At 39.3% G+C, this 128230-nt stretch overlaps 1 protein-coding gene and 1 pseudogene across 2 annotated transcripts; one reads left to right on the top strand and one right to left on the bottom strand.

The window, feature by feature from the left end:
• The first annotated feature begins 43035 nt into the window (after positions 1 to 43035).
• LOC131220902 (valine--tRNA ligase, mitochondrial 1) lies at positions 43036 to 67880 on the top strand. 2 transcript variants are annotated; one of them, XM_058215816.1, is made up of 21 exons: positions 43036 to 43213; positions 48910 to 48951; positions 49460 to 49522; positions 49685 to 49854; positions 49946 to 50018; positions 53616 to 53681; positions 53773 to 53856; positions 55444 to 55521; positions 55655 to 55738; positions 58054 to 58133; positions 58407 to 58464; positions 58998 to 59300; positions 59437 to 59607; positions 61031 to 61230; positions 61340 to 61742; positions 61989 to 62240; positions 62320 to 62820; positions 63430 to 63536; positions 63650 to 63749; positions 64162 to 64334; positions 67281 to 67420. In XM_058215816.1, exons 1-20 carry the CDS (start codon positions 43205 to 43207, stop codon positions 64309 to 64311), a joined length of 2994 nt encoding a protein of 997 aa, XP_058071799.1. In that variant the 5' UTR covers positions 43036 to 43204; the 3' UTR covers positions 64312 to 64334; positions 67281 to 67420. The 2 variants fall into 2 exon arrangements, with proteins under 2 accessions (XP_058071799.1, XP_058071798.1); XM_058215815.1 differs by having other exon boundaries at positions 43039 to 43213; positions 64162 to 64307; positions 67281 to 67880.
• A 5901-nt stretch (positions 67881 to 73781) lies between these two features.
• On the bottom strand, positions 73782 to 115989 carry LOC131220899 (probable LRR receptor-like serine/threonine-protein kinase At1g56140; annotated as a pseudogene).
• Positions 115990 to 128230: the final 12241 nt, after the last annotated feature.

Genomic DNA, 128230 nt, shown 5'->3' with positions numbered 1-128230 from the left:
GGGCACCCTACTGTGATGTATGTGACACCATCCATCTGTATTGAAATTAAGCTCATTTTAGGGCCTGATGAAAAAAAAATAAAAATGAAGCATTTCTATACACCATCCATCTGTATAGAAAGAAACAGTGGTGATTAACCATTAAAACCTTCTCATGAGCCATAAAAGCTCTTGATCAAGATGATAGCTCTTGATCAAGATGATATTTGCGCAGTCTCTTCATCTAAATGTCTGGGAGACAAACATTTTGGTTGAATCCACGACTTTTTAATGGTGGGGATTTAACCACGACTGTTTCGGTTGTTGCGGTCAACCTAAGATTTAACTCAACTTTATTATTGAGAACAGGCTGTGAAATAAACTTTCAAAATGATTGGACGTGATATGACCCACACATACATCACCGTGAGCTGAACCACCTCGGTTGATCTGGCGTCTCACCTAATCCGCTCCTGCCAATAGCGGGCGCGGATGGGGGACGCGGATTGCGTCCTACCCCCGGCGTCTCTATCCCCGGTGGGGCAGTTCAGTGGGCTGGCCCACCGTGATGTTCTGTACATCCAAGCCGTGCATACCTTTTCTCATAACATTTTAGGCATGAAAATAAAAATGAAGCAGATCCAACGCTCAAGCGGACCACACCAAATAGTAAACTTGGTTACATTAAATGCAAGAGTCATATGTGGTGTGGTTCACTCGAGCGTTGGATCTGCCTATTTTTTGTGCTCGTGCCTTAAAATAATCTGAGAAAATGGATGGACGGCTTAGATGTACAGTTACATCACGTTGTGCCAGCCCACTGAATTGCCCGTTCGGGTCTTCAGACAACCGGAGGTAGGACGCAATCCGCGTCCGCGGATGGGGAGGCGTCGGTGAAGCCCCGGATCCACCGAGGTGGTGGGACCCCTGATTTTGGGGCCCACTTTAATGTATTTTACTTGTATCCAAACCGTCTAACTATTTCGAAAGCTCATTTTAAGGTGATATCCTAAAAATGAAGCAGACCCAAATGTCAGTTGGACCATATCAAAGGAAATAATGATAATTGAACATTAAAAACTTCTGGGGGTCATAAAATCTTGGATCAAGCTGATATTTGTGTGGGACCTTCTTTTGTGACCTTATCATGGATGGAAAATAAACATGTCCGTGGCTCACAAGAAGTTTTGATGGTGTGGATTCAATCACCAGTCCACATCTATATCCTTTGATATTATCCAACTGAGATTTGGATCTGCCCTGCTATAAAATATAAATAATCTGTCAAAATAAATGTATTAGTGGATAAAACATATACATCACCGTCGCCCCAGCCGATGAGGTGAGACCCAGCCTCACCCAGATTTTACAGCCCTTACCGAGGGCCCACCTTGATGCATCCATGCCGTCCATCTTTTTTCACAAATCATTTTAGTACATAATCCCCAAATTGAAGCATATCTAATTATCAGGTGGACTAAACCATAGGAATCAGTGGTGATTGACTAATAATAGACCATAAAAGTTTCAGATCAAGTTATATTTATTTATTTTTCCTCCAATCAGGCTTACGGGAGCTTGTCAACCAATTGGATGGCAAATAAATACCAAAAATATTAAGGTGCGCCTTAAGAAGTTTTTAATGGTACCTAGGACATTCAATCACAACTTGTTCTTAGACTATTGTCCACCTGAGATTTGGATCTTCTTTATTTTTTAGGTTATGCCCTAAATTGCTCTGAAAAAGGAGACGGCCCACATGGACATAGAATAGATACATCAAAGTGGTCTCCATGGTAGAGGCCGCACTGGCCTGGGGGAGGTTGGGGTCTCACCTAATAAGCTCCCCAACTTGTAAAACTTCTAAATCAAGGACATTTAAGGGCTTGTTTGGTCTGAGATTAAATGGAATGGAATTACATGGAATTAACATCTTTAATATTGCACAATGATTTAATGTCTGAAAATGCTGCAATCCTACTTTTGAGATCAAATTCTTGTTTTGGAAAATACATTGTATTAAGTGAAGCTTGCATTTAGTGGACTATCAAATTATAATTAACGGACCACAAGTCACAATTGATATATGTCACCTATGCACATGTACAACTTGAATGTCAGGTGTAAAGGGCATACATGGATGGACGGTGTGGATTAATCGCATGCATTAACATGGGGCCAAATCTAACATCTCTACTGCTAGCTTGGCTTTGGATGATATCTCACAGGAGTTAATCCAGTCCTTCCTATAGTTTTTAAATGATAGATGTAAGATTTCTATAAGGTGGGGCTTTATTAATCAATGGTCTGAATTGTCCCAAGTGTTGGATATTGTAATCAAGCATACAAGTGGACCCCGCTAAGCTGTAATTCATCTAAAATTGTGTAAGGGATGGCGTGATACAATTGTATCATACACATGGTGTTCTAGTTAGATTAGGATTATCAAATTTGTGTGGAGTATTAGAGAGGAGTTTCAAATTCCAAACTCCTCAACCCTGTTACTTATATAAAGAGGGCTGAGTCCCAAGCCTGCATATGACTGAAGCATCTATTACCATTTCTCCTATGACTATAACTTCTAAATCATGTACACCTTTATAACTTGATGCAAAGTATGGTTCTTAGATGAAATTTGCTTGGGACCAAATGCAGTTCCACACCACCTAATATTGCCTGCCAAATAGGAAAACACATAATGCATGCCTCATAAAATTCTATGTACAACAGCTGGCCATCGCTATCAATCGATGAGCTGAAAATCAACCGCCGTGAATATTGATATTTTTGCCATGAATTTGAAAGTTCCACGCTCTAAAATCTCTTCCTGACCGAAGCATGAATTTGTGGAGATGACTACATGAATAGGCTTAGCCCCACGTTGGCTTCTAACGTCTCACCTTCTATTAAATGGCCGTCTCTCATCCATCTTGCTTGAGGACGCGCCTGAGCTGTACAACAAGCCGACCCTTAGTCCGCACTGGGATGAAGGACCTGAATGGCCTGAATTCTATATATACAAACTGCAAGGCTATGGTGAGCATCCCTTTTGTGGTATCAATTTCATCTCACGGAGAGATTTTTACGTACTGCAGCTTACCTTTCAGCCATCATTAAAATATAGAGTTTGCTTTTAAGTTATTTTCAAAAACCCACCTGTTCTAAAGACCAGCCTAGTTCAACCCATGTTCTCTTTGACAAGTTTAAAATGACTAAAAGTATGTTGCCTACCTAATGCTTTTAAAAAACTCAGGTGCAATCAATACCCAAGCACACTCTTACACGCTTTGAAGAGCACTGCATTTAGCTCGAAACCATCATCGTACATATGAAAACCATGAAAAGACACACACACACACACATATATATGAGAAATGGTGTTATGATGAGGATGAGCTGTGTGGGCCCCACTGTCCTCATCAGTCAAATGCACCATATAGTGGGTCATGGGATTAAAAATCAATTCAATCCATGACTTGGGTGCGCAACACCACCTACAACAGTAGAGAAGAATTATCCTCCCATTAAAACATTCATAATCATTTATTGGGCCTACCGAGATGTGGTTCATAAATCCATCCCATTCATTGTGTATGTCCCACTTAGATAAGGAGTCGGACCAAGTTTCAGCCATATCCAAAACTCAAATGACCCCACCAAGTGCTTTTATATGTTTTAGGCATGTCTTCACTTAGTTTTAGATGGTACAGCCCACCAAAGTTCTGTATAGGAATGACTTTTGGGATAACCCATAATCTAAAGGGGACCCATCAAATGCACGGTGTTGATGTCCAACACACATCACGGCATGGTCCACACAGCTTGACCTCATGCGAAGTTCCATGAGGTCAACCTCATAGTACTATTTCCATATATATAAGTTGTAGCAGTATTCTCTCTCTTCCTCTCTCAACACATGTGACCTAGTTTCTTTTCAAATTATTTACATCATTAATGAATCCAGTGGTTATCTCATCAAAAGACTTTTTATAAAGTCTATGTTTTTTCAACAAATTCAACAGAAATGTCCACATTGTTGACCATGTGGATTCTATACAACAATGACTATGCTATGGGCTCTATGATGATGTGTACATTTGATCTATGTCATCCATCCACTGTAAATCATTATTTTAGGGTAAGCCCAAAAATGAAGAAGATGCAATTCTTAGGTGGACCCGCAATAGAAAATAATGGCAATTGAATGCCTATTATTAAAACGGACTAGGGTCCATTGTAATGTTTATTTGTCATCCAACCTATTGATTAGGTGTAGACATGCACCTCACCCGCGCTAACAAACTACTCAGATCACAGTAGGAAACTCAATGCCCAACTAAAACCCATCGAAAGTCCAAGCCTAGTCTAAGCCCACTTCAAGCCCAGGCCTAGGGGTAACGCCTCGAAAATCAAGGGTCGAGCAAAGGCTCAAATCCCGAGATCCGATGTATCAATTATGCAACATAGATAATGATGTTTAAATGTTGTCCATATTAGTGCATTAAACATGAATTCGATTATACTAAAATAACATATTATACTCCAGATGTGATTAGATTAAGCAAGTGATAGACTTAATTACTTGTATTATAACATGAAAGTGTTTCACCATCCGAAGTACGAATCTGTTCTAGGCTGAATATCTATACAAGTGTTTGTTCCAAAATTTACAAAATATCAAAATGTAACTGACAACTAATCCATAACCCTGTAATCCCGGCGACACAGGTCAGGTCTACACATACCCGCCTGAGAGTTGAACGTAGGAGAACTCCTCCTCGTCAAGGAAATCTGGCTCCGTCCCGAAAGCCTCTTCGTAACCTGCATCTAAATCAAAGTCTGGTTAGTGTTTTAAAACACCATCCCAAAATGAGAGTGAGTGATCAACTCAGTGGTACTATAAGGCAAAGGTTAATATGTTATCAATTCAATCAAGCAATAATGATAAAGTGGTACAACAATCATATCCTAAGTACTCTTGTTAATGGAGGGATGGTATGCTGTAATGATGCATACCCTCCCCTGCACTCCCTCAGCGACTTCATCTCACGATCGTGCATGGCAAACTCCTTAAAAGTGCGCTTCCTCGCCAAAGCACATGCAATGCGGTGCATGGTCGTGTTAGCCAAGTAATTTATTAGGCTTATTCATACAGCATATTCGGGAAGCTAAGGTACCTCCCTTTATATCACTTACCCAAACAATGATCCATCTAGGGTCGTCAATCCTAGTTAATCACATACGATAGGCAAGTTGTAGGGTATCACCCCTGATGAAAAGCAGTGGATAGGTAAGTTCACGAGTTTACACTCGAGGTCACTACGGAGAGGCTCGTCACCTCAGCGTAGGCCTAATTTATACTCGAAGTCACTACGAAAAGGTTCATCACCTTAGCGTAGGCCGACAGCTCGAATACGGTGTCCCATATACCACCATATTTGGTTCACGAGTTTAAGTTACTCACTGGTCACTACGAGGAGGCTCGTCACCCCAGCGTAAGCCGATAGATCGATCACGGTGTCCCATACACCATCATGCCCGGCTCATGAGTCTTAGCGAATTTTGGTATTATGGTTAAACGGGCTTTACATTGGAAAGTGGTACCTTAGATTCAAGCAGTAGCGTCCATACATGGTAAACACACAATAGGCCAATCGGGTTATTTGACAAGTGCGATTGGTATGAGCACACGTTGAATTGATCGACATGGAACGCATAAGCACTCCACGTGGCCTAACCACTGTCGATAACCAGCATACGACTCAGATTCATCGAACGTATCTAATGTAGCAAAACTAGTTCGGTCACTCCATCGGGAACCGTTACCGATTGCCTAAACTAAGTAGTAGTCTCAATCATACTCAAATGCAATAAGTAGTCACATGTGATAATCATAACAGCATTTAACAAATAATTCAAACATAATTCTCAATTGAGTATTTTATCAAACACATTGAACATGTTACTATATATACGTATTTCATCCATGAATCACATAGTAGCAATTTATATTACATGAAGAAAATTTTAGATATGGACAAGGTGGTTGAGAATCCTATCTCAACACCATCATTAGAAGCAATTTAACAAACAATTCCTCATTCAGACATTTTATTAAACACTTAGATTAAACATTACTACATACATGAACTAATTTAGTTATAGTATATATTATGGCAAATCCTTTCATAAAAGAGTTGTCATTCATACAACAAACATATATTCTAGATTAATATTCATAGCGGGCACAAATCATAATTTTAATTTCATTCAGACATTTCAACAAACACATGAAATGCATTATATATCCACATAGTTCACACACATATATAGTTTATCGAATACATCGTAACTAAGATCATATGCCAGCAATCATGTAAGACATAAATCATTACTGACATTGAAAGCCTTGAAAACCATAACCTAAACGTTTTATAGTCCGCACCTTTCGTCGGTTTTCTCGTTTCGAACTCGGTTCGAACACTATAATCCCGTAAACCGAACGTAGGACATCTAAGTAATGAAATAGGTTAACTATTTCGTAGATTTGACTATTTGGATTCCTAAAACAAGATTAGGGTTAGGATTTTTTACCCAAATCAGAGTAGTCAGAATCAATGGTGTAGCGAAACGGGAGAGGCGATTCAGCCCGTGGGGTGGTGGGAGTGAATCCCAGCAACTATCACCCAATCTCTCTCTCTTCTCCTCACTCTTTTCTTCGCTTTTCTCTCTTCTCTCTCCTAGGGTTAGAGAAATTCGTATGAAATGAAAGAAGGGTGGTTTAAGAGCATTATATAGGCTCAGAAGTGGTGTAAATGACCTCAAGGCCATGGTATACTTAGGTTATAGCCAAAGGGTGCCTGTTTTTGACAAACAGAGTCCTCAAGAAGGTCCATTTCTCACCTAAGTCATGGAGCAAGTTCCCTGATAATGGATCTATATCAGGACTGTGTTTATGGTGCGATCCGACAAACTGATCGGCCGTGAAGGACCTGCGTCAGATCAACGGTTGTCGTTACTCGATCAGGGCCATAAGTATACCGATATGTGTAGGAAAATTTTTCTGATCCAAGGATATGGTTTAGTCAGAATCTAACGGTCTAAAGTCTTCAATTTCGCCCGCACGCGAATGGCCCAAATCACTTAAGTTTGAGTTCATTTTCTAAAGATATTCGCGTTTCTCACACACTTTGCTTAGGGCTCAAGTTGTGCGTTTCTGGATAACATTTGGGCTCAATTCCCGCAATGGTTGTCAAGCCAAATAAGGCGGTCATAACCTTATAGTTTCGCGGTAATCGGACTTTCGACGCGCGGTCCAGGTCCAATACGAAGTTTCAATGTGCTCCCGAGAGCAACTGAGTTTTGGGATTTATCCTAGGTTTTTTAAGTAATGTTGAGTTAGCGATTTTAATAATTTTGAGTCTTGTAGTTTGTATAGATAGTGACTCAAGATAATCCATCAATTAATTTAGTTTATTACTTAATTAATTTTCGTCTAATTTCTAAAGGATTCGGTCTTTAAGGATTCCTGCCTGAGGTGGTACTCGGGTCTTTGTATGGATTTTTTCCGAGATGTTACACTAAGGTTGTTAACCTTTAAGACCACAATATGGTAAAATTGAGTAGACCAGAAGGAAAATACCATGTGTATCCCGATCCAACCGTCCACATTACACCATGTGGCAACCCTCATCCAACCGTCCACATTGCACCACATGGTAACCCCGTTCCAACAGCAAATCACAACACTTAGAGCCCTTTTAACTCCTACACTTCTCAAGAATTACTAAAATGTCACTCAAAAACTCTATAAATACTCTATTTTACTTCACATCTTCCATCACTTACCATTATCAAGAAAGGCTTAAGGAAGAGAAGGAGAGTGGAATCTCGTCCATCCATCCACAAGGAGAGAGAGAAGAGTATAAGGAGAAGAGTCTCTGGCCCAAGTTAGCCCAGCCAAGCCAAATCCATAGCCACTTGAACCACCTGAGAGACAGATCTGATCCACTCAAATCAATCCTTACAACAAACTCATTCACCCATTTATCTTGATCAACTTCATTCATACTTGCATCTGCATTTATATCATTATCTCCACTACTCTAAACCCACCAGTTTGTCTAGTCGATCCAAGTGTATATGCTCTATAGTTCGATAATACATCAGATCTTGCCAATCAAAAAGTTAGCTCGAGTAGGCTTCGACCGCTTCTCCAAGTGGGTGAGTTTGGGTATAATAGTCTAACCCGGTCCATTACTTGAAGTAGGCACCGCATTGTCATACAACATTCCATACACGTTTTTCATCATCTGTGTACAAAGACTAACTCAATCCCTAATATTTCATATTATTCTATGAAATAGAGATCATACGTTTGTACGCATAGAGAAGGTACCTAACACATTCCCTCTTTGTCACCGTGGTCCCTTATGTAGAATTTTTCTGTTGTAAACCAAGAGTCATTTTTAAATAAGGAATTCTCTAATTACTTTTGTTAAGGTTTCTATAAGGTCTAACCGATTGTGAAATTTTGAGTAATTGGTTAATGGCAACTCTAAGTCAAATACACAGTATCCCGAGTCACGAAAATACACAAAAGTCTAAAAAGGCACCCGTGAACACGATCCACCTATGATCCAGCATCCACATTAAGTCACACAGACCTAAGAATTAAGGGAAAACATTAATATCAGCTTGATCACAGTGGTTGCCACGAAGTTCTCAATTACAGGTGTTAAATCCCTATCATTTATGTGGAGGACTAACTTGGAATTCTATGGTTTGTGCATGAAATATGTTGTAAGATGCGATTAAGAGATGAAAATTCTAACCTCCATGTTGTTAGTGTCGCATTGCATTCAAATGTATGTAGTGTCCTAAATCATGATCCGCCAAATGGAGACCATGATTGATGATCCAGACCATTAATCCGATGGGATCCGTAGTGGATGGGTTATGACCCTAAAATCACTTAGATTGAAAGATCCTAACTGCACAATGTCCTACAGTCAATAATACAACGATGAAACTAACCTACAGATGAATGCTTGGATGGGCCATAACTCAAAATTTTTATTAATCCATTGATCATGAATGACGATCGAACCTTTGAATTTTAGAAGCAACTTGTGTAATGTTATGTCTTATGTATATGTGGAGGCCATGGAATGGTGATCCAGACGGTTGATCTGATTTACCACAAATTGGATAGGCTAGGCCTTGGAAATCTCCCAATAAGAAGCTCATATAAATCCAATCTTTGGTATTTTCATTTGGAAGTAGACCTTTGTTGTCTCTTCTTTTTCTTGACCATCCATTGGCTACCTTTGAACCCAAGCACTGTGATTGTTACATTGAGGGGACTTTCAAGGAATTCCACATCAGTTGTAGGACTCATCAGATCAATAGTTTGGATCGATGATCTATCAGCCCCACTTATACAAACTCGTATCTGATGTATCCTCGGGTACAACGTGGGCATGGTTTGGTTATCCAAATACTTGATGTTGTATGCCACCCTTCATGAAAATTGCCCATAAATTATTCAAGATGGGATAATTTTAACCATCTATTCTATGATTGTTAATTTAAATTTTTGAATGGGTTATAATCATATGTTCAGAGAAAATTAAGAATTGCTTAGTCCTTTTGGGTCCTTTGTATCAATAGTTGGAACATCCAGACTATGAGACCTAATTGTACAAACTATTTACACCTGACCTGATGTGGCTAAAATCAAGGAGTAGGAAGCTATTAGATGTTACACTCGTACAAAAGCTTACAGAAAGAAAGCTACTCACATTAAGGAACGAAGATAGTAAGAATACCAAATACATATCTCCAAAAGGCATGTGTCTCGCTAGGAAATTAATTGGGGCGTACGTTCAGAAGTGTATGTATGATAGCAACCCTATAAGTGATCATTCTGTTGACAACACGTGGCAAACAAGTACAAGTTGCATACATGTGAAGTGCATCAAGGTTAAGGTTGTGACGTCCAATAATACAGCTAGATCTAATTGGCTATGCACACTCGAAGATCATAAATCGGTGCATCTAAAGTAGGGAGCCATTTGGAAATAAAAATACACTCATTCACAATAGTGTAATGGTTAGTAGATCTCGACTCATAAAAGAAGGTTGTTAATCACTCAAAAGGTTGATCCTGAAAGTTAAGGGACCATGTGCAAGGCAACCACCTAACCAAATCTATAACGGTATTGTAGAAAAAAGAGCTTCAAGCCTCGCGCCAATCAAATCAAACACAACTCTTTTCAACTTAATGTTACCTATCAATCTTTTATCCATTGTTAATGTTTATATCAAATTTGCATATCCTACCATGTTGTAGGAAGTCCAAATCGATTAGCATAACTTTAGTTTTCACTTACGTCCAGCACATCGTTGCAACAAGTCAAATTATATTAGTTGAATATCCATGACTCCATCATTAGATCCCCCAAAATCCCTAAGTCCTTAGTTATTATTTGGTTATATCCTACTACCAGAAACCGTGACCATCTCATGACAATCTAGGTTTTCATGATTGTCTCACAACCTCTCAGGTCCAAAATATTATCCAGTCCAAGAGTACACTCCAGTCCATGACTGTTTCTCTAGCTTATATCACTACCATCAGTAATTTATTTTACTTTCTTTTATTTTTATCTTCTGATTTATTGCATCTACATTTAAATTAATAAAATTGGCACTTAGCCATAAATTCCTTGTTTTCTCTCTTTACATTACTTTTATTGATGAACACGACTAAGCTATTACCTTTGTGATAAAAGTCCTCATCTTCAAGGCAAAAAGAACCTGTCTAAAGGATTGACTCTCCCCTTCATAAATCACTCAATCACCTTGTCAATCGGTGGCCGAATAACTGAGCTAATCTTCGAAGATCTAGTCATAATAGGACTATTTCAGCCCCTAGGGTCATAAGGCACTTTGTTCAGTTCAAGTTGCATATGACTCTAGCGCACTCGACACATGTATACTCACACACATAATCAAAATTGGGTCATTTGTTACATGTGTGGTTCCATGTCTAAATCGGATGACAACATATTTTTCTTACACACCCGGTGGGATGTGGTGTGTTAGTCACAGTTCACCTACAAAACAACATGGTTAGCAAACATCGAGTCAAGCCCAATAATCCTCCTAATGTTGTTGAAGAACTACAAGGCGAGGCTGGTCAGCCTAAACTGTCGATGTAGAACAAAGATCTTCTTCCCTCAACTTTGGTCTCGGCGGTTTAAATAAGATGAGGAAACAAATGGATGGATCGGATCTTGCATATACATTACAGTGGGCCCCGTATATACAGCGTGTGTACATGAGGTACACATGTGCCGCGAGCCGCACCGAATTAAAAAAAGCGGGTCAGCGCGTCTTCTTCCCACTACGGCAATTTCCGTTTTAAGCGCTGTATAACGGACGGACGCTGTCCGTTTTGCGGACGCCAGTGGGCCCCACACATTGTCCCAGTGGATGATCCAAGCCGTCCATCTCCTGCAACGTTCAAATTGATGTTTGAATGATTTCTTCTCTGATTCTGAGCCAATGGACATGAAAAACCATCTGTTTCTTATCGAAATTTCAAGAGCAATCTAATGGACGGGGTGGATTTCTTTGAAAATATCTCTGTGGGGGCCACCGGTCACATCAGCGCCGAACGTGCGAAAGGCTACGCACGTCCGCGAAATCTGATCTTCCAGGCATTTGTGGCTTGAACAGGGAACGTCAGATAGAGAAAGAGAGGTGGAGAGAGAAGTTTTGGAATTTTTATGTATTTTTTCTTTATTTTTCTTCTTTTTCTTAGGATTATGTTAGCCTAAATCTCTTAGCTAGGGCTAAGGGGTGAAGCTTGTGGCGTGATGGGAGCTTCTACAGGTTTGATTTAAACTGAACTGATTGACTCTGTTTTGATTTAAAAAATTCTTTTAGTCATTAATGATTTGTTGTGATTTAAATTACAGTAGATCTGTGATGGCTTGAATAATTCATTTCCTTTTATTTTGATGTTCGGAAACCCTGTTGTTCGCCATCGTCTCATAGACATGGTTGGATGATGGAATCCTTCCTAACACTCATACATCTTTTAGTTGGTTATGGATTGGTCTAAGTTCTGTTGTTTACCTTGTCTCTTAGGCATGAATTTGTGATAGAATCATACCTAATTCTTATACCTTTCATCTCTTGAAAACTATATCAAGTAAGTTCAGTATAATATTCATGAAGCAGGCATAAGATCTCCCTGGTGTGGTTCCATGTCTAAATCGAATAACAACATATTTTTCTTGCACGCCTGGTGGGATGTGGTGTATTAGTCACAGTTCATCTAGAAAACAATATGGTTAGCAAACATCGAGTCAAGCCCAATAATCCTCCTGATGTTGTTGAAGAACTACAAGACGAGGCTGGTCAGGCTAAAATGTCGATGTGGAAGAAAGATCTTCTTCCCAAGGCATCTCTTCCCTAGATGATGTTATAGAAACTTTGTGCGATATGTGAGGCACTTTGCAATAGATGTCTACATGTGAGAAGACACAAGTAGAGAACTTTGATATGTTTATGGGAACGTTCTTCGAAAGATTGCTAGTACCTAAATGTAACACCCTAAATTTCATAGCCCGATTAATACCCGTACCCAAAATTCTAGGTGTTAACTAAAGTACATGTATACATACTTTCATATGTTCATCATTCGTCAATTCACATTCTCATGGTATTCATTCACACAAAGATAAAATAAAGTCAAATTTATCAATAAAAATCTCAATCATCGTAAAAGTTAGCTAAACTGTCTACTCAATTGGGGACTTATTACAATGCTTAATAAACTATAAGTTTTAGAAATTCTATTAAAATGAAAACATAAAACTATTTGCTAGTTAAGCTTTAGGAGTTACGTCAGTATCATATACGACATCTCCTCTACTAGTTTCTCTTATGTTTCTTTGGGTATATCATAATTATTCGCTATTCCTACGTCATCAGTTGGTGTTTATAAACACAAAAGCATGAGTGACCATCTCAGTGAAACCCCTCTTCCCCCTCCCCTCTAATGGTCAAGCATAACATGTAAACGTTAACAAGTAAATATAACATCCATATCACAATGCGAACTTTGATTAATGCATGAATGCGCGTTAGCATGGTGATACACATCCAGCCGACACATGTAAATTAATAGTCACTAAGGACAATATAATTGGTATCACTATAACAAATGAACAACTACACAATGACTCAACAATCATGTAGGACAACCATTGATGTCACGATGTAAAAGAACTACTGCATAATGACCAAACAATCACGTAGGACAATAACTTGTGTTATGACTTTACAGTTACAAAGGACAATCATAAGCGTAGGCAGAGTTTCAAATGTGATATGAATGAATGATTATTTCATCCTTAATTAGTCCAATTCACAAAACAAATAATTATGAAAACCCTCTATACTTAGTGACCCCCTTAACGCATTATACCATGATCAATGTAGAAATCAGTATAATCATAAGGCCTTTCACAAACGAAAAAATAAGAGCTTGTCACCCAAACCACATTGGGCCTCAAAATCAATCACAAAAGACAAGGAATAAGGGCTTGTCACCCAATCTATATAGGGTATCATCGAGGGTTCATGCTGTAGAACGTGGCACAAATACATTTCTAGCATGGTTGGACCAGAAGAAGGTGGATCGTAAATTGGCCATAACTTTTGATCCGAGTATCGTTACGGGGCGCATAACCTATCAATCTTTACTTAAATAGGCCATCTGAGGTGAATCGACCGACGAAAGTGATCTTGGCCATATATTTATAGATCACAAAGTTTGGTGCGATATTTGGGTGATTGGGTTGTTTTCATTAGCATCTTAGAAGTATACAACTGAGTTTGTACGATCCCTCGATGGTAACACCCATGCATAGGTCCAAGTGGAGTGTGGTAAATTTATGGGGTGTTACAACTATTTACCAAATTCTGGGTTCGTATTATGGTAAAGGCATATGGTGACTACGCATGCATCCTGAACACCAACCATATGGTGGACCTTGTTGTATTTTTAAAGAATTTTATAATAAAGTATTTTAAAAATTCAAAATTCCCCTTGTTTCTTCTTTTGAAACGTGTTTTATTTGTAGTGTATCACTTGTCCCACATCGGAAATGAAAAAAAAAAAAAAAACCTAAGTATATAAGTGAGGAGTTTTGCAAGAGGCTTGAGTCCCTTCTTAGGGGGCATGTGAATTTGTTCCAATTGGGGGCTATGCTATTAGCTTGAACCTATGCCTTTGACCACACACGCGCATGCACCGAACCGTGTCGGGTCGTGGTCATGGACGTGGGTGCCGCTGGGTTAGGTCGAGTCTGGGTTTAGGTCTGCGTCTATGTGATGACTGAGAGTACAGTCGTACTAATAGTTTTGTTCCGTACTCCACGAATATACTCACACATGTCAATTTTGTGCGAATTACAAACCAGGGACACATCTGTTCGGGTGATCGCACCAGCTGGGTTCAAACCCAATCGATCTAACACATTTGAAACGGTGTTTTAAGCACTTAATCGTGGTCTATATATAGGCCTACTCATTTTTTGAATTCATTTATTGAAAATCAATGATTTCTCTCTAGTTCTCTAAAAGTCATCTCTAGTTCAGTGTTGTTTTGTCAATTGAGTTCGTTACGGAGTCAACTCACTTCGATTAAGTTCTGCACGTTAGTTCGAGTTCGTGTAAAGTGAGAGCACCATTGGGACTGGGTAATAGTCGTTGTATCCTAGAGGCCAATTGTCAAAGGTTCCTATTACACTTTGAACATGATCCAAGAAGGGCAAATTTGATTTCAAGCCAAGTAACCCAGTCATGCCTCGACTCAAACAAATAAGTCATATTTTCTTACTTTATTTTATTTTTTTATTTTTTTGAATGTTATTTAATGTTTTCAACACATTTTTTAATTTTCTACACATTATTTCCAACAGACCCCACTTGTTGTAACACCTGGTCCATTCGATACTATTTTTCATGCATATGTGCATAATGATCGATGCCCTTAGCTAAACCTGAATTGGCCGTTCATAGTACGCACCCAACTAACCGGAACCCCAAGACCTCGAAACCTATCTCATATCGACCGCCCCATCGCCGCGATCGTGGAGGTACCACCCATGTGTCGGTATGATACTTCGTTAGTGAGATACGCCGTGAAGAATAATAAGTGTATCATGTGTGTATGACACCATATATTTCATTCTACACATGTGCACAACACATGTCATGCACACATGTACATGCCACACATGGGTGAGAGAATCTCTACCCATATGTGTGATGTCACATACCCATACGTCTTCTCTCTCATGTGCATGAAAAGTCAACTCTCTTCCATGCCACACCTCATGTATGACATCATCACACCATGCCATCCCATGCTCTTTTAATCTACCATTAACTACTAATCATGAATTAATTTCCATAATCCTAGGCTAAGCTAATATTAATCACATTAGCATAACTTAACCAAAATTTTATCCATTTCTTTATAAATACCCTTCTATCCCTTAGCATTTCACCATTTTCTATGGAGAGAGAGAGAGAGAGAGAGAGAGAGAAAAGAGTGATCTTGGTGGGCCATCAACTCCATCAATCTCATCCCTTCTATCTATCGCAACCATTCATCTAATTCATGAAAGTGAGTACACCCACCCTGCTCATTCTTATTTTGTTTTTGTTATATTTTTGTATGGTGGAGATGATGTTGATCATAATGATGTGATTAATGGTGTGGATGATGTAGATAGTATGATTGATGGTGATGATAATTGCAATAAATGTTAGGAATGGTGTGGATGATGAAAATAGTATGATTCATGGTAAAGAAAATTGTAATAATGATGATGATGTTATTGATGGTGTGGATGGATAGGAGAAAACATATAAAAAATAAAATAAAAATTAATCTATTATAGAGTTCATGTGGGACCCATTAATAGTGGGCCCCACAAAAATGTTTGTATGGCATTCAAATCATCCAAGTGTGGCCCATTAGGCTGGCCACACACTCTCATACACACACACCCCCATGCACATATGTGCACAAAAAAAATATATAAAAGAAAATAAATAAATGAATGAATTTAAAATATATATATATATAGAGAGAGAGAGAGAGTGAGACGCTACTGCCAGTGTCCAGCGGACGCTGCAGCATGCAGCGTCCCAGCTGCATTGTAAAAGGGGCAGGGGGCTGTGGGCCCACAACAGGCCCCACCCATGATGTATGTATTTAATCCACACCGTTCATCCGATTCCCAAGTTCATTTTAGGCATTTAGCCAAAAAATGAACCCAATCCAAATCTCAGGTAGGCCACACCATCAAAATGATTGTTTTAGAAGTAATAATTTGTTAGGGCCTGCTGTGATGTTCTGTACTTTGAAAAATACTGAACATTGGACTTGTTAGATCTGTCTCGGGCCATAAAATCTAACAGATGGAGTGGATCGTCAGGATATAGGCCCCACATATGGAAAACCTTAAGAAAGTAAAAATAACAAAAAAAAAATATATACATATGGAAGGGCGTCAGCCCATTGCTGACGTCAAGCACATCCAGCGTCCAGAGGACGCATGCATTGGAATGGGTAGGGAAGTGGGCCCCACCACAGGCCCCACCTTGATGTGTGTCGAGCATCAACACTGTGCATTTGATGGGTCCCCTCTTAAAAATGGGTCACGCCAAAAATCAACCATACAAAGAACTTAGGTGGCCCACACCATCTAACATAATGTGCAGACATGGCTAAAACATATAAAAGCACTTGTTGGGCCCCACCTGAAATTTGTATGCATCTGAAACTTGGACTAACCCCTCCATCAAGTGGGACACACACAATGAATGGACTGGATCTCTCAAATGACACACCTTGGTTAGAAATATACCAATACTAATAATAATAATATTATTATTAAAATAAAATAATTGGTGTGAAGGCGGTGGTGTCCTCCCTGGACGTCCACATTTGGGGTAAAATTTTGTGGGCCGATCATAGCCACACATGATGTATGTGCTAGATCTACACCATTCATTCATCTTACCAGCCCCATTTATTGCATGCTCCTAGAAATCAGGCCGATTAGAAGTTCATGTAGGTCATGCCACTTGGACCGTGGAAATTGTACTTAAAATACTTTGATTTTTCTGGGGCCACCATGGTGATGAAAAGTATATTTGGGTCATTCATCCACTCCTTCAGACCATTTTAAGTCATGAGTAAAAGAATGAGGCAGATCCACACTTTAGGTGGACCACATTATATGAAATAGTGTGAATAAAAATCCCTACTGTTAAATCCTTTGAGTTCTACGGTGATGTGTGACTGCCACCAAATTTGGGTCAGCCATTAGACCATGGAGCCAACTCGTTACATGTATTTTACATCCAAGTCGTCCATCATTGAGACCATCCATGTGTTATGAGCCCCACCCGACGTACGTACCTTCTATCCACGTCATTCATGTAGTGGGTGGTATCAGCTATGATGCTATTTGTTGTACAAATTGTTCATGGGGTGAATCCCACCATGTCAATGGGACCCACAATTATACAAAATATAATAATAATAATAATAAAGAACAGGAATTGCATGCTTACCAATCAAAGCTTCCCTGGACATAACGTGATGCATGTGAAGCCCACCTAGGTGCATGTGTTGTATACCCACACTGCCTATATATTTTCCAGTCACTCGGGAAGTGAGCCCACCTCCTGTCTGTGGACATAAGATGAAGTAGAACTCAATTTTATGTGTGCCACGCTACAGGTAGAAACAGTAGTAATAACTATTGGAAATTCTTAGGCTCTAGTGTGCCCTTATATGCTAGGATGCTTCCTTGACCATGAACTCCACTTTGTAGTATGATGTAGATATATGCCTTTCATCGGTTTATCCTCATCATTTTAGGGTATCGTTCCATAGACTAGTCAGATCCAAATCTCATGCCACAGAAGCAATATTGATCACTTGTCCACCGTTAAATATTTCCTAGAGCTGTAGTAATGTTTGTGAGAAATCTATCCATGTATTCTTTTTAACCAATCATGGGACACCTAATATACATGTTTTACCAGCCGTTCATCTATTTTGACTAGATCATTTTAGAGTGTGGGGCTGCCTATATATTTACTGCAATTTAAGTCGTTTTCATGGTACCCATTGTAATGGTTATTCCTCATTTAGGCCATCGGCTGGTAGGAATCATGTGGATCACTACACTATAGGAATTTGGGATCTTGGGAGGCCCAACTAGTAGTGTGGATTGGTGGAAGTTATGTGGACTACCACACATGAGTGCTTGATTTTTATAGCCTACCTAACTGTATGAAAATTGGGGCAATCGTGTGACTACTTTTCTAAGTAGATTTATGATTGTTGTGGCCCTTAACCATGCGACACCGAATATAAGTCATTATCTATGTGACGTGTGAAGTGGTTATAGTATAAGACTTATCATAAGTATTCGTAGCCTATAGGCAAGGCCCATTGGGATATATTTTCGGCCCATAGGATAAGGCTCATTGTGATGTATTTTCGGCCCATGTGATGTGGCCCATAGTGACGTGTATTAGGCCCAGGTATATAATCTACCTGTGAAATAGATTTAAGGCCACTTGCAATGTATTCGAGGCCCATGGGCGAGGCCCAATGTGATGTATTTTAGACTCATGGGCGTGGCTCATTGATATATATTTTAGGCCTATGGGTTGTGGCTCATTGTGATGTATTTGAGGCCCATGTGTAGGGCTCACCTCTTGTGTATTTGAAGCCCATGGGTTGTGAAGCCTGATGTGGTGTATTCATGGCCCATGAGTCGAGGCCCATTGCGATGTGTAGTGCACATATGATATGGCCCAATGTGATGTATATGCGGCCCATGACTGAGGCCCAATGCGATGAATGTGCGGCTCTTGTGTGAGACCCAAAGCAATGTATCTGAGGACCGATGTGATGTGTGATTTCAACATGATGTATGTATTGATATTTATGTGGGTCATTCCTTGGGGGCAATGTTGGTTAAATGTTCACATTGTCGAAGCCGATTGTTGAGGCCGGTTATTGATATTGATTATGAGTATGTGACAGCATAGCATTATCATACATGCCTATACGCATCATCTGCATGTTTGTTATGAGATGTGGTTGACCATTGCATATGTCGTTGGGCAGATTGTTATGATACTCCCTGATAGGCGGAGGTTATCTCACATGAGTATACGGTATGTGCAGGATTGATGTATGACTGTATTGTATGACTCATGCATCTTGCATTGTGTACATCAGGGCCGTAGCCTCCACGGCATATCGTGGATGGCCAGATGGGAGACCGAAAATGTTTGGTTCTAGCATACGGGCGCCATAGATGTCTCTGGGTGAAAATTCCTGAACCTCCAAGGCTAAGAGACGCCCCAACGTCGAGACCGAGTAGATACATGAGCACTCGAGTGCTGAATACCAGGAGGTCGCGTCTCCCGCTGTGTCGTGGTCGGTTGGGAGGGGGTGTGGCCTTACCCGCCCGAGGGTAGGGGGCATTACTAGGCTGAGTTTGACCAGCTCGTGATGGGTCCGCTATTGACGTGCCGGATAGGTATTAGTAGACTATTAGCCAGGCGGATAGTGAGGTTTCTTACGCTCACTTGGACTATGCTGCTGGGAGAGAGACAGTTCCATTTGGGGTGTACTAAACCCCGGTGATGATCCCAGAGAGGAACTGTACTAATATGTGGACTTATTAATCAGGAGTTGCATACTCATTCATTCATTCATTCACTATCCACTCGGGCTGATGGTGCGTAACTATTTGTTACGTGTACCTTCGTAATGATCAGGATTTCGGTTGGGGCGCACGACTAACCTGAGATTAAGAGTTTACCACATTGAGTTTGACTATCCAAATTAGGTATGAGACTAGTTTGGATAGAAGTCCCTTGTGATGGACCCCGTAGCCTGTGATACTACGTACTATCATCCCGAATTCACACTCCAGCATGGTTATTCCATTCGCACCGCATATTGCATTACATCCACGGCATATGAAATTTTGGGTTACTGTGCTTTTGCATTTAGATACGGCTGACGGTATGCATGAACTCATCAGTAATTGTATATTGCATTGCATCCTTGGCATCTGATATTTGACTCTTTATGACCCTCATTTGCATAGCTAATCTGTATTGTGTACTCTAATATTGTATGATTATGGCATGACAATATGATGATGATGATGTGATTACGGATGTGTGTAATACGGTTATGGCCGTGATATAGGAGAAATGAAAACATGACTTGGTGATGCTGGTAGCATTAACTCGGAGTATTATTATGATGTATATGCATTGCATTGACATTGATATCATACCTTACGTGATATATGCCTTTCACATATATGATTTCCTCATGGCATATTTATCTTGCTTGCATGTAGGACACACTACACACACGTGTGTACTCACTAGGCTTTTTGCCTAAGCTTCCTATTTTTCATTTTTTTCCAGGGCTGGAGTAGCTTGGAAGACTTTGCTTTCTTGATGCATTGCATCTATTTTTCGATTTGGCAATGTTGACGTTGTGTACCTTTTGGAAAGCATTGTACTTGTAACCATCAGAATTTATAATAGAGAGTGTTGCTTGGTATTTTAATCATGGATCTTCATGCTCAGGTATTATTATATGTATATACCCCAAAAAAAAATCAGTAAAAAATCTTCCTTGTGGTGCGCTGAACTTGGGACTTGGTGTATGGAAGTCGAGTGCCAAATTCGGAGCATCACGGAAGCTGTCCGTCCCCGGGTTTGGGGCATGACACTTGTCATAAATGAACTCATGGACATGTTGTACATACTTCAAATGAGTATATTTTAATATTAGTTGTAGTTTGAGCAATGGACCTCTCAACGAAAAACAAGACATGCATGCACCCAAAGCAAAAGGCACATAATGTATATAAGATGGAGATTATGGTATCAATTTCATCTTTTTGTGAGAAGCTCTCTCTGTGCATGAGATGGGAGAGAGGAAATGAACCCACTTTTGTTTTTTAGAGAGAGATCAGTAACACTAGATAGAGATATAAGAAATGGAAGTTGGTAGCATTAGAGATGGAAAATAGACCCAAATGCTTGTATCCTTTTTATTCTAGTTCTTGGAGAGAGAAGCTTGTCAGTTGAATGAGTTGATTTTGGCTCCACCGCAACTCATGATCTATCATACATCTGGGAACATTAAGCATTTGGTTGCCCAACCATGATCAGAGGCTATAAAAGTAGATACATTGAAACTTTAGTATATATTCTTTGAACAAATTCTCTTAAATGAGTGAAAGGGAGTCTTTACCTCTTTCAACCATGATTCTAAAGCCCTACATGACTTTCCTATCTTTATTTGAGAACAAAAACCCAAAAAATAGCCAGAAATCACACATGGGTTTCACTTGTTTGGAAAGGGGAAAAAAACCACCTTAAAATGGTACTTCACTTGAATAAAGAAATAATAATTTTCCATAAAAAGAGAGTATTCATAAAGGGTATACTTGCATGCATCCATCATTGCCCAACCATGACCAAAGGTAATTCAAAAGTATATACACTGAAATTTCAGTATATACTCTCCAAACCCAATTCTCTTTCTTTGGTGAAGGTGAGACTCTCTTATTGGGATTTCCCTCCCATGTGGAGGTATCCCACCAGGGAGCCCAAGTGAGGGCATTTTGGTCTTTTTGCTAGACCATTTGGATATATGGTACATCCGGGAACACCAAGCATTTGGTTGCCCAACCATGATCAGAGGATATAAAAAGTAGATACATTAAAACTTTAATATATATTCTTTGAACAAATTCTCTTAAAGGAGTGAAAAGGAATCTTTATTTCTTTCAACCACGATCCTAAGCCCCCAAATGATTTTCTTGTTTGGAAAGGGAGAGAGAGAGAGAGAGAGAGAGAGAGAGAGAGAGAGTATTCATAAAGGGTATACTTGCATGCATCCATCACTGCCCAACCATGACCAAAGGTAATTCAAAAGCATATACACTGAAAGTTCAGTATATACTCTCCAAACCCAATTCTCTTTCTTTGGTGAAGGTGAGACACTCTCTCTCTCTCTTGTTGGGATTTCCCTCTCCCCATGTGGAGGTGTCCCACCAATGCCCTCAAGTGAGGGCATTTTGGTCTTTTTGCTAGACCCTTTGTTCAAAACAAAAACAAAAGCTTAGTGGGCTTTTGTACAATGGCAACATAATAACACACGGTGAGTTTTCTTTTGCTCTCTTGGAAAAAAAGGGGGATTTTGGTAAGGAAAATGATGTAAAGCGGGTTGTGAACAATTTCATGGCCAAAATGGATTAGAAAAGGCCCAGTCGACAACAGAAGTAATCCAAGTTGTTGGACCTTAGATCGAGCATATCTCACGATCCGAAATGAGTTATTGGGTGTAAAATATATGATTTTGGGGGTAGAACGAGCTACTTTAGCCAACTAATCCCGCTATGCCGGGTTGCGCAAGCCGGATTTGCAAAATACCCCTGGATCGACGGTTGTTTCCCTATTTTAATTTCGTTTTTACTATAAATAGTAAGTTTTAGTTTGATTATAACTCTTCATTTGTCGGTCTTTAGGAGTTGCGCCCAACGTGAAAAGAGCTTAGAATAATTAGGAGAATGGTTTGGTGAAGCCAAATAGGACACTTACTATTTTTGGCCAAAAACCTTACGTACTAGTAGACATCATGCACTAGTAGACATCACGACCGTCTATAAATAGTAAGTTTACTATTTATAGTAAGTTGTGAATTCTAGGAGTTTTAGTTGTAGTTTGCTTCTTATTTCTCCCTCATTGCGTGGTATCCTTATTTAAAGGGTTGTGAACTCGTTTATTTCATTCATTAATCAATTTCGAATTTTATAGAATTTATTTTCTATTTTGCTTGCTTTCTTTCTTGTGGATTCGAGAAGCCTCTGTGAGGAGTCTAGAGAAATTCCGTGGATTCGGAATAATTATCCTTAAGGAAGACAGTGATTGACCTCATCATGTTCATCCCTACGTCAGAAAAATGAGCTAGGCTCTCTTTACAGCTCCAAATTCAAGTCTCTTGCCTATTTCAAGAGAAGATTCATCTCTAGAATAGTGAGGTCTCCATCCACATTTCTGAATTCGTTGGAAATCGTCTCCAAGGGTTGGTTTGTGAGTTTTTCTTCTCTACAAGCTTGGTTGATAAGAAAAATCTCTTTTTTCATTGATGCTTGCATTCCATTTATTATGTGGTGTGTGATTTGGGTTATCCAAGGGAGAGTGCTCTCTTGAGATTATGGAAGGTTGTAGTGTGGTGTAGTTGAGGATCCAAGAGAAGGCCTTCTCTTGCTGATTGTAATTCCATCTTTGATTCTAGTGGATTTTGTTATTGGATTAAGTCTCATGGTTTTTCTCCTCATTCTAGAGGATTTTTCGCGTAAAAAATCATGGTGCCTCATTTTGCCTTATACTTGTTCGATAAAATGCTTGCCCAGGTTGGTTTTATCATCATTAATTAAATCTCTCCTACAAATTAATCTTACTAGTGTACATAGTTGGAGGATGGTTGTTTTTCTCTACATCTCTTTCCCACATTGACTATTCCAATTCCACTCAAATGATACTTCTCTCTATCTTTGAGAACCAAAAAAAAAATGCTCAAAATCTCCCATAGATTTCTATTATTTTGTAAGAAAACCAACTGAAGCTTTAATGACAAAGACAAAAAATAAAAATAAAAATGGTTACCAACCAAAACTACAATCACAAAGACCAAAAAAAAAAAAGTTGTTCTTTTAATGTAGAGAAATGCTCTAATGCTCCCAGAGCTTCTAAGACGTTACAGTGCTCCTAGTTGCATTGATCCATTTGCACAGTTCAATCCATCATTTTAGAAAACATTTCATGGGTTCTTGGGCAACCATGCAAAAAGAAAACATTTCATGGACTACCGTGCAAAAGTCACGCTGATTGAATGATCTAATCCCTACTTGATTTGGCCTTACTACGGCCATCCTTTTTCCAAGCTAGGGATGGGGGGAATGGATCATGTGTGGCCCCTGTCCCACCCAACATGGTGTTGGTCTGACCACAGGACCGCATTGCATATCCATAACATCCATCATAAGTTTTTTCCCTTCATCCAGGTATGTGGGACCTCATCAAAAGGTTGGACGGTGTGGAAGTACAATACATGCATCAAGGTGGGCCCCACTTCAGGGTTGCACTGTGTTTGGTGAGGCTAGGGTCACACCTACTCCGCTCCCAGACTTCGCTCTATGGGGCTCACCATGTTGTTTGTGAAAAATGTACCCCATCTATCTATTTTTTTTCTGATCATTTTAGGGCATGACCCCAAAAATGAGACAGATGCAAAGCTCAAGTGGACCACACCATGTGGATCTATTTTATTGTCCAAAGATTGCCACAGTTAAAATCTTCTTATACCCAATCTAAGATTTAGGTATGCTTATTCTTTAACTCATGGCCCAAAATGAGGTGACAAAATAGATGAACAACATTGATCACACACATACATATATAAAGATGGCCCTGTCCACTCTTTCACTCCCACCCCCTTCAATTGGGGTAGAATGGCAGAAGGACAAGGTTGTAAGGGTAAAACGGCATGCTAGTAAAAATTAAGTGCATATCTCATTTATTTTTAAATGGTGTGCGGATACAAAGTCAAATAACCACTGACCAATCTACGGCCAAATTATCTATAGTTAAAATGTAGAAATAAAATAAAATATAAGAAATTTTAAAATGGTATTGGTGTTCAATCACTGCTGTTTTGATTCTGGAGTATAATCCACCTGATAATTGAATCTTCTTAATTCTTAGAATCATGTTTTAAAATAATATGAAAAAAAATTAAAAAATTGTATAGACAGGGTGGATACAGAATATACATATTGAGTTGAGCCCCATGGTAAGGGTTATAAGGTCTTGGGTGAGGCTGTAGTCTCACCAAGTATCAAAATTTCTTAACAAGTGAAATTTACATGGCCCTAGGATGATGTATATCTTATATCACACTGTTAATCCATTTTTTTCATATCATTCTAAGTTATAAGACTGGAAAGTAATGCAAATTCAAAGCTAAAGGAATTAATGATACGGAGGAAAACTTCTGGAGCCACGGAAGGCTCTAATCAAACTGATATTTGTAATTTGACTTCATCCGCGCCCGTGTGATCGTATGAACAGGTCTTATGGAAAATAAGCCTCTCGTTTGGCCATAGGAAAGTTTCAATGGCAGTTTGTTCAATCTACATTACTTTATGTGGTGTGGTCCACTTGAGCTTTGGATGTGCCTTATTTTTGGGCTCGTGCTATGGAATGATTGTAAAAATTGATAGACAGCGTGGATGTAAAACATAAATCATTGTGGGGATAGGAGAAGTTCCACACCCTAAAAGTCATGTTGTGTAGCACCTATTCTACGGAGAGAAATCCAGCGTATATTGTTAGCTTGAGTGATGGGAAATGATGTGGACCAATTAGAAACCAGGACGCTGGAATTTACTGTACCTTTAACACAGATGAATGTGGGTTTTACGGACATGCTATTGGACGATGCTCTATGGGGCCACCATAATGTGTGTGTTTTATCCACACCGTCCATCATTTTGTTGAGATTATTTTAAGGCATGAGCTCAAAAATAAGGCAAATCCAAAGTTTAAATGGACCACACCACATAGAGCAATGCAATTGAATGTCTACCTTTTTGAACATTTTAGGGGCAATAGAAGTTGTAGATCAATTGGATATTTATGTTTTCCGTTCATCCAAGTCCGTGTGACCTTATGAATGGTACGGATGGCAAATAAACATCATGGTGGATCCTAAATATGTTTTTTTTGGAAAGAATAACAAGAAGAAGTGATTCAACGAGTATTTGGCTTCCACATGATTAGGGATTTTTCCCTCTCTTAAATGTGCGAATAGAGGACTTGGTGAGAAAATCCTATAATGTTTTGAATATCTATAAGAGTAATCTAATCATTTTTAAAAGTTAATAGAGATATTTTGATTAAATTTCAACAAAAAGAAGTAGAGGAAAATGACTTTTCCACAATAAATTTTCAAATATTCTATGTATAGCTGCCTACCTTTTGGAAATGGAATGCACAATAGTAAGTGACATTAAGCGTACTGAGTAAACTTTGTAGGGTTCACTGTGATTTATATATTTTATCCACTCCTTCCATCCATTTTATCAGATAATTTTAGGGCTTGAGCCCAAAAATAAAGCATATCCAAAGCTCAAATTAACCACACCATGGGAAACATTGTGAATTGAACGTTTACCATTGAAAAATTCTTGAGGGGTGCAGAAGTTTTGGATCAAGCTTATATTTTTGTTTTCCCTTTGTCCATATTTTTACGATCTTATGAACAGGTTGGATGATTGTGAGGCCCAACAAGGTTTCATCGGTGGAAATCATCATTTCCTCTGTTTCTTGTGGAATGTTCCACTTGTGCTTTGGATATACTTCATTTTTTGTCTCAACCCCCTTCAATGGAAAAATGGATGGATGGCGTGGATAAACGACAGACATTCATGGTGTGCCCAACAAATTTTACTCAGTACGATAAGAGCGTGCAAGTAACTCAGGAACATTTTCGATTTTTGCTAACTTGGAATCTAAAAACAATCCGTGAAAAGTTTTTTGCTAAAATTAATTTATTTTATTATCTTGCAATTTTTAATATGTGATCAACAAAAAATGTGAGCGATATCCTTAAAAATCATACAAATTCATTTAAATATCATGGGAAAGCTTTTGAATACGTCTGATTACTCAATCTGCATGCCTAGCCTTGTGATCTATTCATCGAAGACTCAGATCTAGACGACATAATACAAATTAATCAAGATAACTGCAACTTTGTTAATATATATATATAACCAAGATAACTAATTGTTTAAATCTTAACTATCACACATACCTAGACCGTATTGATATAGTCACTCCTTTAGCAAAAAATCAATGATTTAAGATGATTAGGGCCAAATCACCATTTTCACTAATTGCAAATAGGTCACGCTATTAATTAGTTAATTAAAACTAATCATCGTGCACAAGACATCTCGCCGCTTAATTCATTGCAGAAATATATGATTATCCAATTAAGCTCCACTAAGCTTATTAGTTGGTCGTTAAATACAAAACTATAAAAAGGCGTTCGTCTTAGTGTGCTTGTCGTCCATCAAATTGTGGCTTTCTGACCATTACCTTGAGACCAAATTTAGTACACTAATCTAAGATATATCCTACACACACACACACACACACACACACACACACACATGTATAGTCGTGACCCCATTCGATGATTAGTAACCATCGAACTAGCTTCGAATCATAATTGTTGATTGAGGCATCCAAATTGTGAGGCGATCGAAATCTTGCACAGATCATCACTTAGGGCAACTATCCTATTTTGTAGATTGACTCATATATCTCCTTGTGGACCCCAATAGCTAAAAATAACCTCCTAGAGGGTTATAATATTAAAAAACATGGTCTTTAGGGCCATTTTCATCACATCTGGCACTATATAAGCCCCATTTTGGGCAACATCTCCATTCCATATGAATTATATGCCTTAGATTGGGTGAGAGAAGAGAGAGAGAGAGAGAGAGAGAGAGAGAGAGAGAGAGAGAGAGAGAATAAGAACAAGAAGGGTGAGAGCAAGAGATGGGGATTAGTGCTTCATTTCATCGATTCCCTTCAATAAAAGCCCTAATTATTATCGAATCCTATGTCAAATCTATTTCTGTCAACAATCGAAGGTAAGAAATGCTTCATATCTTCCGATTAAGTTACCTAGGGTTAGATTATAAGCATCTTAAATGTTTTCCTTATAATTGATTTAAGATTTGGTGATTTCTTTTAAAAACCATAACCCTAAGCGCAATTAGGTTGCGTGAAATCCTATTAAGGTGCGGACCATTCTTCTAAATTTCTTTTTCATTAACTCTTAATAGCATTAGATAATGATTTTAAGTTGTTATTAGGATTCCATGTGCTATTATGTTTGTATTGCTTTATTTTTATAACCTTAATGTTCTATGTCATCGGCAGCCAACATGTTTGATGAAATGCTTGATCATATTAAATTCCTCCTATTATGACGTTTTATGCTATTTGATAAGTGTTATTGATGTAAGTGGCTTTGTGATAATATGCATTGGTTTGTGTCGATTCGCATGTATTTAATTGATATACCTTATTATAGTATTAAGTGGCTCTATAATTATGATTATGTATTTGATAAATCTTAATTGTTGATGTGGTGGAATGTGGATTGAGTCCTGTAAATCACCTAAGTAAGTGGATGACCCGTTTTTGGTTGGTCATCCCAGGCTTATACGGTCGACCAAGGTTAAACACGGGTACTCGACAATAGTTGGAACATCGTAGGATGCTTTACACCCAATTCTGAATTTCCCCAAGGTTTTCCTTAGTCGATCGGATCAGTCCAATGTAGAGTCGATCATTCTTGTACTTGGTGATTGTATAACATTTGAGAGAATTTGGGATTCTACTGTTATCGTTGCTCTAAGTCCATTCATAATCGTTAGTGCATTACAATCCTACAAAGACTCATGAGATGGACATGGTGGTATGGAACACTGTGTCTGAGTTGTAAACCTATGTTAGGGTTATGTGTAAGACCCGTATCCTAGACAGTACAGATTCGTAGGTTCCTGCGATTTTTCGGGTCAAATTCCGACAACCTTTGACCTTTATCCGACGTTTGCGTGCGATCCTGAGATGCATGTCGTTAACCCAAGTCGACTCAACCCAAGATGTGTACCCTAGTGACCGCGCCATCGCCGTGGTTCCGATGCCGCAACTCGCGCGTCGAGGCGATACCCTAGTCAAGAGATGTGGGCCAACGTTCGATGCGAGAAAAACGCCACGCGTGCAAATTCTGAGAGAATCTCTACGACTTGTCACATCAATTAATCAACCCATCAATCATGTCAAGTACACATCACCTTTCACCCATTCCCAAGCAACCATAAAAGTCAAAAAATTCTTATAAGCCCATACATTTCTTACACCAAAAATCCCAAAAGTCAAAAATCTCTACACACCCATCACTCACATCCATCACCCATCACTCTCTCTCCCTTTACAAGTCTCTCTCTCTCATTTTCAAACTCATTCCCAAGCAAGAGAGAAAACACCATACGTCTAAGCCTTTTCAAGCATTCCCAAGCAACAAGTGTGGCCCACTTTCCTACCCTTTCATCTCCCATCTCAACCATCCAAACATCATCTCCTCCGTTGGAATCAAAGCTAAGGAAAGCTAAGGAGCTAAGGAAGCCAAGGGAGCAAGAAGATCAAGCGGTGGGTGCTTTGATAGGGTAGTTTTCATGTTTTTAAGATGGGCCAAGTGAGACCTACCGATCAATGGTATGGATCTCACTTGGGACCCTAAGATGTGGCCGATGGCCCACTTTAATCATCATGATCATACCATGATGGGGCCAATCTCCATGGACCCCCCCTCATGATGTTTACTTTCTTAGTTGAATGAGGTCATCTAGACCTTTAATTTTGGTGGAGAAGTGATCTCCACCGTTGATTTTAGTTCGATGGGTCCACATACAATAGGACCCGCTTGATGTATGATTGGATGTATGGAAGGGAGGGCTCATAGTGGCAGAGCCCTCCATGCACGTCTCTCTCTCTCTCTCTTTTTCATGTTTTTGTGTGATGATATGGCCATGTGGCCCACCCGGATGGACCCCACCATGAAGCATGTATTTGATCCAAGCCATTTGTAGGTGGGGCCCACTTTACATATATGTTGTGACCACACCATCATCATTTGGTGGCCCACCTGAACAGCGCCCACCTTAAAGGACGTGCTATGCCACACCGTCCAGCGTCCAGGGACCCTGGACATGTAAGGGAAGCAAAAATATTAGCTTGATTCACAAGCTTTTTGGGTGGACCACTGGTTTAAGCCCCACCTTGATGAATGTCGTTAATCCAAGCCGTCCAACCTTTTCCCCAGACCATTTTAGGCGTTGAGCCAAAAAATGGAGCCAATCCGAGGTGCTGGCGAACCATAGCATAGCAAACAGTGTGTCTACCATTAAAATCTACCCTGAAGTTTTGATGTGCCAAAAATATATTGAATATTGGACTCGTTGGGTCTGTCTTGAGCAATAAAGACCAATGGCTGGGGTGGATTTACATGATGCGGGCCGCACACCAGAAAAACCGCAAGAAAATGCGATTTAATATATATATATATATATATGTATATAGATATCTTAAGCAGCAGACGCTGCTGCAGAGGGCGCAGGCGCCTACTGCTTATTGGAGGACGGACGGACGGACGGAGTGCTAGGACCCATGGCTCTAGCTGTGGGCCCCACCATGATGTATATTTTGCATCCACACCGTTCATGAGGTGGGCCACTCCCAGCAGTGGGCCCCCTCCAAATTCTAGCTCCATCCACAGATCAGGTGGCCCACACTGCAGGAAACAGTGGGATTGAACCTCTGCCATTGAAACCCTCCTTTTTTGGGCCACAGAAGTTTGGGTCAAGATGAAATTTGTGTTTTTCCTTTCACTCAGGTCCACGTGACCTCATGAACAGTTTGGATGGGAAATAAACATTACAGTGGGCCCCAGGCCCACCTCCATGTCCACGTGACCTTATAAACAGGTTGAATGGTAAATAAATATTACGGTGGGTCCCCCACCCTGACCGTGTGACCTTAAAAATAGGTTGGGTGGCAAATAAATATTACAGTGGGGCCCCAAGGTCCACGTGACCTTATGAATAGATTGGATTGCAAATAAATATTACAGTGGGCCCTAGGCCCATGTGACCTTATGAACAGTTTGGATGGAAAATAAACATTATGTTAGGCCTGGGTCGAGTGGAAAACAAACATTTTGTTGGGTCCTACTTAGGACCCACTTATATATGTATTGTGTCCACACTTTTCATCAGTATGGACCTCCACCATGGAGTATGTGATTAATTTATGTCTTTCATCTCTATGGGACCTACCATGATGCATGAGTTTCATCCAAATCGTCCGACCATTTTGGAGAATTGTATAAGGCCATTAGTTGAGGCCATCTTAATGTATTTGTGGCCCATGTTATAAGGCCCATGTTATAAGGCCCATTATGATGTATTCTAAGGCTCATGGGTTATGGCCCATTACAATGTACATAAGGCCCATTGGTGCGGCCCATTGATGTGGCCCACTTGATGAATATAAGGCCCATATGATATGGCCCATTTAATGTATTTAAGGCCCAATGGGATGTACCTAAGGTCCATTGCAATGTGTGATCCCAACATAGTTTATGTGATGATGTTTACGACGGACTATGCCTTGGGAGCAATGATGGTTTGACGTCCACATTGCAAGTATAATGTTGGTTAAATGTCCACATTACAACTCTCCCTAGAGCCCATTGTTTGGCCCGTACTTATTGTGTGTAGGCCATCTAAGCCATCTGCGTTGTAAGGATAGTGCATTACTTTATAACATATGTAGTATAGCTCCATAACTCATGATCATACGCATCATATGTATGCTTGATATGAGAAGTGACTGATCATAGCATATGCCTTCGGGCAGATTATTTAAGGGCTCTTGGATAGGCGGTGTTGCCCTACATGAGCGCGCGACACGCGTAGGATTTCTGCATGACTGGATAATATGATTCATGCATTCGCATTGTGTGACATGGTTACCGTACGTCCTAGCGACATAGGGTCGTAGCCTCCACAAGCGTATCGTGATTGGCAAGATTGGATACCAAAAATCTTGTTCTACATGTAGTGCTATAGATATTCCTAGGTGAAAGTCTTTAAACCCTTATGGGACCAAAAGATTGCTCCAACGTCTAAACCGAGTGGGTACATGAGCGCCGAGTGCCGATTACCAGACGGTCGCGCTTTCCACTGTGTCATAGTCGGTTGGAAGGGGGTGCGGCCTTACCCGCCCAAGAGGAGGGGGCAAAGCTAGGTTGAGTCTGACCAGCTCGAGGAATGGGTCCGCTATTGACGAGCCAAGCCTGATATTGGCAGACGGATAGTGAGGTCTCTTCCACTCACCTTATTGCGCGCAATGGGGTGGCAATCTGGTTGGAGTGTACTAGACCCCGGTGATATTCCAGATTTAAGATATATTGATATGTGAACTTAGATGAGGATTTGCATGCTTGAGTTGCATTTCGCATTGCATGGCCTTGGTGTGGCCGACATCATTCATGCTTTGCACCGCATGGCCTTAGTACGGTTAATGGTATTCTTGGCTTTCATCAGCATGTTTCACATTACTCTGATACTGCATAACTACATTACTACCTTGAGCACACACTTTCACCACCCTCTAAGCTTTCTATAAGTTTATGCACGACCGTTGCGTGTAGGTGACGTTGGATCGCAGCAGCGCTAAGGCTTGAGCACGTGGCAGATTATTTTGGAGTTTTGTTCATCATCATTGTATTTTCCTTTATGCTCATTATACTTGTAAAGTTTTTTATTATAGTGGAAATGTGATGGAGTTTTTGGTTGTTGTTTGTGGGTTATGTCTTTGGTTATGCTTATTACAAATCAAATTGATGTGAAAAATCCTCCTCGTAGTATCTCAGGATCGAAACCTGGCGAATGGGCGTTGGGAGTCGAGAATGGGGTTCTACGGAGGCTGTCGGTGCCGGATTCGGCGATCGAAAATTTTGCGAGCCCGATTTCCAAGTTTGGGGCGTGACATTATGAGCCTGCCACTTGGTAAAAAATGGGGTGACAAGCCTGTCATTTGGTAAAACATTAGGTGACAAGCCTCCCTACGATGATCATTAAGCAGTAATGGAGGCCACGAGCCTACCCTATTGGTGACAAAATTGGGTGACAATCCTTCACCACATTTGATGCTTAGGTGACGAGCCTTATCATTTACATATTATTGAGCAATTATGTCATACCTTTGAAATTGTCGATTTTAACGTATATTGGATGACAAACCTTAAATTAGATCAATGAACACTAGTGAGGAGGCGTTACATGCTACAACAAGTTATGTGATCCAATTAACGACTTTTGATAGAATGACGGTATCCTAATTTCGCTAAATTGTTGTTTGATGTGGGATTAATAATTATTTGACTAATTATACATATCAGGATACTTGTTAGGATATGTAGTTTATGAAAGGTGTTAGAGTCGCATAATGAAGGAGTGTTGACATTCTGCGAAACATGTGTTAAAGTCGCTTGTTAAGTGAGTGTTAGCTTGTGAAGATCATGCATTATTACATTTTAGCATTCATGCACATAAAAAGATTAGATAAGAAGTGGTTATTTATTCATGCTAGCATTACCTGCGGTTGATTGTATTGATAACATGTGTAGCTTAAGAAAATATAACCACTAAGTTAGTTACTCACTCCTACTTGGGACAATGTTCTAAAACAACAACCAGATAATATTCTTGATGTAGGTGCCGCCAAGACCTCAAACGGGCAGGCTTAGACACGCGATGTTTTAAAAGCGCTGGGAGTAAACAAGAACTTTATATTTTATTCAATTTTTAAACATGTATATATTAGAGTCCCCAGTTGGGTGGATAATGTGATTTGGTTTTGTTGAATATTTATTTTGGCTTGTATAATTCCTATCTAGGTGGACACCACTTTTGAAATTATAGATTTTAATTATTGGTAATATATTTCTTAATTTAGTTACTTTTTCTTAACTTTTAATGCCAATGATTTAAAGTTACTCTGATAATTGATCATGGTTGAATGTTAACTAGTATATACATAAGCACGTGAAAACTCTTCATGTGCATTTATGTTTACACATGGGAACTCGGGATCGAAGTCTACCCATGTGTCGAATTTCAAGGCACAACACTTTTAGACTTTTAAAAAAAAAAAAAAACACACGCACACACACCCCACACACTCACGCTAGTGGAATTTCACCACCTAAATACATGCTTTCAAAATATTTCTATCAAGGGGGCTAGCACTTGCAGATACAGAAAAAAGACAACCGCATCTTTAACACTAGACGATGGAACTATGCCATTAATGCATGTAGATGATGGATTTAGGGGGCAGGCTAGTCGTGGATTCTATGGAAGCCACCTTTATATGTGTGTCATCGATGACACCGTTCATCCATTTTGCGATCTCATCTTAGGTCATATGCCAGTGGACTCCACCGTAGGAAACATGGGTGATCTCAAGCTCAGTTTATGTCTTCCCTTCGTCCATGTTTATGTGGCTTTATCAATATGTTGGATGGCTCTGATAAACATCAAGGTGAGCTCAAGGAAGTTTCCAATGTTGGGTGTAGAAACATGCTGGTCACAGATGTTCTGATCAAGTTATAAGACGTGGTTTGGCTAGCGACCCCAACACTAGCCAACTAGCTAGTGTCAAAGTTACGTGGTCCTACCATGATGTATGTGCTTTATCCATGCAATCCATTCATTTTGGTGGCTCATTTCAGGGCATGAGCCCAAAAATGAGGCAGATCCAAATCTCAGGTGGACAACACCATAGGAAGCCATGGTAATATGTCCACCATTAAAAACTTCTCAAGGGCCACGAAAGATTTGGATCAAGCTGTTATTTGTGTTCTTCTTTCATCAAGGTCTTTATTCTCATTGGTCAACATCATTGCTCATGACTCCCACTTACAAGATACCCTGATTTCTCTCTCTCAAATACATTGGGTGCTACACAACACAACTTTTGACATATGAAACTTTTTGGAGCCCCATAATGATTTCTGTTTTAGGTCCGTACCGTCCATCAATTTTTACAGATCATTGCAGAGCATGAACCCAATAAATGAGGCACACCCAAAGCTCAAATGGACCACAATACAAAATGCAATGGGGATTGAACTACTACCGTTGATAACCTCCTAAGGTCTATTGTATGGTTTATTTGTCATCTAGCCTCTTCATAAGGTCAAATAGACTTGGATGAAGGGAAAACAGAAATATCAGCTTAATTAGAGCCTTATGTGACCCCAAGAAGTTTTCAACAATAGGCGTTTAATTCCCAATGTTTTTGTAGTGTGGCCAAGGGAAACCTTCGATCTTCCTCATTTTCTGTCTGGTTCCATAAAGTGGTATGACAAAATGGGTAGACGGTGCGGATCTTTTATATATGTATATATATATATATCGACCTCGCGGGTCCGTCCCATGAGGTCGAGTTGTGTGAGCCACACCGTGATGCGTTTTGAACATCTACCCCATTACTTAGATGCACCATTCCATCGTGGGCCTAGGTCTTAAAAATCAAGTCAATCCGTGACTTGTGTGGGCCACACCACATACATAAGTGGGGAGGGGCCGTGCACCATTAAAACATTCATAATCATGTTTTGGGCCCACCGAGATGTGGTTTGCAAATCCAACCCATCCATTATGTGTGTCCCACTTGAATGAGGGTTCAGACCAAGTTTCAGCAGCATTCAAAACTCAAGTGGGATCCATCAAGTGCTTTTATATGTTTTAACGGTGTCTTCACATGATTTTAGATGGTATGGCCCACCTAAGTTCCGTATACGGATGATTTTTGGGATATCCCATAATTTAGAGGGGAGCCATCAAATTCACGGTGTTGATGGTCGACACGCATCACGGTGGGGCCCACACAGCTCGACCTCATGGAAGCTTATCGTGAGGTCGAGCGCATAGTACCTTTTCCACATATATATATGTCATGATGGCCCATAGAAGTTCCACATCTCAACACTTCCCATTTTCTTCTCTCCACCTGGAATTTGATGTGCCACTGGAGCAGATTAGGTGAGACCCCAGCCTCACCCAAGATAGTGTGGCCCTTACAGTAGTGCGCACCTTGCCGTGTGTATTCTCTGTATCCACTCCTTCCGTCTATTTGTTTTTCATTTTAGTGCATTATCGAGAGAGAGAGAGAGAGAGAGAGAGAGAGAGAGAGAGAGAGAGAGAAGCAAATCTAATTATCTGGTAGACCATACCATAGGATACAGTGGTGATTGACCATTAATAGGCCACATAAGTTTTGGATCAAGCTGGTGTTTGTCCTTTGTCTTCATCCAAGATTATGTGAACTTATCAACAGATTGGATGGCAAATAAAAACTACAAAACATTAAGGTAAGCCCTAAGAAGTTTTTAATGGTTCAATCAGTATTGTTTCCTGGATTATGGTCCACCTGATAATTGGGCCTTCCATTTTGGTATCATGCTTTAAAATGATCCCAAAAAATGGATGGACATAGTGGATATAGAATACACACATCAAGGTGGGCCCCACAGTAAGGTCTGAACCTAGGGGTGTCAATGGGTTGGGGTTGGGCTTGAAAAATTAGAATTTTGAATAGGGTCGGCCTGACGGCCTGACTCGAACAGTTCAAAATATGGGCCGAGACCCACTCTAGGCCCAGCCCGTTGACAGCCCTAGCTGCATCGTCTTGGGTGAGGCCAGGGTCTGACTTAATCCACTCCCCTCACCATACTGAACTGATTTCTTATCAGGAAAAAAAAATCTTTTCGATTACTTGTTAATCCTTTTCTAGATTTATGAGTTATAGGGATTCTTGATTATTCAGAGCCTGATCGAATCATATCTAATGGTCCATCGAAATATACTGGAGTGGTAAATAAGCCAGTGTGTGGTTCTCCATCTCAGAAGGTGGCATTTTTAGTAAAGGTGATGATTGGTCATCCCCCTTCATCTCATTAGCAGCATTTGTTGAACCTTTAGTCCCCACCTGGGTTTCGTGAATCTAGCACTTGTGCAAGCAACTAAATTTCTTTAGGTGTGAATTCTACATGAGTCCACAATGATGTGTTTCTTAGATCCACATCATCCATTCATTTTTTTCATATCATTGTGGGATATGAACCCAAATCTAGATCCAAAGCTAAAGTGGCCACACCACTAAAGACAGTAGGAATTGATGTTACCATTGAAAACTTCTTGGGCCCACATAAAGCTCCGATCAAGCTGATATTTTTATTTCAACTTCATCATCAAGCACGTGTGATCTTATGAACACTTCATATGGAAAATAAGCCTCACAATTGGTGTAGGAAAGTTTCAACGGTAGTTTGTTCAATCCCCACTGCTCTTTCTGTGGTGTAATCAACTTGGGCTTTGGATGTACCTCGTTTTTGGGTTCATGCTCTGGAATTATCTGGAAAATTTTATGGATGGTATAGATCTAACACAAAAATTATAGAGGGACATAAAAAAGTATTACACCTTAAAAGTAGTCTTGTGTAGTTAGCAATTTACCTTGGATAGAGAAATCCAAAGTATCTTGTTAGCTAGAGCCATGGAAATGGCATAGACCAATGAGAAGCGAACATTGGAATTTCTCGTGACTTCAACACAGACTATCTGCACTCTTTTATAAAGCTGGCCATCGAGTCGAGTCGGTCCTAGTTAGGGCTCACTCGACCGGACCCAACTCGATTTCAAAATAGACCTAACAAGAACTCGACTCGACTTGATACCGAGTCCATCATGCCTAACCCAATCCGAGTGTGGGTCTAGCCTGGACTAACCCGGACCGAGTTTGACCCGATCACCAGTATCAAGTCGGGTTGAGTCAACACCGAGTTGGGAAGGGTATAGCGGGTGGGTTAGATTAGATTTAGATACACGCACACACTATCCAAACCTAAGTTAAGTCAAGTTTCAGATTGAGTTGGATTTTGGGTTAGTCCAATCGAGTTCCTAGATGAGCCAAACTTGACTCGGTTTGAATTTGGATTGGGTGAAGTTTCGAATTGACTCACCTACTTGGTTTAGGTCGAATCAGGTCTGAACAAGTCAGATGAGTTGAGCCTACCGAGTCGGGATGGAGTTGAGCCTGCCGAGACGGGAAGACTCCACTCATCTTGTGCCCAACTCTACTCTTTTACCATATGAGGGATGAAGAGAGGCTTTCTTGAACGATAAAGACTCGAGGGCAATTTTGTAGTTTTGAAAAATATGATCAGAAATCGTATACCACCCTAACACTACATAACGGTAGGTGGTTGAATGTCCTTCGCCATAAATATTTTGAAAGCATGTGTTTATCCAAAAATTGCCTCAAAGATGGGCAGTTATAAAGAAAAATTCCTAAATTTGAAGGTGGGTGAAAAAAACCCATCAAATTTAAGTGATTTTTTCAATTAAGCATTGAATATCTTTTGATTACCAAACGTTGCGAATTACCAAAATCACTAAATATAGCATTTTTCATTAATAAATTTTAAATTTAAGTTTTACCAAACACATCCTTAGTATAGGCCATGTGAAAGTGTGGGCGTCCTTATTATCACTACTTCCTGTGATGTGGTCCACTTGAGCCTTGGATCTCCCTCATTTTCTTTAGTTTATATCTTAAAATAATATGGAAAACGGATGTACAATATTGATAAGCCCATGCGTCACAGTGGCCCCTCATAACCCTAGACTAAGCTTTAGGTAGTACCCAATCCTCATCCTCAAAGAGCTCATGATGTGGGAAGCTATTTATAACTTACATAGATGCACATCAAAAATCCACTCCGTCCATCAGTTTCTCAAGCTCACAATATCACATGATTCAAAAAATAAGGCAAATCCAAAAGTTAGGTGGACCACGCTCCATAAAACAACATGGATTGAACGTCCACTAGGGAAACTATGTGGGGTTTAGATGTATTGGATCCGGATGATACATGTTCCTACAGGTATCCCGTTGGAATAACCGAGTGATTGGCTTGAACGACATGTGAAAATCATTGTCCAGGAAGGATATGCGGGCATTTTCATTTTCGTTGTTTGCTATTGTTCATGTGACTGTGTTTTGGATCTTGCCACTCTAATATTTGTGAGGTTGTAAAACTGATGGACGGAGTGGATTTTTCATGGGCACTTCCTTGGAGTGGATTGTCAGGCATATTGGGTAAGCTCTGTGAGGCCAACCGTGATGTATGTGTCTTATCTACGCTGCCTGTATGTTTTCCATGTCATTTTAGGACATGAGCCCTAAATTTAGGCACATCCAAAGCTCAAGTAAACTACACCCTAGTAAATAATGTAAATTGAAAGGGTATAGTTGAAAACCTCTTCAGGTTCACAGGAGATTTTGACGAAGTTTGTTGTGGGTAAAATCAAACTGACCTGCTACATAGGACCAGTGTTCAAAGTATCGGTATCGCTACAAGTTTCGCTGGGCAGGGATATAAAAATAATATTGATATTGTTGATAATTGGAAATGTGAGGAAACTTGGAAAAAATGGAGGAATTTTCAGTGAAACTTTATGAGATGTTAAAATGTACATGCATATTTAAAAATTAATATATAAATATATATATATATATATATATATATATATATATATATATATATTGTAAAATGGACTTTATAGTAAGAAACCAATCCAATCATATCAACCGGCCTATTTAACCATTCAAACATCCATCGATATTGTAAAATATCAGCAACATATGATCTTTCACCAAGAAATCATTAACAATTGGAAAGGAAACGAAAATATTGCGCATGGTGCGACATCGATAATATCACGCATGTTGCAATATCGATAATATCGAGATATTATAAATATTATAAATGACAAATTAAACACTACATACAACCATGTGCCCATAAAAAAATTATAATAAACAAAATTTTTATGTTATCAATACGTTGGTGATATTATTTAAATATCGTTGATACACTTATGATACAAGTATTACCTAAATTTTATATAGTTGAAAACATAGGCGATATTGATGCACTGGCAATACATTGGAAATACAAGAAACACTTAGAATTTACATAATTGAAAGTATTGGCGATTACATTAGCGATATTGATACGTTGGCAATACTTAGCGATACATTGCTAATACCTGAAATTTCTAATACTACCAATGTTATTGGTTTTCACTACCAATGTTATCGGTGTCGCTGAGGTAGAGATAAAGATAATACCGAAGATATTTCGATAATATCATAGATAATTCGAACATTGCATGGGACACACACATTATATGAGGACCAAGGTGACATTGATGATTGGCGAGAAATTGCCTTAGTAGGGTTTCTGGAAATACCTACATGGCAGTCATATAGGTGAGCTGGCGTGAAGGTGAATGCCGAGTTGATGCTCAATGACTACGCTAAGATAAATGACATATTTGCTGACCCAAGCTACTCAAAGACATAGCAAATAAGCAAGTATTGTACTCCTGAGCTGATCTAGCCGATCTCGACATAGGATGAGGAAAATTCAAATGAAATCTCAAATCACACCGAGCTGAGATACCCAACAATAATTAACCGAAAATAATGCTGATCGATGTGGATTCAAAGATATTCTCATAAACAAATCCCTACTCAAATTCAAATCATTCTGTATATCCGACATATCTTGCTAAGATACGCAATCCATCTAAGCGTCCTATAAATACACCCCATAATTTAGGAGAAAGGTATGCATAAACAAACCTTTATCCTTAAGCACTATTCCCATGACAACACTACCTACTTGACTTAGGCATCAGAGGCTCTCGGGCCAACACCCGCACCCCTATTATCCTTTGTTTCATACTAGTGCAAGTATTCAAGTGGTGCCACAGGCTGATCCAGAGTCATCCAGATTTATATTTATATTTTCTCTTCATCATATCTTTTTAACCTAAGGAACAACTTGGATGACAAATAGACGTCAGTTACTGTTCGAAAGATTTCAATGGTGGATGTCACTTGGTGTGGTCTATTTGAGCTTTGGATATTTCTAAAATTTGGGCTCGTGCCGTAAAAATGATCCCTAAAAATGTAGGACTCATATGTCCTCCTTAAAGCCTTTGGCAAGTTCCTACACTCGAATGCTAGGTGGGGCCACAATAATGTTTGTGAGAAATTCACACCATCCATCCACTGTGGGTGCTCATTTTAGGATAAGCTACTAAAAATGAGGTGGATCCAAAATTCAAGTGCACCAAACAAGAAAGAGTTTTATACCATTGAAATCTTCTTGGGATCTACATTGATATTTATATGCCATCCAAACTGTTTATAAGTCATTCCCACTATGATGAAGTGAAAACACCGAAAACTTCGTTGGATATAAACTTTGTGGGCATATCAATGTTCCAAGAGGTGGTCGCTAAATCTACACGGTTTCTTTCCTCTGGTACAACTCATTTGAGTTTTGGATAATCTTCATTTTACCTCATGTCTTAAAATGAGCTCTCAAAGTAAATTTTTGGTCGCATGTCCTGAAATGACCTCCCAAAACGAATGACGGTGTGTATTTATCACAAACATTACAGTGGGACTCACTTAGGGCCTGTTTGGGAGCGTGGATTTGGAACCCCCTGGATTCGCAACCCCCAGGATTGGAATCAACTTTAATTCAAAAATACCTATACATGGTATATTTACGGGGGTTTGAATTTAATTACTAAATCAACTTTAATATGCCCAATTAGTGAGATATATAATTTTTGACACTATGGTTGTGATAAGCCCGCTAAAATATATGAAATTCCAAGTCTCAGATAGACCGCAAGCACAAGATCATGTCCGAGTGACAAACCAACGATTTTTAACCGTTGATTAATATGGACAATGTTTGGATGGTGCTGGACAATATTTGGACAGTGCTGATCTACATGAACAATGTTTGGACGGTGCTGATTGAAACACATACATCATGGTGGGGCTCATAGAGCACCGACCACCCGCCATTGGCCAGTAGCAGGGGGAGTAGCCAATCCGTTTCCCATGGATATGCAACACATCATCAAGGTGGGCCCACTGTTACATTGGTAACACGGGCGCGGATTGGCCATTCACAGGTTGAGTGGCGAGACTGCTACTGAAGTGACGTCACCGACTTCCGTGGGCCCACCATGATGTATGTTTTGTATCCACACCGTCCATCCATTTGGAGAGATCATTTTAGGGAATGAGCTAAAAAATGGGTAAGATCCAATGCCCAAGTGGACCCCACCACAGAAAACAGTCTCGAGAGTGACACCCACCGTTAAAAACTTATAAGGGCTACGTGAATTTTCAATCAAGCTGATATTTGTATTTTACCTTTTTTTCATGTGGTTGGATCTCAAATAAACATCCCAGTGGACAATAGGAAGGTTTCAACGGTGAGCGTCACTCCTCTCACTCTTTTCTGTGGTGGGGTCTACTAAAACTTTCGATCTATCTAATTCTTTGGCTCATGCCTTAAAATGATATCTACAAATATATGGATAGTGTGGATACAACACATATATCATGTTGGGGCTCACATAACTTGGTGATGTCACTTTAGGGCTGTTTGGGAAGTGGGATTATAAGAGATTAGGTGGGATGAGATTCATGTGCCAATTCCACCCCATGTTTGGGAAGATTAGGTGGGATGAGATTCATGTGCCAATTACACCCCATGTTTGGGAAGAATGGAAAAGCTTGGAATTAGATTGAGAAATTTAGGACCGTGGACCTCACCTTTTAGCCAACTGTTTTTATGAAAGAAGACAAACCTTGAGCTATATCCACACCGTCCACCCATTTTTTTAGATTAATTTAGAGTATGGCCTAAAAAATCAGGTAAATTTAAAGCTCAAGTGGACCCCACCATAGAAAGTAACGGGGATTGAATACTTACCGTTGAAAACTTCTTTGGGGCCACATAAGTTTTGGATCTACCTTGTTTTTAGGCCCATACTATAAAATGAGGTTACAAAACAAATGAACGGTTTAGATATAATGCAGGTACGTTATTCTCGATAATTTTAAATAATAATGGATATATTCATTCAATATACCATCGTATTACTAACAAAGCATGAAATTAACCTTATCCCAATGGGAGCGGAACAGCCCAAACACGCCCGTAGCGAGTCTCGCTTCTCGACCTATGAGTAGCGAATCCGCGTCCTATGCCAGAGTATCGAATAACTCATCTTAGGGTTGGTTACTTTTTTCTTCTCTACGCAACACCAAACGGCGTTCTTCTTCTTCTTTCCTGCCAGCCTGATTTCTCCGATTGAAGAAGAAGAAGCCTCGGACTCTCTCTCGAATCGGGTCGAGCTTTATCTCACAGTCCATCTGAAGTTTCATCTTGCTTCTGGGTCCCACCATGGCTCCGGTAAGCTTCCGATGGCACATCCGTAATTTTCGCCTGAAGATTATTATTATTATTATTTTTTAAAGGTTTAAAAACGAATAGCATTTTTTTGTAGTACTGTCTTGATTTTCTGCACCTTTCTATCATTTTGATAATATACCTGCATTATATGATTCTCTTGCACAGACGAGTCATTGGGCTCACTCAGCGGAGTTAGAATGAATCCCAGGTTAGTGGGCTGCCCCGAACTGTCGTGTTTAGGGCCGATGCTAATATGTGTGGTTGCAAGAGGTCTGACTTGAATTGAATTGAATTTGGACATAGATAATTAGAAATCTAGGTTTAACTGGTACGAATTGCCCGATATGAACTGGCTTCGTCCCTAAGAGATTTGGCTGAATCGGCGCAAAACAGCCTTGATAGTACACAAACCAATTTCAAATCCTTGTTGTAAATGTTTTATATAAAGAAAATATATTGCTGATTCAACCATGCTATCTGTGATACTTTGATGTAGTTATGAACTGCGTGGAAAAAAACTGTTTTTGTTAGGGTTACCTTGGAGCCCATCTTTTCTAGACTGAACAGCTGTAAAGTCATTAAGAGTCCGTTTGGATACCACCAAATAAGTTACTTTTTCTACTTACAGCAGTAGATAAGTAACTTATTTCAGATAAGTAAGTTTGGTTTGTGATTAGTTATAAGTAGCTTTTTTACTTAAAATTACTTAATCATTTCAGATTTTTTTTTTTTTTTAAGGTTTTCTACTTTTCTGAGACGAAAGAGAGGAGAAGCTGATAAATATGTTGTTTACCAAACGTACTTAACGTACTTATATGCTTAATAAGTAGAAACAAAGATAAGCTACCCGAGGCATAAGTAGCTTATCTTAAGTAACTTACGATTGATGTATGGCTCTAACCTTTCAATAATATTTTTCAGATTGACAATAATTTCTTCATCTTCCTTATATGTAGGTACGCATTAGAATATATGATTTAAGAAGTAGACTATAATCATTAAAGAAGAGAACATATCAAAATCTTACATTAAGACTCATAACAAAGTAACTTATAAGTCATAAGCATGCAGGTGAGAAGTAAGAACTAAGAAGAAAGCATTAACAGTTATTAAGTAGCTAAATAACTGCAATTGTTTTTACTTGCTGCGTAGAGTTGTGGTGAAGTTGATCATTCCAATGTTGTTTATTAGCTTCCAATAATTTTTGTAGTGTTTATTGTCAAACAACCAATTTCTTTAAAAGCTTGAGCCGTTAGAGGATGTTGTATCAATGTATATCAAGGGACTTTAACACTCTCCCACACATTTGGGGTGGAGCTCTGCACAGGAACATACTGGGCAAGGGTGGAGGGACACTTGCACCATAAACAATGGCCCCCATGGGAGAATATATTATAGAAGCATATTTTTTGCCCCGGGATTCGAACACTTGATCTTTCGCTCTGGTACCATGTCAAACAACCAATTTCAATTTCTCTAAAAGCTCGAGCCGTTAGAGGATAGTGTATCAATGCATATCAAGGGACTTTAACATTTACAATCACATTGAATGAATAACTTTACTCTATGCATAGCCTCATAAAAAAGCTCATTGTCAGCTTATCGTCAGTTTTTACAATTCGAAGAACTTTAATCAAATGTTCTATTACTTTCATAACTTTTAGAGCTTTCTTCCAATACTTGTTTTCTTATAATCCTGCACATTTCTATAGGCATGATACTCTCCAGCTTTCCATACTTAAGTTTATCTGCGTCGAGATCCAATCATCTCACTAAATGCCCCTTTAAGATTGTATGAGCTATCAATGACTATAAAATTTATGGTGAATCTAGTTGCCCCTAGCCTCAATGACTCTTGTTTGTCTGTGGATTTTTTCATGAGGGCAATTATCCAATTGTGATCGTAAATATACGTTGTAATCAACCTTGGCTTCTTAACCTTGCTACATTCTTCTTCTTCTTCTTCCTAATAACCTTGAGGATGAGGTTTGTAAGCTTTCCCTGATCGCCATAATAATCTCCTTATCTGAGTCCTCCCTTGACTCAATGTCATCACCATCACGACTGTCTTGCTCAGCAACACCAAGGACATCTGCTTGACATGCATCAAGGGTGTCCTTCTTGAGGATGAGGTTTGTAAGCTTTCCCTGATCACCATAATAATCTCCTTATCTGAGTCCTCCCTTGACTCAATGTCATCATCATCACCACCATCCTGCTCAACAACACCAAGTACATCTACTTGACATGCATCAAGGGTGTCCTTCTTCTCTCATTCTTTTCCTTTAATTTCTTCCAAGTTATTTTTGATTTACTCCCTTGCTTCCTTTAAGACACTTGGACACCCCAAAACTTGTCTCTTTTGCTTGTCAAGTGTTGTTTTAATTGATTTATGCACTGCTTGCACTCCTATTACAGTATTTGCATATAATTTGCTGTCTACTCCATCCTATTCTTACCCTGTGTCACCACCACATCTTCATTGTCAATCATGGCTATTTTGCCGTGGTCAATTGCCAAGCATAATTACCAACCCCAATCTCCAACCCAACAAGCATTAATAAGTCTACATTCCACTCTATGGCAACAAGTCAACAAGTGCCTACACCACAACCTAGTAGCCCACTGCATGCATATACAATGGAAAGTTCACTTTGCAAAAACATCAAAATAAAGATGAAGTGTATTATAAACCTGCTTAATAAACTAATTAATTAGATACAAAAACTCAAAAAGCAACTAAAATTTAAACAAAAACACAATAAAATAGAGACAGTGATCATATCTAACTGAAATAAAAATAAAAAATTAGCGAAAAATAAAAATGACAAGAAAACAAAAAAAGAAGAAGAAAAGTGATGGATTTATTCATCTAATATTTAGTCCATGTGTCCATTCCCGAAATTGGTTTTTGAAAGAATTAAAAAAAGAAAAAGAAAAAGAGAAATTGAAAACGGCTGAAAATACATAAAAAGATTATAGATATAGATGTAGATCTATGTTCAAATAACAAATATGTTTCGTTTTCCCAAACTGACTTTTGAAAAAATAAAAAATTGAAAATTGCCAAAAAATAGGCCAAGAAATGGTTGAAAATACAAAAGGCCAAGAAATGGTAAAAAATACATAAAAAATAAAATTATAACATATGAATTGTAGATAGATCTATATTCTAACATAAATCTATTATTCCCCTATAGAAATTTTGGAAAAAAAGATAAAAAATGCCTAATAAATGTCAAAAAGACCTGAAAATACAAAAAAAGAAGAAGAAAAAGAACACCTTGATTCAAGCCACTACCACCTTGATCGAGCCTGAGGAATTCTGAAAGCACTGTCTATTCCGCTCACCCCAAATAGCCCACCATACGGCTGGCAAAATTAGATGCCACATGGCCTCATCTTTCTTCCCCATACCTCCCCCAGGCCCCATGTCATGCCCAAAGGAGCTCCCTTACCCTACCTAGCATAACCCAAGACATCTCGAATATAACAATAAAGTGCATCCACACATTGAAAGTGAAAGGATACAAAATGAATAGATGATCAATAGATTTGGTCGCTTGCTTGCAGAAATAACAAATGTTTGGAATAATCATGGGCCTTTTCTAGAGGTCGTTTGTCATCAAAACCTTCTTCCTACCAACCGAGTAATTGCGGCGACCTTAGGTGGTGCACCGTAGAACAAAAAATGATATGCATGGACTCCTTATGATCCCACCCTATTAGGATGAACCATCTTGTAAAAACATGTAACCGAGAAACGACCCGAGCTGTGAGCACTCCACACCATAGAGTCGACCTCCCCCAATGGAGAAACATTTTGCAGATGGGCCAGAAGGGAATCAAACTCATCTAACTCACTATCTGAAAGATTCCTCCTTCATGGAGGCGTCCAACATGCTGAAGAGCTGTAACGAGAGTAGCAATCCGCCGCTTTCAAGTCTTTAGAAGGCACTAGGTGAGCCAAACTAGGGAAGTCTTGTTGCAAGGGATAATTGCCACACCAAGTATCCTCCCAAAACTTGACCATGGTCCCATCACCCAAGGAAAAATAGATTCATTTTCTGAACTCTAATCTTAGGGCTGCTATTGACTTCCATATGTTGGAAGCCCTATAAAGAGAGGACTCCCTTTACCTCCCAAGTCCAATCCTAGAGACCATACTTGCTAGTGATGAACTCACTCTAGAAGCAACCTTCATCCATCCTAAAATGCCATAACCATTTGCCAAGAAGAGCTAGATTCATACTACACAAGTCCTGTAATCCCGCACCCTCTTGGAACACAGGTGTACACACCTCCTATTTCAAGAGGTGAAGATACAACTCGTATCGTTGATAAGAGTCGATGTAATACAATTTTATTTTATTTATTATTATTTTTTTTGAATCGAGCTGCTATGACCCTGTATTGCATTTTGCGTTGGCCCGATACTGATACAATATAGGCGTACTAGCCTATACAATACCATTTTTCTCATCCATGCTCTTAACATCTGGCCCAATGATCTCTCAAAAAAAATAAATTAATCTGGCCCGATGATTTTGAGCTGCATATAAAAGGCAATGGATTGCACAAATTTGACCAATACTAAGGGGAAATATATTTCCACGAACATCCAAGTATTTCTCCTCTAATTAACTTCTTTATAAAAAAAACCCTTCTATGATGATTAAAACAATCTTGATCTATATATTGGGATCTTTTTGAATAGCATAACTATTTCATGTAACAGAGTATAGAGAAAAACTTTGATACTCTGCACAGTGTGATGGATGATATGCAGACACTAATAAAATTACTAAGAAATTGTTTATAATTTATTCAAATTAAACTGTCCAAGATGTATCATGAACCAAAAAAATACTGTTATTCAGTTATTCTACTACTAGATTGGTGGAACGTTTATTGGACGGTTAAAAATTCAAAGCATCCATTGTGCTTACTCCCACAAACAACTAAACAAGTGTCCATGAATTAGAGGTTAGGATTGTGCAACAATTTTTTTTTTTTTTTTTTTGCACCATACCTTATCATAAGTTGGTTCCACAATTTAGTTGGTTTAGTTTGAGTTAATGAATTCCACCTGCCATGTGTACCTAGGTGCCTGTGTATCAAGCATCATCAGCAGCCAGAGTATCAAATAACTTCCCCATGTCATATATCTAAAATTTTGTGTTTTTAACATATTAATTTTATTATTATTATTATTATTATTATTTTTGCATAGTAGTTTATGCAGAACATGATTCGTGTAGCCGACCCCGATTAATTGGGATAAGGCTAGATGATGATGATGATTGATTTGTAGTTTGTGCTTTCAGAATGTTTTTTCTCCTCGTGGAATATTCGTTTTCCCATTCTCAGTGTTTAGCAAGGAATCGCCTGAAAGACAGCAGGGAAAATCTAATGTGGCAGTGACATGCACCATGTGTTCCATGTGAAGAAAAAGACCATTCAGATGAAATCTTATCTTCTTTTGGCCTTTGTAAAATTGATGAACCATGTATGCTATTTATGGAATTCATTACTCGATCCAGAGAACCAATGGCCATTTCTTGCAAGGAATATGATGTGATCCATGTCTGATAACCATTTAACAGAGTCAACAATATGATGTATTTTCTTTGTGCATGTATGTTCTTTCCTTTGTTTGATCAAATTTTGAATAATGTCTTCTATGGATGGTACAGCAAGAGGAAGATTTGGAAAGGAAGAAGAAGAAGGAGGAAAAGGTTTGTTGAAATTTTCATCTCTACTTTCTATTGGTACATGGTATCTTGTAATGGTAATGGTGGCCAAAATGGCCACCGGCCATAATGGCCGTTATGTATTTTTTTTTGGAAAAAACCCCTGTATTAGCCCCATATGGACCATTACGGGGTTGTCATGGGCCATTTTTTCCATAACACATAACAGTGGTCACCATTACCGTTACATATACATAACTGTTTTTGCATTCATTGATTGGTTACAGAGTTATCAGTTATGTATGATTGATCTAAAGACTGTCAATGTGATTTGTATAGCATATGCAGTTGATTAGTTTCTCCTTTTGTGTGTGCATATTGAATAAAGAGTGATTACATTACCTCGCATTGTAGATTATATTCCATCTTTCAGATTCTATAGGTTAGAACAAGCTTAACATTTAATAAAACTGATATTCTTGTCAACTTCTGTTTGATTTAGTGAAGTGTTAGTTTAACTGGAGAGTGACTATAATATCTTTTTCCATGTTAGGCAAGAGAAAAAGAGCTGAAAAAGCTGAAGGCTGCACAAAAAGCAGAAGCGGCCAAGAGTCAGGTAATGATCCAGTACAGGTCTTTGTGGTACTCCATTAACGACTCTGCCTCTGCTACGCACAACATGCTGCTTTTGAATGAATCTGATTGCCAAATTCTTTTGGTTCTTTTTGTGTTCACAATGGAAATTGCTCTTGCCTCATCCCTATGTGATGCCCTCTAGGAACAAAAACCGTCTAATGCATCAAAGAAGAGCGAACGGAAAAACCAGAAGAAAGATGCTGGGGAAGAGAACCCAGAGGATTATATTGACCCAATGACTCCTGCTGGCGAGAAGAAACATCTTTCTTCTCAAATGGCAAAGCAATATAGTCCAAGTGCTGTAGAGAAAGCGTGAGTAATATGTTGCCTTTGGGGTCTTTCAAGTATTGAATTAACCATGCTTCTAACATGTCTTCCTTGTTTACTCTTTTTCGTCATGTAGGTGGTATGAATGGTGGGAGAAATCAGGTTTCTTTGTTGCTGATGCTAACAGTTCCAAACCCCCATTTGTGATTGTAAGTGCCAAGTTTGAAATGCACCCACTACATTCTTGCTCACCATTTGCTGTTTGAAGGAGAAGACTTGTGTTTGTCCTTTTCTCTGTATTGATATTTATTTAAACTAAAAAAAAAAAGGGATTTTGATAGGGCTGGCAACAAGGTGTTCCGTATCCGTTACGATACGCCCGTAAAGGCCTATACGTATAGGTAACGGCCATGACTATTACGCGATACAGGGGTGAAAAGGGGCAGTTAGTTTTTTGAGACCGTATCAGGCATTGCGGTGGCCGTAAAGGCCGTTACAGGGCATAACGACCGTTACTCCTGTGATGGTCGAAAAACGATCACTTTTTCTTTTTTTTTTCTATTTAAATTCAAATTTCTCCTTTTTTTCACTTTTCTCATTCCAAAAACATTCCTATATCATTTTACAACAGATTTCCACCACTCTTACTACAACTTTTAAGATTAAAATTGTGGATTGAAGTGATTTGAGTGAATAGATTCTCCGAGGGCCTTTTTTTTTTCAAAAAATTAAAAAAGCAGTATTTATGTCTTTTTCTGATTTCTAGTTCAATTGCTTGATTGTGATGTGTAAACATTAGAGACAATCATATTAAACAATTCACTAGACAGCTCGATACAACACTTTCACCAAAGAGTAGACCGTTACACAACCATAAACATGTTCAAAACAAAAAATGAATACATATTTGAAATATTTACATTATTCTTGATTTTCTAAATATTTTTTTCAGATTTTTTTGGGCAAAAGAAAATTTTCAACTGTTACGGGGGTCATAACGGTCGTTACGCCCCCATATCGGCCGTTATGACCAATACCCGTATCGATAATGGTGGTGACCGTTATGGCCACCGTTACCGATATGGAATACCTTGGCTGGCAATGGGCACCTGGATCTGCGAGAACCTGATTGACCCTACACAATTTAGTGGGTAATTGGACCCATTAAGAAACCTGGTTGGATTCCAATCTCAGGTCTAGTTGGGTTTGGTCCCCTATGATAGACTCTGTTAAACTTGGGTTGGGTGTGGACCTGGTTACAATCACAGGGTCGGGTCTAGTTGGGTCTAAGTTAATTTCAATAGTGTGTGTGTGTGTGTGTATATATATATATATATATATATATATATATATATATATATAAAATATAATATAATATTGATTATCCTAACAAAAGCAACGAGGTTTTCCAAGCCATTCACTTGTCAAAGGTGGCACATGGGTGTGTGTCTGTGTGGATCTAATTCATCCATCAAGTGGGTTTAAATGCTCTCATTTTTCCTGAACCTTCCTTAAAACCTAGATCCAAAGACCTGATGGGTACCCAAACCCGATTGGATCTGGGCAGTGTTCAAAATCGGTATCGTGTTACGTATCGCATCCTCAGAATATAGATACATATTGGTTATCGCATGGGATATATCATTTGTCTCAGGTAATTTATCGCACTTTTTGGGAAACATGGGGAAACATTGGGAAAATGGTTGAATTTTTCAGTTAAACTTTAGGGATTGTTAAAAAAGACCTTAACACGTATAATCATAACATCTAAAAAAAGAAGTGCACGTAATAGGTTTCCTTTGTATAAGGGCTTTAACTATGCATTGTTTGGCTGAACTAATGCAGCTATATTCAAATTGAATGCATAATATTTAGAGTGTATGTGATGATCATTTCATCAAACATTCCTAAATACTTTGAAATTACTCTTAATTGAAAGTCGGATGAAGGGAATTTTTTTTTTATAAATATTTTAATAAAATTTAAATGATTTTATTTTTTGAAAATTGACAAGGACTTAACAAGTCGGTAGATTAGTCCTCATACATGCCTGATTTCATGTTTGGAGTGCAACATTACAAGCAATTTGGGAGAAATTGGGAAATTTAGAATTTTTCCCAAATCGAATGACATATACTCAAATTTCGAAATTAGAGTGTATTTGATGATCATTTCATCAAATACTCCTAAATACTTTGAAATTAGTCGCAATTGATAGTTGGTTGAAGGAAATTTTTGAAAAAAAATATGGAGAACATGAAAAATCAATGGATATCGAAATCAAAGCTCAAACTTCATGATTTTTCATGCAAAACGTGAAGAACCAATGGATTTGTAGCCGTTTGACACTGATTTAATATAATTTCAAAAAAAAAAAAAGGATCGGAAATTGAAAATGCTCACCGGATCGAATATGTGGGATATATCAGCACTACCTATGCATTTCGTATCGCACAAGTGGGATACAAGATATATCGTGGCATATATAGGGCGATATCGTCGATATTTAAAACATTGGATCCGGGTCTTCAAGAACTAGACCCGAACCAGCAAGCCCCAATAACAGTTAGCCTGGGTAAGGTAACAGAGGACCTGACTGGAACCTGACCTGTTGAGGACCCCAGATTTTGAGATACCATGGATGCGTTTACGTATGCTTTCTTTTGCACTGTCAGGCTATAATTGCTGAGTGTACATGAGCTGAGGGGTGTCCTTATTTCTTGTTTATATTCTCATAGTATCCTCTCAAAATTTTCAATTGACCCAGAGGGAATCTAAGATTTATCCAGATTTCGTCTTCCTTCCATCATGACATGTTACTAGAGCCATCTATCTAGGGCTTTCCCTATCTTTGATCAAAGTTCCTTTTTTCCCTTACACTAGTCATGTTTATCATGTACATCTGAACCTTGTCTTAGTTCATCTACAGTCTTAGCTGAATAAGGGTGGCTTCATTTAATGCTGCATCAGATGTCGTCTAGAGTGATTCAGTGAACCTGATCTGGACCTCCTCAGGTCAATGCTGGCATCAGATGTCATCATATCAAATAAGGGTGATTCATTTTAGTGGAAGTTGATTCATCTAAAGCTTTTCCTGGTCTCTTAGATCTGTCCTTGCTATGAAATATCTTTCTCATGTTGAGCCATCAAGGTGGCTGATTGGCTTGCAAAGGAGGGGTTCTCGCCGAAATTGTCTATCATGTGGAAGGTGCCACTAGAATGCTTACTTCCTTTCTTTTGTATTGTGGGCCTATTGTTTCTAGGTTCCTTTTCTTTTTTGTGTCCTTGCAGGTTCTCTTCTCTCTTCTTTTAATAGACTATTTTCCCAATTGAAAATCTTGGTGGTGGTTTTGATGGTAGAACTCCAAGAAGCATTTGTTTATGTTGGGTCTCATCACACCTGAAAATTTTCAAATTGAACAGTCCTAGGAGGCTCCACATAGTAAAGGCTTCATTGTTGGCTACTAGCAGAGCCTTTACCATGTTTGCATGTTGATTATACTGTGGTTTGAGCATCTATCTCTTCTCTTACTCTCTCCTGTGCTGAGCTTTTTCCAAGAAATGATATGTAACCAGTGATCTGCATAATTGCCACTAAAGAAAAGGGGATGATCCACATAATACATGGTCTTGCAGAATTTCCAGTCATTTTTTGTCAGCTGAATCGTTTTCTGTGTCTTTTACTTTGCGCAGAGAGTCTTAGACTGCTTTCTTGCCTAGTAGATGATTTTTGAAATGCTAATTATGCTTGTACCTATTGACTTTCCTCAACTTTGTATCTTCTTTGATATCTGAGACTGCTGCAGGTTCTTCCACCTCCAAATGTGACCGGAGCGCTACATATAGGTCATGGACTTACTGCTGCGATACAGGTATAGTAATAACTTCTTCATTTTTGTTTCAGTTGTTTTCTCATACCAACTTTTGTATAAGTGAACTTTCTTTATATACTTCCATATGCAGGATACAATTATTCGTTGGCGGAGGATGTCCGGTTACAATACTCTGTGGGTTCCGGGCATGGACCATGCTGGAATAGCAACCCAGGTTCTAATTCTTTAATAACATTTTTGTAATATGGTGTTTTCTATGTTCAGTTGGAGGTGCAATTTATCAATTTGCTTGCTAGATAAAGCAGTTTAAAGCATGATAGTGGTCCTGTGAATGCTGCTTTTGTGTTGCTTAAGACAACCAAAATTCCAAACCCAGATATTGATAAAAATTGTAGGATCATGTGTAGAGGTCTGTGCATGCATCATCCATGAGGTTATGAATCCTATGACTCCTTGTTCAATATGTTAAACTGACTCCTTGTTCAATATGTTGTTTAAAAGTGGCAGTCCAAATTGAGCTGACTGGTTTGATTTGGGAAGTCTGGTCTTGGGCAATACTAGGTTTTACAGTAATCCAGTTTAATTTGGTAAAACATTTTGTATTATTGAAAATAGTTTAAATCTATGTGCCACTATAGTAGATTTATATAGTGTTATCTCAATATATTTAATTTATAATTTTAGTATAATTTATATATTTACCTTTTGGATGGAATTGTTGTTTGTCATTGGCCATTTTTTAGACCACATTTTCAAATGCAATGGCTGCTAGTGGAGGGACAAGTGAGTTTCCAATTACTGTATTAAGCCCGTCCCTTTTCGCATTGGTTGTGGATGAGATAACGAGGCATTTGCGGGAACCGATACCATGGTGTATGTTGTTTGTAGATGACATAGTTTTTATTGACAAGATGAGGGAGTTTACACAGCTAGATTTCTGAAGGGGCACTTTAGAATGTAAATGATTTAAAATAAGTCGGACTAAAACGGAGTATATGGAGTGCAATTTTAGTAAGAATAAGAGTGGGAACTAAAGAGTAGTAAAGATTGTTGACCAAGAAGTTTCCCAAAATGACCACTTTCGATATGTTGGGTTCAGAATTCATGAGAATGGAGAGATTGAAAAGGATTTTGCAGGTGGAAGAAATGGAGATATGCCTCTGGAGTTTTATGTGATCATCATGTACCACTCAAACTGAGGGGGGAATTTTATAGGATGGCTATAAGCCCAGCCATGATTTATCGAACAAAATGTTGGGCTGTTAAGGAACAACATGCCCGTAGGATGATTGTAGCTGAAATGAGGATGTTGAGATGGATGAGTGGCAAAACAAAGATAGAATAAGAATCGAATGCATTCGACGGAAGTTAGGAGTAGACTTAGATGGCTTGGGTCATGTGCAATGGAGACCAAGAACTGCACCAATTAGGAGTGAGTTCATACAATTTAAAGGTTCTAGAAGGGCAAGGGGAAGCCCATAAGGACATGGATGGAGGTAGTAAGAAAATATTAGATGACCTATTGTCCAACTGAAGTTATTGCCCTTGATAGAGTGGAATAGCGGAAAAGGATTCATGTAGCTGACCCCAATTAGTTGGGATAAGGCTTAGATATGTTGATGATGATGATGTTTTTGTAGCAAGTGAAATTTACTTAGGATTTGTGGAGCCGACCCCAATTGCTTGGGACTTGGGATAAGGCTTAGATAATGATGATGATGATGATGATGATTTATAATTTAATATTTTTCTACTTAATTCGTATTTGAAGCTGGCTTATGTATGTGATGTCATTCTGCAGGTTGTTGTTGAGAAGAAGATTATGCGTGAAAGTAAATTAACTAGGCATGACATTGGCCGTGAGAAGTTTGTGTCGGAAGTGAGTTTGAATATTTTTTCAATCTGTTTCAGCTTTCTAAGGAATGTAAATGTCTTTTTCTGCATTTTTTTTAATACCATAACAGTAACTGCGCTTAAATGCTTGTGATTTTCCTTGATCTTGTGGCAAAAAGGTTTGGAAATGGAAAGATGAATATGGAGGTACCATTCTAAAACAGGAACGTCGGCTGGGTGCCTCTCTTGATTGGTCTCGTGAGGTTAAGATTTTGTATATGTGATCCTATGATTTCAGCTAAGAACCAAGTTTGACATCTCTACTAATCAGAACTTATTTGGTTATTCTAAAAAAATGAGCTCGTATTTTGAAAATAGATTGTTTGGTATAACTCTAATTTTACCACTAATTTTTTTTAGAAACTAGCCAAAAAGCTCTTAAAAAATAAGTGATGGAGAGGTCACTAGTTGTATTTTTTTTTTTTTTTTTAAGAGCTTATTTGGCTTATGCCGGTAGACATTTTTTTGCAAAATTTTGGACAAGTTTGTCATTCAACTTTTCAAGCAATTCCCATCTTGCCCTCTTCTCCTCTTTACAATCCCTCCAAGGTAGGCCCACATGAAGGGCCCAAATTGAATATGGTGCCCCATATGATGAATGGTCCACATCAAGGTGGGCCCACATAATGCACGGTCACATCAAATGTGGGCCCCACATGATGGATCGCCCACATCAAAGTGTGGCCCCACGTGATGGATGATCCACATCAAATGGACCCCACCTGATGGACGGTCCACATCAAAGGTGGGACCCACATGATGGATGGTGGACATTGAATGTGGGACCACATGATGGAAGGTTGACATTGGGACCACATGATGAATGACCCATATTGAAGGCTGGGCCCCACATGATGAACGATCCATAGCAAAGGTGGGACCCACATGATGGATGGTCCATAGTAAAGGTGGGACCCATGTGATGGATGGTGGATGTCAAAGGTGGGTCCCGCATGATGTATGGCCCTCATCAAAATGTGGCTCCGCATGATGGACCATCCACATCAAGTGGGCTCCACATGATGGATGGACCACAAAAATGGTGGGACCCACATGATGGATGGTGGACAACAAAGGTGGGTCCTAGATTATGTATGACCCAGATCAAAATGTGGCCTCCACATGATGGGCTATCCACACCAAGTGGGCCCTACATGATGGATGGTCCACAATAAAGGCGGGACCCACATGATGGATAGTGGACATCAAAGGTGGGCCCGCATGGTGAACGACCCACATTGAAGGTGGGACCTCACATGATGAATGGTCCACGTCAAGGTGGGCCCACATAATGCACAATTCACATCAAATATAGGTCTTATATGATGGATGGCCCACATCAAAGTGTGGCCTGGCATGATGGACTATATGCATCAAGTGGGCCCCACTTGATGGGCGGTCCACATCAAAGGTGGGACCCACATGATGGATAGTTGACACAAAGGTGGGCCCACATAATGGACGTAGTGGGCTTTGCATGATTGATGGCCCACATTAAAGTGTGGCCCCTTGTGATGGACGGTCCACATCATTTGGGCCCCGCCTAACGGACAATTCACATCCAAGGTCTCGCATGATGGACGAACCATATCCAAAGCGGCCCAACATGATGGATGATCTGCATAAAAGGTGTACCCAACACGATGGATAATGGATATCAAAAGTGGGCCCCACGTGGACAATCCACTTCGAAGGTAGGGCCCACATGATGGTGGATATCAAAAGTGGACCCAACATGTTGGACAATCCACTTCAAAGGTAGGGTGCACACTATGGGCACATTAAATGTGGACTTCGCGTGATGGGTGATGGGTGATAGGTAGTGGACATTGAGGGCCCCCACATAAAGGACAATTAGTATTAATGGTGGGCTCCATTTGATGGATGACCTAAATCAAGGTGGGCTGCACATAATGTATGGTCCATGTCAAAGGTCAACCCTTGATGATGAATGGTCCACATCCAAGATGGGCCTCGCATGATGGACAACCCACTTTCAAGGTTTGGTTCACACAATGAACGGTCTGCATCAAAGGTGGGCTCCATATGATGGACGATCCACATTGAATGTACATCATAGTGGATGGCCCAAATGTCTTAAAACATGAAGATTGTAGCCATCCATTCTTTTGTCATTTGGGGCATGGTCCATCTATGGTAAGATTCACTAAAACTATCATCTGGATTGCTCTTATAATGTGGAGTTATAATCTGTACTCTTTAAAAATGACATCAACCACCTCTAAAAAAAGCTCTTATTTGTAGCTATTACCAAACTTGCTTATTTCAAATATAAGAACCCCCAACCCCTCCTTCCCGGCTCTTAAAATTTTGAAAAAGTGATTTTACCAAACGTGCTTATTTAAAACATGAGCTAGAACAAAAAGAGCTTATTAGAGTAGCTCTTATTGGATTTAGAGTAGAGATGCCAAATGAGTCCTAATAATGCTGCTCAATGGAAGTATCTGTTTCATAAGATTACTCTGATGTCATTTTTGTTGTTCCTTTCCTGTATCAGTGCTTCACAATGGACGCGAAGAGATCAATGGCTGTAACTGAGGCTTTTGTAAGGCTTTACAGGGAGGGTCTTATTTATAGGTCTGCTTGATCAAAGACCATTCAAATGATTGATTCTTGATAACATTACTTGCATGTATTAAATTTGTTTGCTTCACCGTAGCTGTTGTATCCTGATACTCATTGATATTTTCTCACCTACAGAATGTCTTTCTTTTTCCTTTTCAAATATCTGGAGTCCTTATCTAGACTTATCCCCCTGAAACCAGAATCTGCCTCTAATGCTTTAGGGACTCGCGTTGCACTTTGTGTATTCTTTTGGAAGCTTCTGATTTCTTACTCCCTGTTTTGCAGGGATCACCGGCTGGTGAATTGGGATTGTGTCTTGCGGACAGCTATTTCTGATATTGAGGTATGCCGTGATCTTTTAATGAAGACTTTAGGTGGGCTGGTTGCTGCCAGATAGAGGAACTTTTGTGTACAGATGCATTGATGCTTGCGTAGTTTATTGATATGCCCAGTCCATTCAAGTGGGGCTGTGGTTCATTGCTCGAGGCTGTTAGTCTGACGGGCCACACCTTCAATGAAGATAACCCAGAAATCTGCTAGACTAAAGATTCTAGCCATCCAACCTGTGGCCTTTTTCCCTTCAGTTGCTTTTTTCTTTTTAACTGACCATTTGTAGGACCCTGATTGAAGGGTTAGGATCTAATCTGGAAGATTTTTGGGGCATCCCCCAGACAGGTGGCTCCATCAGATCAATGGTATGGATACGATACAATGAGCACTGCCTTTATGGAATGGGTGTGTCAGTAAACTATAGACATACCAATGCATTATACATGTGTACCCAGTAATTCCTAGCCAAAATCACTATTACTTACAATTGTTTATATAACCTAGTTGCTTCCCCCATTCTCAATCTATTGAGCTTGGTGTCCCTAGGTAGACTACAAGGACATCAAAGAACGGACTCTGTTAAAGGTTCCTGGGTATGAAAATCCAGTGGAGTTTGGTGTTTTGACATCCTTCGCGTATCCGCTAGACGAAGGGTTGGGCGAGATAGTCGTTGCCACCACCAGAGTGGAAACAATGCTGGGTGATACTGCGATTGCTGTCCATCCTGAAGACAAGAGGTACAGTCATTTGCATGGAAAATTCGCTGTTCATCCATTCAATGGGAGGAAACTTCCCATAATTTGTGACGCGAAACTTGTTGATCCAGAATTTGGGACTGGTGCCGTTAAGGTAAATTCCTTTCTTTTATTTCTGGTATTTTTGTTCTGAACCCTGTAGAGTAGATTCTTCCTTGATTCCTTTTTGTTTGGGTGGTTTTATTTTACTCATATGCTACTTATACCTATTCCATCATGGTTATTGCCAGATTACTCCAGCTCATGATCCCAATGATTTCGAAGTTGGAAAGCGCCATGATCTGGAATTCATTAACATCTTCTCTGATGATGGGAAGATAAATAGCAATGGCGGCTCGGAGTTTCAAGGAATGCCGCGGTTTAAAGCTCGTGTGGTCCTGATTGAAGCCTTGAAAAACAAGGTGTGCTATGTATAGTTTTCAGTAGTTTTTTATTTTTTGAAAATGAGAAGGCTTATATAATTTTTCAGATTCAGATCACTATTGTTTTTACAGTAGCATTTCTTTTAATTGAAGTAACATCTTACTCCATGTCACTTCTATCAACAATGTTGTCTTGGTCCATAAACTCATTAGATCAGTGAGCTATCAAGCTTGATTCTATGCTATCAGATTTAAGTACATGTTTTTATATTTTTTTTCTCCTTCTCTTTTTCCCACTGCATTCTAGAATAATCAAGATTGTGGTCTCACTGGAAGGGGTGACCCACTTTGCCAGCATGCATCTCAGAGGTTCTGTGCATGTTGTGTATGCAAATTGATCATGCCAATATCACACGATAGATTGCAATATTGTGCGATGTATCGTACGATATCCAGGAATCACGAATTTTTTATTTTTTATTTCCGGGGGGTTTTGTGCTGCTGGCCACCAACATTGATAATATCGGCTGACAGTATCGATATTGCGAACACGGATGTGAGCTACGTAGCATGTTGTGTATTCAAATTAATCATGTAGCATAAGCTACACATGACTTGAGCTTTTTTCATAAGCTATGTAGCGTTAAGGCTAAGCTACAGTAGTGTTAGCTACATTCTACATAACGTAGCTATTTAAAACACTGGGCATGCCTAACATGTTTTAAACAACATTGCTGGCTAGTATGTGATCTTGTACTGATATTCAGAACCTTGGTTAAGGGACATTTGTAATGGCGTAATTTATCAATAAGGACATCTATTTATCTAGCCAAAGACAAGTTTTTAATTAGAGTTCCAACTGGCCTGGGCCAAAGCATGTCCATGCCCAACCTATGAGCTTAGTGAAAGTCCAAGCCCACCCCACCCCACTGGCCAAGGGATCTGGTTCTGCCCAGGCAGAGCTTGGGCCACTTTCCAATACTCTACCCAAAAGTGTTAACTAAGTTGGCCTTGCTGAACCAACTTGACAAGGCTCTAGGCCCAGTCTACTTGATTATTTGGCCTAGGAACTCAGCCTAAACCATACCAGTACACCTCCAGGCGAGCAAGAGTGAGATAGACTCAACCTGGTCATGTGTGAGTCGAGCCCAGCAGCAACCCTAGTTATGATTGTAATTTCTAGGGATTTCTCTTGATCCAGTCAATTTTTAAACTTTTCTTCGATACATCAATTGGCCTGAAATACCTAGGGCAGGCACTAAGCCTAGTAACTTGATCGCATATCATATTCGCAGCATCCTGTCATATAATATTTTGCCCTTTTTATTAATGTTCCTGCTGCTTCTCATATTTGCTTGTGTAATTACCCTGTTAACTCCATTTATTTCAAAAAATATTTATTTATTTATTTATATTTGTAATTTATTAAACGTTAATTGATAAAATCCTTCTTTACATTTAGGGACTTTATAAAGGTTCTCAAAATAACGAGATGCGCCTTGGCACTTGTTCGAGAAGCAATGATGTTGTGGAACCAATGATAAAGCCACAATGGTTTGTTAATTGCAATGGCATGGCAAAGGAAGCTCTTGATGCTGTCATGGATGATACTAATAAGAGGATTGAGATCATTCCGAAACAAGATGCATTTGAGTGGAAGAGGTTATCTCACATGCGCTCTTAGCTTTTCATGTAACATTTTGTGCATTTATAATCTCATAGCTGTAAGTAATGCTCAAATTTACTTAAATCTGGCTTATGAATGTTACAGATGGTTGGAGAATATTCGTGACTGGTGCATCTCGAGGCAACTTTGGTGGGGACACCGCATTCCAGCATGGTATGTGGTGCTAGAAGATGATCAGCTTAAAGAATTTGGTGCATACAATGACCATTGGGTGGTTGGAAGAAACGAGGAAGAAGCTCTTTTGGAGGCAAATAAGATTTTCGCTGGGAAGAAATTTCAGATAGCTCAAGATCCAGATGTATTAGACACATGGTTTTCTTCTGGCCTCTTTCCATTGACTGTGCTTGGCTGGCCAGATGATACGGCGGATTTTGGAGCATTTTATCCAACCTCAGTTCTTGAAACTGGACATGACATTCTCTTCTTTTGGGTTGCTCGGATGGTGATGCTGGGGATGAAGCTGGGAGGTGATGTGCCCTTTAGAAAGGTAATGTTTGTGCCTTCTTGCATGTCGTCTGCAGAGAGATGGAGTAATGATGGCCAAACCATATTCATCCATGCAATGCTCTCTTATGAAATCCATATTGATGTTCGCATGGTGTGACCTGGATAGTAGACTTTATAGAGGTATCTATAATACAATGTCATTACACATCCACAGATCTATGTTATGGAATTATTCATCTTGATGCTAGTCATAGAAAACTGACGAATCACTTTGAATTAACTGTAGGTTTACTTACACCCTATGATTCGTGATGCACATGGTCGTAAAATGTCAAAGTCCTTGGGCAATGTTGTTGATCCACTTGAAGTAATAAATGGGATATCCTTGGAAGGTCTCCACAAACGATTGCAAGAGGGTAACTTGGATCAAAATGAGTTGCTCGTTGCAAAAGAAGGGCAGGTGAAAGATTTCCCGAACGGAATTGCTGAATGTGGTGCAGATGCTCTTCGTTTTGCTCTTGTTTCGTACACAGCTCAGGTTCTCATTTTCTTACACTAACTATGTTCTCACATTTGGCTTTATACCCCAGAATTAACTTGGTCTGCTGTTCTTCCAGTCAGATAAGATAAACTTGGATATTCAAAGGGTTGTTGGGTACCGGCAATGGTGCAATAAATTGTGGAATGCGATACGCTTTGCTATGAGCAAACTGGGAGATGATTATGTCCCTCCTTCAAAGCTAGCGGTGGAGTCTATGCCATTCAGTTGCAAGTGGATACTGTCAGTTTTAAACAGAGCCATATCCAAAACAGTTTCATCTCTTGAATCTTACGAGTTCTCAGATGCAGCTACTGCAGTATATTCATGGTGGCAATTCCAATTATGTGATGTATTTATAGAAGCAATCAAGCCTTACTTTTCTTCTAACCTAAACTTTGAGTCTTCAAGGAGTGCCGCAAGAGACACTCTTTGGGTTTGTTTGGACAATGGATTGCGTTTGCTCCATCCTTTTATGCCATTTGTTACTGAAGAACTATGGCAGCGGCTTCCTCGAGCAGCAGGGAGCAGCAGCATGAAAGAATCAATAATGATATCTGAGTACCCATCAGTTGTAGAGGTTAGAGCAATTTTTGTTGGAGGAATGCTAGAATGACATGCGCTTCATGGAGTTCCATGAAGTGTGCTGAAACATCTCTATTGCATATATGCTGTTTAAAATTCTCCAAAAGAAAAAAAAGTATGTGTGCTGTTTGTGTTTGAGAATCAGGACTGTTGATTCGGTGGGCCAGCATATGGAGGTGGCCATGCCCCAAAGCAAGGCATTTCACAACTATCCAATCAATCACCTGAAAAAGATGGTTAACTTAAAAAAGAGCTACATTCCACATTCAACAGGGAAAGCTCACAACAATAAGGTGATCTGAGCTGTCCAACTAGTACAACTTTTGGCCTGTATTTTATCTACATGGTGGCCCACCAGATCAGTTATCTTGTCATGTTGCAACTTTGCCATGTATGAAGTGAGCTGCACTTCATGGAATTTCTAACAAGGGCACATTGTAATATATTTCTCTTTCTATCATGGATAAGTTCTTATAAAACGGCAGTTAAATTTTCATAAAAAAGTATTTAAATTCTAGGTTTTAGTTTTTTATTTTTATTTTTTATTTTCATTCAGTTTGCCTTTTGTTTTGTTTTTTGTTTTTGTTTTTTAATGTTTTGACAGGAATGGATAAATGAAAGAATTGAGTATGAGATGGATCTGGTGGAATCTGCAGTGAAATCACTTAGATCTCTCCGCTCATTGTTGCCTCCAAATGAAAGGCATGAAAGGTATCTATCTGAAGTTTTCTTCTGCTCCTCTAACCAATACGTGCATGTAACTTTTCAGTCTTCTAGATATTTTGATTTAAGGAAATGCGTTAAGTTTCGTTTGTTTTTTCCAGACGGCCAGCTTTTGTGCTTTGCCGGACTGCAGCAGTTGCTGACATCATCAGAAACCAAGAATTGGAGATTTCAACTCTTGCTTCCTTATCATCTTTAAAGGTTAGTTTCATATCGGACATTCTGAAATATCAAATTTGTCTCGTTGTTTTTGCATTGTCCATAAATGGTTGAACTTGTCTGATTTGTGTTTCATAATCCATACTAATCTCTTTTGATTAATGGCATGGTTGTTTCCATGATTGGGTCTGTACTTGTGTAGTTCTTGGAATCAAGATGTAATTAGATTTGGAACATACCGACCATGAGAGAATGGTTTTGATTTTTTCTGTCGGGATCCTGTGCTAGAAATCAAAAGGGGTGCTGTTTTGCGAGGGAGGTTTATTGTATAGCTCTGTTGTATTGCAAAACAATCCCTTCCTGAAAAGTGAAATTACTTCTTTTTTTGTTTTGCTCGTTTCTCTTTGATTACTAGGTACATTTCTTTTACACTGATCAATTTTGACTTTTGCAGCTTCTAACTGAGAATGATGCAGCTCCAGCTGGGTGTGCTGTTTGCATTGTAAATGAACACCTTTCAGTTTACCTGCAACTACAAGGAACACTCAATGTGGAAGCTGAGCGGGAAAAGCTCAGGAAAAAGAGAGAGGAGATACAAAAGTGAGTTCCTACACAGCCAAATAATCTGTAAAGTTCCTTTTCAATGATCCTACTACTCTTCTCGAGTTATGAACAGGACTTCTTTCTCTTTTTAGAAAAATAAGATAAACAAGAAATCACCAACATGAATTCAATGGATCGCTAGATAGCGGCTTATTGTAACAGTAAGTGCAGGCTTTAAAACTGTACTTTGGACCCAACAAGTGCTTTGAGTGTGAAACAAATCAAAACATGGGTGTGTACTTGATCATGTGTTTTGTTTTGTTTTTTTTTGGATAATAGTAAATGCCTTTAAAAAAAAAAAAGAAAAAGAAAAAGAAGTCTAGTAAACCAGATATTTGACTGCTTCAACTTGATTGGTTTCCTTTGTACTGGTTGGGTTTTAAACCTTGTGTTGACTAATAGTCGTTCCTTTTACAAAGCACATGGTGCTTAGTACATATCTCTTTTTGGTAAAAGTACATTGTTTGTGGGATGGAAAGGCATGGGCTTTCATGATTGTCAATGTTCTTAAAGGGTTTGATGAAATGCAATGTTAATTAACGTGTTGAGATCAAATTTTTTTTCCTCATGTCAATTAGCATGGATGCACACGTATTTCATCTTGACATATAAAGACAATGAATAATTTCAATAAAAATTTCCATAGACTGTGGTTGACTTGGCCATGTGCCATGCCACAACGACTCAAGTGAGTAGGACTTCAAATATTGCTATCCCTATGTGCGGTTCCCAAGTCATTTATTCAAGTTGGCTGTGCTGTGTATGTGCCATGGCCTGGAACTGGTCCGATCATCAGGTTTGCCACATGTTTGGGTAGAATGTGGGTTGTTGGTAATTTTTCCCCTTCTTTTCTGTAACCTTCCATTTGTGTGATTTATGTGTGGCCTGCCTAATGATTGGACTGACCTGAATTTTAGCCAAGGCATACACTGACACAAAATCCTACTTAGTGAGTAGCCCTTGCATTTCTCTTTGAGTATATCTTACCTTTCATATTTTTATGCATTTTGTTGATATAAGAAATTAAAAAAATATATATATGACCATCCAGTGCCCCAATCAAGCATCCTAGTTATGTTGTTGAAAATAGACCTTTTTGTTTTTTGTTTTTTGTTTTTTTCCTTCCAATGCCCCAATCAAGCATTCTAGTTATGTTGTTGAAAATAAACCTTTTTTCGGTTTGTTTTTTTAAAAAGGTAATCAGACTTTATTAAGAGAAGCCCAAAGGCAACAAACACAATGGACAAGTGCACAAAATAATCCAAACCATACACCCGAACAATAACCTAGCTTATTCTAGAACTGCTAATTTTGCCTTCTAAGAACCTCTGGGGCTGAACCGCGAATATTATGGAAGCAAAGGCTATTCCGTTCTCCCCAAAGAGTGAAGGCTGGACATCCTGAAGTTTGACAACAGAATTAGGAATTCATCTATCTCATCGATCACTTCCGAAAGTTGTCGTTGTGAGCACCCTATTCTTTCCCACCATCCAGGCAAAGGCTGTCACCTTGGGTGGGCCTTCATAGCGCCCCATGAATTCTGTGTGGCAACACTGAACTTCTCCTGAAGGTTAAGACCCACACCATCTCATCCCTTGAACCAACGGAAGGCTGGACATCCTGAAGTTTGACAACAGAATTAGGAATTCATCTATCTCCTCATCCAGTAAGTTCCTTCTGCAAGGAGGAGCCCACAACCCTTCCACACCTGAGAGAGAAAAGCAACGAGTTACGGAGATACCGGCCTCAGAGGAAGGCCTAGCTGATGTTGGGAACATCTTGCAGAGAGAACCTCCCCATCCACACATCGTCCCAGAAATGAACTCTTTTTTATTTTATTTGAGAGATCCAGAAATGAACTCTTTCTCCATTCTCAATAGAGAAATGGATCCCTTGAACTTGCTTGCCATATATTTGGGACTGCCTTCCAAATAGCAGACTCCCTATAGAGTGAAGGGCTTCTTGCTCACCAGCTCCTAGCTTCCACACCATTTTTGCTAGCCACCACCCTTTTCCATAATCTTCCATCCTCTTTACCAAAACACCATAGCCACTTGCTGAGTAGAGCAAGTAGAGCAAGATTGAAAGCCTCCCACTTCTTAATACCAGCCCTGCCTTACTTGAAAGGCCTAAACACGCATCCCCATTTCAGCAAGTGAAACTCTTGGTTTTTCGTTGCACCTTGCCACAAGAAGTCTCTCTTCAACTTCCCCAGCTGGTCTGAAACTGACTTATGGCACCTAAACAACTACAAAGTAGATAGGGAGTTTCAACACAGCCGTTTTAATGAGCGTTATCCTCCTACCCAAGGACAGATGTTTGCGCTTCCACCTAGATAGCTTCATGTCCACTCTTTTAGTGACATTATCTCACAAATTCTTGGGTGGCTTGCCAACGCAAAGGGGAAGGCTAAGATACGTTGACGGGAAGGAACCAGCTTGGCAACTGAATATTGCTGCATATATTTCCACCTCCTCCGAAGGCATCCAAATTCCCAAAAATTTAAGACTTGGATATCTTAATCTTCAGCCCAGAAACCACATCCAAGAACCTTGTAATCTTTCTTAAGTTTTGACTTGCTTAATCTATAGCAGGGTTTTTTCGCCCCCTAATTGACGGCCTTTTTCTTCCAATTTTCAAGAAACATGAGTTCTTTCTTTGCTAGAAACTTATTGAGCAAACCTTTCGTTGATGTATTGTTTTATCGACATCCAAATGACGGTGTAAATTTCTTGTTGCTGAATGGGCCTAGATGTTTGAGTTGCCCGTAATGCACTTTGTTACCTATTAGATTACAGTTTGGGTTGATGAACCATGGACCTGAATGTGCAGAACCCTGCGTTCTAGCAAAGTGTATGTTTGTTGATGAGCAGGGCCTTGTAATTCCTCTCTACTGAGTATCACTGTGAGAGTATTACCACAGTACTTTTTTCTTTGGTGATAGTTATATGCTTCCATTTCCACTGGCAGGCAACAGGACACCTTAATGCAGAAGATGAGTTCTTCTGGATACAAGGAGAAAGTTCCAAGCCACATCCAAGAGGAGAATGTTTCAAAGTTGAATAAGCTGATGCAAGAACTCGCCATTATTGATGAGGCAGACGGGACTTTGGATCGAGCCGTCAATTGAGTGAATTGAAAGAGATTTTACCACCAGCTGCGACAGGTGGTAGAAAGGAGAGAATCTTGGTTACCATTGAAATTCCAGCTGAAATTTTGGTTTTGAGTAAGTACTGGAATATATGATTGCAGTGCTGATAGTTTCACAGTAAAATATCATATCTAGGGGGCCCAATATTTGGGTGGTGCGGATTTGAGGTACCTGCCACATCTAAAGTAGGGCATCTCTGCTACTTCCTAGCCACAGTGCATACAGCTGGGCCATGTCAAACCTGCCTTGAATTTATTCAGAAATTGGGTAGAATAATATAATATTAAATCCATTTGAATTCCTTGTCTCAAAAGACAGTTTTACCCTGTAATCAATCTATAATTATAACATTTGAATTGAGGTTCATGTGTAAAGACGAGTCAGAATATTTAGCCATAAAAATACACTGTTTGGTTAAATGATTTTTTTTTAATTGTTTTTTTTTATTCATTATTTAAGTCAATGAGTTGACTCAGCAATAATCTGGCTGGAGCCTAATCAGTGTTTTTTTTTTTGTTTAAAAGTCAGTGAGTTGACTCAGCAATAATCTGGATGGAGCCTGATTAGTGTCAAACTGGTCGTTGGTTCCCTGGACGATTTGGATCGTAAGTTACTTTAGATAAGCTATATATGCCACGAGTAGCTTATCTTGGTTTCTATTTATTCAGCAGACAAGTGTTTGGTAAATATCATATGTATCAGCCAAAATTAGAGAAGCCTGTTTGGTTTCCAACGTGGATAGTATTTAAGCCCCTCACATCCACCATCCATAATGTGGGGCCAACCTTTGATGTGTGGGTCCCACCTCTGATGTGGGCTGTCCATCATGTGGGGCACACTTTTAATGTGCAACATCTATTATGTAAGGTCCATCTTTGATGTTGTTCATCCATCATGTGGGGCCCACCTTCAATATCTACTGCCCATCATGTAGAGTCCGCCTTTGATGTGAACTGTCCATCATACAAGCCTGCCTTATATATGGGCCACCCATTAATAGGGCGGCTTTGATGTGGACCATTCATCAAGTGGGGCGCATGTTGATGTGGATCATCCTTCATGTGGGGCCTACTATTATTAAATGTCTACCATGAGGGCCCGCCTTCAATGTGGGTTGCCCATCATGTGGGCCTCTCCTTCAATGTGGGTCATTCATCATTAGGGGCTGACCTTTGACGTGGACTATCCATCATGTGGGGCCCAGCTTGAATGTCCATTGCCCATTGCACGGAGCTCACATTTGATATGAGTCACACCCTTAAACTGGGTTGTCCATCATACCCTCTCATTTTGGATGTGGGCCCATGCACTCACACAGTTGAGCACCAGGTGCTCCAATATGTGACCTCCACAACAGGTGCAACTTTTAATTATTACTTAATCAAACTTACTTATCTCAGATAAGTAACTTAGTCGTTACTGCGCGTTGGTAGAAAAAGTTACTTATGAAATCGCATCCAAACAGATCTTCAGGGTCTGTACCAACTGGGTAGATTGGCTTTCTAGCAACTCGGTGATCTTGTAACTTTGTAGGTTGGAGATGAACAGTGTCAACTGGCAGGAAGCTGTCATGCCCAAGGAATTCAAAATCATTATGTAATTGCCGTTTACCAGCTATAACTGATACAGGAAAAAGTTTGTAACGTCTTGCAATGGGACTGATACAGGGTTTCTTCTTCTTCTTCAAATTTTTATTTATTATTATTTATTTTTTTTCAAACAATGAAAAAAAGGCTGTATTGGCCATTATGGGCTGTCGCCATCATCATACAGCCCGGGTAATACCTTAGTGGGCGTTACCCTTACCGTGGCGCCCATCTCGATGATATGTTGTATATCCTAGCCGTCCATCCGTTTCTCCATCTCATTTTAGGAAACATGTGACTTGAGTGTCTCATCATTAAAAATTTCAAAGGGCCCATCATAAGGTTTTCGGAAAATACAAAGATCAGCTTGATCCAAAACTTTTGTCGCCCACAAAAGTTTATAATAGACATTCATCACTGTTTGTGATCAAACCTTAAAATGAGATAGACAAACAGATGAACAGTACGGATATACAAAAAATACATCCAGTTGGGCCCCACATAGGTAGGGTAACACCCACTAGGGTGTTACCTGGGTAACAGCTAATCCACTCCATGGAAGCAGATTGCGTACCCAGTATGCTTTTATCGTACCGAGTAAACTTTGTTGGGCCCACTGGGAATGTATGTGGTTTATCCACGCCGTCCATCAGTTTTTCCAGCTCATATCAAAAACTCAAGTGGACCATACGCAAAACAGTGGGAATAATGATTTCCACCGTTGAAACCTTGTTAGGCCCCATGGTGATGTTTATTTGTTATACAACATGTTTATAAGATCACAAAAAGATGGATGAAGGGAAAACACAAATATAAGCTCGATCCAAAACTTCTGTGGCCCTCAAGAATTTTTCAATCATAGACGTTCACACTGTTTTCTGTGGTGTGGTCCATTTGAGCTTTGCATTGCTTCATTTTTTGGGCTCAAGCCCTAAAATTATCTGGTAAATGAATGGAAGCTGATTGCGTGGCGGGCCACCCACTACTCATGTAGTTGGTGCGTTGATGTCACCAAGCTATGTGGGCCCAGTATGATCTATCGTATGTTATATCCACACCATCCATCCATTTATGAAATCTTTTTAAGGCATGATCCCAAAATGTGGTAGATGTAAACCTCAAGTGGACCACACTACAAGAAGCAGTAGGGATTGAAGGCCTACCATTGAAAACTTCTTCGGGCCACAAAGGTTGTGGATCAAGCTGATATGTGTTTTCCTTTCGTCCAGGTCTGTGTATGAACATGGAAAATAAACATCATGGTGGGCTTTGAAAAGGTTTCAATGGTGAGTGTCACAGTCCCCATTTCTTTCTACAGTGTAGTCCACTTGAGGTTTCTATCTAATTCATTTTTATTTTTTATTTTTTCTGATCATGCTCTAAAATGATCTTGAAAATGGATGGACAGTGTGGATATAACACATACATCATGGTGGAGCCCATAAAACTTGGCGACCTCAACACAACACCTAGGTCATCCACACAATCATGTCCTTTATTTGGACTGAGGATTACTAATAGAAAACTATAATGATTATAAACTCATTTATCTATTATGTGAAAACATATGTATTTCACTAAAGATTGTTGTGTTTGGTTTATCACTTACAAAATTATAATGATGGCGCTTTCTATTACTTTAATGTTGAATCATCAAATTCATACACTAATATGTCTGTTTGGATTTGAGATTTCGACAGTAATGGATTGAAAAGTTCTTTTTTTTTTTTTTAAATGAATTGAAAAGATCAGTGATTACGAATCCTATTACCTGTCTCTTGAACGATTGTCATGTGTTAGTTTTGTGATAATAAAAATTCTAGTGATGATACTTTTATTACATTACCATGGTAAAATTCCCAATCTAAATAAGCATTTCTTTCTAATTGGGTGTAACTCAGATGAATTAAGTCCGCTTGAAAGTACCAACTTCAGTTGGATACCACAATCTGGACAAACAGGGAATGACTTGGGCTGACTTGACCCGGGCATTGGAGGATGCAGTCGAGTCCACCGAGCCCGACTCCTCTCTCTCTCTCTCTCTTTCTCTCTCTCTCTCTCTCTCTCTCTTCCCATACTAGTGTTGAGTCTTCGCTAGTCTCCACGTCCACCTGCACGCGCGCGCACACACACACATCTTTCTGATGCTATACTGGTTCTTTACTTTGTTAGGGTGAGTGGAATCATCTACAACTACACCTGTTTCATGTGTCCAAGCTTTGTGGGGCCCAACGTATTGTTTATGTGAATTACACCTAATAACCACCTGACATGATCACGAGATGCCCAATTCTACTACAGTGGTCATTGATATTCAGAGTATTGAAATCCATGGCACACAACTCTCCCTCAAGCAGTGGCCATCGTGATTAAACTCTTCCCCTTAGACAATTAGAAGAACCCCTTCTTATAACCCACGTAATCATAGACAATTAGTTTCACACACATTACTTACGGAATTCATAGAATAAACCAAACATAGGTAGCCAAAAAGATCCATGATCATGGTCATCATTGGCTTTTCACAGCACACGACAACAACAGGATGTGCATAGGGAGGAAGCTAGCTTCGCTGAATGGGAGCTGTTAAGCAGAAATACTCTCACTACTTCCGTATTGTATGGCCTTACAGGCATCATTAGCAAAGTTAAGTGTGATTTACCATTTCTAGTGAGCTTACAAACTTGAATCACTCTCATCCAATGAGGAGAGATGAATATTGAGAATTTGGTTTGTAGTAGTTCGAGTCTCCCTAGTCAAAGATAAGGATATTCGCCTTGTTGTCCAACCTCACTGAGTTGTGATGAAAATACTATATGACTAGTGAGTCTGTGGATAAAAGAGCTTCTTCCTTAGGATAAGGCTTCAATCTGTAGTGAAAGAATAAAAAAGCTCCTAAAATAGCAAATAAAATTGATATTATTGATGAAACGTATAATTTACAATATGATTAGCAAAAGAGGCATTAGACTTCTAATCTAATTCAAACTTGAAAATTTTTCTCAAATAGTAAAAATTACTTAAAATATTAAAAGGTTTTCCTATACTAAGCCCATAAAAGACTATTAGATGACTAAAACAAAGACTTTAGATTCGAATAGGACTCTTAAAACTCTAAAAGCAGCAAAAAATACAACTTTCAAAAAATTAATAAATTTGGATTCATATTTAACCCTTGAAATGATTGAATTTTGTGAAGCTGCTTGGGGGGGCGTGATCTCGTCGATATTTTTTAATGACACATTATACTCATGAAATTAATAACCGGTCGTAAAGTATGCTTGTTTAAAACAACAGAGCATGGAGGCTGTTTTTCCCAAATCAGGGGCCCTCCGGCTTGAATTTGTGCAATTCTATTGCTCCATTGAGTAACCTCTAACCTGTCTTACATGACTTTAGCATCTAATGACATGAAATTACCCCTCAAAGTAGCTCTTGTTCCTAAGGATCTCTTTTCACATACAATAGTCATGGAGCCCTCAGGAGCAACTTACCTTAAAATTTCATTTTAAGAGTATTTATGTCCAATAACTTAGACTATCCCTATCCATAGGATATGCTAGCCAAATTTGGCCATGAAGGAACTCTTGATCTTATGTTGACATTAGATACTGAAATCCTCGACCATCGTTTGGGTACTAGACCTTTCTATAAGTAATCAAGTTTTCAATAGGGTTATTTTGCCAGTTGTTCCAAATGAATTGTCTGCATGACTTGTACATCATCATGGCCTAGCAGGTGCATGGATAAAAGAGAAGAAATCATCATTTTCTGGTGATAATCCTTGAATTTGTTGGTGAAGAAAAATCTTTAAAATGAGAAATAAAATTGATATTGTTAAATGAAAAAAAATAAATGAATTACTTACACCCCACCTAATGGCCTTATATAATCAAAAGAGGCACTAAATTCCTAATCCAACTCAAAACAAGAAACTTTCACCATAATAGTAAAAATTACTAAAAATTGTTAAAAGATATCAAATCCTAACAAAACTCGTAAGCAACTTTTGGATGACCAAAACAAAGACTTTTGACTATAATTGGACTCTTAAAACCCTTAAAATAGCAAAAAAGTAACTGACTACAAATAATAAATTTTGAATTAAAATTAGAATTTCATAGGGCTCGTCGATAGCTTTCCAATGGCATATTATACACACGAATCCAATAAACCAGTGGAAGCCATAGTAGGCATTTAGGTTGTTTTCACTCTAGATCGACCTTTTTGATCTGATTTCTTTTGATCCTGGCCGTCCATAATATCGTCCACTTCAATAGAACGGCGTAAGCTGAAAGAAAATTCGCAATAACATGGAGGGTGGACATGATAAAAGTCACTCTCCTGTTACTGGGATTGTCGACCATCGTCCAACTGGACTTGGGCTAGACCAGGGTGCGTGTTTGCACCATTCACAAAACAGTGCAAACGTGCGCATGGCACCCATGCATCTAGACCCAGACCGTCCAAATCATGGGTCCCATTGTATCAGGAGCATGGACTGAAAATCACAGTGATTGGATAATGTTAGGCATCCAATTTCGCCAGTTGAATGTGGACCACTAACCATTTTCTCAACGTCGACCAATTGATGGCCACTAATTGGACAGTGAAGATTGCAAGACGGACATAGCAATCCTCCAATCAGTTGTTAGGCTAATCTAACCGATGTGATTTTTGGGGTATATGCCCATCCATGGTAGGACCCAACAGCAGATGAACGGTCCAGATCTTAACTAACTTTGATATGATTGATTTGAACACCTTTCTCAATGCAATTTCACAACAAACCTGTCCCAAAATCTCCAAATACAGCCTGTGAAGCAACAACCATTTGTCTACAATTAAGTACACACCAAACAAATGGAAATACAACCCAAATACAAACCATCAAACCTCTACATGAAATGTACGTTGGTAGTATATATACACATATCCATAACAATGGATGTATTAATGCACATATTTGCATGTAAATACATGTTCACATGCACGCATGGACAGCTTAGAAGATGATCATCACCGTCCTTCTCCAATGATTGATCTCTTGCAACATCAGCTGAGTGGCCACAGGTGATGGGTCCGCATGAGCGAACGTGGTCTAATTCAACGATGTATCAGTAAGGCTGTTCGTCGCTCCACCCCTCAACTCTTGTGACCTATCATTGGTCATGAAGCTACTTATCTCATGGAACTGCCAATCGGTTAAGTAGCCGGGCCGTGACGTGATGCTACTCACTTTGATGTCACCTGCTAGCATGGCCACCACACGGGACATGGGCGGGCGTAGTGCCGGGGATGCTTGAGTGCATAGAAGAGCTACTCCGATCATTCGTAGCGCTTCTTTTTCGTCGAATTCAGACAGTGTCTGATCCATTAGTTCCAATGCTCGTTTGGTTTCATGTAGATTCCATGCCTGAGAAATTATGGATTGAGAGATCAGTAATACATTGATGAAAGTTTGATGAATCATACACAAATCCATCTGGTGTCTGTAAATCCATCATCAAAAGATAATCAGTGCTAGTTTAGTAGAATGAATTATCAAAAGTGTGTGTGTGTCTATATATATAAACCATGATTTGTGATAGAAGGAATCCTACTTGGTAGATGCACATCTGCTGAAGTGATTCAGAAGCACTCCACATTTGCACGTGTCACACATGTGCAAGATCCGGGCCATTGACTAGGAAATTCCATTGGTGGATGTACCCTACTTGAAAGTCAGGCTGGTCACTCCTTACAGTGGCCACATGTACATTTAATTTGGACCGCTTATTACACCAAACATATGGTCCACTTGAATAGTGGTATAGCCTTATTTTTGGTCTAGGAAGCATTCACCACAGAGATTGCTTGATCAATGGTCCGGATCTTACACATGGGTCCCAAATTGGCATGCTTAGGGTGCTTGTGATAGGCATTTGCATGTGCCCATTTGCAAATTACATTCCTCTTAGGCAGTGTTTGGATGCACAAGCGAATTGAATTACGAATATCCGACTGCAGACAGGAAATAACCCCCCCAAAATGCAATTACAATTCCTTGCAGTCCAACTTGAAAGTAACACATTCATACTAAGGAAATTACAATTTGATTATTTCCACTTCACTATACTCATAATCGCAATCTGAAACAATAGTGCATCCAAATTCACCCTCAGTGATAAATTCATCAATTCGATTTGTAATCAATGAATGATAATCACTAGAACAAGCAACTCTATAACCAAGAGAGTGGATTTCGATAAGCTGCATTTGAGTATTTAAATTTCGTGCCCGTAATACGTGCATCCTAATGAAAAAAAATAGAATTACCAGCCCACAGAGTCTGATTTTTATAAGATAATTAAAATGTCATACCCATTCGAGGAGATAGATCTTATCTAGATCCAACGTTGTATCTGAATTCATCCTTCCACTAAGAATCTCAAGTGTAACAACCCCGAATGCAAACACATCAGCCTTTTCTGTTAGATGCCCACGCATGGCGTACTCTGGTGCGAGATACCCACTTCAAGAGTTCAAGAAGTTCAAGGTTATTTTGATTTAAACAAACATCCTTAATGAACAAATTCAAATGTGTTTGGATGCTCAATTGAATTCAATTGAAATAATATGATTTAATTAGACTGTTAGGGTGCATTGTGAATTGAGTTGCAAACATTCAGTTTAATCAATACGAACAATAGAAAGAAATAATGATGTTTCCATGGTTCTAAAACTCAATGACTGAGCTTGAAACTCAGCCGAGTCAACTTGACTCGATGGGATTTCAAGCCCAGTTACGTGGAAACTCACTCATGATTGTGAGTTGGTTCCAACTTGGCAAGACTCATTGAGTCTGCTCAGCAGCTTAGTCAATCTGACTTGGTGTGACTCGAACCGAGTCACTTGTAGGCGGTACCACTCCCTTGCGATACGGATACATATCGGTTATCGCATGGGATATATCGGTTGTATCGCGTAATGTATCGTTGTTGTTGGAAACATGGCGAAACATTAGAAATCGGTTGAATTTTTCAATGAAATTTCAATGATTGTTAAAAAAGACATCAATACACACTTATAAATTAAAACATTACAAAAAAACAAGTGCATATAATAGGTTTTCTTTGTATGGGGTTCTAATCTATGAGTTGTCTAACTGAATTGATGCGAGTATATTCAATATAATTTATAAATGTAAGAAGACGTGTGGAAATACAAGCAATACATTCAAAAGAAAAAGCAGAACCACTAAATTAGGTTACATATATGTTTGATTTTATATTTGGACAAAAAGATTGCAACCGATTTGTGAGAAATTTTTTTTTAAAAAAATTTTCCCTAATCTATGAGTTGTCTAACTGAATTGATGCGAGTATATTGAAAGTTTATTCATATAATTTATAAATGTAAGAAGACGTGTGGAAATACAAGCAATACATTCAAAAGCAAAAGAAGAATCACTAAATCAGGTTACATACATGTTTGATTTTATATTTGGACAAAAAGTTTGCAACCGATTTGTGAGAAGCTTTTTTTTTTCAATTTTCCGCAACTCGATCCTTCTCCTGAAAATCTCAAAATCGAAGCTCCTAATCCATGATTTTTCATACAAAACATGAAAAAACATGGATTTGTAACAATTTGATGGTGACATCATGCACACGCGCACGCCGCCCCTCCCACGCACGTACGCAAGGAGGAGGGCCCCACCGTCGATCTGGATTGATGACGACGTCCAGGGATGGCCTCCTAGGTAGATGACGGAGTTTTGGTTCGTTGGAGTGGGCCCGATAGTCAAGTAAAGCCCATCATGGGATCTCATGATTGTGGCCCACTAGTCTGATTAATCTCATATTTTAGGTTTTCCTTATTAATATTATTTAGAGTATCATGGACGGTTTAAATTTCTTTGACTAGTCTTTGTTTTTGTTTACTTCATCGCCAAGTAATAGGTTGCGCACATGGCCCGAGTTTTGTGGTATAGAGTTTTCCTATAAATAGGCACCACTTGTAGGTTTCTTTTTTCATTGAAGCTTAATAAAAATTCTGCATTTTTCTACTCTTCCGAGTTCTCGAGTTGTGGAAATCCAATTGGGTGCGAAGCCCTCCCTTCATCGAAGAGCTAACTACCGTGGTGCGAAGCCACATCGATCCCGATTCACCCCCATCCTCTACCATCTCTATTTCTCATCTCCTACCACTATTCGCGCTTCAAATCTGTCCTTTATTGTAACACTTTTCCTTTTTATAGCAGAATTCCAGATTCTGGCCCTGCAGGAGAGCTGAAACTTCGACGGAGCATCACACATAGACCACGCATCCAATTGACACAAAACTTGGGAGTTTTGAAGCCCTCCCCTGGCCGACCAGAGCCAAGGAGGCGCTTTCTGCATTTGGCGCCCCTCGCACGTGCGGCCAAACCCCTGCGCACGTGCAACAGGCCTGGCCCACTGTCCGTGCGCAGGGACTATCTGCAGGTTCAGATTTCCACCTATTTTACTCCTGTCATACCTATTCTCCCTAACCCTAACCCTAGATTGCATTACTTTCAATTTATTTGCATCTTTTTTTACCCTAGGGTTCTTTGAATTGGAATTGGTGAATCCCTTGGATTAGGGACTGATTGCTGTGCATGGGTCGATGATTTTTCCTTCCCTTTGAGTATCGTTTGGTCCATAATTTTACTAATCCAGCCCTAGCCTGTGTAGGGCTGGACCCGCACAGATTTCCCTTGCTTGAATGTTTGAACTTTTGTGCAGGATGTGGAATTTTATGTGATTGTTTCTGAGTTAGTATAATCTAAAGCCTGAGATCTTGCATATCATATTTAATTTTCATGTCTTGCATTACAATTCGACACTGATTTAACATGATTTACAGAAAAAATGATCGAAAATTAAAAATGCTCACCGGATTGAACATGTGGGATATATCCCACTACTTGTGCGTTTCATATCGCACAAGTGGGATACAAGAAATATCATGGGATATATCGGCCGATATTGTCGATATTTAAAACACTGGTTTTATCTGCTATAATTTTGAATATGCCTTAATCCTTTCCTTAAATATCGAGTCAAGTCGAACAAAGACTCGGGTGAATCTTCGAATCGATATGACCTAGTTAGATAAATAGTCTATTTTGCGAGTTTTTGAACTATGTTTTGGATTAATATTGCAAGTTGATCGTGCATCCAAATGCACCCCAAAAGTGAAAATGACCAAAGTGGGGCTGGGCTAATTCCTTTCAAAATGGAGCACTAGCCCTCAAAATATCGAATCCAACTTGAAATGCACATAGTTGCAATTTGGTTTTTAGTCCATAGTTTTAAAACACATTGACTTGACTCAAAAATCTGGCTGATTCAACTCGACCTGACGAGATTTCCAGCCAACTTTTTGAGAATGTAACTTGTGTTAGTGTGTTGAAAGCACACACTATTACCGGCATTACCCAAGCAGCTGTGTTTTTTCATGGATAAATTGAATCTGATATATGTAGTAAGAATAAATATTTGTTCACACCGCTTGTATCCTTCAATTATATAATTATAAACGACTAGAGATTTAAGACTTGTTTGAGTCTTCAAGTCGACCTGACCCAACTGGACATAGAGTCGAATTTTTGGGTTTTTGAACTATGCTTTGGTCATCACATAGATCAAAATGGCCACCCCACTTTGGTCACTTCTCATCAACTGGATTGTTGCAATTTAGTTCAATCGAACATCCAAATGTACACTTTAAGTAAGATAGGTGAATGTGGATGATCAAGTGGTTCTTACATTGTCCCTGCGACCTGTGTGCTGATGTGGGTCTTCTTATCATCATATAGCTTGGCCAAACCAAAATCTGAAATCTTGGGGACAAGATTAGCATCGAGCAGAATATTACTGGCCTTGACATCTCTATGTACAATCCGGAGCCTCGATTCTTCATGGAGATAAGCGAGACCTCTGGCTGTACCCAAGCATATATCGAAGCGGGTGGCCCAATTTAGATTCAAGTTGTTCTTTCCTGCAAGGAAATGGAATTGTTAATGAGCGTGTGCGAGAACATATGTTGTTTATCAGGTGAGGCCCACCTTTCATATGCCATGGCCCAAATATCACACTGGTATGATCATCAGGCGGGTAACCTGTCTATGACAAATGTGGTTCTTAACTGTCCATTTATTTCATACACATGGATCACCTAACGATTGGATGCCCTGGATTTGGGCAATGGCCCATCCATGGTGAGACCCACCAGATAAATGGCCTGGATCTGGCACACACAGGCCGGGTTGGTACGTGTGGGTGGTAGGATTCCACATCCTACTCTATGATAACTGATAAACCATTATAAGAATAGTGTTTTAATGAAAATAGGTACAGTCCCATACCCAAGAGTGCCTGATCAAGGCTCTTGTTTTCAAGATACTCATAAACCAGAAGCTGCTTATCTCCCTCGATGCAGCATCCATACAACTTCACGAGGTTCCTGTGTTGCACTGCAGATATGGTAGCAATCTCTGTTACAAACTGACTCTTCCCTTGACGAGATGCTACTGAGAATTGCTTCACGGCTATTTCCAGTCCATCTGAAAGTGTTCCCTAGAAAAATACCACGAATTGAAATAAAATAAATGAATGTTCTCATTACCATGCATCTATGTTTGTATATTTGTGTGCATGGATGGATGGATGTACTAATGACATAGAACAGGTCATGAACAACTCAATGGAGTACGAGGATTGCACGAATTTGGGCTAGAACGGCCCTGATTGGGTAAAAATGACCTAAATGTGAATATAGCTTGACGGCCATATCTTTGTGACCTGTTATCAGGTTTGCCAGTATACATGTTGGTGGAAAACTATTGACGGGCCCTACAACATGGAAATTGATGGAGCCACTTGGCCTCCAGGGATTTCTCAAAAAAGCCAGTTTTCCGAGTCCGATTGACGTACAATGTTTTTGTCTAGTCATCTAAGGGTGGTTTATGATATTGGGTAGTGATAGAGATCTTTACTATTTTAAGGTAATTTTTACTATTTCGGGGAAGTTTCCTAGTTTGAAACTGCGCCCTCTTTCGTTTAAATAAGACCATCGTGTATGTTGAAGACAGCACTTTCATTCAATAATGTCAATATTATTTCTTGTTTTAAAGATTCAAGGATCATCAACTAGGGAAAACAGTGATGTTCTTCCTTAATCCACACATCCACCATGCCTGCTAATCTGTGTACGTTTGACCGTGTGTCATATATATGCATGTGTTGTTATCCATTGTCATATTATCAAGACAGTGCATAATTAAAGGCCTGTTTGGATGTCCTCACAAATTGGAAATTTTTTTTTTCTTTTCCATTTTCTCAACCCAAACTAAATAAGACGAGAATGGTCTAGAATTACAAACCCATTCTTTTCTCAAATGTGATTTGGGCCAAACCATTTTAATTACAAAAGTGGAAGCTTCCAAACACACTCTTAGTTCTTAAATTGCCCTTTTTTTTCTTCTTAAATTTCAGTCCAAACAGAACAAAAGTACCTTATAAACAACCCCAAATCCTCCCTCTCCCAACTTATTTGCCAGACTGAAGTCATCTGTTGCAGTCCTTAGTTCAGAATAGCTGAAAGTGTTTGCCTTGGCGGCCATGCCTAGAAACTCTGTGAATTCAAATATGAAGGCAGGTTAGGACCATACCATATTATCTACTTAAATACGACAAAACTCAAATGCATGCACACGTCTCCATTTTTTAACATGAGCTTTGCTAAAACAAATTGTATGGATGTTTTTGGATGCCCAACTCAATTAAATTGTGAACATTCATTTCAGTCCCGATGAAATAACCAGACTGTAACGACAATCAGTTCCACTCCTTTCAAGTCCAACCTCGAAAGTAACATACTGCAATTTCAATAATATTCCCTTAATATGAATACTTTACAATTTCGCCATTTCCAGTCTACTGAACTAATCATTGCAATTCGATTCAAAAGGGCATCCAAGCGCACCCTAAGTGTGTGTTAGGATGTACCCTAAATCACAATCACGATGGATATTTTGGTGAACCGGATGTTCATCAATTCCACTGTGTGTTTGAGATAGCAGAGTAAATGGGATGTCCAGTATAGAGAGTAGAAAATTTCCACTTTTAAAAAATATATATATATTTTTTTAACCCCAAATCAATATCTAGGATGTTTCAGTCCTGCTTGAAATGTTGCGGATATTGATCTGGGTGGAATGGAATCCTGCCCACCTGGATCCGAATATGGCCAAAGAAAGCAAACTGGCCACAAGAACTTTATTGGAACAAAATTGTAATTTCTCCTGGTTGAGACCAAAGATTCAAATCCGTTCCTATTGAGTTACAAGTCTGAGTTGGAGTTTCAATGCATATCAGTTAGGTTGTGTTTGGATGCTTAGTCAAATTGAATCATAATAGTCCATTTCAATAAAACAGAAAGTGACCAAGTATTGGCAGCAACAAGATTGCAATTGCGACCATTTCAAGTTGGCATGCATGGAATTGCAATTACAGTGTCGCCCCCAACTTTCGTCATTCCTCTGTAATGATTTGAATGAATTGCAATCCAGTTCAGTTGAGCATCCAAATGCACCTTAATTTAACAATGTTGGTATTACCTTCATCTTCATCGATGCCCCTTCTCCTTCGTCTCCAGATAAAAACTAAGAAAATGGATATAAAGATCAGAGCACCAAGACCAACTACAATCCCGACAAAAAAACCAGTTTTGTTTTTCTTTCCTGAACCTGACGGATGGTTACTGACAGTTGGCGTCAAATCTAAAAAAGAAAAAGAAAAAAAGAGGCCAGATATTCATCTGTTAGAATCAAACAGCTAGAAACTTACGGAATTTAATTATAATGTTCAGTCCTGGATATATTACCTCGAGTGGCACTGATGGCCGAAATGGATGGCCCAAGAGTAACTCGATCAGGTATGCAGCAAGTCCCTTTACCGGCCCAAAAGAGATGGATTTCAAGGAAATTCTCAGTTACGTTAGCCTGGAAAGTCTCCCTAAAGGCGCGCTGAGAGGCCCCACCTGCCGCTTTTTTTATATCAAAATCTTTCAATTGAAGATTTCCCTGGAGAAGCAATCAATAGAGTTTCAAAACTAGTTGAGATTATTATGACATCAAATTCACAAACTACTTATCAGAAATGCATGTCCTGCCCAAAGATCAAGCATGGTTTTTTTTTTTAGCATTTCAAGATTTGTGGGAACCAATGTCAAAGTTCAAGATGACCCTTATCATGACTGTCCTATCAATGTTCTATTGAACTGTTAGTTTCCTTATCCCTCTTAACTATCCCAAGCCTAAATTTTAATAAGATGTTTGATGGTGATATAGTGAAACTGCGTTTGGATGCACTATTATATGTAATTGGCAATTATTGGTCTAAGTAGAAAAACTAAATTGCATTTATGATGGGTTAGGCTCCAAATTGCAAGTATGCTACTTTTAAGTCTGCAATTTGAGGGCCACTCTCTTCATTACAGGAACTAGAAATGGTTATTGGTATTATTTTCATGCCTACTCGGCTCAACTGAATGTTTGGAAATCAATGACTTGGGATCATAGTTGATGTACGGATTATGATTTGAGCTGAATCTTAAGCAAAACGATTTGAAGTATTCAATCTCTTATAGGTAGATGAATCCTACTATTCTATAATCCTATGATTTATGATTCAAATCAGGGTGTCCCGTATCCGTTACAATACGGGCGTGTAATGCCCTGAAAATCGGGGGTCGAGCAGGAGCCCAACTCCCAAGTTCCAACGCATCACTTATACAACATAGATAATGATGATTAATGTTGTCCGTATTAGTGCATTGAACATGAATAGAATTATACCAAAGCAGCATATCATACTCCAGAGACAGTTAAATTACGCAAGCGGCAGACTTTGATACAGATATAAAGTATATAAATGGTTGTAAGTCCCTAGAGTATGAACAGGTTACCAAGTTAAATAATTACATGTTTGGTTCCAAAAAATACAAAATGAGGAAGTGTAATGTCATCTATCCATATCCTTGTAGCCCTAGTGACGCAACTCCAGGTCTATATAGACCCGCCAGAGAGTTGCAAATAGGAGAACTCCTCCTCGTCATCATAGAAATCCGGCTCCGCCTCACAAGCATCGCCATCATCTGCAGTTAAACTAGGGTCTGGTTGGTGTTTTAAAACACCGTCCCAGAGTGGGAGTGAGTGATCAACTAAATGGAGTTATAAAGCAAAGGTTAACATATTATCAATTCAGTCAAGCAGTAATGATAAAGCAGTACAACACTCATATCATAAGTACTCTTGTTAATGCAAAAATGGTATGCTGTAATGATGCATGCCCTCGCCTGCACTCCCTCAGCGACATCATCTCACGATCGCGCATGACAAACTCCCTAAACGTGCGCTTCCTCGCCAAAGCACATGCAATGCGGTGCATGGTCGTGTTAGCCAAATAATTTATTTAGGCTTATTCATACAGCAGATTCGGGAAGCTAAGGTACCTCCCTTTATATCATTTACCCAAACAATGATCCATCTAAGGTCGTCAATCCTAGTTAATCGCATATGATAGCAGTTTTAGGTCGCTACGGAGAGGCTCGTCACCATCAGTGCAGGCTTAGTTTATACTCGAAGTCACTATGGAAAGGCTCATCACCTCATCGTAGACCAATTATACGCTCGAGATCACTACGAATGGCTTGTCACCTAATCGTAGGCCGACAGCTCGAATACAGTGTCCCATACCACTGTATTCGGCTTACGAGACTAAGTTGCTCACTAAACACTACGGGGAGGCTCGTCACCCCAGCGTAAGCCGACAGCTCGACCACGGTGTCCCATACCACTATGTCCGGCTCATGAGTCTTAGCGGATCGAGGTACCAAGGTTAAACGAGCTTTTCACTGGTAAGTTGGTACCTTAAATTCAAGCAGTAGCGTCCATACATGGTGAACATACAGCGGGTCAATCGGGTTATTTGACAATCTCAACTGGTACAAGCGTACGTTGAATTTGTCAACATGGATCGCGTACGCACCCCTCGTGGCCTAACCACTGTCGATAATCACCGTACGACTCGTATTCATCGAACGTATCCGTCGTGGCTAACCAGTTCGGCCACCAATCGTAAACCATTACCAATTGCTTGGACTACATCGTAGCCCCAACCACACTCCAAACAATAGCATTTATATGTGATAATCTAAGACAGCAAGTGACAATCAAATCTAAACGTAAATCTCATTCGAGCACTGCAACAGACACATACTACACATGTCATCATAGATAGGCATTTCATTTGTAAATCACATAGTAGTAAGATAGGTTACATAAAGAAAACTGTAACTACGTATGAGGGAATTGAGAATCCTATCTCCACACCCTCATTAAGTACATTAAGCATTTTCTCATTCAGACATTTTATCAAACACTTAGACTACACATATTACATACATGTAATAAATTAGTTAAAACACATATTATAGCGAATCCTTTGACATAGGAGTCGCCACACGTACAACTATCATGTATTCCCAAACATCGATCATAATAAGCACAAATCATAATTGCATATTCATTCAGACATTTCAACAAACACATGAAATGCATTGTTTTCAACATAGTTCATATATATGTGTGTAATACGTGGAAACATCGTAACTAAGCACATGTGATAGCAATCAAGTCAGTCATAAATCATTAACTGACAAACCATAACCTAAACATTTATAGTCCGCACCTTTCGCCGGTAAACTCGTAATGAACTCAGTTTGAACACTATGTCTTTGTCTACGGCACAACGACAACTTATAGCATGAAATAGGTTAGCTATTCCACCATCTGCTCTTTTCGAATCCCTAAAACAACTAAGGGTTAGGATTTCTTACCCGAAAACGGAATTGGAATCGCCGGTATATCGACACAGAAGCGGTGGTTAAGCACGTGGAGTGGTGGGATCAAATCCCAGGAACTCTCTCCCACTTTCTCTCTCACTTTCTCTCTCTTTCCTTCCCTCTTTGCTCTCTTCTCTCTCTTAGGGTTTACAAATTCGTATGTAATGAGAGAGGGGTGGGTTTAGGTGCTTATATAGGCCCAGAACTAATGAGATTGGCCCCAGGGCCATGGCATACTTAGGTTATAGCCAAAAGTTGGTTGTTTTGGTCCAACGAAGCACATTTGGAGGCCCCTTTTCTGCGTACGGTCCGGAGTAAGTTCCCTGACATTGGATCTAGGTCAAGTTAAGTTTTCGGTTCGATGGATTTACAGATCGACCGCGGAGGATCAGTTTCAGTTCAACGGTTATCGACACTCGATCAGGGCCACAAGTACATTGACCTATGTTGGAAAATTTTCCTAATCCGAGGGTGTAGTTGGGTCGGAATCTGATGGTCTGAAACCTTAGATTTGGCCTACAAGCGAACGACTCAATTCACTTAAGTTTCAGTTCATTTTCTAAAGGTATTCGCGTTTCTCACACACTTCGCTCTAGGCTCAAGTTGTGTGTTTCGGGATACTATCTGGACTTGATTTCCGAGATGGTAGTCAAGCCCAATAAGGTGGTCATTAGTGTATAGTTTCATGGTAATCGGACTTTAGATGCGCGGTCCAGGTCCGATACGGAGTTTCAGTGTGCTCCCGTGAGCAACTGGGTTTAGAGATTGATCCTAGGTTTTTAGGTAATGTAGCGTTAACGGTTCTACTCGTTTTGGGTCTTACAGATCGTATTTAAAGTGATTAGAGCTAATTTCATAGATAATCTAGTTTAGCAATTAGTTAATTCCCGTCTAATTTCTAAAGGATTTGGTCCTTAAGGATTTCTGCCTAAGGTGGTACTTGGGTCTTTGTACGGATTTTTCCGAGACGTTACAGGGCGTATCGGTCACCCCCCGATTCTGTAGCCGTTACGGTAAAAAAATGGCCTCTTTTTTTTTTTTGCTTTTTAAGGTCTGATTTTTCACCTTTTTTTCAAAACTTCTTTCTTCTAAACTCTTTCTAAATAATTCTATTGCTATTTTCGACCACTCTTAGCTTGATATTACAAATAAAAACAAATTATATTAAGGATTTTCTTGATTCGAAGCTCTGTGGGCCATTTTCCAAAAATTCCTCAAAAATAGGTATTTATACTTTTTATTCAATGTTTTGCTATTTTAATGGTAGAATATGATGTGTTAATCATAATAAAAGATATTAATGTCCATTTTACAGATTGTTGTTATCATTTTATATTTTTTTATAATTTTTTTCTATTTACGCACGATTTTTGGCCCTTTTTTTTAAATTCGAAAAATTATTTTTTATGGAATGTTTTGATGTTTTAATGGTAGAATATGATGTGTTAATCATAGTGTAACATATTAATGTTCATTTTACAGATTGTTATTGTCATTTTTTTTTTATGAATTATGAAAAATAATTGCAAACACTTACACATGTAAGATATTTTCATATTACATTCATTCTAATATATTTATCATTGATAGTAGATACTTAGAAAATTAAATATATGAGTTTTGCAATTAAATCCAAGTTATCTGGTTCATAATTCATTAGACAATCCGATACAACTTTTCACCAAAGAGTGGACCGTTACACCACCATAAACATGTTCCAATTTATAAATGAATGCATATTTGGAATGCTTAGAATATTCCGGATTTAATCCATAATTTTTCATGTTTTTTTGGCAAATTTTTTTTTTACACCTTTACAGGCCATTACGCCCCTGTATCGCCGTTACGCCCCCGTATCCGTATCGGTATCGAAGGGCACCGTTACGCCAACCGATACCGATACGGGATACCTTGATTCAAATAATACTTGTTCTCTTCTATTTTAAACTAAACTTGGTGTTGGGCCAACTCGAAATGATCTCATTTCCAAGCCAACGCAGGTTCATGTCATGTGTTAACTAAGGGCAATGTGAGACAATCATTGGCACCATCTGCCGCTAACGATCTGGCCAGTGCTAGTTCATGGTTCTTAGTTCATACTCCCCGCTCATGGTCCAATGACAATGCAAGGTGTCATTAAGCAGTCTTCGCGAAGATGAAACTCACTCCATGCTCACCTCCAAGGGCAGCACGAGACCTTGCATGCCGCACCATGCAAACTGTCTACAAGACAACGTGGCACCATTCTCTTCAACAGAAGTCCACTTTGCGCTAATGTCCAAGATCAATGCAAAACCAATGTATCACACCAAGAGTGTGCCAACGAAAAGCACTCTGAGTCATCCAATGGCAGCACGACATGTGTATATAACCCGCCTAACAAACTTTCATGCAGGAAATAACCGTGTAGCCACCTCATGGGTGGGAAATAATCATCTCCCGCCACTATAAATACCCCCTTTGCCCTTCATTCCAACAACTCATGTCATTTTGGTTCCTAAGATTGCTTAAGAGCTCTCCAGATCCTTTGCAAACCCTTCTATCCCTTCTCCCTGTGTTGGCACTCAGTACAAGGTAAGAACGAGAGTCCAAGAACTCATCCTTTTGAAATTTGGCTTTGCACTAGCCTTTGGATCCCTAATAAGGACTTCGTGCCAACAGTCTGAGTACTAGCAGACTGACCCAGCACTGATTGTCCTGTTCAAGGCTATAGAGGTGGCTTCACTGACCATCCAAAGCTCCAAACAGTGGTCTCATGTTGATTGTTCGAATGGGTGAGCTGAATTCCCAGGTGGTCTCTCAAGTGGTCATTACAATCCGTGTTGACCCCTAGTTTTTTCAGCAGAATGGCCCAGTGTTGTTTCTGTCTGAACTTCTTAAATGCCACAGCACAAGACAAAGATGTAATCGAAACTTCCGGACTTCCTGGAAATACAAGTCATGGATGCTAATGCTATTTGAATCCTTAAAGCACTAAAATGCTCACCTAATCAATGATATTAACACTCTGATGATGAAGAACCATAGATTAGGACTTTATGCATCATTTGTGTTACTCTACTAGTCTACTTTGTACCATGGAACAGACTAGTTCTCTCTGCTCTTACCATTTAATAGAGGGGTTTTCCCCTCAGGGAACGCAATTAAGGACCTGTGCTAGACCATAACCTGCAATATACTTTGTTCCTAGATCAATGAAAGCCTCTCGACAAGGCATATTTGGGTGCGAGTCATTTGCAATGGAGTTAATAATCAAAATAATATCAAACCTTATCGAACAATAGACATTTTTAATGAACACTTGGATTTCATTTTATGTTTTTAAATTAGTGGGGGCTTTGAGAACCGTTTAAAAAAGGTCAATTATTTTATTATGTTCTTTATAAGATATTAAATGATTAATATTCTGTTGAAAGTCAAACCATGGAGCTTTTTCTATGATTTCTTACTTCCTAACTGGTCGAGACACCAAATTGATCTATAACTTATCTGGAATGTTAATATGGATGGTTGCAAACATGTTGACCTATATGTATTGTGGTAATGATGGTTGGAAATCAAAATATCATTTTTTTGTTGGTGTACATAATTAAATTCTGCCTTTCCAACGTAATCCTGTACTTAAGAAAGATAAAAAGATCACAAATTATTAAAGGATTCTTGCATTTTTTTAAAGGTAAATTTCTTGAATGATAAAAAATAAAGGACAAGAATCCTTCAACAATATAATGACACGGTATTACTTGGTGCATATTGATGGGAAATGAATGATGGATGAGTTTTTTTTTTTTTTCCTAAGAAAATTAGAAAAGAAATCATATGATGTGTGGTTCCATATGATTCAAACCCTATTATGATTTACAATATAACAATGATTTTGACAACATTGCTTGTGATATAAATGCGGCTAGGGGAAAAAACCTATTTATGCATTCTTTGACCATCCTTTTTAAAACTACATGCTTTCTAAGTTTTTCACTCAATAAATTACACCAAATCACGATGAACCGGATGCTTTGACCAGAGACATCAATCAATCAATACTTCTGATCAACATGTTGACCTTCTCATATAAAACAAAGAGAAATGTGAAGGCCACTCGGGAGAGTAGGCTACTCCATATCTTACTCTCTCCACATTTGTGCTAAATCTAAGTAGAACCAAAAGTTTAGTACATAGGGATAAACTGATAATACTTGTAAATGGTCCACGCTCGAGCACAGTGCTAAAACATAATGTTTTTTTCAAATTTTCACAGGCAATCATCGATTGAAAATTTCTGAAAATTTTGAAAAGAATGCCTGAATGATAGGGAAGGAAAAAAAAAACTTATGGCGTGTTTGGATGCACTATCGAATTAATTTGCAATTGTTTGTTAGGTTAATTAACTAGAAGTAACCAAATTGAACTTTCATTGGCATTCATGTTAAGGGTCTAGAGAGATGTAACTACAATTTGGGCTACTTCTTAACTATGTATACTAGGAAAAATAATCATTAGCTCTTTTTTCATTAACTCTTGATTAGCCGAGCATTCACGATTCAATGTGCATCTAAACGCAAAGTTAGAAAATGATTCCTGCTATAAAGTACACACCTGAGCATAAATATCGAATACACGCCTTCCAACACTGCCAAATAGTTGAATCTCTGATAGCTGCCTCAGCAAATTGCAGAGTTATGTTGTACAGGCCATTCTCAAGCCCGAGTCCATAGTATCTTAGCGATCCTGGAGATATCCTTGCTGTTTGGAAGAGCTCCGAGTCCAAAGTATTCAGAAACTGAGAAGACAAGCTTGAGATGTATGGGACATTGTTTCCCTCAAGAAACAACCCAGCGTTGCTGACGGCCCACTTGGTATCGTCGGTCACATAATATGTTGCTGCGCCAAGAGGTTCAGTATCATTCTCATACATCGTTCCATCGGAAGAGGTCATCCCTTTGCCGCCGCACTTGATTGCGAATGAAGAATCTGTAAACCAATAAAACATTGACATCGATCAAAGCCTACAGTTACATGAGTATGGTTAAATGGGTGTCAGAATCAGACACTGCTACAGAATGTCTGATTTAGCTGACCAAACCCTAAAGAATTTAATACAAGGTTTTTCAGCAGATTATGGCCATTTTTAGAAATTTAATTTATTTTTCATTATAGAGGTTAGTTGATCCCACATGCATGTATAGGGTGGCCCATCTAAATGCACATGTGCCCATGTGATGCAAGCCATTCATCAGGTGTGTCGCACCATGTAAATGCCCTGGCCTAAATTCCAGGCTGGTCCACTTATCAAGAGAGCCACAACTCCAGAGGCAAATCATGGGGGATGAGCTTTTCTACCCATCCATTTGTTTCTTGATCTGCAGGTCACCCGATATGAGGATCAGCCTGGTTTATGAGCAGGGACATCTAAACAATGGGACATAACTGATAGGTGGCATGGATCTTGCACCCATGGGCCACATTGGCACATGTGGTGGAGTGTATGTGGGCTGCCATATTTTAGCAAGATGGAAATAGCCAATTTATAGTGTCCTTCCATAAAATTCATATTTTAGGATCCCAGCTCGAAATTGCAATTTAGTAGCTTAAGAAACATAATTCTGATAGACTGTTGCTTCCTCATTATGGATACTATTATAAATTTGCTATTTTTTACAATTTGATTCATGCATGCATCCAAACACTGCCAAATGAAAATGAAGAAGAAGAAGAAGAAGAAATGGCCTACGGATTGGAGAATCCCAATTGCACGGAAAGTTCCGCTGAAGACAATTCAATCCTGAAGGCAAAGCACTGAATACCAGAGAATCAAACACTCACATGCAACTAAAGATTATGACAATTTCTTATGGATCAAAGATAAACAACCAATTCAGGAAATATGTTTCCTTAGGCAGTTATGACAGTTACTCAAGAATGCTTTTGTTTTGTCAAAAGACTAGAGCGGCATCGCTTATGATTAATATACCTGTTATTAGAACTATCAATGACGAAGTTGTTGGCGACCAAGTTCCTGAAACAGGACACAATTTGAAAGGAGCTTACTGTCAGTGTTGTTACATTGTTGGGGAGTACATGAAGAGAACTGCTGAGGTGATAGATTAAAGAGGTGACTTGCAGATGTGTGAGAGATCCATGCCACTCATTAGGTGGGAACCACTGTGGGCATGCCCCAGCCCAGGAATCTGGCATGGACCACACACATGCACTGGATACATAGCATTTGTTTTCTTTCTCCAACAGTATTTTTATTCATACATGTGGCCCCTAGGGTGCATGGACCAGCTTGATTATTTCCAAGGGCATGTTCAAAGTGGGACCCACCTGATGAATGGCCCTGATGTGCTTGATCTTTCACACTCATGCTATGTTCACATCCTGGGAATCACTTGGCACTTCTCTACATAGAATATGGGTACCCGACATAACACTGCTACATCCATGTGCTCCATTCTAGAGCACATAGATTAACCTGGTCATGGTTGTGGGGTATTTGAAATGGGTCATAACTGGTCTGGATCTAAATCTAAAACCATGTTTATATATCATGCGAAAGAAATAAAGAAGGATGTTGTCCTATCTTGCGTTTGGATGCTCAATTGAATCAAATTGCAATAATTACTAGTTCAATGAAGCGGAAATGACTAAAATTGCAGCTGAGTGGGCTTCAAATTGCAACTGAGTTACTCTCAAGTTGGACTTGAGAGGAACCCACCCGCGAATTGTGGACTATTTGTTCTTAATACTAAGGTTACTACAATTTGGTTATATCAATTTTATTAAACTAAGTATCGCATTTTGATTCCATAGTACATCCAAACCCAGCCTCAATGGCATAATGATATGTTTTGTAGCAAGAGAAATGATGATAAATAGCAAGCTTTGTGCTTCTTTTAGACATACAGTTGTAACCCTTGTGTGATCCAAGAGGGAAAGCTTCCTGATAATTGATTGTATGACAAATCTCTGCCGACACAACATACAAATAAACAAATTCATCAAATAAGATAAGCGCCAACAAAAACACTAGATATTAGAGCCTTTTACATGATAGCAAATGGTATTCATGTTAAAGAAGAACAAAAATTTCAATCGACTTTTGTTGAATAGAACAATGAAAGAGACAACTAAAAATGGTACTCCAAATAATTTCCAATTCCATGTATGGTTTAAGTTAACTATCATATTGAATTGGGATAATTAGTCCAGTAGAAAGGAAATGACCGCATTGTAGCTGCATTGGCAAGCATATCAAGAAGTATCCTTCAAATTGCAAATTCACTCTTTTTTTCCGTCTGACTTGAAGGAAACTTAATTGCAATTTGGAGCCTACTCCCTCAATGTGACTACTATAGAATAGCTGCGGTTTTGATATTTTCATTTCATGGAGATAATTATTCAAATTCAATTCGATAATGCATTCAAACATGGCCAAGTGAGGGAAATGCAATTTAGACTACTAATTCAATAAAGAGAAGTCGAATGAACGTACATGTATGCAAGTGATGAACTTTTTTTGGAAGGAAGGCTACCGGACAAGCTATTGTTTCCAAGAAACCTGCAGATTGAGATGGATTAAAAGAAACACAAAATGCATCACCAAATAATACCAAGTTTACGAGGTTGGATTCAATACAAGGTTTCTACATTATTCTTAACAGATTAATGTTTGGGGCCCACCATGATGTTTTAATGACATCCAATCCGTCCATCATTTTTCCCCTTAATTTTCTCCTTGGTGTCCAAAAAATTAGGCTGATCCAAGACTCAGGTAGGCATGGGCCACAGCAGGGAATAGTTGGGATGATGACAACCACCATTAAAAACCTTCTAGATTTTACGAGAGGTCCACTGTGTTCGTTGTATTCCACATAGTCTACTCATAAATGCATCTAACCAGGAATGTACCCAAAAAACTCAGGCTGTTACAAAATTTAGGTGGGCCACAACACATGATTTTAAATGTCGTTGTTCAAGTTGTGCCCTGGAAAACCATGCAAGCCCTAATCCACTAGTCATGTGGATGTGACAAAGATAATAACCAAGGGTTCTTGGGAGACAGAATGTTATGCCTTAATTAATATATTGTGTCATCTTAAACATATGTGGATTAACTTGAATTTCGAATCAACCTACGAGCCAAGGAGAGTAGGAGGGGGGAGCACATAGATGGATTCATCATTCTCATCATCTAAGCCTTCCCAATTAAGTGGGATCGGCTACACGAATCCTGTTCTACCATTCCACTCTATCAGGGGCCTTTTGGCCTCCTCCTTGCCCTTTTAGAGCATTCAACTTGTACCAACTAACTACTAACTAGCGTGTCTCCATCACACATGACCAAACAATATGAGTCTATTTACCAATTGGCGCTCCTCCTAAGTCCCTCGAATACGTTGATATCTAATTCTATCATTCCTTGTCTTGTCACTCATCCATCTCAACATCCTCAAGTCAGCTAAACTCATCCTATGAACATGTTGTTCCTTAATAAAGCATGGCTAGTCTTAGAGCAGTCATATAAAATTTCCCTTCCAGTTTAAGTGGTACATGACGATCAAGTAAACTCCAGACACACGCTTCTTCCACTCAAAATATATGGGAACATCCTTCTCAATCTTTCCACTATCATGAATATATTGACCCAAGGTATCACAAGTGGTCATTTTGGGAAACTTCTCAGTCAACAACCTTAACTAATTCCTACTTTTCACTCCTGTTGTTGCTAAAATTGTACTCCATATACTCTGTTTTAGTCCGACTCATTTAAATCCTTTAGATTTTAAAGCACCCCATGATAGTTACTGCAGTTCCATCTTAATCTCATAAATAAGAACCACGGTACCTTTTCTCCATGCATTTGGCATTTTCTTTGGTCTAACAATCTTGTGGAACAACTTTGTCGGCCAAATAACCCAACATCTCACATAACTTCCAAACCTCTATTGATATACCATATGATCCAAGGGCCTTCCCTATTTTCCCCTTTCTCAAAGCTTCTTCAATTTTTGATATCCTATTCCTACGAAAGTATCTATGGTCTCTGATGTCATTTGAGTTTATGGTTCCTTCTATTCCTATGCTCTACGAATGGTAATCATTTAACAAGTTTTGAAATTAGCTTTTTCGCCTTTCATTGATCTCATTGCCCTTTAGTAGTATCCTTTGGTTATCACTGTTAATGGATCTGATATGATCTAGTACTTACCCTTCCCCTCTCTCATTTTTGCAAGTTTGAAGACATTTTTGTCACCTTTTCTTCTTCTCAATCTGTTGTTAAACTTAGCTTTACTACTTTCTCTGCAATCCTCTTGGCATTTTTATGTTATTCAAAATTATCATACTCTCTAGTCCCTTGCCGTGCTTTGGAACATGAATGTTTCTCATAAATAGCTTTTTGTATATCGTCATTCCACCACCAAGTTTCCTTATATGATTGGTTTTTTCCCTCTAGATACTCCTAAAACATTCTTTTGCCACTTTCCTAATGCACGCAACCATCCCATTCCATATAACATTTACTTTTTCCTTGACATTCCACTTTCTTTCTTCCATCAATTTACTTCTCTCCTGTTAAATTCCACCCGCTAGTTTTTAGAAACCTATTAATTTCACTCAATTTCTTCCGTCTCTTAATGTAAGCATCCATAACTATTAACCTCAGTTGCATAGTTAGATACTCTCTTGGTATGACCTTGCAATATTTAAATATTGATTATTATCTTTTCCTTAGAAGAAAAAATTATGTTTGGCTTGTGTATGATACACTATTGAAAGTCATTAAATGTTCATCTCTCTTTTTGAAGTATGAGTTTGGTAGAGCTAGCTTGTATGCCATAATGAAATCAACAATAGCATCACCATCTCATTTTTTCTCCAAAAGATATCTCCTTTATGTGCGCTCTCATATCCTCTACATTCTTTTTCCTACATGAGTATTCAAGTCTCCTACAAATATCCTATCACCATTCAGAATTTCTTGCATTACTCCATTCATATTCTCTCAGAATTGTCTCTTTATTCTATCCTCTAACCTTACTTGTAGCGCATATGTACTAATAATATAGATTATCTCCTCTGCTAATGCAAGTTTTATTAATAAAATCCTATCACTTGCTCTCTTAACACCTTCAACTTTATCCTTTAAATTTTCATCTGCCACCACCCATACCCCATTTCTTTCATTGCCCTTGACTCCTTTCCTATGTACCAAACTTTATATACATCGATTTCTCTAGTTTTGGCCCCTTTCCGTTTGGTCTCCTAAACACAAGCTATGCTAACTCTCCTTCATTTTGTTGTGTTTAATAACCCCAAACTCTTATTTGTCAGTGTTCGTATATTCTCTATGGCAAGATGAATGACATTCTCCTGGACGACCGTCTTACCCGTGTGCGTCCGTAATGGTGTGGGAAGCCTCCCACTTCCACATGATAGACGGATTTGATGTCATTAAAGCATCACAATGGGCTGCACACATCTATTTGTACATTAAGCTTAATGTAAAAACATTAGTATTTGATTCAAACTCAAGTTAAAAATCATATTCTTATGAAAATGACATGAATAAAGGGGTGTTTGGTGCTTACAAGGAATGAAGTGAAGTCAAATTGAAGAGAGAACTTGGAATTTCACAGGTTAAATTGTTGAAGCTCAAATCCCTGAAAACGTAAAACAACAAAGTAAGTTAACAACAGTGAAAACAAAATACAAACTGATTAATCTGATAGCACTGGAATCAAGTGGCTGACCACCACCAAGGGATATTAACAGACCAAGATAGCTCATTTGAGGGTTTTTGGGCCCAACTGGTCTTTAGTAACATTTTTAGGCTGACGGACCGGGCCTGGGCCTATTTTCAAGACCAAAGAATAAATGGATTTGGCCCACTCCCATTTATAGGACCCTTTCTGTTCAGGCTCAGACTACGCCCATACCCAGGCTGTTGATGACTTTCATGGGTGGACCTGGGCTAATCACTGAGCAAACATAGGAGATTGTGATGTGAACACGTACAGGTGCTGTAATGATTGATACTCTCCAATATCGGCTGGAATTGTATCTGAAATCCTATTATTTCTCAAGATTCTGAACGCAAACACAATTGTATCAGAACAGCAGCAGCAGCATCAACAACAATTACTACTATTACAACATTAACAAAAACAAAAACAAATATAGATTGATACAATGATCACTTACAAGTTGGTTAAATTCTTCATGTTCTTAATAAACGCCAACGATGAGGTCCCATTCGTTATGTCGCTAATGCGCCTATATACGATCAACAGATCGTCAAATATTAAACAACAACAATAAAAGAAAGAATGTAGTTAAATTGGAAATGAGTAAGCAATGAGAATACTCACAGATCGGCTAGTGATGTTAAATTAGAAAAGCTCGATGGGATTGAACCTTGAAAAGCATTCCCTTGAAACCTTCTACATTAGCATTCACGAGTTAAAATTCTCTACAAAAATGATCAAATGGACCAGTCGCGGCCCTGATTTTTAGGCCCAGTTATCACATGGTTTGAAATATCATCCAATACTGAGTTGACTCTGGCTCGGTATCAGTGAGAATAGAACGAGTCACTAGGCGAGTCACAGTCCAAAATCTAACCAAGTAAGAACGAGTCCGGCAAGTTGTACCCATTTCAGTCTATGGTAAGTCGCACTCATGGCTGGTTAGATATGGGCCTGAAATCCAGATCTGGTAAATCAAATGGCCAAGCTCGGACCCGGTTGGACAACTTATCTATTATGATTATTACTAGTAAAAAGGGGCCATGGTCAGGCTGAACTTTCAAGACTGCGAAATAGATGGGCCAAGCCCGGTTGTAATGTTCAGGCCTGAGATATAAGCAGTTCAACTGCAGCCTTAAGTCAGAGAAAAGAAATGATTAAATTGAGAGAGGAAAGTGAAAATCTCATTAACTTACAGAATTTTAAGCTTAATCCAATTCCCTATGAAGTTGGGTATCGAGCCATTGAACTCATTATCAGAGGCCAACCTGAGATCATAGCATGCTTTACAATGTGAAAAATTCAAATTTAAGATAATTTCAATGCTTAGAAGCAAATAGAGAGAGAGAGAGAGAGAGTTACACTATCTGCAAGTTTACTAGATTGGCAAATGTTGAAGGAATTGGACCACTCACGCCAGCACTGTCCATGAAACTGTCCAAATAAAAGAATTTGTGAGTTCAACTGCAAGTTATTCTCATACATGATTGACGGTTGGAAATCGATCACGCTCATGAGACAAAATATAACAGTTGGTGTGATGAGAGTTAATTTTTTTTAAAAAAAGAGAGGCAATAGCCCATAGCATACGTTGGATCATTAGTGAATTGTGGACCTTCCGCCATGAACATGATTGTGATTTGTGATCAGATGGTTGGGCCCACTGATAGTAATCTAGTTTTTGTAGGCAAATTTTTTTTGCTACGTTCCTAGTGAATTAAGAACATTGCAGAATCAACTTTAAGTGGACCTTAGTGTTTGATCAATTGGAAGATCATGATCTGTCTGCGATCATTCTGCTGTACACTAGATAAGGCATTGATGCGGCAATCAAATATAAAGGTGGGCCATGGAAGTATCATGCTGTAAACTAGTTATGGGACCATGGACAATGAAACAAAACAGCTTACATGGCTTCAATCAGTGGGCTGCTAGAGCGAAGCACCCATGTTGAACTACAGTGTGACATGCATCATAAAGATCAGATGATTACTACCTGGCGCCTAGTAGAGCTGGTCTAAAAGATAGGCTGGGCCACTCATCAGGTGGGCCATGGTGTAATGAGCAAGTAGACTAAAAAAACTTGCTTCTGTTGTCTGTAAACATTTTACACCATGGCCTATACGATGAGTGGAGCAACCTGATTTTCGGGCCTAGGCATCTGCATTGGGTGGCTGACCTGATGGATGGCTTGGATGTATGCTTGTGTAGATGGGTTGGATATCAAAAATATGATTAATAACTTACAGTTCTTTCAGAGCTACCAAATTCCCCATCTCTGGAGGGAGTGACCCAGCGAAATTATTGGAGCCAAAGGCCCTGCAACAGAAATCCAAATCAAAATGTTCAAGCAAAATGATAAATTCAATGTCCAATGACCATCATTTCAATGTCCAATGACTAGATAAATGCCACATAGACGCATGATAATTGGTCAAGTACTGATGTATAGCGGGCCGCAGACACTTTCATGGCCAAGATGGACCAGAGAAGGCCCGATCGGAGGTGGAGGTGATTAGGAACGTCAGAACCTTAAAACAGTCGTATCTCGCAAACCGGAATGAGTTTTTCGACATATCATATATGATTTTGGGGTAGGAGAAGCTACTTTTGCCAACCAACCCTCTATGCTGGGTTGCCCAAGCCGGATTTGCGAGATTCCATCAGATTGACGGTCGAAAGTCCTTTTTATTTTCATTTTTACCATAAATAGTAAGATTGACTTCGATCATAACTTTGATCATTGGAGTTTTAGGAGTCATGGCCAACATGAAAAGGGCTTCGAAAAATTAGGAGAATAAAGTGGTTAGGCAAAATTGGACACTATTTTTGGCCGAAAACCATGAAGTTTAGTAGGAATCATGACTGGCTATAAATAGTAAGTTTACTATTTATAATAAGTCACGTTTTTTAGGGAGTTTGAGTTGGAGTTTGATTCTAAAACTTCGTCCTATGTTTGAGTTCACTATTTGAAGTATTGAATTTTTTATTTTTTGTTATGATCAATTAATTATTTCGAATTATTATAAATTATTTCTGTTTTCATCCCTCGTGTGGATTCGAGGAATCTCTGTGAGAAGTCCAGAGAAGCTCCATGGATTCGGAGTAGTTATCCCCAAGGAAGACGGTGATCGACTCATCACATCCTTCCCTGCGTCAAGTACCTACCTGCAAGAACACTTTGGGGATATCAAGAAGTCGGGAATGGGCCCCATATGGGTAATCGGTTCGGGTTGGGTCCATGTGATCGACCGGTTAAAGTCAGGTTGGATCAGGTTGGGTCAGCTCCATTTAGTTTCAACTGTAGACTTACATATTTAATATTTGTTGATTATTCTAGCAAAATAAATGAAGTTTCCTAGGTGACGCACATTTAAAAGAGTACATTTACACACCATGCTCATGTTAAAGTGGCACATGTGAGTGCAATCTAATCTACCAATTGGATCGCCCCAACCATGTAAATGCTCTTATTTTTCCCAAACCCAACTTGAAATCAAGATCCAAAGACCTGGTTGATGCCCTATGGGTACCCAAACCCAATCAGAACCTAGTCCGGGTCTTCAAGAACTAGACCCTGACTGGAAAGGATCCGGACTGGGCTTGACCTGAACCAACTTATCCGGGCATAGGTACCATAGAACCCGACCCATTGACAGCCCTATCGGGACTAATGATAAATTGTAAGTGCCATAGTGTCGGGTCTAGAGTGGTGGTCCATGTGTGACACCCCATCTGATCAAGGATCAGATCCGATGATTATAACAATTGCTTGCACCAAAAAAATAGTATCAGTGATTACAGTAGATCATTGAACAACTCCTTACTGTAATCAGAGCCAAAATTCATCTTAAATTAATTGAAAATTACATAATTACTTTAATTATGTATTAAGGAATTAAGGATATCTTACAATGATGTAAGACTTCGAAGGTTTCCGAGTTCCTTTGGGATGCCTCCAGACAATGCATTGGTACTAAAGGTCCTAAAAAAAAAAAATCAATAAAAATATTAACGCCATATATCTCCAAGTATCATTACCAACAAATACATCATGACCATGATCATTAACATCATGACCGTCATCTACATCATGATCATGATCATGGCCAAACAAATTTTATTTACATGTTAGAAGCAGTGCATAACTTACATGTTTTGCATGAATATCAAATTGCCGAGAGATGAAGGCAAGCGACCAGTTAAGTAATTTTGAGCCAAATTCCTGCAAATATAGACCAAACATAGTACTTATAGTGGTGATAGGCTAGAAGCATTAAGGCAGCAAGGATGGGCCACACATATCAAGTGATCCCAATTTCTCATTAGGAGGGACCCCCAACAGATGGGTATCATCCCAAAGCATATCAATCAAATCATCCCGACCGTGCAAAATAAAGGATTCCAGTGTGATTGTTAACCTATTTTGCTTTTAACTACCCTTAGTGGCATTTTATTGAACGGCCATGATCATAAGATTGGCACACTTTCTGTCAGCGGCCCACCTGATGTATGTTTTGGGTCGTACAAAATCTCATTATAATAACTTACAGAACTTTAAGCTTAGTCCAATTTCCTATAAAGTCCGGTACTGAGCCAGTGAACTCATTATCAGAGGCCCACCTGAGATTACAACATGGTTTATAATGTGAAAATTTTAAATTTAAGATAATTTCATTACTTAGAAAGAAGATCAAAAGTGAGAGAGAGAGAGAGAGAGAGAGAGAGATACACTGTCTGTAAGTTTCCTAGATTGGCAAATGTTGAAGGAATGGGACCGCTGGCACGGACACCGTCCATGAAACTGTCCAAGTAAAAGAATTCGTGAGTTGAACTGCAAGTCATTCTCAAATACATGATCGATGGTTGGAAATCGATCACACTCATGAGACAATTGCCCATCACATACATAGGATCATCAGTGAATCATGGACCTTCCACTGTACAGTTGGAATATGATTGTGATCAGATGGTGGGGCCCACTGATAGTAATCTAGTGAATTAAGAACATTGTGGAATCAACTTTTGGTGGGCCCTAGTGTTTGATCATTTGGAAGATCCTGATCTGTCTGTAAATCATTCTGCTGTATGCTATTCCTAGTTGTTCATGATGCCCAGACACTAGATAAGGCATTGATGCAGCAATCAAATATAAAGGTGGGCCATGGAAGTATCATGCCATAAATTGGTTATGGGCCCCTGCACAATAAAACAAAACTGCTTGCATGGCTTCAATAGGTGGGCCACTGATGCAGGACAATTAACCACTTACTGATAGAACATGGCGCAGGACAATTAACCACTTGCTCTAAAAGCTCAAACAGATAGATCATGGCGAATCAATCCCTTTATCTCATAGCCCAGGCCCCACATCCCATGGGTTAGGTCCTTGGCGGAACTCCCCCTGGGCCCTACTTCACATGGGTTCTGCTTCACACGAGCCACCCGCCTCACACGGGCCGCCCACCCCGAGTGTGTCCCTGCATCCCACAGGCCACCCCACTCGAGCCTGGTGTGAAAATGCCCCTGCATTAGCCACTAGAGTGAAGCACCCACATTGAATTACAGTGTGAGATTCATCATAAAGATCAGATGATTGCTACCTGGCACCTAGCAGATCTGGTCTAAAAGATAGGCTGCGCAGCTCATCTGGTGGGCCATGATGTACTGAACAAGTAGACCACTTAAAAAACTTGCTTCAGCAGGCTGTGAAAATTTTACACTGTGGCCCATATGATGAGTGGAGCAACCTGATATTCAGTTCTGGGCATCTGCACTGGATGGCTTGGATGTATACTTGTGTAGATGGGCTGGATATCAAAGGTATGATTAATAACTTACAGTTCTTCCAGAGCTACCAAATTCCCTATTTCTCGAGGGAGTGGCCCATTGAAATTATTATAGCCAAAGCCCCTGCAACAGAATCCAACTCAAAATAAATCAAGCAAACTCATAAAATTCAACATCCGGTGACTAGAAAAAATGCCACGTAGGCACTTTACAATTGGTCAAGTGCCCACCTGTAAGGGCATTGTGGGGATATCAGGAAGTCAATAATGGGCTCCACATGGCTAGTCACTTCTAGTGAAGTTCGGGTTGGGTCCATGTGATGGACTGGTTAAAGTCGGGCTATATCAGATCAGGTCAGGCTCAGGTCCAGTTAATTTTATAAAAGATTTATATATTCAATATTTGTTGATTATTCTTGCAGAAGAAATGAAGCTTCCTAAACCACACATGTAAGTAGAGCTGTACACCAACCAAGTTAGCTCGGTTAACTTGCTCAACTCGACTCGGAAACTGAGTTCTAGCCGAGTCGAGCTGATTTCTTGAGTTCAAAAAAAAATTAGAGCTGAGTCTAAGCTAGGATGAACTCAACTCAACTCTGCTCGGAACTTGACTCGAACTTGACTCGGTTCGAATCAATTCGACTCGGATTGGGTTCACTTAGTATAAATATTTTGTATATATTTATATATTCAAATATATTATATATTATATATTTTATATTATATATATAATTATAAAACCTAAACTTGAAGTCAGCTCATATGCTCGAACTCGAATTCGACTCGAAAGATCAAGCTCAAGCTCAGCACGAACTTGGATCTGTTAGACAGGCCACATGCCTTGTACAGCTAATTTCTATAGATAGATGATGTATAGCTAATTTCCATAGATAGATGATTCTGTTTTTTAAATATTTACCTTGTATAGACGTCTGTAAAGCTCTATATATTCAACCCTTTAGGGTTGTCTCAAATACACAAAAAACCAAAAGAGAATCGTTTTCTCTTTACTTTCATCATTTTCTCTTTGCTTTCATGGTATCAGAGCCGTACCGATCCTAATCCAGCACCTCCTTTATAGCCGGCACTATCTCCTGACAGATCTGGCCCCTCTTACGTCAGAAAACCCTGTTCCGGACCACCCTTGTTCCCCTTCTGCGCTCTTGCTGCGTCAACAGCCTTGTCCGACCATCACCAACCCCCGTCCGATCATCCCCAGGCCCATCCGATCTTACCCAGGCCAGTCCGATCACACCCCAGCCTCATCCGATCTCTGTCCGCACGTGTTGTGCACGTCCCTGTTGGCCACGCTTCTGCTCTGCACGTGCTACGCACGCCCCTGCTGCCTCCGTCCGCACAGTCCCCATTGCTGGTGCTGGTGCTGGTGTTGTTACCTATCCCTGCAACCGGCCCTCCTGCTGCAAGGTACCTTCTTCCTTAGCGTGGTTTATATTACTTCTTCACTATGGACAAAGACTCCCGTACAGAGGCCCCACGATGTAGTTTTTAATGGTACCAACTACAATCTATGGGCCATCTACTTTTAGAGCTTTCTCAAGGGTCATAGTTTGTGGGGACTAATTGATGGATCTGTTACTGTCCCCACTTCCACAGATGTCGATAAAGTGGCTGAGTGGGAAATGAAAACTAGATGGATTATTACCTGGATTCTCGATTCGGTCGATCGATCCATTGTTGTTGGCCTCACGCCACATCGCACTGCTCAGGTCCAGACTATTTATCAACAGAGTAATGCAGCTAGGTTATACCGCGTGGAACAAGATCTGGTGCACCTTACTCAGGGTGACAAAAGTAATCAAACATTCTACTCTACAATGGTTACAATTTGGACAGAGATGGCTATGATGGATTCAGAATTCCCTAATGACTTTAAGATATTCCAAACAATGCGCGATAGTGCGCAAGTTAGACAGTTTCTTATGAAGCTGCGTCCGGAATTTGAGCATTGTCGGGCTACTCTCCTGAACCGTAGCCCAACTCCTTCAATAAATTCATTTATTAATGATTTATTAGCTGAGGAACAACGACTACAAGTCCTCTCTCAGGGACCATCTGACCCGGCACTCACTGTTTCCACCTCTGCATCAAACCGTGGTTCCACTCCTTTAACTTGTCGCGGCTGTAAAAAAGTGAGACATGTCGTCGCTCAGTACAAAGATTGGTGCGCTTATTGTCGACGGACTGGTCACGGTATTCAAGACTGCCGTTTATGTGCCTATGGATTCTCATTCGGTCATAGACGTGGTGGTCAAGGTCGTGGCCATGGTCATGCTCTTTCTGCTACTTCTGCGACTGGTTCTTCTGAGCCTTTTGTTAATGATACTGCATCTACTGTTTCTATTGAAGGTCTTTCCTCACCTTTGACTCCTCCAATGCTCTAGCAGATTGTGCAAGCCCTTTCTGCGACCAGTATGTTAGATATATCCTCATCTTCTCCATAGTTCTTCGATTCGGGTGCTTCCAATCATATGATTGGTGACGTATCACATCTTGACGACATTCGTCTCTACACTGAAAATCAGGTTATTTCTACTGCGGATGGCACTAGACTACCCATTCAGTCCGTTGGTTCATTGACCTTCTCTCCTTCTGCCCATCGCTAGTTTACCCTTCGTGATGTGTTTCATGTCCCTAAACTCTCCTCAAATTTAATTTCTGTTGGTCAACTTACATCTAATAACTGCTTAGTTATCTTTATTCCAAATTGTTGTTTTGTGCAGGATCTGACAACGGGGAAGGTACTTGGGAAGGGTAAGCGGCATGGATATCTGTACGTGCTAGACTTTGACCCATCCGTCACTCCAACTCGTTATTTCTTTTCTCCATCTTCCTCGGATATTTGTTCGGCAAATAAAATATGAAAACTTTGGCACTTTCGCCTGGGTCATCCACATTCTGATCGTTTGATTCAGCTCTTTTCTTCTGGCATGTTAGGGAATATTTCTCTTAATAAAAGTACTTTGGATTATTCTTGTTCTTCCTGTTGCCTTTCAAAAAGTAAGTGTATTCATTTTCCTCTAAGTACTACAAAATCATCATCTATATTTAAGCTAGTGCATACGGATGTCTTGGGCCCTTCACCAATTATGTCACTCTCTGGACTACGATACTATGTTATATTCATTGATGATTTCACACGTTACACCTAGATTTACCTTCTGTACTCTAAGCCACAGGTTTTTGAAAAATTCAAGATATTTCACTTTATGGTGGACACTCAATTTTGATTAAAAATTCAAACTCTCCGCTCTAACTCAGGGGTAGAGTATCTCTCAACAAATTTTCGTACATATCTTCAGGGTCATGGAATTATTCATCAGACCACCTGTTCTGATACTCCACAACAGAATGGGGTGGCTGAACGAAAAAATCGCCATATTGTTGAGACTGCCAATACCCTGATGATAGCTATGAGTGTTCCTCGTTCCTTCTGGGCGGAACCTATGATGCATTCAGTCTACTTGATTAACCGGATGCCAACCACCGTTCTACACAATAAATCTCCCTACTTTGTTCTCACCGGTTCCCTTCCTACATATTCCACATTTCATGTTTTTGGTTGTGTATGTTATGTTCATCTGACATCACGTAAACATAACAAACTTTCCCCAAAATCAGTCAAATGTATGTATTTGGGATTTGGAGAAACTCAGAAGGGTTCGTTGCTACGATCTGGTCTCTCATCGTATTCGGGTGTCACAACATGTTGTTTTTCTTGAGCATATTGCTTTCGATTCACCTGTTCCTCCTTTAGCCACACCAAACTCTCGTGCTCTTACTGTTTTTCCTGACATTCCTGTTGCCTCGAGTACACTTCCTTGTTCATTGCAGGTTTACTCACGCCGACCACGTACAGAGTCACCACCTACTACTCTCCCTACTATACCTATTACCAATCCAGATCCTACCTTGGTACGTTGTTCCACTCGTGTTCCTCGCCAACCTGATCGCTTGATATACTCTATGTCTGCCATAAATGCTACTCTAGATACTGTATCTATTCCTACTTCATACTATTAGGCAGCCACTCATGATTGTTGGAAGCAGGCTATGGCAGAAGAACTTGAAGCATTGGATAATAATCATACGTGGGACATTATCACTCGACCCACTGGCCAACAATTAATTGGTAGTAAATGGATTTATTCTGTCAAACTCAAGTCTAACAGATCATTAGATCGATACAAAGCTCGGCTTGTCGCTCAGGGATATAAATAGGAACACGAAATTGATTACGATGAGACATTCGCTCTTGTAGCCAAGATGAAAACTGTTCACACTCTTCTAGCAATATCCTCTGTTCATTCTTGGCCGCTCACTCAGATGGATGTGAAAAATGCTTTTTTTCATGGAGACCTCCAAGAAACAGTATATTTGAAGCCTCCTCCTGGAACTTTAATCCCTGCAGATAAGGTCAGTCGCCTAAAGAAAGCTCTATACGGCCTCAAACAAACCCATCGGGCATGGTTACAACGCTTTCATGATGTTGTTACGAGTGCAGGTGGTTATGATCCATCCTTATTCCTGCGCACCACTGATCATGGAATTGTCATTGTTCTCGTATATGTCGACGACCTATTTCTGACTGGTAGCAATGCTACTGGCATCTCGACATTAAAGGAAGTTCTGAAATCATCCTTCAAGATGAAGGACTTTGGACATTTGACATACTTTCTTGGACTTAAATTTTCACGTTCTAAACGTGGAATCCCGATCAGCCAGTGTAAATATACCAAGGATCTTCTCGCCTTGGCCTCCTTGACGGATCAGAAGACCGTTCCGACTCCCTTAGAACTTAAAGTTCAATATAGTCGTGACGATGGTGATCTCCTTGCCAAACCCACATTATACCGCCATTTGGTTGGGAGTCTGGTTTACTTAACAATGACTCGCCCTGATATTGCCTACGTTGTCCAAGTTGTCAGCCAGTTTGTTTCTGCTCCTCAGACTCTTCATTGGACTGCGGTGTTACGCATCCTACGGTACCTACGTGGAACTCTGGATCGATCACTATTCTTCTCCTCCACGGCCACTCTGGAGCTTCGTGCTTATTCGGATGCTGACTGGGTTGGTAGTACTCTCACATACAGATCTACCACTGGCTACTGTGTTTTTCTCGGCACTTATCTCATCTCTTGGAAGTGTAAGAAGCAGGCCAGTGTTTCCAAATCAAGCACGGAAGCCGACTATCGAGCGATTTCAGCTGCTTGTAGTGAGATTATCTGGTTACGTGGACTTCTTTCTCACTTGAGCATTCATCTACAAAATCCTACTCCACTCCATGTAGATAATCTTAGTGTCATTCAAATTGCCACTAACCTGGTTTTCCATGAACGGACAAAGCATATTGAAGTTGACTGTCACTTCATCCGAGAGAAGTTTCAGTCTCGGCTCATTTCTCTTCCACATGTTGCATCCCATGATCATATTGCAGACATTCTAACGAAGTCTCTCACTTCTGCACGTCACTCATTTCTTGTTGGCAAACTATTACTTGTCGATGACCAGTATTAGTTTGAGGGGGAATGTTAGACAGGTCACATGCCTTGTATAGCGAATTTCTATAGATAGATGATGTATAGCTAATTTCCATAGATAGATGATTCTGTTTTTAAATATTTACCTTGTATAGACGTCTATAAAGCTCTATATATTCAACCCTTTAGGGTTGTCTCAAATACACAGAAAACCAAAGGAGAATCGTTTTCTCTTTGCTTTCATCGTTTTCTCTTTGCTTTCAGGCTCGGGCTGCTGATTGAGCCGAGCTGAGCTAAGCCAAGCTTGACTCAATTCGACTTGTGTACAACTCTACATGTAAGAGGGTCCATGCCCCTATTAAAGCGGCACATGTGTGTTCAATCTAATCCATCCATCGGATGGGCTCAACCATGTAAATGCTCTTAGCCCAACTCAAAACCTAGATCCAAAGACCCAGTAGATACCTGATCAGATCCCGGTCCGGGTCTTCAAGACCTAGACCCAAACTGGAAAGGTACAGACAAGGCATGACCTGAACCAAGTTAGCCCAGACCCAACCTGTTGATAGTCCTATCAGGACTAATGAAAAGTTGGCAGGTGCCATTGTGTTAGGTCCAGAGTGGTGGTCCACATATAACACCCTGTCTGATCAAGGATCAAATTGGATGATTATAACAATAGCTTGCACCAAAAATAGTGTCAGTTATTACAGTAGACCATTGAACAACTCCTTACTGTAATCACAGCCAAAATTCATCTTGAATTAATTGGAAATTACATAATTAATTTAATTATAGATTAAAGAATTAAGGATATCTTACAATGATGTAAGATTTCGAAGGTTTCCGAGTTCCTTTGGGATGCTTCCAGACAACTTGTTGATACGAAAGTTCCTTGAAAAAACAAAGATCAATGTAAATATTAATGGCACAGATCTCCAAATTATTGAATTAGAAGTGAGTTTGCTTTGCTAAGTATTGATTTGGGCCCATATGTCATGTGTCACTTAATGGGCCCCACATGTTCAGATGGTTGGATGTTTGGGCCCCCTTTCTTGATGGGGCATGACTTGATAATTGCACTGAAAGGATGATCCTGACCATTTGCAAAGAAGAACATCAGCAATTGAAATTTGCCCTATCAATGGTCCATATCCATTCATCAATATTGATGGGCCAGAATTATTCACTCAGTGCCTGCTGTGGATTTTGGCCCATCCATAACAGTGTGAAGCAGGTGGACCGTTCTCATTTACACCTTATGGACCACACTGTGGATGGTCCATGGTCCAAAAATTACATCAATTAATACTTACCTCTGCATTGCTGGCCTTCAAATGGAGGTTTAAAATAGAAAGAAATGATCTAGTGGGTTCAGTGCATGGTAACCAATCTGAACCATCCATTTGGTTCAGTCCACACTTTGTCCACCACTCGGAAAAACCCACATCAGTCCAACGCTGACTGAGAACAATATTGTCCATCCATTTTTGCATGACACTAACTTTACAGTTTGGATTATGCAATCAGTATGATTTTTTCAAGGAAGCCTATGAAGAGGGGACTGGATCTAATGGACAGTCAAGATAGGTAATGTGCATGCCAACGAATCCAAATGCAACCAGGTGCATGGAAAGGTTTCCATATCATTTCTCTAAAATAAAAATGGTCATCCAACAAAATACAATGATTAAAGGCCCATTGATTAGATGGCTCACATTGTTCCACCAGTGTAAATTTGTACCAGTGGGCCATCCATGGTAGCGGCCGCTGGATGGAAAGTCTAGATGTAATGATTGTACGACCACATGCAGAGTGGTTTTGAGCATTATCCCCAACAACACATCATCATGAGTATCATTGCCATCAAATACATCATGACCATTATCATCAACACCATCATCATGGCCAAACTAATTTTAATTACATGTTGGAAGCTGTTACTTAACTTACATGTATTGCATGGATGTTAAATTGCCGATAAATGAAGGCAAGGGACCAGTTAACTCATTTTGACGCAAATCCCTGCAAATATAGACCAAACATTATACTTAGCGGCAATAGACTAGAAGCATTGAAGTAGAAAGAATGGGCCACACATATCAAGTGGTCCCAATTTCCCATTAGAAGGGCCCCCACAAATGGGCTATCATCCTGAATCAGATTGATCAAACCATCCTGACCATGCAAAATAAGCAACTCCAATGCGGTTGTTAACCTATTTTTCTTTGAACTACCCACCTATTGGCCTCTGATCGAAGCGTCATGACTGTAAGATTGGCACACTTTCTGTCAGAAGCCCACATGATGGATGTTTCGGATTCAAGGTGTTCCAAAACAGTAACGGTGGCTGTAACGGCCACTATCATTATCGTTATGATACAGGCCATAATGGCCGTTACGGCCCCTTTAAAAAAAATAATAATAATAATAATTTGAAAAAACTGTTACGGGATTGTTACGGAATAGTTATAGGCCGTTACAGGCTGTTGGGCCATTACAGATTGTTACGGCTGGCTGTTTCGACCCCATAATGCGTAATGGTTATGACTGTTATCGTTATGGTACGGCCATTACGTAACTGATTTTAAATACCTTGTTCCGATCGCACACCTTCCTTATTGTATTGCCTCCATGAAACAATGGGTCAGACTAGGCCTGAACCCGTGAGCCCAAGCCCATATCCATAGGCCTGAGTCGTCTGGCAGCTAAGTCTAGGCCTGGCCTATAATGCCATTAATGGGTAAATGTCCGGCTCTGATAGAGCATCAACATAACCTGGCATGCAGCCTCATCTTTACTGTAAAAGTGTCATGACATCCAAGCCATGTAAATGGTGGGCCCTTAATGAAGATCACTTGTCTACAAAAGTAGGCCTATCCACACATTAGGTGGGCCATATGTGTGCACTCAGTGAGACCTTTGGGCATCTTTTGATTTCTGTGGTGTATCCAGCTTGCTAATTGATCAGCCTGCCAGATGAGCATATTAGCCAGATTTCTGCACCATGTGATCTTCATGGGGGTCCAATGTTTACATGATTTCTATGAGAAAAGGTATGTTTTGGTCATGAACTGGTCATTTTAAGGAAGAGAAATCCATACAGATGGGTGAGATGTGACAGATTCCCAAGCGCTTCTGGGATTGAGCCTCCTGCATTCAGAGCAAAAACTCTCCTGGAGGGAAATTAAAAAATTAAAAAATTAAAAAATTACAAATATCAGTGTTCTAAAAACTAGAAACCTAGACTCAGCTCAGTTAACGAATGAGTCAAGACTCAGACGAGTTCACCGATGGCTCGGGCAGTCTCGTAAGTACAAGGATTCTTACGGCTGTCAACGGGCAAGCTTGGGATTGCTTTCGCCTTGGATTTTAAATTATTTGGGCCAGGCCTATTCAAAAATTTGATTTTGCCTCGCCCAAGCCAAGATGTCAAAATTATATATGGAAACAATATTGATAAAGCAACAAATAGAATAGATTGTAAGTGAATTAGTCTATTAGAAACTAGGAGGTGATACCATAGATGATGTATGGTCTATAGTATGAAACAAAGGTGCCTTATTTGAAATAGCCAAGGTATCCAATAACATAAACAAAACCATTGCCATATGAGCCGTAATAGCCGTAATGGCTTTTTTATTTTTGAAGAAAAAAAAAAATCATGTATTGCCCCGTAACAAACCATTACATGGCTCCATTTTTATTTTACTTTTTTGTAATACATAACGATTATATAACCATTTTCGAATACCTTGAAAACAATATCCCACAAGATGATGATATACTATGATATAGATATGGAAAATCTTTTATTTAGATTTTGCTTCCTCGGGATGTAGGAAAAAATAACATATGGACAAAAATGATTGTAAGTTTGTAACATGTGATTGATTGAGATCTTGTTGAGTAATTTGAAGATATAACAAAACGAGTGCTACTAATTTGACTTATAATGAATATAATAATCTGGATTACTTTTATCCATGTACAAATCCATACCTGGTATGCTGATAGGGCCCAACTTGTCGGTTCATCATGATTTAGACTTCATCCAGTGGGCCCCATCATCCTTAGAACAAAAAATGGATGATGCAAACTTTCTGGTCCATGAACTGTGGATGGATGGTTAATAAAAAAGAAGCAATGGTCCAGATTCAATGCCATGGATGGATTGTTAAGCTGATATGATTTATGGGAATTTGGTTGTGGCATCTCTGGGGTGGGGCCCACCAGATGAAAAGTCTTGACTAGTGTTTGTTAACCGATTGGATTCCAGTGGGCAGTGATAAAAATACTGCCATATTTTATGATATTTTCATGAAAACATGGCTGGACAATATTAACTTGAGTATATCACTAGATTGTTGCGGATAATCACGTGCAGATGATCGATGCAGGCAAAACAAAACCAAAAAAGAAAAAGAGCCAAACCAAAAGCCAAAAGCCAAAGTGAAAGCAAAAGATAGGAGGCACAAAGATTTACGTAATGCGATACTATGCTCCGTCCATAAGGTAGCAACCTAGAGCTTTCCTCTTCACTAAAATAAGATAGAACAGAAATACACGGCTTTCCTATCTCCCACTCTTCCTCTATACAATAACTCTCCCACCAAGGAATGCCCCAAAAGAATGATCCACTCCCTCTAGAGATGTTCCCTTATATAGACAATACCACAAGAGAAAGCAAGTGCAAAAGCCTAATAGAACTAGGCTTCATATCTAAGGGGGAGGGGGTGAGGGAGAGGGAGAGGGAGAGAGAGCGAGAGTGAGACGTCTCTCAATGGGAGATTTCAATATCACTCATTGCCTTAATATTCTCCCACTTGTGACATTTTGGGTAGTTGTTATTAGAGTGTTTTTTGCATTATTAGATAAACTATTCTTCAAGTGGGAGAATGTTCAGTTGATTAGTGCCTAATCTCTCTCTCTCTCTCTCTCTCTCTCTCTCTCTCTCTCTCTCTCTCCCTCCTTGCTTTACATATGAAGCCTAGTTCTATTAGGCTTTTTCACTTGCTCTCTCTTATGGTATTGTCTATATGAGGGAGTGGATCCTTCTTCTGAGGTATTCCTTGGTGGGAGAGTTCTTGACGGGGTGAGGGATTCCAAAATAGTGACTTTTTTTTCTTTTTTTTTTTTGTGAAATTTTATCCCAATATTGATGTAAAAATCATTTAATTTTAAAGGGTTCCTTGTATATTAAATTATTTATTTATTTATAATAAATATGTTTTAATTTTTTCTTTGAGTGAGATTCCCCCGATAGTATCCCGAGAAAATCCCCAAAATTTAGAAATCTCTCGAGATATTCCCAACAACGAAACAAGCCACTACATTGATAAGGCCATGACCTGCTCCAGCCTCACTTGTGAATTTTTCAGGTCTGAGACCTAGCCCATCTCCTCAGCAATGGCTCAAGTGTATCAGTATCATATCATTCACCACCGACATGACATTGTTTTGCCCCATATCAGTGATTGTTTTGGGCCGATACAAACATATTGTTCATGGACGACACTAATATTTATTGGGTGATATATATTGGTTTCGGACTATACTTTAAACCTTACTGATGACAACATTAACTGGACCCTTAATCATGCTAAAGTGGGCCTCAATACAAATTAATCAATTTAAGCCTCAACTAGGCCTATTTATTTATTGGTCCTCAAACCAGGCCCATGGGCTTCAATTTAACACCTGAACCCAAACATGTAGCCCAAGAAATCCCAGGCAACAGGCCCAGTCCAGATCATGGGATCATATCAAAGGTGGGATCATGAAGCAAAATCACAAAGTGGATAGGCTGTGGTATGTCTATCAGGCTATCAACGTATAGTGCATGTGTTAGCATACATACAGTGCTGTTATGCGACAGGTGGTCCCATTGTTGAACGTGCACTGGCATTTGATCGCAGGTTTCATGTCCTGATCATTGATCGTCTTAGAATCATTGATGGCGACCCCACTACATGGTTCACCACTTATGTTCCACGTAGGCAACGCGGACACGCTCCATTGCTGAAAGATGGAGTTCAGAGCGGCCACTGCACCATACAAAGGAAATGTGTGTTAAGAGTCAGAGCAGCCAGTGCACACATGAATGGCCATTATTCGCTATGTAATGATGATCATGGCCCACTTCCTGCCAGAGGTATATAGGAACACATTTAGGTGGTCCCCACATCTCCTTAACAGGTGGTGAGCCGGGACATCATTATTATTATGATGCATTGAATCATTTCCTCTCTTTCCGAGCAACCCTTTGCTATTTTTTCGAGTTTGGAAAGCATGTGTTTTGCATTGCTGGATCTAGCACTGGGTGCATGGTTGTGGGCCCCAGCATGGATGGATCATAAATCGAGAATTCCATTGGTCAAATACTCAGATTGTTTGGACAGATGCACGTTCAAGTTCAATAGGCAAAGGTCCCATGTTTGAACGGTTAGGATCATGAAACCAGGCGAATGGGTTGAAATATTCCAATCAAAGAGATTTATATTTCTGCCATCTCCCATCCAAGGTGAGGCCCATCATATTAACAGTTTGAACCATTAAGAGATGACCCAAAACACTAACGCATGCAATGCATCACCATTTATTCTAGCAAACCTCTCTTAAGAAAATCCTTGCTTGGGCTGGACCAATTCAAGACTTGAACGGTCCTGATCAAGTGCGCCCAGCACAACCAGTTTAAAATCCAGGCCCAGCCAGTTTAGGGCCCTAATAGATTTCATCCATTAGCATCTGAAAGTCAACATTTCTTTAAATTCAACGTTTTGCTATCAATAGCAAAACCTATCCATTCTTAATTCAATACAAATATGTAACAGATTATGAGCATACAAATGCATGTGATCTAGCCATTCATTTGGCCAGGCCCACTAGATATCTGCCATTGTCCAATACTCTCACTGACCCAACAATCCTAACCATCCGATCATATCACTTGTGAGGATAGCAAATGAATGATCAAAGGTAAAGGTACTAGATGATTCGAAAAATCAACTGATCGGATGGATGGGATTGTCTAATGTGGGAGCGGATTAGGTGCGGCCCCACCTCACCCAAGATAGTGCGGCCCTTACCATGGGGCCCACCTTGATGTATGTATTCTATATCTATGCCACCCATCCGATTCTCGGGATCAATTTAGGGCATGAGCCCAATAATCAAACAGATCCAAATATCAGGTGGACCATATTATAGGAAGCAGTGATGATTGAATGCCTCATTGTTAATGTTTCCGTAATGTTTATTTTTCCATCAAACCTGTGAATAAGGTCACATTAACTTCCATGAAGGAAAAAAAATAAAAAAAAATAAAAACAAATATCAGCTTGATCCAAAACTTTTGTGCCCCCTAATAAATTTTTAATGGTCAATAACTACTGTTTCCCATGTTATGGTCCACCTGAGATTTGGATCTGCTTCATTTTTTGGGCCCATGACCTAAAATGATCTGGAGAAACGGATGGACGGCATGGATATAGAACACATGCATTAAGGTGGGCCCCACAGTTAGTTATGTCACCCAGTTTGGATCTCGTGTGCAACGCCCATGTGTGTTACATCTGATTCACTAGTGCCGATTAAACAAAAAAAAAAAAATCTCAAAACAATACTTTCCCAGAAAGTAATTTTATAGAAAATGAAAAATTAGAGTAGAAGTCTCCTCGGATACTGCAACAGTTATGATATTTTTGGAATATAAATTTACTATACTCTACCAATACGGTGCACTGTGCTGCATACAGCCGTTCTCATATATGCTATCCCTGCCCATCTGATACACCGAATGCTTGGGTGTATATCTATTCACCAACTTGGCAACTTCTGAATTCTGATTATGGTACACCCCCCAACACACAGCATGTGGTGGACCCCACTCATCACTGCCCAACTATGATCAGAGGCGATAAAAAAGCAGATACACTGAAAGTCCAGTAAATATTATTTGAACCAAATTCTCTTAAATATGTGAAAGTGAAGTTCTCTCTCCCCTTCTCTCTAAAAGACCATTTCATAGCCCCCAAATGATTTTCCTATCTTTATTTGACAACATAAGGGCAAAAATAGCTAGAAATCTCATATGGGTTTCACTCGTTTGGCAGGCAAAAAAAAAAAGAAGTACAAATTAAAAAGTACCCCCAAAAATGGTAGTTCGATTGAATAAAGAACTTCTAATTTCCGACAGGAGAGTATTCATAAGGGCATACATGCATGCATCACTGCCCACCCATGATCATAGGTGATCAAAAGCATATTCAACGAAAGTTCAGTATACACTCTTTGAACCAGGTCTCTTTCGTTGGTGAAGGCGACTCTCTCTCTCTCTCTCTAAAGCATATAGTCCCAAAGTTCAATAAATACTCTTTGAACCCAATTCTCTTTCGTTGGTGAAGGTGACTCTCTCTCTCTCTCTCTCTCTCTCTCTCTCACACACACACACACACACACACTGACTATTCCAAATCCCCCAAAATGATAATTCTCTCTTTCTTTGAGAACACAAACCGAAGAAAAAAGCTTAAAATCTCACATGGGTTTCGTGGTAGCAGATCAAACAAAGGTTGGACACAATAAGCAATCCAGATTAATGAATTGGACAGAATTGAGACGTTCATGTGGACTGGAGTGTATCTCTTTAATACAAATAATAATAATAATAATAATAATAATAATAATAATAAATAAATAAATAATAAAAAATCGAATTATCCGTAAAAGGGAGTATTTGCAAGTGCATGCAGAGTCCCATATCGCACATACATAAATATACACAGACAGGTGTCGTACATACCTTCAGATGGGTCTGTTGTAGCATTACTTGTAGTTTGAGCTGCGGACCTCTCTACCAAACACAAGAGGTGCATACACCAAAACCAAAACGCAAGTAATATATAAGATGGAGATTTTGGTATCAACTTCATCTTTCTGTGAAAAACTCTTTGCGTCAGATGGCAGATAGATTGGAAATGAACCCAAATGCTCTTCCGTCCCTTCTTTATTTTGGTTTTTAGAAGGGGGGGGCGGCGGGGAAGGTTGGCAACACAAGTCAGAGATAGGAAATGGACTCATATGCTAGCTTGACTGGTTTTTGAGGGGGAGGAGCTTGACTTGGATAAATGAATTCATTTTATTTTTGTCGCGACTCAGGTTATATCGCATGTCGCCACGAACCAGTGCCCACCTGTTGAGATGGCATCAATGATCGGAACCGTCCATGTTGTGGAATCTCTCCCATCCAGCGTAAGTAATATTTTACTTATTATCCCTAGGATATGTTTGGTTTTCATAATACAGGTAAATTGCTAAATTACGGTAAAAAAGTAATTATTACATTCTTTCACCTGTTCGGAAATGAGTGAGTAGTTTCACATGGGAAATTGGTCCCAAAATGTTGACTTAAATTTGTAGGCCCCATTATATTCTATATAATATATCTGTATCGTCCATTGGTTTTATTAGAATATTTTGAAGCTTTATCTGAAAAAATTAGGAAGATCTAATGTTCAATTGACCTATATGAAAGGAAATAATAGATTTAATTTGTCCTCCATTAAAAGTTGATTCTTTTACTGGGCCCATGTTAAGGTTTATTCTCCATCTAATCCATTTATAGGGTCACATGGACATAGATAAGTGAAAAATGTATAAGCCTGATCTAAAATTTCTAAGGGCCTTAATAAGTTTTAATGGTAAGCATTTAATTCTCATAATTTCATATGGTGTGGTCCACTTAACTTTTGGATTTGCTTAATTTTTAGGCTCATGCCTTAAATTCATTTGGCATAATGAATGGGCGATGTAGATAAGCAACACACATTATGATAGGCTTCATATTTATTTTACAAATTCCCCTATTTGAGTACTTAAAAATAACAGGTCAAGCCAGCTTTGGAAAGATGAAGGTTGATAAAGGTAATTACCTTGGTAAATAATGATTACTCATTTACAACGTAATTATACTTGGTAAACATGTTAGTAAAATCATGCTGAATGTATGGTCTCGATCATCACCTTCTGGGGATAAATTTCAAACAATGAAAAAAAATAAAAAATTCAATGGCTTAAGGTCAACCGCAAAAATCAAAAGATAGATCACCACAGAAGAGAAGAGTGTTTAGAATAAAATATTTGATCCACGGTGGTATGGTGACAATGGACGGCTCAAATCATCGGATCACATCAAAACGCGGGCCTTAGTTGATGCGGCACAAACTAGTCCCTTAGGGCCTATTTGGCCCGGCAGATCCCATGGTATTCGGAGGGATGGGATTCAAAAAACATAATTACCCTGTTGCCATGGGATAAGAATAATTCCATGCTTTGTTGGTAATCCAGTGGTACATTGAATGGATATACTAACCATCATTCGAAGTTATTGAGAATAACACACATGTGTTATATCTAAATTTATTTTGTAACCTCATTTTATGGCATGGGCCTAAAAATGAGGTAAATGCAAAACTATAGAGCTCCAATGAAGTTTTCAACGATAAGTATTCAATCCCCGTTGCTTTCTATGGTGGGGTCCACTTGAGCTTTAGATTAACCTGATTTTTTGGCCCATGCTCTAAAATAATCTCAAAAAATGGGTGGACGGTGTGGATCTAACCTACACATCATAGTGGGACCTACCCAACTTGCTAACATGGATTGAAATTGGCACAGGACCCAATGCAATTTCATCGACAGCTTTTCCATCCTCCCCAAACATGGAGTGGAATTGGCACGGGACCAGATGCAATTCCATCCCACCTAATCCCTTCTAATCCCAGTGCCCAAACACGCCCTTAGGGAGGAATTAGAAGGGATTAGGTGGGATGGAATTGCATCTGGTCCCGTGCCAATTCCACTCCATGTGTGGGGAGGATGGAAAAGCTGTCGATGGAATTGCATTGGGTCCGATGCCAATTTTACCTTCCAATCTATCCAACCAAGGGATAGGATTAATTTTAAGGTAATGATGGTGATGTCAGTGGATTGTCTTAAGATCCATGGGATTGCTCATATCCCGCGACAAGTTCTCCAGATCTGTTTGGCTTGTCATGCCTATCCCAAGATATTGCCCACCCCATCCTTCCTAATACCGTGGGATCTGCCTGGCCAAACAGGCCCTTAGGCGCGACGAAGGCCCACGTTACTGTAAAAACCGCAATACAGCGGAACCATATAACTCCACAGGACACATACAAGGGTCATGTATCAGTCAGGTCCACGTGTATTCATGTAAACGAATGGATGGCTCATATTTTCAAATTTTAATACCAGGAAACAACCCTGTCCACTAATTTTCTACATTTTATTCCACTGAATATTTAACCGTTAAATTTTAATATCCACGGATCAGATGGTTGAAATTGGTGAAATTTATATAACATATAAACCATCCATGCAGAGGCCCTGCACATGAAGAGGGTAAAGTTCTCACAAACATCACGGTGGGCCCCACGTAGTTTCTGACCGCACGAGTTAGAATGTTTTAATGGTCAATCACCGTTATATCATGTACTGTGGTTCACTTGAGATTTGAATCTGCCTCGTTTTTTTGTCATGAGCTAATAAAAAGCTGACAAAAAGGATAGACGGCGTGGATATATAAAACACACATTTAGGTGGGCCGTCCCGACTAGATGGCTTGCAAGTAAAATAATATCCCGGGCGAGCCGTAATACCCTGCATCTCCACCGTACACGTGACAAGATGATGTGAAAATGAGACATTGGTTAAAATCCAAGGCAATCCGTGTCCCGTTTTGGCTTGTCCAAGACATTGTTTTTCTGGCGTAGCGATATCTGAGTTGATCGCCCGCGACCTGGATTGCGTACACACTCACTACGGGGGAAACGGATTGGCTACTCCCAGCCAATGGCCGTGGTCGGTGCTCTTTGGGGCCTACCATGATGTATGTATTTCATCCATGCCGTCTATCTATTTTTCTAGATCATTTTAGGGCATGAGACAAAAAATGATGTATATCCCTATCTCAATTGGACCACATTACAGGAAACAAAGTTGAATGAGTGTCAACCATTAAAAGATTTTTGGGGCCAGTAAAGTTTTGGATTAAGATGATCTTTATTTTTTTTCCCTTCATCTGGGTCTGTATGAACTAATCAACTGATTGGATGTCAGGACAGTGGGCCTTAGGAGGGCCTATTTGGCCAACTGCATTACATGGGATTAAGGTAGATGTATTTGTAAAAGTTACAATAAATGCGTATGTAATGTATTGTCCTCCGATCAGGCTCATCCCATGTTTTCTAATTCAAATTATATATAAATTGAATCCTGATGAAGCAAAAAATCCATCATCCATATGGGAAACCCATTTTACACTTTCCAATACAAGGCTCATTTTCCAAAGCCTACAAAGTTAATTTTAATCCCATCACACTCCTTTCCAATATGTCATATCTATTTTTTAAGTGGAATTAGTAATGCAATCCCATTTAATACAACTTAATACCATTGGCCAAACGGGCCCTAACGGTGGATATCCAATCACTATTGTTTCCTATGGTGTGGTCCATATGATATATATATCCCTATAATTTTTTGGATCAACCACTGAAATGATCTATAAAAATGTAATAACAGCATGGATGAAACACATCACATCATGATGGGGCCCACATAGCACCAACCACCAGAGAGTAGCCAATCCGTTTCCCACCTCGGGACAGTGCTCTGCCGCCTGCTTGCCTTTCGCAGGAAGTTAGGTGGGCTCATCACGACGGACGCGGGTTTCATGAGATTTTTTTAATTTTTTTTTTTTTTTTAAAAGGTAAATTCAAAACTCACATAAATAAGGTAAACTCGATAATTCACGTGGAGAGAAAAGTGGAAAAAGAAATTCGTAGGGTTGAAACCTTCTCAGGTCTACCTTAATGATCACGTGGCATCCAAACCATTTATAAGGTCTTTTCCATCGAAATAAACTGAAAAAAAAAAATATAAAGACCTGATAATGAACTTATATGGCTATACGAATGTTTCAACTGTGATCACACAATCTCTATTATTTCTTCTTGCATAATCCAAATAAGTTTTGAATCCGCCTCATTTTTAATCTCAAGATAAGTAGCATGGATTAATTACAAACATCACGTTAGGCCCATCTAGCCTCCCCATGGGAAAGAAAACCAACATTTAAAAAATAAGGTAAATCCAAATCTCTAGTAACGGAAGAAAGGTAGTGAGTGGATGGCAAATAAATATTTTAGCTGGCTTAAGAAGTTTCTAATAGGGGGCATTCAATCGCCATTATCCCCTTGTAGAGTGGTCCATTTGATATTGGAATCTCTTCAATTATGGGATTATATTTTTATTTTTTTAAAAAAAATACATAAATTGCATGGATAAAAGCTGTCTTACTAGGGGGCCAAGTGCACTTTCCAGTAACCAGGTCGTTGTTGGCAGTGTTAGTTAGGGGTGTACACGAGTCAATCCGAATAAAACTGGGCGCAACCAAGCCCGGCCCGGTCACCAGCCACACCCGGCCCAAACCCGGCCCGACCCGGTCACCGGGCCAACATGTCCAGCCCGAATTCGGCCCGATCAACAATCGGGCGAGTTCGGGCTTGCTCCATCTACAAAGGGACGAACAGCATTCTCACTTCTCTATCTCAAATGATTAGGATAAAGATTTAGAATATATATATATATATATATATATATATATATATATATATATATATATATATATATATATATATATATATATATATATAAATGGTCATGGCAACTATGACCCATCGAACATTAACACCACGACCATGTATCGTAATAACCACGGTCCGGGCCCGAACTCAGTTATGAGTCGGGCCGAGTCGATCGAGTTAACAGGGCTAGCTCGGTTTGTATACAGCCCTAGTATCAGTACACAATACCCGCATTGACTTTGAACATGCATTTAGTATTCTCGTGAAAAGGACATAATGTGTGGTGATCCAATAGCATAGCTATGTAGTGTTTCCTTGATCCACACCATTCATCTGATTTACCAGCTCATTTTAAGGTAAGAAGTCAAAATTGAAGCATATAAAAAGCTTAAGTGGACCACACCACAGAAATAATAGGGATAATGATGTCAACTGTTGAAACCTTAATTACTGTGATGTTTTTTTTATCATCCAACCCATTGATAAGGTCACACAACCTAAATGAAGTGAAAACAAAAATACCAGCTTGATCCAAAACTTTTATAGTTCCTTAAAAGTTTTCAATGGAAGTCATTCGATCTCTATTATTTCCTATGGTGTAGTCTATTCAAGCTTTAGATATGCTTCAATGTTAGAATCATGATACTACATGAGTTGGAAAAACGGATGGAATGTGTGAATAAAAGACATATATCAAAGTCACGCCGTCCACCATAGCCTTTGTTGAAAAGTAAAGTCATTGAAATTGATATAGAGCCTATCGCTTGTGGACACTTTCATGTTCAAGATAGACCAGACAAGGCTCGATTAGAGGCAGAAATTATCAACATCATCAGAACCTTAAAACATTCATATCTCGTAAATCAAAATGAGTTACTCGACATACCATATATGATTTTGGGGTAGGACAAGCTACCTTCGCCAACCAACCCGGCATAGCCCACACCGAATTTGCAAGATTCCATCATATCGATGGCCTAATTCTATGTTTAGTTCCGTTTTTACTATAAATAGGAAGTTTTAGTTTGATTGTAATTCTTCATTCGTTGGGCTTTAGGAGTTGTGTCAACATAAAAAGTGCTTAGAATAATTAGGAGAATAATGTGGTTAAACTATATAGGACATTTACTATAAAAATAAATTTACTATTTATAATAAGTTACGAATTTTAGGGAGTTTTAGTTATAGTTTGCTTCTGATTTCTCTCTCATTGCTTGGTATCTCAATTTAAAGGATTGTGAACTCATTTATTTCATTTGTCAATCAATTTTGAAATTTATAAAATTTATTTTCTATTTTGCTTGCTTTCTTTCCCGTGAATTCAAGAAGTCTATGTGAAGAGTCTAGATTAGAAACAACTGTACATCAAGGTGTTCCACTTGACAACCTACATCAACCATATCTTCTATCGTGTGAATTATGGTCGGTGCATAGTACCAAACACCTGGCAAATGAGTAATCCGACCCTTCATCTCAATACATTGGCCTTGGTTGAAAATGGACCAGAACCCTTCACAGCACCTGTTTTAAAGCAACGTAGCTCTGTGGGGCCCACTAACTTCCACTCCATCACTCAGGTCATGATCTAGGGAAAATGAGCATAGAATGCCACCATAGGTTTGTGTGTGGGATTGATCTATTGGTCACGACAGATGATCCGACCCAACTCATAACCTCAAACACAAATATGTTTCTCATAGTTTTGATCCTAAACTTCTTAAACCTTTTAGCAATTTGTTTACCACTTTTACTACAATAAATGTTATCAAATTTGTGTTTATTTTATTTTATTTGAATAAAAATTTAAACTCATAAATGCTTAAGAATGCAAGCTAGCCTATGGTTTGGAATTGGAACCATTGGTTTGTTGGATCCATTGTAAATTAGTTATGAGCATGTAATTGTACTGACACGAGGAAGGCGTGATGAGGAAGATCATTATCTTTGAATCCATATGGTTACTCTTGAATCCAAAAGAAACAAAGAAATTCAAACTTTTTTTTATTAATCTATAATGCTTGGACTTTTGGACACCCCACACACATCCATGCACTCACACTACAATGGGTACTCAAACTTATAACCACATGTTGAAACTCTTGTAAGTCTAATACTGAGGCATGATTAATGACCCGATAAAGAAAAGCAAAAAAAATTGATTAGAAATCCTAATTAGATAAATTAAAATTTATTAAAAATAGAAAGTCTTAATTTAATCATGTTGGATAATTCCTAAAATGATTGGAAACAAATTATAAAAAGACGGCATATGCTAAGACTCTAAAAGAAAGGATATATGTCCAATATAAAACTTACTAAAAATAGTAAGTTTTTATTAAAACTGTGATTTTGAATTGAGATGAAGCATTTTCTCAAGAAACAGAGTAACGTGACCAACATACAAGGGTTGGTTGAGCCTAGACATCACATTCTAGTCAAAATTCATAGGTTAAGCATCCCGTAATGATACCCACATCAAAAGTCATGGCCGATTCATGGTTCACATTTCAAATGTCAATTTCTTTCTATCCAAAATAATTTTTTTCAATCCGAATGTGCCTGGGCCCAGTTACGTTATGCCCTAGATAGGACTGAGCCCAAATTTGACAGACTAGGTCCGCCTCCATTTGGACTTCTTTTGGTCTGTGTCACGAATAGATCTGTGGCCCGCTTTACATCAAATTGCAAGTTCTATACATAAGAAAACTCTAAAAAGAATGAAGAAAAAAAAAAACTAACATGAAAGGTTAAACTTAGTATGTTGGTCATTAGGTGGGTCAATTGAACCTAACCCTCCCCAACAAAATGGATTGGCGTTAATCGGGTTAGAGCTCTGGAAATTTTAAGAATGTCAAGCTAGACTCATTGGGTAATGGGTACCAAGTTAGGTAATTAATGACTAGATCTCTTGATTTTTTAATTATATTAGTTCATCTTTAATGCAAAGAAGAGCGTGAAACAATGAGAAGAAGAACATTGTCTTTCTCAAATAGAGAAAACCTTGAACCCACAAGAATTGACAAAATAAAACATTAAATTGTTTGGAAATTGTCTGAAATAGGAAAATTTTTATAAAGCCTAATTTGTCAAAAACAAAAATGCTTAAATAAAGCTTACCAAAATTTACTGGTATTATTATAAGCAATTTCTTTAAAAAGATGAAAATTTCAAAATTATAAGAATAAAGAAATACAATAAAAACAAATTTATTATTTTAAAAAAAGTATTTTGTTTTTTTACTAAAACTGTAGTGTTAAACTGAAGGTGTGCGTTTTCTGACAAAATAGATGCATTCGGCTGGCATAGCAGTTGGTTAGCCTAAAAGTATCACTAAATAATGATCAACGGATCATGCATTTTGTGATGATGTTTAGATCAAAAGTTAAGAGATGATTTATGGCAAACACTTTGAATGGTAATTTCTCCTTATTCAGAATGGATTTCTTCGAATTGGATGTGCCATCTGACGTAGCACTGCACCCAATTTCTTTGGGTCCTGCCGTGCTAAGAATGTATCTACAGACGGCAATACATCAGCATGGCCTAACCTTGACCCGGGCTGGACTGGATGCATTGCCTGGTCTACCAAGTTGTTATTTTAATTGGGCTATGAGAAATGAGTCAATGACTCACCTGCCTCACGGGACTAATGAAGTTGCAGGACTTAAAAGTCTTGCAAGACTTCCATATTAAACGTTCCCCTAGAGGGCCCAGATCTCAGCCAACTCATCATAGGCCCATCAAATGGCATGGATGGATAATATGGACCGTCCATCCGTTGGGTACTTTAGTGGATGACCGGATGTGAAACTGTTTAATTATGATAAGGACTAGTGGTAACACCTAACCCCGGATGCAGATTAGCTGTTACCCGGGTAGCACCCATTAATGTGTTACCCTAACCATGTGAGGCCCACCTTGATGTATTTGTTGTATATCCAAGCCGTCCATCTGCTTTTCCATATCATTTTAGGATCTGATTCCAAGCCTGAAGAAGATCCAAGCATGATCTATTAGAAAAAAGAAAAAAAAAAAAAATTTGAATTTTGACAGCCTTAGACAGAGGGCACCAGGAAAGTATGTTTGAAAGGAAAACTGATTAAGTGAGGCAAGGGCCTAATACGGGTGCGACTGCAATGGATCCCTATATGCACCAAGGTGGGTAGATCCCTGACTGTGGGGCCCACTGTGATGTATGTTCCTTACATCCATGCTGCCCATCCATTTTGAAAGCTCATATTAAGGTATGATCTAAAAAATTTAAGCAGATCTAGTCTTAGGTGGAGCACACCAGTGGAAACACTAGTAATTGAATACCTACCATTGGTAACTTCATGGGGTCAACCAGAATGCTTATTTTCTATCCAAACTGTTGATAAGGTCACAGAGACCTGGATGAAGGAACTGCATGCATATCACCTTGATTAAAAAACTTTTGTGGCTCATAAGAATTTTTTTTTTTTTTAATGTCGAATCATCACCTGTTCCTGTGTTGTGGAATGCCTAATAATTTGATCTGATTAATTTTTGAGATTATGGCCTAAAATAAGGTTTCAAAATCGATGGATGACATGGATTTAAGGTACATACATCATGGTGGGTCCCATGGTCAGAGATCCACAGAAGCTGCTCCCTCACCGTACATGGCAAAGCCCTGCTGTAGCAAGATTTGATTGAGCCGAGTGCGTACCTGACGTGGCCATTTTTTAATTCTGCTTTGCATGCGCCGGGATTGGTTACTACCGGGATGGACGATCCTGTCAAGGGCTCTGTGAAGCCACCCTGGCCTATGTGTTTTATCCGTGTGGTCATCCAGTTTTTTAAGATGCAATGCTCAAGTGAATCACACCAGAGAAGAGTGAGGATTGACTGCCCACGGTTGAAAATCTATTAGGGGCCACGAAAATATTGGATCAAGTTGATATTTATATTTTCCCTTCATTTAGGTCTACTTGACCTTATATGACCTCATATATAAACATGTTGAATAGAAAATAAACATCAGGGTAGCCCTAGGAAGGCTTCAACGATGAGGGTCATTCTCGCCACTACTTCCTATGGTGCGGTCCACTTGAGCATTTGATCTGCCTCCTTTTTTGGCTCATTCCCTAAAATGATCTTTCAAAATGGATGGACAACTTGGATAAAACACATATATAATGGTGAGCCCTATAGAGCCCCTAACAGGATTGTCCATCTCTAACTAGGTCCTAGTGAGGGTAACACTCAATCCACACTCCCTTTGTGTCCCCATCTTGGCAATTGCATGGGAATCAATCAAATCTGCCTGAGTTGGGACCTATGGTGTTGGGTGAAGCTTTGACAACAACCTGGCCCACTTTACTCATGTTTCAAAGTTAATTAATTGACCATGACTTTATCTAATTTATTCTTGTCTGAAAGTTCTTCAGTCCAGTACCTATTTAATTAAGAACGGATTAGGTGAGACCCGCCTAAGACCATGCAGCCCTTGTCGTAAGGCCCGCCTTGATGTATGTATTTTGTATTTTCGCTATCTATTTGGTTTTTTTTTTTCTCTCAGATCTTTCGTTATGTGTCAAAAAAAAAAAAAGATTGCAAAATTCAACGAAATTTAGCGTCGAATGCAGATTTAGTTATTCAACAATAAATGCCGTCGAATTTTTTAATTTGAGTATAGAAAAAAAATTAGGCGATAGATGCCCTCACCCTCTCACCCCCTCTCTTTCTCTCCCTTCCTACCTCAAATTTTTTAATTTGAGTATAGAAAAAAAATTAGGCGATAGATGCCCTCACCCTCTCACCCCCTCTCTTTCTCTCCCTTCCTACCTCTGGCAATGAAACCCCGTCGCCTCTCTCTCTCTCTCCCCCCCTTTCTGTCATGCCCCAAAATTTGGCACACTTCAATCCTGAGTTCTAGGGTGTGAACCCAATAAAATGCACGTGAGCGAGTTTTCACATGCCCGCGTAGTTTGATTAATACACACCAACAATCAATAACCAGAATAGCTTTAAAAACAATAACATCAAAATTTAAGCAGATGTAACTAAATTCAGAAATATATGGCTAATATTTAAAATGTATAATTCCAAAAGTGATGTTCACCCAGACGTGGATTATACAAGCTACAATGAACATTCAACAAAATCAACACATGGAGTACACCCAGTTGCGGACTCAAATATATACATGCACAAAATTGAATAAAATGTAAAAGAAATTAAAAAAAAAACTAAAAATGCAAGCCAGTTTTCGCGTGCCCATCTGATATCTCAGTAGAATATACATCAACAATATCGTTTGGTTGGTGTTTTAAAACACTATCCTTACTTAGTGGTACCGTTATCTAAATTGCACATGGTATCAACACAATCAAGTGCGGGTAATGATAGTATAACAAAACAAACAATTTCCTATATAGTCTTTTTAGGTGAATGAATACTATACTATGATGATGCATGATCCTCACAATTCAATATTCTCTCAACAAACGACTTAAACGCCTATTTTGTAGAATGCCAACACTCTTTTATCGTGTAACTTCAACACATTTTGTAAACTACTTGGTGCAAGAATGACATGATATTCATGATTAGCCTAGTGATTATTAATTTCGCTTTATACAGTAGGTTGGTGAAGTTAGGATACTGCCATTATATTACGAGTCTAATCCGATCACGAGGCTTGTTGCGATCATAGCAGCTTGTCAACCATGTCCCTTGATTCATTTTAAGGTTTATTACTACAGGATTACCACAAATAATGTAAAGGTCGTCACCCAGACATAAATGTGGTGAAATCATGATATCAATTTCATTTATAATATGGTAGGCTCGCAACCTTCACAAGTGTTAAATGCTCATTATAGGAAGGTTCGTCATGCATTTTTATACCAATATGGCGGACTCATCATCTCATTTTTTATCAATATAGCAGGCACGTCACCCCAACATAGGCCGACAGCTCGGACACGGTGTCCTATACCACCATGCCTGACTCATGAGTCTTTTTAGGATCGCAATGCATCAATAGTTATAAATGGACTTACTTTAATGATTCTATATATTCTTTTGAATGTTATACAACTACCAAACATAAGAATAATCAAGCTATGCATTGGACTACTCCGATCGACAATGAGAGACCCCGGATAAAACCGACATTAGGTGCAAAGCATCTTGTCACGCCCCAAACTCGAAAACCGAACTCACAAAGATCCCGATCGCCGAATTCGGTGCCGACAGCCTCTGTAGTACCCCATTCTCGGCTCATAGCGTCTATACGCTAGATTCCGATCCTGGGATCCTATAAGGAGGATTTTCCAGCGTACATTTATCTCATAAGAAGTATAACCACAAGTTTACCCAAATTACAAAAGCAACATCATCATCACATATCCACTAATATAAACAGTTAAATAAAATATTGAAAGGAAAATACACATATCAAAAATTAAAGCTTCAGAAGACCGCTGTACGCTTCAAGCTCCATGCTGCTACAACCTAACATCACCTATACGCATCTATTGTGCATAAGCTTATAGAAAGCTTAGAAGGCGGTGTAAGAGTGTGCATAAGGTAAGT

This window comes from Magnolia sinica, chromosome 12 (assembly GCF_029962835.1).
Source record: "Magnolia sinica isolate HGM2019 chromosome 12, MsV1, whole genome shotgun sequence".
Taxonomy (NCBI): domain Eukaryota; kingdom Viridiplantae; phylum Streptophyta; class Magnoliopsida; order Magnoliales; family Magnoliaceae; genus Magnolia; species Magnolia sinica.
The sequence above is the reverse complement of the archived record's forward strand: the minus strand, read 5'-3'. Positions and strand labels throughout refer to the sequence as shown.

Bases quoted from the DNA above. Each gene is read 5' to 3' on its own strand.
- LOC131220902 (XM_058215815.1), top strand. The intron at 53,857-55,443 runs GTTCTAATTCTT...GTCATTCTGCAG, and splicing joins ATGCTGGAATAGCAACCCAG to GTTGTTGTTGAGAAGAAGAT. The intron at 55,739-58,053 runs GTTAAGATTTTG...TTCCTGTATCAG, and splicing joins CTCTTGATTGGTCTCGTGAG to TGCTTCACAATGGACGCGAA.